Below are 114,739 nucleotides of genomic sequence, written 5' to 3'. Positions count from 1 at the left end.
GAATCTTTTAAGCCTAACTAGTCTATAATTTAACAATAAAAGTGCTACAGTAACACACGCGCTAATAATAGATTAATTAGGCTTAATAAATTTGTCTCGCGATTTACTAACGGATTCTATAATTTATTTTTTTATTAGTATCCGAACACCTCATATAATACCCCCATATAACATCCGACGTGACACTCCAAAACTTTACACCCTAAAACTAAACAAGGCCTTAATTCCTCTGGTCTAGTTATACAGGTTGCAGTATTTGAACCTACGCCCAAACATATGACACATGCACAAACACACCTACTAGAATACACGCTAGATCGAATATATACTAATCTATAACACACGCCTACCAGATATTCACGAATACCAAAGCTTCGCTAGTGATGGGGACACATTGGTATCCGATGAGTAGTAAAGCTAAACTAGTTTTATCTTCAACTCAAGACTAAGAGGGTGTTTGGTTCTTTAGTCGCTTATAAAATTCATGTCACATCGAATGCTTAGATACTAATAAGGAGCATTAAATATAGATTAACTATAAAACCAATTATATAGATGGAGGTTAATTTGCGAGATGAATTTTTTAAGCCTAATTAATCCGTCATTAGCACATGTTTATTGTAGCACCACGTTGTCAAATCATGGACTAATTAGGCTTAAAATATTCGTCTCGTAAATTAGTCGCAAGTTGTGTAATTAGTTTCGTAATTAGTCTATATTTAATACTCTATGCATGTGTCCAAACATTCGATGTGACAGAAATTTTAGGAGATCCTGTAGAAACCAAACATGCCCTAAACTTAAAATGGACTAGAATTTTAAAACCGAAATTCTGACTTTTTTGCCCCCTCTATATTAGTCTCAGGATATCTCTGCTATCATGGACATTCATTTTTTAACTAATTACACCGCCACACAGCATTAGAGTATATAAATAAGATTAAAATATTTTCAAAACGTTTGGAAAGGTAAATTGTTCTATACCAAAGGAACTTGAAAAGATCAAAATAACCTGGATTGAAAATAGTTGTAAAAAATATTATTGGTTGAAAATAAACATTGTTTAAAATGAATGTTGCTCAAACAAAAGACCCTCAAGTTTTGGCTTGACAAAACAAGTTTTGAAATATATTTAGAAAGAAAGACTTGGGTTGAGAGTTTGCAATCAAGGTAAGAAGGAAAAGTAAGAGTTAGTTTGACTATGACCTACAAGCACATATTTAAGCAATTTTTTGAAATATATATATATATATATATATATATATATATATATATATATATATATATATATATATATATATATATATATATATATTTGTACTACATAAAAATCAAGGATGTTACCAAACTGGTTTTTATCCCACGTGGTGGTGATTTTTAACTGAATTTTTACATGTGGATATGAGTCTCACGTGTCAGTCCATGTCCGAGCTAGGCAATCACTTCAAGTTTGACTATGACTGCAAAATGGCCATGGAAAAACCACCACAACCAAACTGGCTTGAGAAATTGAGAATCTGAAATGGTTCGAGGGCTATGTGCTATGTGTGATTCGTTACAACAAAAACAATTTTGGAATACAGACGTCAAATTACTTGGGATTCGGCTGTAGAAGAGTGAAGACAGTAGGCAGGCAGACCATCGTAGCTCAAACCTAAGAGGTTATCTTTGAGCGAGCTTGATGTGCGGTTAGGTCAGGTTAGGCTCGCTATGGAAAAGAGCATGCCGTCTATATAAACCTAAAATGCTACTTTCCATAACTAGCCCAACCGGACTGCACCAAAGCTCAGACTTCAGAGGCACCAAACCGAGCAGAACGGAACCCACCGTCCACCCTATGATGCACGCACAACGCACGCATTGACCCCTGCCTCTGCCTGCCCGTACTGACGCCCGGGCGCGGGGCGCCCTACATACCCTGTCCACGACAACAACCGCGGCCGCGCGTGCATTTCTTTAGCGCCGCCCGTCGCTGTCCCGCGCGCGCATGCCCTGCCCCCGGCCCCGGCCCCCGCCACCGCCTCCGACAACCTCTTGTCCGCCGCCGCGCTGTCCGCACCCGCCGGCACTCGCGTGCTCAGACGGTAGCTAGCGCTCCCGCTCCCACATGGATGCATGCGCCACCACGAGCTCCGCTGCTGCCGCTCATTTGCTGGCTCATCGTCTCCGTCATCTGAATTACTAATAATTCCTACGAGCAGTAATATACAGTCAATTCAGATCTCACTTGAACATGCGGTGCACAGCAGCGACACACGGGCGGGCCACTGACGACACCGACGCGACGGCCGCCGCGCGTGCCCATGTTTAGCGGCGACTAACAACCGCTGCGCTAGCTTTGCGCTCTCAAATTCTCAACAAGGTAGCAGCTTTCTGTCTGTATCCCGTCGTCATCTTTCGCCGGCGTTCCAGCTGTTCGGCTCACTTGTCGTCACAAATTGGCGCGTGCGTGAGTGATGGATCGGATGAACAACATCTGGCCGGCGCCCGGCGGCAGGCAGGCATGTATATCAGTATATGCAATGCATGTGACAAGATAAGAGCTACAGGTAAGTGTGCCGATTAGAATTAGGTTAAACACATGTGGTACGCGCGGTTGCGATAACGCCATTAAGATAAGCCGTGGTGTTTTCAACAGGGAGCTAGCGTGTTAACTTGCGCGGCGCCGGGATGGGATAGGACGGGGAGGAGGCCAAAACCGACGGTCCCCGTCGCAGGGCCGGGCCGACGGCCGTTTAAACTACCATTTGCGCCGCCGTCGTCACCTCTTTTTTACTTGAATAAACAGGGCAAGCGTCGTAAACTTTAAAGAAGCGGGCGAGAAGTAAAACCGGGCACTGGGTTTGGGTGCGTCATCACGTTAAAGAATGCAGTTGGGTCAGCGACTAACTGCAAGAGTGTGCAACTGCAACCAGAGGCTTGTCTTAAACTAACCCCGGTTTAGCTTAGCTTAGATCCGGGAGGGAAAGGGGAGAGATGGCGGGCGCGGATGGATGGAGATCCCGGGTTTGGTGGTCTGCCACTCCGTTTGATCGTCTGTCGTCTCGTCCATGGAAAGCAAAGGCATCCGAGGCGGCGGCAGCCAGCAGCCAGCATTTGGTTTCCTGGATGCAGCCCAACCAGGCTCCTCGCGTGCAGCTAGCGCATGATTGGTTGGCTGCGCTAGCCACTGGGCCTGTCCCAGGCCATGCAAAACGGACGCCCGAAGCTGGCTCTGTGGATACGAGAAATTTTCTCGTTTCTATCGGGCCAGGCTGCCGTGGTGCAGCGCGCTTGAGCGTGAGGTACCGAATGAGAGAGCAGTGGTGCGGGACAAGGCAGCAACCAAACAGCGTCTCTCTGTGACTTGGCTAGACAGAAACGATAACCAAACAAGAGAAGCTGCATGTGCTAAGCCTGGCCGGCCAGAGCCAGGACGTTAGAATACGAGCCAGGCTTCATTCATCCGGAGACCAAACGCGCCCTAGATAGATAGCCATGCCAATATTATGGCAATATGCCATGCGCGCGCCCATGCCTAGCTTCCTACCACAGACCACTACCGCCGGCCCAAGCTTGCTGCCTATATATACACGCCTGCCAGAGTGCCAGCAGGGCTACGATGCCCTGCAGCCCATGGTCTAGCTCATCGATCAGGCGTTCCATTTTTTTTTTTTTTTTTTGCCTCGGAGCGGCGAGCTTGCAGTGGCTCGATCGTGCACGCGGAGGGGCGAGCAAACCGTGCTGGAGAAGCAGGGCACGTGCTCGTCAACACGTCGGCGGCGCCCTTGGGCCGCCGCCGCCGCCGCCGCCGTGGCTGCATGCGTACGTGGTCGTCGCAGCACGTGCGCTCCTTCTCCAACATGGCTTCTCGCCCCCATCATCGTCAGTTCGCCGGCCGGCCTGCATGCACCACCGCCTCGCAACGGGTGGAGGGCTGGTAAGAAATAAAACACTGCAAGCTACCTGTGCTCCCATTAATTTCTCGGTTAGGCAGGAATTTCCAGCCGACAGCAGCTGGAAAATGAAGGTTGGTTGGTAGCAGTGATGCATATATGTCATTGGAAAGTCATGGGAGTTCGTAGAAACTTGCATGAATTATTTAGTTCTTGTGTGGTCATATAGTCATAATCTTTTTGCTGAGCTTTTTTCTTCGTCCAAAGTAACACGCTAATACGGCATCGATTTGAACTGGTTCACCTGAAATTGACCAGCTAGTAGGTATGTTGGCGGCAACAAACAAGACACCAACCTTTCTTTCCTGCCAAAGTTGAATTCATCACCACTTATTTCTCCAACCTTCCTTCGTTTTCCATAAAGAAATTGGAAATAATGGTTATTCTTTATCTGCCTGTTTCCAGACCCCGTCTAATGCAAGGCTCACTCCATGGCAAATACGTATGGTGTGAAGTAGCTGGTCGTTGTCGGGAATAAAGTCTAGTAGGGTTGCCTACTAGGTAGCCGTAGTTCTAGTAGCAAGGTTCTGTATTTGGATATACGGGAAATAATTTTAAGTAAATGACATATTTATTAGTATATAGTATATAGTATAAACACAAAAGTAATTTAGACATTGTTCGATTTGGTGAGGATTGGAGAGGGTAATCCCCTCGAATCCTCTTGAGGCCGTGTTTAATTGCATTTGTATTCAACTTATTCATATGTATTGGAGTGGATTGGCACACCTCAATCCATACCAACACGTGTGGATTGTGATGGTAACTAGTGCAGTCAAATATGAGTTAACAGGAGATTAACCGAACAAGCTCAAGTGGAACGAAAACGTGGGGATGTCAGGTATGCTCTTCCCAGCCCAAATGCTGTTGGCCTATTGAAAGGCTGCATCTAGTAAATAAAATATATATAATCACGCGACAGTATGTACTCGAGATTGTTCATGCATGGCAGCCTGCCATGTTTCCTTCTAATTTTGCACACAGAGCGGTGTGAACTGTGAAGCCTACGCGTACGACAGTCGGCAGGCCTCAGGAGATGCTTCTATATGCAAGCAGAAGATGCCGATCGACGACCAGTGTCCAGTGTCTCAGTACATTCCAACTGGGTGGTGTCCATTCAATCCATCATCAGATATTTGAAAGCCAACTGATAATAAGACACTGTTTTTCCTTTTTTGCTCAAGGACGCCATGATCTCCGATGGCCTAGGAATGGCGGACCTTTGTGTCGGTGAGCGTTCGCGATGCCGCCATCGACAAGGAGTCGAGGAGAGCGGAGGACGTCGACCTTGGTGCCCAGCGACGCCGCTGGACGCGGCCACGCTGCGATGCGCCAGGTGTTCGGGCCGTGGTCACCGCCTCACAGTTGGGCCGAGGCCGCCGCAGCACCGTCGTGGGCAGGGGTTCCTGGCGGCAGCTGCTGCAGACGCGCACGTGGGATTCCCTGTGCCGGCTGCGTGGGCATCCCTGACGTGACATTCGCATGGCCTATACTCCCATGTGTTTATTATATACAGTGACCTGTATGTGGGAATATCGTTATCAAGGTGTAATGACATGTTTTAAATGAGTTTTGTTACGGTGCTTGCGGTTCCTCCCGTGGAATAATTTTTTTGGCCCGAAAAAATACCTTATAGTTAAAAGTAATTAAGGGTAATATGGTCATTGGAATGAACGTGCCTTCCTCCTGTACCCACGGACGAACTGACACGGCATTGCCGCCGTCTCAACTCGGCATCGGCGTCGGCGCGGAGTCCGGGCCGTTGCGCTCCCATGTGCCCGTGCTCCAGGCCGTACGTTTACGCCAGCATGCGGGGCATCATCCGGATGCACAACCCCAGCATGGTCGTCGCCCTAGCTGACATCGACGCCAAAGTCAAGGAGGCGCTCCGCATGGCCGCCGGCCTGCTGCATACGCGGCCGCTCGAGCTTATAAATCAGAATCAATCATACTTTTTCAACTATAGAACAATATTTCTCTTTCATAATAAATCAGCACCGTAAATTAAGTCCCGTCCAACATAGCGAGCAGCACCGCGGGACATCGACGCCAAAGTCAAGGAGGCGCTCCGCCTGGGCGCCGGCCTGCTGCCTCCGCGACCATCAACAGCACCGCGCTCGTCCTCCACACCCCCCCCCCCCCCCCCCCCCCCCCACCCCACACACCCACACCCCAGGACCTCCGTCTCCAAGATGCTCTGGATGGTCACCCTCAAGCCTGCCTCACTCCCAAGTAAGCACTGCATCTCTTCATCATTTGCATGCATGTCGCCACGCCATCGTCATGAATGCATTGCAACAAGCTCACTTCGATTGATCTGATCTGCTGCAGACTGGAACCGGATGCGCATCTCGGTAAACATCATCACGCAGAACCGCGCCAAGTTGCACAGGAAGATAAGGGGCAGAAAATACTATTCTCCCTTTAAATTTATTTTAGAAATGATTACTTACCCATATATTTTTGGTTCCGAACCCACATATTTTATGTTCTGACCCACAACTTAAGTTCTTCTACATTGGTTCTTCTTATTTTATAGCCATCTGATCTATCCAAATGGATGGCTCTAGTTTTTTTTCAAGCACCGTAAATTTTCACTTTTTTAAATAGATCAATAATTAATGTTTATAGTAGTATGTAACTAATTAACCTATTTTTCTGTGAAATAATCACATACGGAGTATGTAGCTAATTTGGATGTAGAGTTACCTTTATTAATTTTTAATAATAATGGTGGTAGAAAATTTAGATGCAAATCTATGTGGTTACTTTTATAATTTCTTTTATAATAGTATACGTGTGTAAACATGCAAATTGTAAGGTTACTTTAGGTTATTTAATATAATGTAACAGGTAGCTCATTTAGATCAACATCTAGCGTTACTTTAGACTATTTTAAAAAAAAATCAGTTATCAGGATGGATAATTTTAGAAAATGAAACATGCACAATGACATTTATTATTAATGATGATTAGAGTGTACTGAATAGATGGCTAAGTGCTTGTAATTTTATGAAAGCTTTTAGGAAATCATCCTTTTTCCTAGCACCTCATGTGAGAAGTTATGTGGACATCCTATTAAGGGAGTGTTTAAAACTGCTCCACAAACTCCATTATGGAGTAGCTGCACAAAAACTGGAGTTTGTGGAGCACCTCTTTAGGTGCTCTCACAACTCTACCTTTTTTTCCTTGAACAGAGTGCGTGGAGCTAAAACCCGTTTGGCTAAAAAAACATGGAGCCGAACTGAAAAAACATGGAGCGGAGTAGTCCCAAACACCCACGGAACCTTTTTTTTAATTAATGTAAGATGATACATCATCTATCTTATGTTAGCTATAGCACGTTCTTAAAAAATAATACGGGTCCACATATAATAGAAATTTTATTGTAAGGACACATTTGGCACAAGTGCCTTTTCCCGCTCCGTCTCTTGCCATGGAGCCACTCCAAACGAGTTACGTAAGAGAGGGTTCAAAAATGTGGCTTCAATCTACGCCACCTTCTTTTCACTGTTTTGGATGCAGAAGTTGTCGCAAACATGATAGAAATTATGACAAAACTACCATTATATTAAACCTGTTTTTTGCCAAACATTTATTAGAAATTGCTTCTGCTCCACCAAAAAAGATAGGGCTGAAGCTATTTTAAGAGATGAAGCCCTATCAAACTGGTTCTACACTAGTCCATCACACGCGCGAGGGCGGGCGTCGGTGGTTAGTCGGAAACAGAATCGTGGTTCTAAATATGTTCGCATATTTTTTTTCAAGATCTAAGCATACACACGATAAATACTTTGCATTGTAATACACATGATAAGTACATTGCGCGTGCCTTTGCACACGTCGGACAATTTGCGATTCAATTTGATGGTTAATATGAATCAATTCGTAAGGAAAAGGAAATAGCGGTATTATGAAAGATGCATATCTAATTCATTTGGGAGATCATGAAGGTGGAGGGATATTATACAGGCATATAGCATTAGTTCAAGCCAAACATACTTGATGAGTCTAACATAGTTGATGTTAATGCATGGCTCGATATATATAAATATGGGATCGCGTTGCCTTTTCAGTACTTTAGTTCGTATCAGAGGCTGTTTCTCATCAATTCCAAGTTTGGTGCATCGGAGCGATCTGTGACATAAAGCGAGGTTAATATTTAAGCCAATAGGAATCATGTATCATAGGTATGACATATAAGAAACCATAGGCATGCCACCTTGAAAAAGGAGATAAAAAACTGCTAAATAAGAATCTGGAAAAGAAGTATATACAAAAACAATAAGTTGGGTACAAAAGTACAGGCTGGTCTAAGCATAGGACAAGAATGGTTATGAGCAAACTAAGGGGCAATATGTGAACATCAGGCTGGTCTAAGCTGGTAATAACCACATCAGGACATAAGACAGACACATCAAAAGTACAGGCTGGCAAGCAACAAAGAGCACGCCATGGCAGATATAGTTACCACAAGGCCACACAATTTCACCATGTTAAACAGTGAAACGTAGTGTGCGGAAACCAAATGCAGAATAATATAGGTAGAGTGATAAGGACAAAGCATGGCATATATAGTTCCAATTGAACATTCAGGAATCCAGCATTGTGACCACCCTAATGGAAGCCAACTTGCAGACAACAGGAAGTCATCAGAGAAACATTGCAGGAACATTTCATTGTTGGCATAGCATGTAAAAATGTTGCACTGCTAACTGCAATTTAATTGGCAAGGCAACATTGTTCCAAACAAATGAATACTTATTTTCATCGGTGGTTTTGGATGTACATTTGGAAGCTCATCCACAATTTATCATAAATGTTGGCTGTCATAGTTGTTCCACTCTATGTTAGATTATCTAGCATATAAGGAAAACCAATAGGTAGCAAGTGTAACACCCTCGGTGTTACACTGTACAATCTTTGCTAAAACATTGTATGAGCATCATATTTATGTGTAAATATATGTAATATAGGGTGTAAAGCAATGTACGTACCTTGAAACGTTCATAAAAAACGTGAAACGAATGTTATATTTCATGTCGCGTTATATCACTTAGGGTTCTAAACTAATTTTTATTGAGCAAGAATACTATAGAACGCATATGCGGGGCTTTAATAAGGTTTGTAGTACAAGCTTCGTAGGTGACGGTGAAATACTTGTGGTCGAGAACAAAATTCACTAGCTAGCATATCGAGTAGCTTAGAAATCGAATTCGACGCAAAACCATTGGAGACTTAGTCGAATTTCCTATGTTGGACGATGCTTTGACGAAGCTAAGTTCGACAATTTTTGTAGAAGATTTGGATTAAGTAGTGGTATTGTCTTAGGGCTTGTTTTAGTCACCTAACATGCCTTCTTGAGTATAAAATAGGTGGTTTAGCAATTGGAGCATCGAGTTGATTATTTGGGGTGCTTTAAAAACCGTGCATGGCACGTTACCGTCGGCTGCTGTGTCTAGACGCGGTCACCATGCCTCAGTTCAGCTCGGTGCCATGGCTTTGGCTTTCCCAAGTGCGCACCTGTACCGCCGTTGCCGTGCCCGAGCACGCGACGCACGCACGCGCACGCTGCGCTCGACGGGCCTGGCCGCCATGCCACCGCCGTCGCGTCTGCCTAGCCGACCTGCCACCAACGTCACGTCCACCTGGCCGCTCTATCTCCGTTGCCATCATCGCTGGCACACGCAAGTGCCTCTGCATCGCGTTGTCACCTTGCTTACGCTCGCATCACTTGTGTCGCAACGTCGCTACCGCTGCTGCGCGCGCCCGTTGCGTCGTCATGTGGCATGGCCACCATCGTCTTGCGAGTCAAGGCGCTGCGGTCGCACGTTGTGATGGCGGTCTCTTACGTGCACATGGAGCCATCTTCTGTCGCTGTCGTCCTCTCCCAATTAGTGATTGTGCCACGCCAAGCTCCTATCATGTCGCCTTGAATGGCTTCCCGTAGAGCTAGCCCCATCCTTGTAATTGCGCACGTCTAGAGGTTGATTTGGAGTCTAGCTTCACGCTAAGCTTGCCACTGCTGCTGCCGTACGGTGTCTATCTTCAATTTGAGTTTTCCCTCACCGTCGACCCCCTTAAGTCCGAACGGCATCGTCCACCCAATTGGCCTTGCATAGTCCACCTCCGTCCAATTAACCATGCACCCAACTAGCCCTGGTAGTTAGCTCACGATTGGAGTCAGCCCGATGAGCTTTCATCCTCCAGTGAGGTAATGCGGGGCATTTTCCTCGCGGCGGTCTGCCATGGCTGTCGAGGTGGGTGCTCGGCTAGGGCGTCGCTCCATGCTCCATTGTCTCAATTGAGCGGTGTTTTTGCGTCGTGTTGACTTGGTTACCTCACCCATGTAGCAGTTTTGTTGGTGGAGCAGTAGGTCACCGGGGACGCTGCCCTATTGCTCCAAGGGTAGGTAGTTGAACCGGTTGAGATCTAGGATCACTAGGACGCATTCGCTGCCGCCAGCGAGCTGGGTTTGATGCCGTCCCGTGGCCAGCGTGTTTTAGTGTAGTAGCGATTCAAATAGGACTTCTATCTTGTTGCTCGTAGTCTATAGATGGATAAAGAGTAGCGGTAGAGGCATTGAGCTAGGTAATTTCACCGACGCCGGTGTTGCCGCAGCTAGACCCCACCGCAGTGCATGGCCACGCCTTCGGGCTACACTATTTGTGGCATTTGATACCTCGATCGGTTGCGCTTTACACGTAGAGTGTCATGGTGGTGCTGGTTGATGTCAGGGAGGTCCGTGCTCACTGGCATTTGGTCAGAGATGCCACGACCTTTAGTAGTTCTGGCCAGGGACCTTGAAAAATGGGAATTCGAGTAAGAGCAGGGTGCTAGATGCCAAGACCGTGAGTTAGTTAAATAGTGTTCGAGTGAGCTTCGTGAATAGAAAAGATTACGGGGGCTCTTTAGCAAAAGAGCCAGCTCACGCGCGGGCTCCGCCCTGGGCCATGTTGCGTGGGCTGTGTTCGCCCCTCACGCGCGTGGGCCATGCCGGTGGCTCATGTTTGCGCACGTTGCGGGAGCATGGGCCGAGCCACAAGTAGTGGTCCACGCAGTGAAGTTTAGTTTTCTTTTTCCAGTGAATTAATAAATGTTTATTCAATTTAGTTTTGAGCTGATCTTTGTAAAATTGTAGAAAAATCTATAGGAATTCAAAAATAGTGAAACAAAATTTGTTAGGTTCACAAAAATGCTATTTATCTGTTAGTGTAGTTAGTTTATAGTTATCTATACTAATGATAGATTCATAAATTCAATTTAGAAAGCTTAGTATTAGTTAGCTTAATATTTGTTGGAATTTTTGTGGCAAATCGGTGATAGATTTAGCCATGAAATTTTTATAGTAGGCTCATTAGATTATTATGTGTTCACTATAATTTTTGTAGCCCTAGAGTAGGTTGATAAATAGAGTAGCTATTACTCCTTGTTTTATTATATATAGAATAAATCAGTATTAAGAGTAAGAATACCTTTAGTTGCTAAGGTAGTACATGCCTTATTTCATACTCATTACTGGTAACAATAGGTAGCATAGCACCTTAGTCGGTAAAACTAGCTTAGTAGCTTAACAGATGTATTCGTATTTTAAGAGTTGTTGTTGTCGTATTACTAAGTGTTGCATTATTATTTCATGCATGTAGATCATGAGTTGGTACAGTTCGTGCCTACGGATGAATAGGACTACAAGGAGATTATTGAGGAGTATGAGGAGGAGGTTCTCGTACAGGAGGGAGCCCTAGAGCCATTCGTTGCTGACTTTGTTGACCCACCGCCTGCCCAAGGCAAGCCTCGGTGCATAACCCCTATTTTTGAATGATTACTGAATATATATATGATGTGCATTTATGTTATAGGCATTTTATGAAAACTATATGCATAGATATACTTACCTATGAGTCCTACTCTATTTTTGAATGATTACTGAATATATATATGATGTGCATTTATGTTACAGGCATTTTATGAAAACTACATGCATATATATACTTACCTATGAGTCCTACTAGTATAGGTCGAGTAGCTGCTATGCTCAGGGTATCAGTAGCGTGAGTAACCTGTCGTTACTCACAATAGGAAAATTATGATCACTCATGATAAAATGGTGGAAAGAAAAATAAAGATCGGGCAGGGAAATGGTTTGGGTATTGGTGGATATAAGAGGTTGTGTACTACGGCCAATAGGGCATAGCTTGGTTACACTTTTTCCCTATTTATGTTGATTAAGGACCGACCATTACATTGGTCTCTAGGCAAGTCACATATTTATTATCCTGAGCATATACTTGGGTATGGGTGCAGGGAAGACTTGTTGCTCTCTTATCGTGGGTTCCAGCTCTTTTCGGACCGACTAATTAGAGGCGGGGATGGTGGAGGTCCTTGCACCGCACTAAGTCCGAGACTTAGGAGCGGGGGCTTAGAGTCCAAGTTTGGATGGGGACCTAGACCCCATGATAGGAGGGTGATAGGTTGGTCCTGCTTGTGCCTGGGGTATAAGTGGGGTGTGTGTTTTCAGGGTACCCAGCTGGGAGCATTGATTCACGAATCGCCGAGCAATCCGGTATGCCTTGTCTACGGTCTAGCACCATAGTAAGAACTAAAAGATGAAAGGTGGTGAAATAGAACTGATTGCTCAACTCTTGCTTGATAGTAGAATAAGTGCTTACATAGAATGGCTAGATAAAGAATTAATCATGACTGCTAATAATAACATAAATAAGGCTTTACTATTAGCATTGCTTTCTGCAAAAAGAAACCTAGCAAACCATAAAGCTTATCATATCCCTTGGAGTCAAAAAATTATTCCCACTAGTCGGATAAGTCTTGCGAGTACATTGTGTACTCAGGGTTTATTTACCCCTATTGCAGGTTCAACTTGAGGAGTACTCATTGTGTGAAGGATTCTTCTGGTGAGCACAGACGGATCCTTATTCATTATCGATAGATGTTTATTATCATTCCGCTGTTTAATATTCCGCACTCTGAATTTGGCAATATAATAATGAATTTCTAAGAACTCTAGATGTATGAAATGGATTAAGTATTATAACTCGTTCTCATTATTGGATCCTTGGGAGAAAATGTGGACTATTCAGGCTCTCCCTTGGGGTGTGCCCGACGGAACTCGCCCATTGTAGCTTGCTTTTGGGGTGCTTAGTGTCTGGTGGAAGATGAGCGCCTCTGTAAGTGCGTTATTTTGGGCGGTTCTGCCATAGTTGGTACTAGAACCAATAATGAGTTTACAAGTTTCATCATGATTTTCCAAAACCTAAAATTTGACCAACAAAAGTTTTGCGAAAAGTAGGATGCGATAAAATTAGGTAAATAAGTATTAGCCCTAGCAATATGGTCTATCTAGGATAGCGGCACTGGTTTTATCTAATCAGTTTTTTGTAGGTACACTGAATTACGTTACATAAGAAATCGCTTAGCATACGGAAAGTGAGTGTGCGATGTGTCGAAATTTTGCGAATGCCGCTATATTCTGGCCTAAGTGAACGTATAGGCCGATGCATGCATCATGATAATAGAATTTTGCTTAAATTAAAATTTTCCCCTACACGTATAAATTGGATTAGTAAATTGATAGGATAAATTAAAAGAATGCTTTAATAAATGACTTGTCATTTCTCTAATCCCTTTTTTCTGATCTAGAGGGTTGTTCTAAGTGGATGGTTCCTATCTGTTATAGATGAACCTAAGGTCCAGTCACGGGAGCACCAGTGCTGGGGCGAGCCACGGTCTTGGCGAAGGCCAAGGTGAAAGTGGCCGGGCCAATGAGCACGACAACGGGGAGAGCCATGAGACTCCACTTCTGGCTCCTCCTCCGCCGCCGCCGCCACCTTCGATGACTCATGCAGAGATGATGGCGGAAATGTTGGCTGCTAGTTGTGAGTCAGCCCGTGCCATGGAGCTACTGGCATAGGCTATCAGTGGCTTCGCCCGTGGTGGCCACGGGGGCAATGGTGGGAACGGTGGTGGTGCCTGCAGTCCTGAGAGACCCTGCTCTTATTAGGATTTTTTTAAAGACGCATCCACCCACGTTCACGCCGATGGCTGAGCCCCTAGATGCGGAGCATTGGCTTCGCATTCTAGAGAAAAAGTTTCTGCTACTCACCGTCACTGATGAGCAGAAGGTGCGCTTTGTAGGGCAATAGCTATTGGGGTCCACGAGTGCATGGTGGGATACATTCAATGCCATGCAGTAGGCGAATGATCGGGTGACCTGGTAGGAGTTCACTATAGCCTTCATAGAATATTATATTCCTACTAGTGTTCTCAATAGGAAGCTGACGAAGTTCCTAGATCTGCGGCAAGGGAGTATGTCCGTGATGGACCACATCAACAAGTTCAATCACTTGTCGCAGTATGTTGGGACTCGTGTGGATTTAGATGAGAAGAAGAGGTACCACTTCTATCGTGACCTCTCTTGCAGCTTATAGAAGGAGTTATATACTGGGAACTATCAAACCTTTGGGGCAATGATGAATGCTACTATCGCTATGGAGGGCTTGCAGCAGGATTCTCAGGCAGAGTGGAAGCACAAGCGGGTGGCTATGGGGTCTTCTAGTCACCCCATGCTCAAAAAGTACAGGTTGTTAGGTGGGTGCCCTATCAAGCTTCAAGCGAGCATTCATTTTGACAGCCTCAATAGACTTTTTAGGCTCCTTCCACTCTGTATCATGCACCCACTTAGTAGGTGCAACATTAGCAGCCCCAAGGACAATAGGTCCCACCTCGTCTGGGACAGGGAAACAAGTCGGGTGCTTGTTTCAAATGTGGTAAGGAATGCCACTATGCCTAGGAGTGTCCACAAAACCAGCCAACCTAGTCTGCTCAACCATTAGCTAACTCTAGGCTAATCAAGCGGACAATAATCAAGAAGAAAGTGCCAGTCAGCCGATCTGGATAGGTTATTTTCATGGAGGCTAAGGAAATATTACAAAATGAATCGGTGATGGTTGGTATGTTCACCATTGATTCCCATTCAGCTTATATGTTATTTGATTCTGGTGCATCACATTCATTTATGAGCATGAGATTTGCACACCGGCATAATATACCTCTTATGGCTATACCATTTGCCTATACAATCAGTACTTCGGGTGGGCAGATGTGCGTTAACACTTGGACGGACACAGTGAGCTTAATATTAGCCACTCACACTTACCGTCTCTAGTTCATGATACTGCCTAGGTAGGGCATTAATGCCATTCTAGAAATGAACTGGTTGCGTGTATATGGGGTAGTCTTAGATCTAAAGCAGAGAGTTATTGAGTTAAGACTTTCTTCTTCTGAGGATAGGATGTCTCTTCTTATACCCTCAGATCTAGTCTTACCTGTTGCTGCTCATGCTGAAGCTTCTCCTAACCTTGCCTCTATTCCGGTAGTATGTGAGTTCCTAGATGTTTTTCCTAAAGATCTATCTGGGTTGCCATCGAACAAAGATGTGGAATTCTCCATTGAGTTAGAGCCTGGTACCGCTCCTATCTCCCGACACCCATACCGCATGGCTCTGAAGGAATTGGCTGAAATGAAAAAGCAGTTAGAAGAGTTGTTGGAAAAGGTCTTTATCCATCCTAGCTCTTCACCATGGGGTTGTCCAGCCATTTTTGTGAAGAGGAAGGATAGCACTCTTCGGATGTGTGTGGATTACCGCCCTCTCAATGCGGTAACCATTAAGAACAAGTATCCTTTACCTTGTATAGATACTTTATTCGATCAACTAGGTGGTGCTAAGGTGTTCTCCAAGATTGATCTTCATTTAGGCTATCATCAAATCAAGATTAGACCACAAGATATACCAAAGACAGCTTTTTCTACTAGGTATGGGTTGTATGAATACCTAGTCATGTCTTTTGGTCTCACCAATGCTCCTGCATTATTCATGTACCTGATGAATTTAGTTTTTATGCCAGAGCTAGATAAGTTTGTTGTGGTATTCATTGATGATATCCTGATATATTTCAAGAATAAGGAAGAGCATACCTAGCACCTTCGGATAGTACTGGCTTGATTGAGGAAACACAAGCTGTATGCTAAATTCAGCAAGTGTGAATTCTGGATGGATCGAGTGTAGTTTTTAGGGCGTGTTTTGACACCTGACGGTATCTCTATTGACCCCAGCAAGGTGCAAGATGTGCTAAATTGGAAGTCTCCCAAGTTAGTGCACCGGATTCATCTGTTCCTTGGTCTAGCTAGATACTATCAGCATTTTATTCTAGACTCCTCCAAGATAGCTCAGCCGATGACCAAGTTGCTCCAAAAAGAAGCCAAGTTTGATTGGAGCCCAACCTATGAAGAAGCCTTCCAAGCTTTGAAGAAATTTCTGACCACTGCTCCTGTTTTGGCCAAACCAGACATTGACAGACCTTTTGATGTATATTGTGATGCCTCAAAGATAGGGTTGGGATGTGTGCTTATGCAGAAAGGGCATGTGATAGCTTATGCTTCATGTCAATTGAAAAAACACAAAGTGAATTACCCCACCCATGATTTAGAGTTGGCTGCTATGGTCCACGCTCTAAAGATTTGGAGGCATGATTTGTTGGGCAACAAAGTACATATTTTTATAGACCATAAGAGCCTCAAATATATTTTTACTTAGTCTGAGTTAAATATGAGGCAAAGGAGATGGTTGAAATTGATCAAGGATTATAACTTGGAGGTACATTACCACCCAGGAAAGGCCAATGTGGTAGTAGATGCCTTGAGCCGAAAGTCATATCAGGTTGAAGAAACACCTTTGTCTCTCAACCATGCTGAGGTGCTAGCTCACATTGCCTTAGTCTTAGAATTGATTGAGCAGATTATTCTAGAGCAAAGGCAAGACCCTTTAGAAATTCCTCACATCAAAAAATTAATGGCCGAAGGGCGTGGTCCTTAGTTTAGTATTGATGAGCAAGGAGTAGTGAGATACAAAGATAGATTGGTGGTTCCATCAAATGAGGAGCTGAGAAGGAAGATTTTGAATGAAGCCCATCATTCAAAGCTGTCTATCCATCCTAGCAGCAACAAGATGTACCATGATTTGCGCCATTTGTACCGATGGTCCAACATGAAGCAGGATATCACCCAGTACATCATGGAGTGCAACACTTGTGGGAGAGTTAAAGTAGATCATATGCGTACTCCGGGATATTTGCAACCCTTGCCCATTCCTGTTTAGAAATGGGAAGATATCTCTATGGACTTTGTGGTGGGTTTGACCCGCACATCCAAGCTCTATGATTCTATTTGGGTCATTGTGGACTATCTCACTAAGTCTGCTCATTTTATTTAGGTGGACACTAGATATACATCCAAGAAGTATGCTGAGATATATTTTAATCGGATTATGACCCTACAAGGAGTTCCCCTTACTATCATCTCTGATAGAGGGTCAGATTTTGTCTCTCATTTCTAGGAGCAACTACAGCAATGCCTTGGTACTCGTCTCCTCAGAAGCTCAGCATATCATCCACAAACTAATGGCCAAACTGAAAGGGTGAACCAGGTGCTCGAGGATATGTTGAGAGCTTGTGCCATTTCTTTTCCTAAGAAGTGGGATGGATGTCTGAAGTTAGCTAAATTTTCTTACAATAATAGCTACTAAGAGAGCATTCATATGGCACCATTTGAAGCTCTATATGGAAAGAAATGTGGGACACCACTTAACTAGGTTGAAGTGGGAGACCATGGATATTTTGGGCCCGATTTCATAAAAGAGGCTTGAGAGCAAGTAAGCATTATTTAAAGTCACTTGAAGGTAGCTTAGAGCCGATAGAAGGCTTATACGGATAAGCGAAGAAGGCCCTTTTAGTTTGTAGTTGGGGATCATGTGTACCTCAAGGTGTCTCCTATGAGAGGGGTGCATCGGTTTGGTATCCATGGTAAGGTAGCCCCTCGATATGTGGGTCCTTACAAGGTTTTGGAACAGTGTGGCCCAGTTGCTTATCGTTTTTAGCTTCCTAACATTTTATCAGCGGTACATGATGTGTTTCATGTCTCATAGTTGGAGAAATGTTTGTGGATCCCTGATGAAGCTGTAGAAATTAAAGGACTTCCACTCTAGCCTAATTTGACTTATATTGAGTACCCTGTCAAAATCCTAGATGAAAAGGAAAGAGTGACAAGGAACAATATGGTGAAGTTCTACAAGGTGCAGTGGCAAAACCACTCAGAGGATGAAGCCACGTGGGAACAAGAGAGCTATATATTGAAGCATTACCCCTACCTTCTCTCTGGTTCTGATAGGTAGTTGTTACGTTGAAATGTATTTCCTATCTCCTTTCCCACACTAGGCACATAAAATCTCGGGTCGACATTTTGTTTTAGGGGGTAGATTTTTAACACCCTCGGTGTTACACTGTACAATCTTTGCTAAAACACTGCATGAGCATCATATTTATGTGTAAATGTATGTAATATAGGGTGTAAAGCAATGTATGTAACTTGAAACGTTCATCGAAAATGCGAAACGAATGCTATATTTCATGTCGCGTTATATCACTTAGGGTTCTAAACTAATTTTTATTGAGCAAGAATACTATAGAATGCATATGTGGGGCTTTAATAGGGTTTGTAGTACAAGCTTCGCAGGTGACGGTGAAATACTTGTGGTCGAGAACGGAATTCACTAGCTAGCGTATCGAGTAGCTTGGAGACTTAGTCGAATTTCCTAAGTTGGACGACGCTTTGACAAAGCTAAGTTTGGCAATTTTTGTAGGAGATTTGGATTAAGTAGTGGTATTGTCTTAGGGCTTGTTTTAGTCACCTAACATGCCATCTTGAGTGTAAAATAAGTGGTTTAGCAATTGGAGCATCGAGTTGAATTTTTGGGGCACTTTAAAAACCGTGCATGGCACGTTACCGTCGGTTGCTGTGTCTGGACTCGGCCACCATGCCTCGGTTCGGCTCGGCACCATAGCTTTGGCTTGCCCAAGCACGTACATGGACCACCATTGCCACACCCGAGCACATGATGCACGCACGCGCACGTCGTGCCCGGTGGGCCTGGCCGCCCTGCCACCGCCATCGTGTCCGCCTAGCCGACCTGCCACCACCATTGCATCTGCCTGGCCCCTCTATCTCCGCTGTCGTCATCATTGGCACGCGCGTGTGCCTCTGCATCATGTTGTCACCTTGCTTGCGCTCGTGTCACTTGTGTCGCGACATCGCAACTGCTGCTATGCGTGCCCACTGTGCCGTCACATGGTGTGGCCACTGTCGTCTTGCGAATCAAGGCGCTACGGTCGCACGTTGTGATGCCGGTCTCATTCGCGCATGTGGAGCCATCTTCCATCGTTGTTGTCCTCTCCCAATTAGTGATTGTGCCATGCCAAGCTCCTATGACGTCGCCTTGAATGGCGTCGCGCTGGCCGGCTGAGCCACGCCAAGGCCAACCCATAGAGCTGGCCCCATCCTTGTAATTACGCACGTTTAGAGGTTGATTTGGAGTCCAGCTTTGCGCCAAGCTTGCCACTGCTGCTACCGTACGACGTCTGTCTTCAATTTGAGTTTTCCCCCGCCGTTGACCCCCTTAAGTCTGAACGCCGTCATCCACCCAATTGGCCTTGCATAGTCCACCTCCGTCCAATTAACCGTGCACCCAACAAGCGCAGGTAGTTAGCTCATGATTGGAGTTGGCCCGATGAGCTTTCATCCTCCAGTGAGGTAATGTGGGGCATTTTTCTTATGGTGGTCTGCCATGGCCATCGAGGCGGGTGCTTGGCCAGGGCATCGCTCCATGCTCCATTGTCTCAATTGAGTGGTGCTTTTGCATTGTGTTGACTTGGTTGCCTCACCCATGTAGCAGTTTTGCTGGTAGAGCAGCAGGTTGCTGAGGACACCATCACCATGCTTGCCGTGAATCAGAACGACCCCACGCACGTGGCCAACTGCCTTGCCATGCCTCGTGACTTCGTCTAGGCCATCCTACAAGTCGTTGGTGAGACCCTCTTGAGCCTAGGGTAGGTGGTTGAATCAGTTGAGATCTAGGATCACCGAGATGCGTTCGCTGCCGCCGGCAAGCTAGGTTTGATGCCATCCTATGGCTAGCGCGTTTGAGTGTAGTAGCAATTCAAATAGGACTTCTATCTTGTTGCTCATAGTCTGTAGATGGATAAAGGGTAGCGGTAGAGGCATTGAGCTAGATAATTTCACCGGTGCCGGTGTTGCCATAGCTAGACCCTACCGCGACGCGTGGCCATGCTTTTGGGCTACACTATTTGTGGCGTTTGATACCTCAATCGGTTGCTCTTTGCACATAGAGTGTCATGGTGGTGCTGGTTGATATCGAGGAGATCCGTGCTCGCCGGCGTTTGGCTGGAGATGCCGCAGCCTTTAGTAGTTCTGGCTAGGGACCTTGAAAAATGGGAATTCGAGTAAGAGCAGGGTGCTAGATGCAAAGACCGTGACTTAAGAAAAGTAGAAAACAGGAATTAGGGACAACCTATAGAATTAATAAAAGTAACAATACAGCGAATTGTAATTGCTATTTTCCATCTATAGGTGAAAATAGATAAGTAATATTGCTCTACTTGGATAAAGAAGGGGAATCGCTAACAAAACAAAAACATGTAACAAGAGAAACTGCCCAATATGAAGTTCCTTCATCTATATTTTTGGAGCAAAAAAGCAGCAACATATGGTTCATTGGCAATGTAGCAGCTTGTCATAGTAATGCAACATGTTGCCACAGAAACTAATAGTAATCAACAGAATTAGGCAATAACCCGGTAGTTCAAGCGGCAACCGGAGGCTCATAGGTTTGCCACCCATCACTGTTATGACCATACCATCAGACAGAATGACTTTCTTCATGGTACAAGAGGAATCAAGTATAAAAATTTAGATTTTATTATGAATGTTGAACTAAACTAATCTGGTCGATAAATAATGAGCTAATATGGTCAGCGTGCAACACAAAAAACTCTGCATAAAAACACCAGTCATCATCTACTGCTTATAAGCACCTTTTCAAACAAGCTTTACCAAAAATGATCTAAAATCTTCAGATAAGTAGGCCTAAATTAATTTTAGAACCAGAATCTAAATGCAGTTAATGGAGTGATGAGAGAAGAACACACATTTCATTTCCAAATTTTTACTCTGTTGTTGGGAAACCCTCCACCACCATCTTGTTTGTAAAAGTTGAAACCCGATTCTGCTTTAGCCTCAAAATACAAAAGTTAGTGACACAACAATAATTATTTCTTATCTAGAATTAGAGGTTTTTCAGCAACCAGCCAAAGAAATTCTACGAAGCATGCGAACTGACCAAAGGAAATAGCAATCAACAAAGTTGAATTTTGACTTATCAGAATGGAAAATAATGTGGCCTATAACCATTGAGGCTAAATCTAAACAAAAAGTTCAGCAGGTGGGCACAAGCACCTTTGTAGTCAAAAAAGCTCAACCATAAACTCTATCGCTTGCCTTCCTAGAATCAACCATAAACTCTATCACTTGCCTTCCTAGAATCAATGGTTCAACACAAGCTCTTTCATAGTGGATTTCCAAGAAAGTGGAGGGAGATAGATAGAAATAAATACATCAGTGGTTGGCCAATGTATTATAAGGTTGGAAAAAATGGAATCACAACTGCTGAATAGATAGGTAGTATGAGTGTGCAGTAGCTACCTCTGCTGTTTGTGAGATGAACCTGCACTGCTGTTGCCCTTTTCTTTCTACATGTGGTCTTCCATTGTGGCCCCGTAAATTATACATGCAGCTCTTATAGGAAAGCAAACTTGGCTTTTGTGTTCCTGTTAGTGTGCTTTATGTAATGCATGTTGAGGTCTATTAGCAAGACCAATGGTTTGTGCTATATTCTCCCACGCATTATAGCATGGAGCCATGTATTTTAAGGTTGCAGGAAATTACCTCCTTGCCTAGTTCTTTGATGCTGAAGGAGCCACCTTTTTTATCTATTTCGTTAGTTTTGTCTATGTTCTCTTCATCGCTTTCTTTGTCCTATATTTTTCAAATAGATCCAGAGACTTTATGGACCAATAAGATGCATTGGAAGGATATGATTAAAGGAACAAATACCATGTTCTTTGTACTGACATGGGAAAAACAAAAGGGTCATGCAGCTGAGAATAAAGTAGTGGGAACAGGATAGGGGTAACTTAATATCATTGCACCTAACGATGTATAGGTTTCACTGCTGTGGGGGGTACGACCCCAGACACCCACGGTAGACCACATGGGCTGTGCCCCCAGGGGCGGCCTAGCCCATAAGACAAAGCCTTGCGGGGCATGACTCTACTTGGCGCCTTTTGCAAGACACCAGGAAGATATCCTGAAGATACTACGAGATCTGTTAGCATACGTATGATCCCAAGATTCCTATAATCTGTTATTACTTTCCAGTTATCTCTTAGATCTAACCGACTTATAACCCTACCCCTCGGACTATATAAGGCAGGCAGGGACCCCCTCCAAACTCACGCAATATCATATGATAGCTAATACAAACCAACAGACCATAGAAGTAGGGTATTACATCATACTAATGGCTGAACCTATCTAACTCATGTGTCTTTGTTGCCTTCTTGTTCTTGATCACACGCTTCTCTGCCGATCAATCTACCTTCGTGGGATACCCCTTGGAGGACTATCGATGATATTTTGTCGATAGTTGGCACGCCAGGTAGGGGTGTGCATGCTGTTTCCTTGTCAAACAAGATGACTTTTTTCATAGGCTCTTCGTCCCTCTTATAGCCTGGCCAGATCTTCATGGTTGGATCTATCTTGTGGATCATCAACGTAGATGGAGTCGGAGAGCTCCTCGAGCCGATGCAGATCAATTCCACGCTGATCACCCTCGCACCTCTGACTGTAGATTCAATCTCAGAACTACCTCTGAGGTCACCTTCATCAACAACTCACCGCCCACTTCCTCGCTACTGGAGGAGGCAGATCAACAATGACGATTTGATCGCATCCATCGATTGGGTTGGTTTGAAGCTCGCCGATTGCCTCTCCATCGCCAAATTAGCTCTGGACACTCTAGTTCAGCACCGACCACCCTCTGATCCAAATCTATTGGAGGCTGCTTAGGAAACTCTAGGGGTTATGGCCCTACCCTTTGGGTTCACCGACACCACTGTCGCTTACCAAGATGCCCTAAAGGGCAGGTTTGCTGACCAGGTTGGAGATGTCCATCCTCTCACTAACCAGATCATTGACCAGCCTCCTCTGGCCATCAACATGCTCCACGTCGGCCAATGCTCTGAAGCATCCCTCCATACCATCTCGGAGGAGAATCTGGACTTCGAGTCCTAGGGCTCTACGGAGACCATCGCCAAAACAACCACCGAATTATTTCTTCCCCCTCCATTCTATGGTGGTGCAATGTTCAACGTCAGTGTCGACAGCCTCCTCGAAACAGTGAAACCGATGAAGAACGCGCTGCTTGCGAGAACCAGAATGTCAACAGCGCGCAGCATCGAGCAAACAAGATTGTATTTGCGAGGGCCGAGTAGCAGTTTAACTCGTAAGGAAGACCACTCCAACGCAACCTCGACATAGAGTTTGTCCATGTTGATGGTCACGACATCTATAAGACCCCAAGCGCCAACCTGGCCGTAGCTGCCAATGAGCTCGCCTAGCTCCCATAGACCCCAGAGGTCGCTAAGGTCGCCACAATGCTTAAAGCAGTGTATTGCCAGGTCAATGAGATCCACCAGGATCAGAGACCTTCTTACTCCACAACCTCGATTCGCCAATCAGTCACCACAAGATCCGATCACCACCCAAGTCACTTCACCAACCAGCACCGCGATGACAGGCAACCCCTCCAGGGTGGAGCTAGGGGTAACCGCATTGAGCATCACCGCTAACCTGACTAGGAGGTCAACCAAGATGCCCGAGTGCACCTCAACAATCTCTGAGATGCACGATGACATATCGACGAACGCCGTTTCGGTCGCCATGAAGAAGAAGTTTGCCGCCGCTAGGAGTATGAGCAAGAGTATGATAACCTAGACTCAGCTCTCGAGCCACTCACTGTCGACAACACTGTAGATGACGGCGCTAACAACCCCGAAGGGCCCTCAGCATTCACGAGGGCACTCCGAACACTTTAGTGGCCCCATGGTTTTAAAATCACTGGGGTCGAACCCTATGAAGGAAGGATGAATCCAACACAGTGGCTATAGGCTTACGCCACTATTGTTCGCACCGCCGGAGGAGACACTAGTGTCATGGTGAACTATCTTCCCATCATGCTCATGCTAGCTGCCATGAGCTGGTTTACAAGCCTTGCCCTGGACTCCATCAAATCCTAGGAAGAGCTAAAAAATATTCACCGATAATTACATGGCTACGTGTACTTGGCCGGGCACCAAGCACGATCTGAACTGTATCAACTAGAAGCTATCTAAGCTGCTCCATAGCTACATCTAATGCTTTTCCAAGATGAGGAATTCTATTCCCAACATCACGAAAGCTAAGGTCATCACCGCCTTCATCTGAGGACTCCACCACCGTGAGCTTTGCTCCAAGTTTAACCGCAAGCCACCCACAGGGATTGGCGAGATGATCATGATCGCCAACCAGTACACCGACATCGAGGAAGCCAATGGGCACTTCAATGTGGCTGTGGGAACTCATCGCCCAACACACCACTATGATGACCTCCTCAATGACCGATGCTACAACGACCGCCGCTACGATGACTGTAGTTACCATCGTGACAACGGCCATGATCGGCCAGAAGGACCCAAGTCTGGCCAAAATTGTCTCTGCCGGCCAGACCACATCGTCACCACCATCAATGAACCTCGTGCCAAGTGCAACTATGATGAGCAATACAAGAAGATCCTTGATGGCCCGTGCCTTCTACACAAGAATGCCAAACATAAGATGAAGGACTGCCTCAGCTTGGCTAATGAGTTCTAGGACAAAAAGCTGGACGACGACACCAACGATGGAGCTGAAGGCCACCGACCACCTAGGGGCAATAACAATGCCTTCTAGGACCACAACAAGGTCATCACCACCATCTTTGAGGGCCTCGCCTCCACCGAGAGCAGAAAAGAATAGAAACTCGCTACCCAGTGGGTGCTCACCGTCACTACGGAAGACACCGCCGCCAACCCCAGCTATTGCCCATGGTCTGAGGTCCCCATCACCTTTAGCAGGGCTGACCAATGGGCAAACATCTCCTACATAGGGCGTTTCCCCCTCATCCTCGACACAACCGTCCAGAAGGTGCTTTTTAGAAAAGTGCTCGTTGATGGTGGGAGCACTCTAAATCTCCTCTTCGCCGGAGGCCTAAAGGAGTTAGGCCTCGGGATAACAGATCTCATACCCTCAAACTCCTCCTTCTGGGGTGTGGTACCAAGTAGGGCATCCAAACCACTTGGAGAGATCACCCTACCAGTACAGTTTGGCATGGCAAACAACTACCGCGTCGAGCACATCAACTTCTACGTCGTCGACTTCAACACCGCCTACCATGCCATACTTGGTCGGCCAGCTCTGGCCAAGTTCATGGTCGTACTACACTACACTTATTTGGTGCTGAAGATGCCTTTGCCTGTAGGAGTCCTAGCCTTGTGTGATGTAGACTAGGCCCAATCTTCCGAAAGGTATGATAGCATTGATTGGTGGAGACTCGATGTTCACGATCTAGGCTTCGAACCAATGCTGATTTGGACCCCCACAACCATTACACCACTGCTCCATTGGTTATCAACCACACAAACACAATTGACCTCACCGAAAAGGCTTTCCTGCAAGAAAATCGAGAACACAAGCAAGAACGGTATGAACGCAATCTAAAATTGCAAATAAATATGAGGCTTATGATAACAAGAAGGAGTTCAAGTCTTTATTCAAACAGGCTAATCGCCATAGGCGAACAAGATCAAGAACTAGGGCCCTGGTTCACAGCAAGCAGCCTTGGTGGCACAGTTGCAGCAAAATAATGTCTGTTTCATAAGGAAATCAAGAACTAAACCAAACCCAAACCCTAAGGAGAGTGACGGCTGCTATTTATAGAGTCTTGGGCATCACCCCGTTGGATGCACCCCCTAATGGGCCCAAACACGATACATGGTACGACGGACCAAAAGACAGTGTCATAGCACCCTGGCAGATTCTAGATGCTAACGTATTTCGATGATTCTTATTGATTCCGAAAGGCTTTTGATGTGAGACTACTTGCATTGGCTTCCTTATTAAATTAGATTTCCAACCATATGTAGATCGTAAAAAATGAAGTCTAGATGCGTCTTGGGTGACCAGTTTAAGGCAGACTGGTCCTGGAACCCGAGATGCGCTCCAACTTCAGTTGGACTAGGCCTCCACCATGAGAAAGATGAATTGGACGCCCATGCTAGTTCTCCTCCTCTCCTTGGCTTGTATGTGATGAAGAAGTGATGTCCTCATCATTGTGGGCTAACCTCTCCATCCAGATGGCCAGTGTGGTTACCGACGCCAAGATGGTGCCCGCCGATGACCTGGAGATCCTGTTGTTGGAGCCTCCTCGTGCCTCTACCAAGTCCAAGGAAACCAAGGAGGTTGGCCTTGGCCTCGACGACCCATCCAAGACCATGAAGATTGGGGCTCACCTTGACCCCAAATAGGAAAGCATGCTTGTCTCCTTCCTACATGCCAACACCGACATGTTTGCTTGGAAACATGCAGACATGCCAGGGGTACAGTGGGAGAAGATAGAGCACTCCTTGATGTCTTGCCGACCGCCAAACCGATCAAGCAAAAACTCTACCGATTCATGCTAGACAAGAAGGAGGCTATTAGGGTAGAAATAAAATGGCTTCTAGCTGCCGGATTCATAAAAGCAGTGTATCATCCTGAGTGGTTAGCAAACCTTGTTCTTGTTCAAAAAAAGAATATAGAATGAAGAATGTGTGTTGATTACACTGATCTTCACAAACACTATCCTAAAGACCCCATCGGTCTGCCTTAGATAGATGAGGTTGTAGACTCTACCACCAGCTGCGAACTGCTCTCCTTCCTCGATTGATACTTCAGCTATCACCAGATCTCCCTCAATGAAGAAGACCAGATGAAGACACTGTTCATCACGCCCTTCGGTGCGTACTGCTACACCACCATGTCCTTCGAACTCAAGAACATCGGTGCAACTTATAAAAGGGCTATCCAGATGTGCCTCGATCAACAGATCGGATGCAATGTCGAAGCTTACATCGATGATGTGGTCATCAAATCCAAAACCATCGATGATCTTATCGCTAACCTTGAAGAAACATTCACCAACCTTAAAAGGTACCAATGGAAGCTGAACCCTTCAAAGTGCATCTTTGGAGTTCCATCCAGTATACACCTAGGCTACATCGTCAGCGCATGAGGCATTGAGCCCAACCTAGACAAAGTTTCTGCCATCACCAACTTGAAATGGCCAACATGCGTCAAGGATATATAGAAGCTTATAGGCTACATGGTGGCTTTAAGCCACTTCATATCATGCCTCGGTGAAAAAGAGCTACCGTTCTTCAAACTCGTCATGGCCTCCGAGCATTTTTCCTGGTCGAAGGAGGCAGACACAGCTTTTGAATAGCTCAAGTTGTTCCTAACAAAGCCTCGGATCATGAAGGTGCCACGGCTAGACAAAACTCTCCTAATCTATATTGCAGCTACTTCTCACGTCGTCAACATGGCCATTGTGGTCAAACACAAGGAGGTCGGGCACACCTATAAGGTGCAATGTCCGGTATACTTCTATGGTAGAACCTCCTAAGTTATAGGACCCACATGCACCTATCTCTATCCAACGACCATTGACAACTATGCATATGTTCCTAGTAACTTAAAAAGTATGTCAGGTGTCCTCAAGGAACCCTGAATCATCCACGATTTCCGAGTAGGATCACATTACAGAGTCATTGTAGTATTATAACATTTATTCAAATATATACATCAGAGTAAATTAGCGGAAGTCTTACGATAACATAGTTTACAAACCAGTTGTTTCAAACCTTACAAACTAAGTTTGATAATTATTACAAACCATAGTAGTAGTGGAGTGGCATAATTAACATAAATATAACACACAAAATAAACATCCTGCCTAAGGATCACACGTTTATTTATCATCATCGACCTGAACAACGGTCATGCAGCAAGGTCCAAAATAGACCTGCTTATGAGGCTCACCTGCAACAAGGGTCAATGAACCCTGAGTACAAAAGTACTCAACAAGACTTAACTAAAATAAAAACTGAGAAGACTTAGGAATGCAGGTTTAGGGATTCAAGGTATGGCTTTAGCAATATTCAAGTTCTTTTGCGTAAAAGCTCTTTAACAAAATTTTAGTATTTCAACATTTAAACTTCATCAGAACCATATATGAATTCACCATGATCCGTAATGAGATCATGAACTTCATATCAAACTCCTTCTCAAATCCAGCTGAAGTTCCAGTTATTAACTACAATGATGAACAGTGAGTTGAGTCTCCATAACCGAGGAGCAATGACGATTCAAATCGATTATTAACCTAGCTGGGGATTCCAGACCACACGACATATGCAGGTCCCCGACTTACATATATCAACCTACTCTCAGGTCTCCTAAAACAAGAATGGGTCCGCGCCACCCGAGAATACAGTACTCCACCAATCCAGCCCATTGCCACGTGGGTACATGCTATTCTCGCTATCTCTCCACTCCCAGTGCGCGAGTAGCCATTCTCATAATAGAATTGCCAAGTTAAGGCTTACCAGAGTATGTGGTTAGTACTACAAAGTCTCATCTCATACAATTCAACAACAGATGGACCTTAATCGACATAGGCAGAAAGAAGCCGCTCACAAGACCTCCATGTCTTGTGGCTCTCACACACCGAGTCTGCCCAGTCTAGATTTATTACTTCCATGCTCATATCTCAAGATAACATAAGTAACCAAAGATCCATTTAAAATTCTCAGGTGACAGATAATCACCCGACTAAGCATGACTAAGCATATCTAGACATTTATGATTAAAACAGGTAATCAAGGTAGATATGGAAATACAAGGTTAGTAATGCACCAATTAGGTTTCCCACTTGACTCCTAATCACTTAATGCAGTATAGAAAAGCAAAAGCAATAAAATTTGTAAAACACAAGGTAGGGTTAAATGCATCCAGGGCTTGCCTTCGTTGACAGAAAAGTTAGGTTCCTACGACGTTCCACAAGTATCCGATCCGACCTCAACAGACAGATTAACCTCCTCCGCAACTTGATTAACTACCACATGTTCACCTTCATTCACTACACGTAGTAACAATGCTATGTTTAACATGATGCGGGATACGAAACATGATGCTCGATGATGTATGCAAAAATTAACAATTCGAATGCAACTTTCCTTCGCGGTACAGTTGTATGTCAAGCTAACTAAACCCATCTCGTAACACATACATCAATTGCCAAGGATCATTACCAACTAATGACGCAAGGTCATCACTCAATCCAAAATTCCAAACAAAACCTAAATCATTAAAGATTACTATTTGCTTTTATGAATTAATTATTTAATTCAAAATTATGAAATAAATCAACTTATTCCAATTGAGCTCAAAATTTTTGTAAAGATTCATTACATGATAAGTAAGTGGCAAAACAAATTTCATAATTTTTGGATAATTAATTGAGCCTAGAAAAATCATGGAAATCAATTTATTAATTAATTGAGCAATTTTTATCACATGCAAAAAGTACTGTAAATCAATATTTCATATTTTTCCTAAGTAATATTCATCACAGGGAGGTCACACAAACATTTTCATAATTTTTGGAGCTCTAAATAAATCTACACAAAAATAACAAAAATAGACACTATTCATTCAATTCTGAAAATAGAAAAAAATCCAATTTGAACGCTGTGTCACTGACATCGGGTCCTACCTGTCATCCCTAACCTCGCGCGTTTGACCACGCCGGTGATGGCATTGACTGACGTAAACTTAATGACGATGAGTCCAACGGCGACGGCCAATGTACCAAAACGATCACCATGACTAGGCGCATCGATTAACGTCCCTATTTGTACTGATTACGGCCCTATACAAGCTCAACGTTGGCCATGGCGAACGCGGCGTCTCGGCGACACTATGCCGGTGAAACAAGGCCGGTAACAGTCAAACTAAGCGCTTAGAAATGATCAGCATCTCACCCCAAACGTGTTGAAGCAAAGAACGAGGCCGGAGAAGCTACGGTGACACGGGTTGATGGTGACAGCGGTCACGGCGGAGCAGACTTCGTCGACGATGGTGTTCCGATGACTGTAGTGGGCAAAATGACCAAGCAAGAATGGATTAAGCACCACAGCATCGAGATGAAGCTGTAGGGACAACAAGCAAGGGCAACGGCTCACCGGATGACGCTGGCCGCGGTGAAATAGAATCTCAGGTGAGGTTGCCGGCCGCGAGGAAGAAGGGTTGCTAGCGGTGGTTCCCGGCGGAATCAGATGACCCAAATAGGGTGGATGGATGTGCAAGGAGGAGATGGAGCTAGGACACTGCTTTGTTGAGGCTGGTTTGCGCTGAGAAGGCGAGGCGAGCTCGACGGAGCTAAGACGACGGCGTCGGGAAACAAAGGAGAGAAAGGAAAGCCGACGACGGCGTCAAAGCTTTATAGCGTGGCCAAGAGAGCGAGGGAACGACACGTAGTGACCATCTCATGCCAGCGCGAAGCCGAGGGCAGCCACGGGCGCGTCTGGAAGACCGGAGAAAGGACGCCGACGGTGGGGCGGTGGTCGTGGTACTGTTCACCAGAATTACAGAATTGCCATTTGTTTTTAATTTCAAATTACTCCTAAATTTGTATAACAACTAAAAAATCTCCAAAAATAAAAGTTGCTCAAAATCCAAAGTTCTACAACTTTGCTTTTATAACCACCCCCAAATTCGGTCTACATTTTGAAATGACATTTTGAAATCAAATAGGGGACATTTAACGAATTACGCCTTTTCAAATTACGTCAAAATTTTTATAACAACTTTGAAAACTCCAAAAACAAACTTTGCATAACTTGACAAGCTCTACACTTTTGCTTTAAGGCTCAACCCTAAATTATGCTTAGATTTTGAAATGAGTTTTCAGAGTATAATTTAAATACTAAAAATCAGGGTTTTCTTGAAAATTCAAATTATAACCAAACTTTGAACTTGATCCAAACATTACAATTCAACACATACCACATAAAGGTAAACTTGTTTTAGTGTATACATTTAAAAATTTTCACTAAATGCCAAATGCTTTGCAATGCACATGATAACATGGTAGGTTTTAGTATTTAAACACTCGAGGTGTTACAACTTCATCAGCGAAGTTCTCAACAAACCCATGACTCGTTATCCTCAGGTCCAGAAGCTGTTATACGCCGTCCTAATTATGTCATGCAAGCTCCACCACTACTTCAAGTATTACAAGATTATCATGGTCACCGAATTCCCTCTGGGGGACGTTCTCCGCAACAAAGAGGCCAACAACCATATCATCAAGTGGGCTATCGAGCTTGGCACTGTGACAGAACCACCCAATTTATATAAGATCAAGTACGGTTGTCCCCGCTAACACGTTGACACGTGCATACTTTCACTTATATAAACCCAGTAGTCCGCCGAGTGTCACACAGGACCTCAGTAAATCAACATCACAACCAAGATCGCATGATTAAGCAAATACACATCACATACACAGAGTTGCAGCGGAAATAATATTACAATGAGTTCACAATTAATAGTACAAGTTTGAGGGTTTCAAAATTGATTAGTGAAAACAACATAGCTTTCAAATGATTACATTAATATAAGTTTCAAATACATTGCTAGCATAAGTGACATCCTCAGACAAAAGCATGTAGATGAGAAGTAAATATAGAGTCACCGAGCCCACCGGCGGTTAACCACCATCTTCAGCAAGCCAAAACCTCACCTGCAACATGATGGGATAAACACTAAGTACTCGAATGTACTCAGCTAGACTTACCCGTCATGACAAGAAATAAAATTGACTCCAAGGAGTACGCAAGGTTTTATAAGTGGAGGTAGCTTGACAACATTTTGCATAAAAACAATTAACTCAATTATATAATTATAATTCTGTCATCAAGTTAATTATAACTATCCATCTCTAGATTAGCAACTATCCTGTGCCAAACATGTGGTATACCATTTTAAGAGCATACAATAGTAACCATAGCATGTGTAGTAATTCCATATTTATCCGAACCATCAACTTCTGTAATGCAATTACTACGATGTTGGGGATAGCCAAGTTTCTCACTATCCGGGAGAGACGGTGATTCAAATCGATTTCAACCAGCTAGGAATTTATTCCTAACACAAACCCAGGTAGACCAGATCATTAGTCGCCTTAGGTCACCTTTAGTACAACTCAGGTACACATTTTACGGGTTCGTACCACGCCGCATAATCAAGGACACCAAATGCCAGGACGTTCAGGACTACCCTGCCCTTGGGCTCAGTTTGGCTCCCTGCAAGGAGTGCACAACAAAATGGGGCCTAGCCTGAGTTGAGCTACTCGGCTTCGTGGTCGGAACAAGTTATCCAGCCAGCTAAGTGATAGATATGCGTTCAATTTTGTCAAAAGTGCCAACAACGGTACGGTCCTTAATCGACACAGACGGGGATAGATCCACACTCAAGACCTCCATGTCTTGTTGCTTCTCTATCGACATCCCACCTGGTCTCCATTTACATTATCCCATGGTTCTTTTCCACGATAGCAAATATAGCCAAACATGCTTCGGTATCCACCTATATCTCGCAAGTGACAGGAAATCACCTGATTTCTACTGGTCTAAGCATGGCTAAGCCCGAGTTCGATCCTGGACCTACACAGGGTTAAAGGTATATTTCTAGACAAGGAAATTATATGCATCAAGTGGTTCTAATCAACTCTTATAACCTAATACATCAATCATAAAAGACTCGAGTAATATTTTGTAAAACACTGGGAGACTTATAATGCTCTGGGGCTTGCCTGGGATCCAACACAAGTCAGTTCAGTTAGCTTGCACCGTCTTGGTGACATCTCCGGTCCTAGCACTTGCTTAGTCCTTTCATCTTCGGGATAGATCCACCAAACCAAATCTTTGAGTTCGGCTCCACATCACATCCTTCATGTGGTTCATCTAGCGTACCTAAATGAGATGCAAGATGCATGTGTATGAATGTGATAAATGGTAACACAAGATTATACAAGACATAGACACCAATAGCTATTTAACTAACATCACACAACTAACTATAGAGAGCAAGCACATCAAACATGACACAAGTTTAACAAGGTCACAAGTATCATAACTTAACCATCAACAAGGGCATAAGCCACACTTAGCAACACATGGAGTAAACAATCACAACTAGCATATGTCTATTTCTGGACAGCAAACAACAGCTTCATGTTTGGGTCATAACTAGAGTTATACAAATCCAATAGCCATGCAACAAGACATTCTAGAAAGCTTATGAAATTTTCTACAATTCATCTTTAATCATAGTCAAATATACCCATTTACAGAAACTGGTCTAAACAAGACAGAGAGCAATCAATTCTGTAACCCAACTTTAAAATGTTGTAACTCTTAAACTACTTGGCCAAATGACACCAAATTTTAACAGAAGCTAGATACATGAATTATCTACAACTTTTGTATAAACAAGTTTCACAACAAAGCACATTATCATAAAGAACTTTGCTAAGTTTCTAGATCTATCCATAAACCACATCGGCAAGAAAATAATTATTAACTTATGTTGCAAACACTTAATTGGGCAAAACCAACTTTACCAATATTTCACACATGACTAAAGAACACCAGAAAGCATGGTGCTCACCTCTAAATAAATTTTCTTAAAGCATTTCTTAATTTATTTAGACATCAAGGTGTATTTATGAACACATACCAAAAGTGTACAATAAATTCTACAAAAATTACAGTAGCTCACATATCCTATCAATAGTCTACTATACAAATTTCATACCATTTGCATAAGTATAGCTGCCTCTATGAAAAAGATAATTTGCTATTGCAAGAAATCATGTGAGAGCAAGATAACCAATAACTTACTCATACTTCATCCAATACTCATGAAATTTTTACCACACATCAACTATCACATGAGTAGCATGCCACAAAAATTTCACTTCATTTGGAGCCCTAGATCTGCAGTTATGGAAAATAACAAATTCAACTAGCATTACAACCTTACTGCACAAATCTATTTTTGTAGCTAAAACTTTAAACTAAAACATACCATATTATAGATCAACTGCATAGACAATTTCACTAGGATTCCAAAAAGTCCTCATTTGCTATTTTATGAATTTCCTATGAATTACTATGAATTTCCAAAATTCAACAAATTTCCTGTAAAAAGGTCCTTAACAACACTATTCATTCGAGTCATAGACTTCGCAGTTAGGCCCTTCCCTTTATTCAAATTTATGCGCGAAGTCCTTGGTTGGAATTTAGAGCAGAGACGCATGTCGGGCTTGCTGTTGCCGGTCGGAGGAGGCTCGTCGGCGGCGAGGGAGTGGAGGCGGAGCACCAGGAGGTTGGTGCGCACTCGTAGTTGGCCGCAGCTTGCTCCGCAGAGGCCCGACGCAGCCTGGCCATGGCAGCGGCGAGCTCGGGCACGCCTCGGCCATGGTGGCGTCCGCGCACGACCGACAGTTGTAGCGGCGAGGCGACACGGCAGTGGCGGTGAACGGCACGAGCATGGAGCTAGGCATGGGGAGGCCAAGGGGCAGTAGCACCTATAGCAGTAGCGGCAGCACGAGCTTTGTCGAGCGGCAGCACAAGCTTTGCCGCTCGGCAATGGCGGCCATGGCCACAGCTCAGCACAGAGCGGCTGGCGAAGCGAGGAGCGGTAGCGCGCGAGAGAGGGAGGCGTGGGGCAGCTCTGGCGCATGGTTTTGGAGGAGCAGGGCATGAGGCGACGCGTGGCAAGGAGGTGGGACGCGTGGCAGCGGCATGCGGTAATGGTGGGGTGTGCTCTGGTGCATGGTGGCCACGCAGGCAAAACGTCGAGCACGTGGCGAGCGTCGGTGTGGGCAAGGTGGGCGCCGAATTGGGCCAGATCTGGGCCGATTCAGACCTTGGGCCCAAAACAAAGTTTGTTCACCTCGATGTGCTCTATATTTCTCATTTAAGTTGCCAAGTCATTAGAGCTCTTGATCAGCGTATAATTAGTGTCCCATTAGCAAGTGTTAATGCATTGATAACGATTACCAAACTCCAAAAATCGATGGTCAAGACAAGGTCCAACGAGTGCCATCTTTATACATGCTCTTTGACATCATGTACACTTCAACTTTTATCTTTGGACCAAATTGAGTTGCTTAACAAAATTTGGAGAACACGAGACGTCAATGCTGATGTCGATGAATTTCTAGACTTAGAATATTTCTAAGTGCTGAAATCAGCAGCAGGTTCCAACTTTGAGCCACTGCTAGACTTGGTTCCAAGCCGATCTATGGTATACTCCAAAAACAAAGTTTCTTCTACATAACATGAACTTCAACTTTTATTTAATGTCTAACTTTAAAATAGGTGCAAAAGCTATAGTTCTACTTTGACCAAAGTAGGATTACGATAAAGCTTAAATTATCCTTTGTGATCCATTGGAGCATTTTCTTGGCATTTGCTCACCATGAACCTTTCATGACTTTTGTTATAGAGTTCATCTAGAGTCATTTGGGTAAGGTTGCAAGGTTTGGTTGATGACCTAGAATTCCATTCACTTTATAAAACAATCCAGACAAGGACATAACTTGTCATTTCATGTGACTTCTTGATTCCAAACTTCACGAAACTTTTCCATGGATCAATATAGATGGATATTGATGCGAGACACATGAAACAAGTACATCCAGCATTACCCAAGCACACTTTTTAGAAAGGGCAGCATGTAAGCAATGGTGCAGGGTCCAAGTTTAAGTGGTGGCTCATTTTCATATGTTTGACCTAACATCTCTATCACCACTTAACATGCCATGGTTGAGCTTAAACCCATTCTTAATTGGTGACAAACACCTAGGGTGTTACATACTCCATTGAATTCAGAAGCAGGCCTACCATCAAGTCTCAGGTGCTTGCTGACTTCATCACTGAGTGGAATGAGATTCAAGAGCCTATCGCTGCTACTTGTCCCAAGCACTGGGTGATGCACTTTGACGACGCTGTCAACATCAATGGTGCTGGTGCGGGCATTCTATTCATCACGCCGACCAAGGATAAGCTCCGATATGTTCTCCAGATACATTTTGTCCATCACGCCAACAACGCCGCTGAATATGAAGCATGTCTCCATGGACTCCGTATAGCCATTGAGCTCAGTGTTAAACACGTCATGGTATACGGGGACTCTGCACTAGTCATCAACTAGCTCAATAAAGACTGGTTTTGCTCCAGTGAGAAGATGGATGCATATTGCGCTGAAATTAGGAAGCTTGAAGGAAAATTCTACGGTATCGAGTACCACCACGTGGTACGCGATCAAAATCAGCTCATCGACCACTTATCCAAGTTAGGCTCCTATCGCGTCGTGATTTTGCCAGGGGTCTTTATTCAAAATCTTCTAGCGTCGTCCATTAAGGAAGATAAGAAAATTCAGAAAGTTCCCCCCGCCGAGTAGAGGGTACTTACGGTACCTTCGCCGGCCGCCGATTGGAGGGAACAGTTCATCAAGTACCTCTCTAGCGCTGAAGTACCCACCAATAAGAATGAAACCGAATGTCTAATCCATCGAAGCAAGCATTATGTGCTGGTGGATGACAACTTGATGAGGAAAAGTACCAAGGAAGGGATACTGCAAAAATGCATCATCCAAGAAGACAGAGTGAAGCTACTTCACAAAATTCACTCTGGTTCCTACGGCAACCACACGGCCTCGAGAACACTGGTCGGCAAAGCTTTCTGAGCTAGTTTTTACTAGCCCACAGCCATCTCCGATGCAGAAGACCTCGTCCGACGTTGTGAAGGATGCCAATTTTTCATCAAGCAAATACACATGCCGGCACAAGAGCTACAGACCATCTTAGCTTCCTGGCCCTTTGCATGCTAGGGACTAGATATGATTGGGCCTTTCAAGCTAGCGCTAGGTGGTTTCTAGTACGTATACGTCGCCATCGACAAGTTCTCCAAGTGGATCAAGTATAAACCGCTCGTCTCGACTATAGCAAATAAAGCAGTCGAGCTCTTCGAAGATATCATTCACAGATTCGGTCTCCCAAACAACATCATCACCGACCTTGGAACTACGTTTACTAGCCATCACTTTTGGGACTTCTACGAAGACCGGTGCATCTCCATCAAATACGTCTCTGTTGCCCATCCTAGAGCCAATGGCTAGATTGAATGGGCAAACAACATGATCCTTGATGCCCTAAAAAAGAGGCTATATCAGAAAGAAGAAAAGCATCTGGCTAGATGGTTCAAGGAGCTACCAACTATAGTCTAGGGACTGCGCACTCAAGCTAGTTGCAGCACCGGTGTGTCTCCATATTTCTAGGTCTACGGCTCAGAAGCTATACTACCAGCGGATATTGCCTTCCTAGCACCTAGGGTGGAAAATTATGATGAAGAGCAAGTTGTAGCTGTTCGAATAGAGGACATCAACAGGGTTGAGGAAGAATGCCTAATCACTTGCGTCTACATAGCCAAGTATCTAGAAGGCTTGCGAAGGTACTACAACCACAACATCAAATGTCGTTCATTTGCTGTCGGCGACCTCATTCTCCACAGAAAACAAAAAACTGAAGGGAACAAGCTCTCCTCCCCATAGGAAGGTCCTTACGTCGTCAAATAGGTTACCCGACCAGGGTCTTATCGCCTATGTGACTTAGATGGAATCAATGTCCCCAACTCATGGCACATCGAGCACCTTATACGTTTCTATCCTTGAAATGCTCTAGATATGTACTCTCCACTTTATGATGAATAAAGTTTTGGTCTCTATAATTTGTCTCCATTTTTTCTCCATTATGGTTTAATCTCCACTTACAGTCATCGAGCTCTAAGCTACTCCATAACGAACTCCAATTCAGAATCGCCAGCGTATTTTGCCAAACATGTTCTCCATATCGCCAACCTCATTTCTCCAAATTGCCAACGTATTTCGCCAAACGAGTTTCTCCAAATCGCCAACCATGTTTCTACAACTCTCCAACATTTTCGCCGAATGGGTTTCTCCAAATCACCGAACACTTTTCTCCAAATCTCCAAAATGTTTCGCCGACCACCAAGCAGCACACGTTCTGTTTTGTTCTTTATGCAAAAGTCCTAGTCTCCGATCTCTCCCTACATGTGCTATGGGCTCCGCGCTCTGCGTTATGGATGGTCGACTGTGGTTCCTTGGTCATGCCTATTCCTCCTACAAGTGCACGGGCTCTACGTTCGATGTTATGGTCTATGGGCTAGCCAAGGCTGAGAGTTTAGTAAAGAACTAACTGCTCAAACGCCACTTATACTACGTTTATTTCCAAGTTATTTTGCCAACCACCATGCAGCACGCGTTCCGCTCTACACTCTATGGAGAAGACCCAGTCTCTGATCTCTCCCTACACATGCTATGGGCTTCGTGCTCTGCGTTATGGGTGGTCGGCTACGGTTCCTTGGTCACGCCTGTTCCTCCTATACGTGCATGGGCTCCACGCTTGACATTATGGACTATGGGCTAGCTGAGGCCAAAGAGTTCAATAACAAACTAACTGCTCGGCTACTACTTATACTATGTATAATTGCATTGGGTTATTACTACAACAATTTTTCACTGCAAATACAAGCAGATGTTATAGATAATATTCTCCGAGCAGATCACTGAGCTCTGCCGTCACCGTCTGTCTCACCGAACAGGTCTATGCTGTCGGTCAGCTTTTTTGTCGCATCCTCCACCTCATCCTCCAGCTGCTAAGTCTCTGCCTCGCCCATCCCTTTGGCAAATCCGGCAATAATTGCCTGAAGGTCAATGGATTGATAGTGGGACCGAACCACCGCAAGGGCATGAGTAATGACGGTAACAATGGCGTCATGGTTGAAGCTCTCCCACGCCACCTTGCACCTCTGGATGATTGTGTTTGAACATGGCGGCCTACCGTCGGGCTGAGGAGCCACCTCTAGGTTGATGCAGTTGAGCATCGGTTTAACTCCGGCAACTACAGCGTTGAACTTCTCCCTTTGGGTCCTGGCCTCCTGCACCAGCACATCAAACTGTGCCTTAACCCTCCGACGGTAGTCTACAAGCATTACAAGATTCCATCAAGCAAGAAAACTACTTCAATAGTAACTCCGACCAGGAAGTACTCACCTTTCAGCTCCCCAGCCAGTTTGTCTGCTCGCCCAAACTCCTTCGCCTTCTCCTCTTGGAGTTGCTCGACTGCCTGGCATAGCTGGCTAAGCTCCGCATCTTGCTCTACAAGCACAATGGTCATCAGTAATAATGATACTTTAGCAATGCCAAGCAATCTCACCGATCAGACATACCTTTCTTCTACTCAGAGACTTTCCGTAGCTACTCCAACTGCTCGTAAGCACCCCTCAGCTCCTCGGAGACAATGGCCAGCTGCTCGGACTTGCTCCATAGCTGCTTGGATGCGGCCGCCAGCTGCTTAGATAGGATGCCCTTCTAGTATTCTAGGTCCCGCGCATCGGACTCTGCAAGGTCTCGCTCGCGCTGGGCCCTCTAGATGTTTCTCTCTATGAGGTTCATCGCCTCCTTGAGTTTTTCATTCTCCTCGATGAGAGGCTCCATCCTCTTTATCAGCTGGTGCTGCTGCTCGGTAATCTGAGTTATCCCCTACAAATGCACAATGATAATGACAAACTCTGATCTCCAACGTCAAACACAAGCTCTCTAGATGCAGTACTGACCTTGATTTGTTTCATCACTCCGGCAAGGGTGGATTTTAGTCTCCTCATCTCCCTGGTGGTGTCCTCCTCCTCGACAACCACCACCTCATCGCCACACTTGCGGAGGATTCAGACAGGTTGGGGTCGGGGTTCAGCATGCTCGATCTCTTCCACCTCGTCCTCCTCTGCCACAGCTGGAGGCACCACCTGGGGGCTCGATCGTTGGATAGCATGTCCGACCATGCCCTCCGATGCCTTAGGCAGCGCCGTTTGCTCTGCCAGCACCGTAGGCCCCTCTACTCTGAATGCCGGGGCAGCCTCTGCCCCTAAAGACCCAGTGGTTTCTGTCATCACCTCTGGTACTGTCGCTGACCCATTAGCCATCGAAGCCAACCTCTCACCGCCACAGGCCATCGAGCAACCGAGGACTCTAGGATGGGGTCTACTAGCACCTCTTCTGCTCTAGGACTAGCCTTTAGTTGCTCGACAGTCTAGACAGGCAGGGTCAGATCCTCCACATGCTTTGCACTGCATCAGATCTTCTCGTCAGTCGCCAAAAAAGCTAAGAAACGATAACAAAGTAACTCCAAGGCAAGGATACTTATGGTTTGGTCTGCCAGTACAATTTCTTGAACCGACGATGCCTACCCGAGCCCCTAGGCATGGCCATGGGGTTGACTTCTATGCTCTAGGGTGGTGGTCCCGCCTCCTCCACCGTCGGCCTCTGCTCTACCCACCGCTCAGGGACTTCCTCCGCCTGCTGCTCGAGGACTCCCATTGCCTATTGCTCGTGGGCTCCCATTGCTAGTTGCACGAGGACTCCCCTCGCCCGCTGCTCAAGGACTTCTTCACCTCTCTTTGATTATTCCTCCGTGCGCGTGCTGCACAGAGGTGCTTCAGTGTTCGGTGGAGGAGCCACCAGAACTTCGTCATCATCCGACCACTCGAACACCGTGGTCCTTTACATTCGAGTGGTCTGGTCACCACCAAGCGAGATGATGCCTAGTTTGAGGGGAGCGGCGGCCGCCGTCTTCCTCTTCTTCCGGGCTAGCTCATCTACCGCTGCCCTTTTCCCCTAGATTTTCTCCAACACCGGGGATGGGCTCTCCGATGAGACGTTGACGGTTTCCTCCTTAGGCTACGGTGGTGGCTAGGAATCTACTCCCTTCGGCCAATCACTCCTCGGCATGCCCAAGAAGTATACTACTCTTTCCTATGAATGGATCTTCATATGAGTAAATCAGTTAACTGCTCAACAATGACAAAAGATAAAAAAGCATCAGGAATACACAACTAAGATATTTACCTGAGGTAGATTTTTGCAACGAAAGGGTTTCATCTGCCCTAGCAAGTTGAATGAGGCAAGTGGAGCGAATAGCTCTATGGCCTGCTCCTGCACAACATCCCTCGACAACATCTCCGACCTCTCCCAGGTACCGTCGGTCTCCCCTTTGAACTCAAAGGCGAGGTGGGCCCTCTCCTTGTAGGGCTGGATACGACGCACTATAAAGCTTGCCGCCACTAATCCACCATTGATCTTCATGTCCTTTATTAAGCCAAGGAGCTCCCTCACTTGCTCCATATCAGCGCTGCTTGGTGTCTCTAACCAGCTCCTCTGGCTCTCCAGTATGTGGTCGGCGTTACAGCGGACTGCAAGGTGGCTCTGCTTCATGTACAACCACCTGGTGTTCCACCCCTTTAGTGATGTGCTTAGTGGAATAGTAAGGTATTCCCCCTGCCATCCCATCACACAGCTGAAGATATACTCCACCGACCACCTTGGAACCACCACCGTTTCTCTTCTTCAGCCAGAACAGGTGACGAAAGAGATTAAAGTGTGGAAGGATTTCAAGATATGCCTCACAGAAATAGATGAAGATAGATATGTGCAATATGGTATTTGGGCGAAGGTTGCATAGACTAATCACCTAGAGCTCCAATAGATCCCTCAAGAATAAATGAACAGGAAATCCCAACCTATGCCAGAAATAATCCTCAAATACCACCACTTCATCGGTATGAGGCATGGGGAAGGGCTCACCGAGGGTCGGACGCCATCTGGCGGTGACACAATCAGGCAAAACGCATGCCTCCACCAATCTATTGACCTTTGCCTCTCCCATCCATGATGACACCCACTCTTCGTCACGTTGTATTTCGACGCTCGCCTTCTGGGGGCTCGTCTTCTTTGGTTTTGCAGCTCCCTTCTTTGGTGCCATCTCTCAAATCTGGCTAGGGTTTAGCGTCGGAAGCAGGAGTAAATGTGAATCTAGAAATGCGACAATGGAGGAGGAAGATGAAATGGCAAAGGGCAAAAGGTATGAGCGCGGGGTGCGGCGGCGCAGTTATAAAGCACTCCCCTACCTCTTCGCATTTGAGGGTTTTGGGAAACTATTCCCATGATTTGCGTTTCTCTGAATTCCCCGCAACTGAAGGTGGGCCGTTATCTGGGCCTTCGTGCAGGCTCGACCCGTATTGCTGATTTATCTCCACAATTTGTTATGGCTCGCCTAATATTATAAGGCCAACCACTGAATATTATAACGACGTATAGGTTTCACTACTATGGAGGGTACAACCTTGGACACCCATGACAAACCACATGGGCTGCGCCCCCAGGGGTGGCCAAGCCCACAAGACAAAGCCTTGCGGGGGCACGACTCTACTCGGCACCTTCCGCAAGACACTAGAAAGATATCCTAAAGATACTACGAGATCTGTTAGGATACGTATGATCCCAAGATTCCTGTAATCTATTATTACTTTTCGGTTATCTCTCAGATCTAACCGACTTGTAACCCTGCCCCTCGGACTATATAAGGCGAGCAGGGACCCCTCCAAACTAACGCAATATCATACGATAGCTAATACAAACCAACAGACCACAAGAGTAGAGTATTATGTCATACTGACGGCCTGAACCTGTCTAACTCATGTGTCTCTATTGCCTTCTTGTTCTTGATCACACGCTTCTCTACCGATCAATCTACCTTCGTGGGATACCCCTCGGAAGACTGCCGACGATATTCTATCGACAACTGCAAAATTTAAATTTTTAGTTTAGTATATTGAATCGATCTGTATAAAGGCGCAACTATTTCCTTTGGTTTCATGGATGTCTTAATTTTGCTGGTAAAACTAGCTTTTCAGATATGCTCTATTGATTTGATTTGCCAGCAAGCGGAAAAATGTGTTGTGCAAGCTGTCTATACAAAAACAAATCCCTGAAAGCTATATAATCTAGTATGGCAAAACTGTATATAGCCTACAGGCACCTAAGGGCCTGAGAAGCGGTGCCTTCATAGGTGATTGAGCTATCTGTCTGAGGATGAATTGTATCTGCTAACCCTTTCCATGAAGTGTGAAGTGGCATCACTATAAAAAGAGCAATGAATGGTGTAAAAATTATGGACCACAAAATAACCATAAAGGCTAATTAACTTGAGAACTTAGATGTCCTATTGTTGGAACAAAAATGGCATTTCCATTCCTAAAGCATCAAAATAGCTTAACTGAGCCCGTACATATAGGTTAAATCTAAAATATTATGTGACTAAATGGGCTATTGCGGGTACCAAAAAAAGTTTAGAAACATACATAAAAGAGATTTTAATTCAGTTCCTATATGCAGGATATGTATATACCTAAGAATACACGATGCGTGCATGGGCAACTACAATAAACTAAAATGTTTAAAAACATGAAATAGTGGGTAGAAGTTGTGCGTACATGTATGGCACTATTATTATAGTGCTAACCCTGATTAGTCTGAATCATAAAGAAGCATTGAAGTATTTCAAATTTAGAAGATGCCAAATAGATAATGTTGTAGATTATCAGATAAGAAGGCTGCGAGCAGTACCTGTGTGAGCCCTGTAATCCTCATCAAGGTACACATAGGTCATTTCTGCCAACAATAGAGAAGAAGATTGACTATAAGGAAACAATTTGAGCTGAATTGTGTAGCATTTGTGATTATCATAGGCATGGGGAAATACACAAATAGCATGAGCATGGAATAGTATCTAACTGGTATAGCCTTGGAAGAGTAGTAGATATAGTATACATTAATATGACATTACACCTCTAAATTTAATGAACCAATGGTCATAGTGCACGCTGAAGTCTTACATTAAAATTGATGTTTTCTGTTGTTCTATTCTGGGTGCTATAATATGTAGCTATGTACTATAGTGCTCTAGGAAATCACCTCTTTGCTGGGGATTCTGATAGGGAATGGTTGGTGTTCTTTTTGATTGGTTCGATGCTCTGGTATGTGCATGTTTCTCAACTATTTTCTTTTTTCCAGTATCAATGAAATAGAATCGTTATGTAAAGTAACTTCATATAGATACATACACTATATTAACAACCTGCAATGTTATACGCGCACTTAGCATAAACTTTTTTAGATTTTTTTTCTATGAGTGCAAACATAGATGTACTAACTTTTTTAGATCATTTTTAGTGACCAGCCATCTCAAATCGTTTTAGGTTACGTTTATTAAGCGCGTAGGCAAAAGTGTCTCTATTTATGAGGTGCTTACTAAAAATAACCGAAAATGATTGAACTCAATCAAAACGGTTAAGACTAACCTATGAGTTAAGATGGCTGTGTAGAGGTGTGGTGAACTGACATTTCATCATAGTATAGTGGTTGTTTCTTCAATGTAGATGTTCTTACATGGTCTGTAGTATGTCTAGATTAGTTAGAATAGCTTCGACGCCTTATCCTACCATACCTGAAAACACCATTATAACCGAAATAATACAGATTTGAAAATGGACAGACTAAATTATTTCCAAAATGTTATTTAGGGAAATATGTTAACATATATGTGAGGATAAACTAAAGATCAAAAAATAATAGGTAATAGGAGGTAATAGTTTCATTAAAAAGTAAGAAGCAGGAGAATGGACCTTCAAGTTTCTTATCAAAACCGAAAAGAAAAGCTTCAAAACTATTTTATACTACATAGGCCAAACCGTGTCTAAAGCCACCGTACAGAGTTACGTAGGAGTAAATTTATTCCGAAAGGAAAAGGGCGAAGCAATTGACATGTAACTTAGATGACATTTGTATATCAAGGTTGTATGAGCAGACACCGTTTCCGCTGTCAAGATTAGGCAACTAATGAGATGGCTTGGCCTCTAAAGACCGTGTATTTTTTTGTTTGCTATTGAGGTCTACTCTAGAGGCCCATCCATGTGGTACAATCTAAACTAAAAAATATAGGATAGTCACAAACAAACTACAACTATAGGGAAAAGAATGCAATCCATAGATGCGCAGCAAGAACAAATCTTTTTGGTCCCTAGCAATTTGTGATACGACAATGTGCTGAATCTTCTTTTTTACATGGTCAACCTAGCATGCTTCTGCCCTACCTGCAGGGTCAATGCATTCACAAACAAGACTACATAAGCCAGGTGTATGTATATTGTAAAGGTTGATTTGGCTTGAATTCGCCAATGAAGTATGTGATGCCTGAAATGAACCTTTTGGGCTCCATGAGTATAGAATGGACCGATGGAAGAGTTTGGTCAAACTAAAGTACCAAACAAAGGAATCAACGTGGAATAATTTGGTTCTTCATCAAATTTCATGCTGACAGCAGTCTACAAACTGGTTGAGCAGTTGAGGAAACATGCCGCAAAGGGTCTCAGGTGAGGTACTCATCTTTCTCTCGCACACCAAAATGAATTATTGGTAGCTTGTAAACACAATGTCACCAAAAAGAAGATATATGGTCAAACAAGACTATTCAAGAAAAGGTTGCTAAAAGGTTGCTATGAATGGAGAAAAATATTAAAAGATTAGACAATATAAGATACCTGGTATCCCTGACATGGCAGACTGTTGGGAAACAATAGCGACAGAAATAGAAACAACGATGGAAAGGATGATGCCTCTGTACATGGCAACCTGCTAGAAAAATGCAGGGCAGAAAAAGCAGCGGCGATGGAAAGGATGGCTCTGCACATTTTTTCGACAATAAATGCAGAGCAACAAGAAGGGAAATAGAAATAGCTGAAGGCCAACCATTAGGTCCATAAGAACAAGAGGTGAAAATAAATCAATCAAAGAAGGAAATAAACAGCAGACCCAAAAACTGAATATAGACACCAAACTGTTAGGATACTAATCAAATATCTGGTATGCATATTCGCAACAGGCACAGCTAAACAATCTGCTAGAATAGGTACCTCATATTTTTTTTATCAAAACGAAAGGGCATCAATGGTACATAATTGGAAGGCCTTTTTATCACCATACAATCTTGTACGCACATGTGTGAGAAATTTATGTATAAGCAGAACCAAAATTTTCATGTAATAGTTTTAGCGAAGCACAAACCAAAGTGTACTCAGAACAAAAAGAAATAGGAGAACCAAAAAAGTGATCACCGACAATCAAAGCATGTGACAATGTAATCTCCGAGAATAGGGCATGTGCTCGGAACCAACGGTGTATAATCTATGGAGACAAGCGATGTTCACAGACAATGATCACAGACATACAATGAAGAGGAATATCTCTGACTTTCCATGCAATAAACAGGAGCTCGGATTGGACAACCATATGTGTTTTGACATCACAGATAATGATCATAAGCAAGCATGACCGCAAAACCAAAGGCAATGATTACAATAGACAAAAGGAGAAAGCATCAGAGGCAATGACATCACAAGCTGTGCATTTCAGCGGGGGTTCCGTCAAGGAGACGGCATCCACATCAGGCAGCCACCTCAGTTATCGCTTAACAGGCAGAAAAGAGATGAAAAAAGCAAAATCAACACCGCTCATGATCATTGCCTCAGTTAATGAACATAGTAGGTAGATGTAAAGGAAGAATCATCATAGCTCCTGAACATTGCCTGAGTTACCAGGGAAAAAGAAAGAGATGTAAACTGTGTAACGGCAGCCTACGATCACTGTAAATTATACATTAAACATGGATTACGATGCAATCATCACAGCAGCAGCCCATTCTCTCAAACTAAACTGTAACAAGAAAAAAGTTAGTCATCATTGCAGGTGACCAAGATGCAAACAATAGACCCAAAATCATCAGGGATGCACACAAGAAACCAAACAAATATCCTTGACATGGCCACGTGCTCAGCTGTATGGCACAACAATGCCTGCTGTCAAGATCCAATAGAACCAAGCAGGCCACACCCTACAGAACGCAAAACAAAAGTAGTAGTAAGCTAGGGTTTCCTCCATTAGAGGCCAACAAGTCGCCCGCACATAGATCGGCGTCCATAGCGAAGGGGAGCGAGCCTCCGCGAGCGCTGGGAGAGGAAGATCCCACAGGGAGAGGTACGAAGAGGGGGAGGAGGGACCAAACCGAGGAGAGGACGAGGCAAGGAACACCGGAGCTGTCGGGGCCGCGGACGTTTCGAGAAAGAGCAGACCTACGCCGACTATCTGCAGGAGCTCACGTGGAGGGGAGCGGCCACGGCTGCCGACGGTGGCTGCCCGCGTCGTGCCACCGCATGAGGCCCACGCCACCCATGGCGCGCCGTGCCGCGGGGGCCTGCCCGCGCGTGGAGGTGGGGGAAGGGAGGGGGCGGCCCAGCTCTGCCCCGCCGGCATGCCGTCGCCTCGCGACCTCGCACGGCAGAGATGGAGGGAGGGAGCGAGGGAGAAAGGGGAGAAGAGACGGAGTAGACGAGTAGACGCTTGGAGAAGGCAGATATTTTTGTACGGACTAGTGAACAGGGGCTACTAACAGATCTGGACATCCAAGCTGTGATCAAACGGACCAAAATAATTTTGCTATCGTGGACGGCCTAAGCATCGGCTAAACTAATCTGCTTTGATATCACGTGCATATTGGAATAGGTATAGACTCTACTAACGGGCATTTCTCTACGTCCATTCAAATTGATGACGTCAAATCCTTATAGTTTGAGGTACGTCTTCTGCTTAGGGATGAAAACGGATCGGATACGGACAGATATCACTGATATTACATTTGTTTTCATATTTTTGCCCGGATTCGGATTCGAATACGGATAGCGTCAACCATGTCGGATAGGATACGATTAGATATTGACATCATAAATATACTATTTGAGTATTCGGATACGGATACGGTATCGGATGTTGAATATCCAGACTCGGATACGGACAGATCTAAACCCTTCTAAACGGATTCGGTCTCGAATACGGTAGGAAAATATCCGTATCGTTTTCATCCCTACTTCTGCTTGGCTATTCTTAATATAGTTCGTACTCCATTCGTCCAAAAAAATAATGTGTTGAGAAATCGAACGGTTTTACATTTGACTAAATGTATATTTAAAAACACTTATATTTATGATATTGAATTGTTCCTAAAAAAATATTTATGATATTGAATTAGTATCATTAGATTAAACATGTTACATATTTTTATAGTATATCTATCTGAGTCATAAATGTTAATGGTAATTTAATTCTCAAAAAAAAAATTGAATGGTAATTTTCTCAAAACTTAGAGCATCTCCAAGAGTACTCAATATTTTTCTTCCAAAAAAACATGAAGTTTTACAACTCTAAAAACTATTAGAAGGAATAAAGAATGTCATCTCCAAGAATTTTTAATAATCCACTCCTAAAATACAGAAGATAATTTTACATCAGAAATCCTATACTATTTTTAAATTATCATAATCACTTTTATATATTCTTTCTCTCTTGTACATTTGCATTATGAACCATTTTCTACTTTTTATTCTTTTCACGTCCTTCCACCTCCAGATTGCCCGCCAAACACGCGCGGGGAGAGAAGATACGCTCGACTCGGAAGCGCATAAGGAACATGGTGATTTTTTCAAAGTTCTAAAAAATTAGGAGGATGGATTAGGAGTTGTTAGAGAGAGGTTTTTTCTCATCTTGCTAAAAACCAAGGATTAGGAACGGATTTAGGAAAATCTCAGAAATGCTCTTAGTTAAACTTATTTTAAATTCATAATTGCATCAGACAGAAGGAGTAAGGTCATATCCCAAAATGCAGGATATGCTTCCTTGTCAATCTCAGCATGAGTCACCACCCGTTTCGTGATTATTCTATGGCAAGATTTTTCCTCCATTGACCTTCTTCCCCCATAGAGCATCCCCTAAGGCTATCTCTAACAACAACACCCAAAATACAAGACACATTCGTTCTTCGGATCTACAGGCAAAAGGTTCAATACCTATTCGGCATCTTCTCCAACAACAAGACCCAAAAGATAATCCTTTCTGTAAATGAATTTCTAGGAGAGAGGATGTCCATATTTGAGTTGTGCCTCTCAGGCAATCCAAAATAGGCCTCTCGTATAGGTACTCTGTTGGAGGCTGATTGGGGGTCTCTTGCTACCCATTTTGGGTTTGGGTGCTCATATAGGTTCCTTGTTGGAGACAGTCTAACCAGCACAACATATGGCCCTGTTTGCTTCGCTGGAAAAACAAACCAAAATACTGTTCTGGCTGATTTGTTGTGGGAGAGAAATATGGTTCCTAAGTATGGATTATTAGATAAGCGAACGTGCCATTGTATACCAAAGTGTTTCCTCTTTTCTTTGAAACAAATGGGTATACAAAAAGTCTTTTCTTCTCTGTCATGGTGCTGCCATTGTCAAACAGATGACAAATATGATTGCGACAATTCATGAATGAACTATGATAAGAGCACCGGAATAAACTGAAGAAAGTAAACACTTCACGCACGAGCACGATATGGATCTAGAATATACAGACACAGTAAACCTACTATCAATGTATACGCCAGTCCAGATGACAGATTACACAAATCATACAGACATCAGACAGAAGGCAATAACACATGAAGCACAAAATTCCTCTTCTCTAAAATTTACAATAAACTACATTTCCAATGCATTGGACCAGCAGGGTCAGCCTCAGCCCCTACCGCAGTTGAGTGATCGGAATGAGAAGAATGATCGATGTACTGCAATAGCAAAAACCAGAAAGCATTGATTGAATGGAAATTATGGAATAGCAAAATCAGAATGAACTATACGGCGAACGGCGTGCACGTCAAGACATTACTTACAGGAAACACAAGCTAGCATATTTACCTTTTGGTGATTTCTGCTGTGGAACTATCTCAGCTAGCTCAGACTTTGCAGGAGAGGCAGCTACAAGGCTTTGCAGAGAGCAAGCTGCTGAAGTATATCGAGCCGGTTCAGTTGTTAGTGTCATCTCATAGGTTAAAAAGAGCACAGATTATGAAGTATAACAAGCATGTAAAAAGAATTCTTGAAAACACAAAAGAATTGCGCCTCTTTGTATTAAACATGTAGAGTTGTATAGAAATTTTAGGAACACTTAACTCTTTCTAGAAACAAAAATAAGAATGTCAAATGGATGGCACGAATGAATTTGAGAAGAAAGGAGTACCTTGTGGAGATACCGGATAGCCATGGTCCGTATCATCAGAGGCAGCATCTGAGGAGCCCATCCTGGGCTTGATGGACCCACCAGTGGACTGCCACCTGCCGCTGTCGTCGTCGGCCGGCGAGGGCACGGATGGCGACGTGCAGTCGATGACAGTGGCCTCCCTCCCTCTGTGCTTCTTCCCGAAGCTCAGGAACCTCTTGAACCCCCTCACCGTCGTCTCTCTCGGGGACCGCGCCGTGCCGGAGAACCTGCTGCTGCCCGGCGGCGTCCTCGGTGCCGGTGCTGCGCTCTTCTCGGCGCGCTCCTCGCGCTTCTTCCGCACGAGGGCGGCGTCCGCCTCTAGCAGCCTCTCGATGGACTGGTCCCGCGAGCTGCACGACGGCCGCGCGCTCGGCCCTGATGACCTGACGGACAGAGAGGACTCGTCGGAGCTCTCCCTTGCCGGCGCTTCTTCGGCGTTCGTCGTCGCGATCTCTGCTGCAGCCGCGGTGGCTTCGGCTGGTGCTGGTGCCGCCGGCGTCTCCTCGCTTGCCTTCACGTCGGTATCTAGCGCGGCATCCGGACCGGGCAATTTCGAAGGTTCAGAGAGCGCCATGGCTTGCTGCTCCTCGGCGGCGTCCTTGTTGATGTAGACGTAGCTCGGTTCGGGTTCCGAGTCACTAGTGACCTCCCCGTCGGCGTCGACCTTCTCTTCGCCGTGTTCCTCGACACCAGCGTTCTTCGCCTCAGGTTCGCCGTGTGGCACGGCTTCGTCCACCGCTCCGCGATCTGGCTCCGGCGAGGTGGCTCGCGCATTCGCTGCACCGGTGCCGATGACGCCGCTATTGTCGTCCTCGTCCCTGCCGGAAAACGACGACATCCTCGGCGGAGAAGCCCCGGGGGTTCCGCTAGGGGCAGCACACTCGGTCGAACGGCTCGGAACGGGCGGTGCACCGGCAACGGCGTTCGCCTGAACCGCCGCCGGCGCCTCACCCCTGCCGAGCTCCTCGGGTCCGCCGGGGCTATCCCGTTGGGGCAGAGACCGCGGGAGCTTCGAGCCCGCCGCCGCCTGCTTCGCGGACCCGTGCCCTTTCACGGATGAGTTCCTGCGCCGCAAAGACGTCCTGGGTCTTGTCGTGGCTGTGGTCGTTGCCGCCGCGCCGCCGGGGCTTTCCTTCTTCACTTCCCCGCTGGAGGCGTCCAGCTCTGACGGCGGCCGTTCCTGCGACAGCGCCCGCCGCCACCCGACGTCGGTGCGGTTCCTGCTCGTGGTCATGGACGACGAGAAGCTCCTGGTCCGCGCGTGCTTCTTGCCGGTGATCCTCCTCGGAGCAAGAGCCACGTCCGACGAGCTTCTCCTCCTGTCGTCGTCGTTCCGCTCAGTTTTCCTCTGCACGATTGCACAGTGATACATCTAGTAAGAACAGAACGTACGGACACCGGCTTGAATTTGAAGTGAGAATTCAAATAATCCACTAGTAATCTGTACTTCCCGTATCTATGGACCAAACAGAGAACAGGTCTCAAATCAAATATGTCCTTTTCTATGTACAAAGTCACTTCAAAAAATGGATGAACCATTGATCTTGATTTGATGGATAAAATGACACACAGGTTGTTTCAGGTTGTTCAAAGAGCAATTACAAAAGGCTCTTTATATCATTTCATATGAATAGGAAAATGTGAATTTTAGTGAAAAATTCCTAACGACTTCTTTAATAAAATTTCTAAATATTTTCATCTTTCTATTCCTAGTATCTCGCTGCTCACCAAAGATAGACAACAGAGCTGGTTCTCCAAAGCGCCGAACAAGATATAGAGAAATTATTGAAGGATGAAAAGATACATAGAAAAATTATTATAACAACTCTCTAATTGATGATTTAGAGAGTGGATACATCGCTATTTTTAACTAAAACTAGAGAATACAATTGCTTTGCTCCAATTTTTTTTCCCTTTTTCCACCTCTTTTATAAATTCAAAAGGTTACTACACTAATGTAACACCTCTATTATTACGAGCTCGCTTAGCACTGAGATTATGCCTGAGAGATAGATATATAAATATAGTGAGTTAGTTACGTACATGCATATATGTGTTAATGAAAAATCCTAACGCGAAGAGTAGAATAAGTAGTTCTAAACATTGGCACCGAAGTAATTTTTGTAAACAAAATAAAATATAACTTGTATTTAGTACTTGAATAAATTTCGGAGCGCAAGTTTAATAGATGAAAATGCAGCTTTTGTTTTGGTGAATAAAAGTTGTTCAATAGTATATCTGATAGCTCATAAATCGAATTCGGCATTTAAACTAGACCTTTCGTGAATCGGCAGGAAGTTAAAATTATAGTTAGGATGCTATTTTGAACTATTTATATTAAGCAAAATAATTAAGAGTTGTTCAAATGTTTTGCCCCTGTGGGTTAGTATGGAGTATGGGCTATGTCATGCTATGTTTGTTACCTGAAATCGTCGAGGTTGAAACCTTGCAAAAATTACGGCAAAGTGCTTAGGAGTGTTAGTTCTAACTAAAACCTTCAATTCTTTTAAGTGTGAAATGATAGTAGGCAATGCCATTTTGGTAATTAATTTCTAAAAAAATTACTTAAACACTTGTGCCATGTTTTTATTTAGTGGTTTGCACTAAAGTGACTACTTTGTGATGATGCGATGGTTAGTGTTGTTAGAGCTTGGTTTAGCTATTAAAAAAATGTGTTTAAGTACCTAAAATGTACTAGGTTTGGCAGTTGAGCCCTTGGGCGTGGTCACCGCGCCCATGTCGTCGTGTGGACCGCGCAGCGCGCTGGTCGACTGTGGTCGTCCGCGCGTTGGCCGGTCCCGGCCTAGCTACGGTCTGGCGGGTCGTGTGCTGCTATCGCGCTCGGCTGCGCCACTGCCCGGCCTCGCCCCGCCCTGTTGCACGCGATCATAGCCGCTTGTCTCACCTACCCCTTCTGGCTCCTGTGTCTGGCTTAAGGACAAGGTGAGCCCGCGCACGGCTCCTCGCTTGCTCTCACGCTCCTCTGTCGAGCCTCTATCTCTGGCTGCTGCTCGACGTGGCATTTCCTCAGCCGTTCATCCCACCTACTCGAGCTACGGCTACCGTGTACTGCCTTCGCCCTTGCGCTCTCTCTCTCTCTCTCTCTCTCTCTCTCTCTCTCTCTCTCTCTCTCTCTCTCTCTCTCTCTTTCTCTCTCGTTTTGCTCCTGTCCGTGTCCTTGCCACGATGTCTGCCTGCTGTCTCATGCGCCATTAAGCTGAGGCTGAGCTGCTGCTGCCGCGTACTGCCCTCTTCCACCCTCCAGCTCTCCCTCTCGGCCCTCGCTCTCTCACCCTTGCTGCTCATCATAGGTGCATCCGCCATGGATGCTGGCTCCTGTGCGTTGTTGCTGCCCGCCTGACCTGCGCTGCAGCCGTCAATCTGGTCGCGTGCTGCTGCCGCCCACCTAGCCACGCGTTGCCTCGCGCAATTCCCTGCACCTAGCCTCCCCCGTCGCCGCCTGGCCTGCTAGGTTAGAGCCACGGCCGCGGCCTCTGCACGCCGCCGTGCGCGTGGCCGGCCCGCTGCAAGCACCTGCGGTCACTCCACGAGCATCAGGCAGTGCGGCCGACTACCGCGAGGCTCGCCGGCGTGTCTCCCTCCGCCGCCACGACCTCCCTTGGTCGGAGATCGAGCACCCCTCCTGTGCCTGCGGTTCTGTTACGAGCAGAGAAGAAGAATGGTGAGAGAATTAGAATAGAAATTTTTTTAGGGTTCCCAATGCAAAACCATGACTCACATGAATAGTGATGCATAGTTCCTAAAGTACTGCAGGTTGATTTGAGGAAAGCTCAGAGGTCTCTTCGCAAAAGCGCCAGCGCCTCCCTGGTTGGGCCACGTGTGGGCCGAACTCTTCTGGCTAGGCTAGGCTGCCTTACCCACTGGACCAGGCCGAGCTGGGCCGCTTCGGGTCCAAGGCCCCTTTTTCCTTTTTCGGTGTTTTATTAATTTTAGAATCGACTGAATGCTTGGAAATTCATAGTCATTAGTAGAAAATCATAAAAAGGAAAATGAATATGTTTTGTAATCCTTGTTACTAGCTCTATGCAGTAGACATATTATGTCATGCTTTAGTGTAAAGTTTTTGGTTGTTTGTGCAATATAGCCTTTATGTTTATTTAATAAAGCATGTTGTATTAGTCCAAATGTAGTGAATTTTTTATGGTAGACTAGTGTTGATATGTTGGTGCTATGGTAAAAGTTTCAGCTTTAGTGGATGCTTAATTACTGAGTTATTGATTTATCTCATAATATGCTTGTTTAGTGTTTTTAAATTATTAAAAGAAGATAAAATAGAAAATGTGTCTACGCTATGAAATTTTACTATTGATGTGTTCTATTAACCCATAATAGGGCTCTAATGTTTAATAAAATGTTATTGTATAAGTTTCATGATGCCATATGCGTTATGGATTTTAATTTCACGTTGCATGCGATTAAGCTTTTATATATACTAGATGTTTATAATAATGTTAATAACTACTTTATATGCTACTTGCTTACATGTTACCTGAGTAATGTTGCTTTACTTTGTTAGTAAGTAGAAGTGTGCTTGGCATGTTATGGTAGCTCTTGCTTGTATGTATAAATGCAAAGTGGTGATTTTAATAACTTGTGATGGTTTGATAATAGTTAAGTCACAAGAAAGTCGTTTGGGAGAAGATGAGAGTTGAATCTAGAATGTTTTATACCCTAGTTTAACCGTGGTGACATGTTGCTTGTCCTTTCGTGCTTGTAAGTATCTTTGTGTATGCCTGCTTGACTTAAGCATGCATTGTATTTATACATATCATTTAGGAACGATGATGGATCGTGGTATCAAACGGAGTAGCTAAAAAGATGGTGCTAGGGATCAGGTCACAAAGTTGGAATACTAACTTTTGGTTATATGTTGCCCAGGCAAGCCCCGATGCATAACCCCTCTTATTCTGCACTTCATATTATATTTGTGCATTAAGTTTTAAGGAGTTGAATAAAACCCACTTGCATATATATATATATATATATATATATATATATATATATATATATATATATATATATCCTATGAGTCTTACTAGTATATGACAGGATCATGTAGATTGCTATGCTACAAGACTCCGATAGAAGTCGAGTGATTGCCTGTCACTTGCGAGAGATAGGAAATATATTATTATTGTTATTATATTATTGTCACATGGAAAAAACATATGAATGATAATTGGAGACCGGACGGAATGGTATTTTGGATATGGACTTAGTTTGGCATTCGAGCGAGACTCGGGTTGCACTTGTTCCGCCTGTGTCGGTTAAGAACCAGCCGTTGCAATAGATGGTAGTCAGGTCACAGACTTATTATCCTGAACACATACTTGTGTATGGGTGTGGGAAGGCTCATTGCTCTCTTGTCATGGGTTTCGGCTATTTTCAGACCCACTGATTGGGGGCGGGGATGGTGGAGGTCTAAGCACCGCACTGAGTCCGGGACTCAGGAGCGGGGACTTGGAGTCCAAGTTTAGATGAGGACCTGAACCCCGTGATAGGAGAGTAGTGGGTTGGTCTTGCTTGTGCCTGGGGTATAAGCGGGGCGTGTGTTTTAGGGTACCCAGCTGTGATACATTGGTTCGCGAATCACCGGATGATCCAGTACGACTTGTCTACAGTCTAGCACCGTAGTAATAACTGGAACTTGGAAAGGATAAAAGGGTTCTGATTGCTTACGTAATTTAGTGTCCTCCCTAGAGTACTTAGTGTCTAATGGAAGACAAGTACTCATAGGAGGTATTAGATTATGCGGTTCTGCCATAACTAAGCTTCTAAAAGCCATGTTTGGTCTGCTGATATAATGGATAGCATAGAATTCATTTTAACTGGATTTGACTCAACATCTCTTATGGGTTTTAAGTTAAAATTTGTCAAAGTTGGTTGCTTTAATTTGTAAACTATTTGAACTTTAGGTATTGATTTAGTTCTCAAAAATCAAGAGAAAAAATACAAATCCATGCTAATTTGAATACCGGTAAAACATAGACTAACAGGACATGAAGAGCAATATCTTACTCTTACTAATTAGAGGCCCCAATGAAGCCTCCACGTTGATCCTCACTAGATACGCTAGAAAATAAAAAGATAAATACTAGAAATTCTCACATTAATCAAAAACATCGGGCCATCAAATCAATAACTCTAGCCATCCATAACCATTGGATCTATTTTTGTTTTCTAGAAAATTATCCACCTATGCGATTATAAATAAAAAATCAATTTTTAGGAGGAAAAGGAATTAACCGTTTGGAGAAGATCTTGATGGATGGTACCTGAGAACTAATGATAGTTAGTAAAATATCAGTTGAGTCATACTAATCACGTCACATGGTTCACAAAATATCCGCTACGACGTTCACAATTAGTTAATAGAATATCTATATTAATAAAACAAAATATATGTGTTATTAAAATATCAAAAAATATCATTTTACTGACGTCTACTATTATAATTAATATAAAATATTAGATGAGTCTGATCACATTCACTTGGTAATGTATTAATAAAATATAATATCTGTAGTACCCCATCACGTCTCGGTTAATTAATGTATTAATAAAAAATATGATAGAAAGTTAATATCTCATGAAAAAAACCAGAGGCAATCTATCCACGCTGGCAAACAAGATACATATCCTAGCCATGGGAAAGCTGAAATTAACTCTATAAATTATGCACATCTGCAATTTACGAACCATAAATCAAAATAGCCCATAAATTTATATTTAAAATACCTATATTTATTATTATGAAAGATAATGCAAAGTATTTCTTAAGTTTGTAGCAGAATTACCCACGTATGTCACTAAAAAACATAATATAAAGTAAATTTTTTTATTATCCAAATTATCAACCTTGGCTGTTATAAAAAAGAAATAAAAACATGTCTAAATCTACATGTAAATACTAATATAAATTATTACCATAAATAAACTAATAACCATTGTTATTTAAAATAACTTTATTATATTCCAACTAAAATATTATGCCATTTCAAAACTAGTAATCTACTTTATAAAATAAAAAATAACACTAAATCTACGTTTAAAAAGTTATTATGACAAATAATTAATAACGATTGTTATTTAAATAAGTTTATTATACATTGACTAAAACATTACTCCATATCAATATCGACAATCTAATTTTAAGCGCTCTATGTTTTTTGTAAAACAATAGTACTACACAATAATTATTTCTATCAGTATAATAAATTTAATATCTTAATTATCACAGTCCAAGCTATAATGACTCTTTTTTTCATTGTAGTAGCAAAGAGTGTTGCCTAGAATCTGCATTGTTTTTAAGTAAAATAAAAACCAGGTATTATAATAACATGTTGTTAAATATTAACCTCTAGCCAACCGATCTTGAAAAGCAACTAATTCATCATGAGGACATGCAATTAATAAACATGACATACTATCTCACCAAAATTCTCTAAAATGTACCGCCACCAGCCAAAAAGTGTGCCTAACCTATATCCATAATTAACTAATCTATCTTCCTGATTTCGTTAAAAGAATATGAAAAAATCTATCCGGCGGTGGTGGAATTTAATCCCACTAATAAGGGTCCGTTTGGTTGGGCTTTTGGCTTTGCCTTTTGGCCCCAAAAGTTAAAAGCCCAACCAAAGGGATTACTTTTTTAGGTGGCTTTTTCAGAAGCAGCTGTTTTTCCATAGTACAGTTTTGAAAGCCCATAACAGTTTTTTCACAGCTCACAGCCCACAGCAGCTTTTGAGTTTTGGCTTTTGGCTTTTGGCTTTCTGCTTTTCGAAATTGGTTTTGGCTTTTGGCTTTTGGCTTTCTGCTTTTCGAAATTGGTGGAATAAAAAGCTCTTTCATAGTTGTTTCAAAAGAGATAAAGATAGAAGGTGTATTTTATACTTGTTTAACCAAACAACTTTCAGCTTTTCTACAGCTCACAGCCCACAGCAGCTTTTCCACAGCTCACAGCCCACAACAGCTTTTGCCCACAGCCACAGCCCAACCAAACACACCATAAATACACACTACAAGCAAACACCAGCAAGGCTTCAATGGCACACTGATGCACAACGCCATCACATGCGCCTTGAGAAGCAGAAACTATAACGATATATAATGGCAAGATAAACAAGGTAATCTACCAACATTCCTGCTTCCTTCCACATGCAACTTTTCCTTTAAATACTATATTTTGATTAATATATCAATCTAATTATTGTCACATCTATTGATCATATATATAGAAAAAGCTACCTTGGAGAACATCATGCTAACCTAAGAAGTCATCTACAATTCTGAAAGGAGCGGCACAATACCTGAACATGAAGGAAACATAATAACATTACCACCTCCTTTTCTCTCACAACAAATACGTATCAAATCATTTCAAAGATACAACAACAATGGGTTAAGGACTTCAGAGCAACGACAAAATTATGTCGGTGACACCTTCATGATGAAAAAGATCAAAAACCAACAAATGAAAAAGCCAAACGTCAATGGTATGGACTTCCAAAATATCCTAAAAAAATTCAACAAACAACTCAATGGAAGACTACAATTTATGAAAACAATTGAAGGTATGCATCTAGATATCCATACTCAATCATGCTATTAATTTTTTATTTGCAGGTGAATTAACCTTTTAATATCATTATCCGCACAATTCAATTTCTAAAGAGGGAAGCTCAACACGCCGGTATAGTGCTCAAAGTCAGCCATATTAGGACACAAAACAAATGAAGGAAAATAAAACACCCAATGGTGGAATCAAACTAATGTGACATCATTAGCTGTGCCACAACGATCTCTCTCAATCATGCCAAAGCGAATTCTATACATAATATGTGCAACTCTAGATTTAAATCAAGTTAATTGTAGGAAGTGCTTAATACGTATTAAATAAGAATTTCTTTTGCTTAAGTATCTCAAAATTAGCCCGTGCGGGAGCACGGGTTGATGGACTAGTTTAGCTAATCTAGTGGAGTATGCTGAACATACTGAACTATGGAGTGAAAATCTCACAGGGCAGATAGTCAAATGGAGGTACAGAGGGTGGAATGGAATTTAGAGGGTATAACCCGAGATGCACTGAAGTTCTCATGTACAACCAAAAAAGAAAATAGTTATCTGAAATGCACGGGGGAATAAGGTTCTGCCCATAAGGGCACTCTCAACCAAGAAACTAGATGATTTCTATCTTTATTAATTAAGGTGCAAAATAAACAAAAAGATGACGTGACACAACAATTAAAGAAGAGAGGTGAGGAAATAGTTTCTTAGAGAAGAAATCATGTCTACACGAGAACCAATATATGAAGAGATGTGATTGATAGATGATATAGAGAGAAGACTTGTGATTGGTTTAAAAATTATTGTATAGAAACTCTCCATGGAAACATAATGGCCCCGTTCGCTGGTCTGAAATTTGGCTGAAACTGGCTGAAAACACTGTTCTGGCTGAATTGTTGTGAGAGAAAAACAATGTTCCGACTAAAAAAACAAGCCGAACAAGCCGAATATGGGGATAAGCCGAACATGGCCAATTTCTATATAATGTCTAAGATAATTAATGAATATGGAAACTACCAATGATTTCTAGTATTAGGACTACCTAAGGAAGCAGTCCAAAGTTAGCACTTGTTGGTAGGCAAAAGTTTCCACGGGAAATCAGTCCAAAGTTAACTCCTACACTGCTGTAATTACGGGTCAAATTAGTCGACCAAGACGACAGCGACGCAAGTCGCAACGTGTTTAATTGGGTATATATCTCTTCAACTTTTGGCAGCCGACACGGACGGTGTCCCCAAAGAATGGATATCATCGACTCTTCCGTTCCACGGACGAGCTGACAGCTGACGCAGGTGAGAACTGCTCGCAACACGCAGGACGCTCGTTGGTACACTCTCTGTAGTCTGTACCACGCACATTCATTAGCGTCGCGTAAAGTGCACCAGCGGTCTCTAAACTTGTACCGCTGTGTCATCTCGGTCCCTAAACTCGTAAATCAACTGTTTAGTCCTCAAACTTGTTCATCTGTAACATCTCGGTCCCTAAACTTGTAAATCGACCGTTTAGGTCCTCAAACTTGTTCAGTTGTGTCATTCCGGTCCCTAAACTTGGTTTTGAGTCCCATTTGGATCAAAACAATGTGATCTAAAAATTTTATATAAAAATAATTCATAACTTTTTCATATGAACTCGAATGAAAATAAACTTTATATCAAAATTAAAGCCCTCGACGCGATCTACGACTTTGTAGTTGAAAAGTTTTTGAATTAAAATTGTTTAGAGTCCCAAAATATTATTGTATTTTTATAGATTTTGAAATTTAAAATTTAAAATTAAATTTTGGGATAATAAATGACTTCAAACAAAAACCTTTTCAACTACAAAGTTGTAGATCATATTGAGAACTATAACTTTCATATAGACCATATCAATATCCAAGATTGTTTGATAATTTCAAATTTCAAATTTCAAAATCGATCTTGATGAAATTTGAAATTTAAAATTATCAAACAATCTTGGATATTGATATGGTCTATATGAAATTTATAGTTCTCAATACGATCTACAACTTTGTAGTTGAAAAGTTTTTTGTTTGAAGTCATTTAGTGTCCCAAAATTTAATTTTAAAATTTAAATTTTAAAATCTATAAACATACAATAATATTTTGGGACCCTAAACAGTTTTAATTCAAAAACGTTTCAACTACAAAGTCATAGATCACGTCGAGGGCTTCAATTTTAATATAAAGTTTGTCTTCATTCGAGTTCATATAAAAAAGTTATGAATTGTTTTTTTATATAAAGTATTTAGATCACCTTGTGTTTGACCCAGATGGGACTCAAAACCAAGTTTAGGGACCGGGATGACACAACTGAACAAGTTTGAGGACCTAAACGGCCGATTTGCAAGTTTAGAGACCGGATGACATAGTCGAACAAGTTTAAGGACCGAGATGATACGGATGAACAAGTTTGAGGACCTAAACGGTCGATTTACGAGTTTAGGGACCGAGATGACACAGCGGTACAAGTTTAAGGACCGCTGGTGCACTTTACTCTATATATAGAGTAGAAAAGAGTAAAATAGAGAAGCCACGCAGATTCTAAAGCCCTGTTTGGTGAAGCTCTCAGAGTTGATTCTTTGCTAAATCCAGCAAGAGCTTTGCCCAACAGAGAGAAATGATTCTCTACTGATTTCGTGAAGTGATTTTCTGAAATAAACTAAGAGACCGAGAACTGGAAAAGTAACTTCTCCTGATTCTGTGAAGTGATTCTCCATCAAAAATAAAAGAGAAACACTTTCAGCCACAAAATCACTTCTATTAAAGAATCAGCTTTCGTAGAGAATCAGAATTAGATGGAAATCCAACTCCTATGTGCTACATGCTGGCCTACACCCTACAGTAACAAAGCCAGACACGACTGGAGCTGCATCAGAGCAAGTATATAAGGGAATGTAAGTGAATTGTATGCTGATATGGAGGAGGGAGGGAAGGAGAGAGAGAAGAGAAGCAGGCTATAAGCTTACAACCAGCTTATGTACGAGAACAAGAAATTTTGTGAGACAGACAAATGTGTTATAAGCTGACTAACTATTATATAAGTGGGTAAGTTTCTATGCAGTCAGCAGTCGACTGTCCACTAATTATTAGGCTCGCTTTCAACGGCCCCCGGGTAAGAGGATCTATAAGAGTACTATATTTTTTCTTTGAAAAACATAGTGTTTTTCAGCTCCTAATTTTTTTAGGAGAAATAAATAAGGTTATCTTCGAGAGTTTTTATATTTTACTTCTAAAAATTTAAAATTTGATCCCACGTGTTTTTTTTCCTGCGGCGTCCTCGTCGAACACATCCGCGCCGTCGTCTTCGACGTAGTACGACCGAAGCGCGAACCGCGTACAAGGAAGGAGAGGCCAGGGTACGCCTTCACTAGTGCCCCACGGAATCTTGATGTTGCCTGCCTGCCTGTCCGTGCGGTTCCGCATGAGGTGCAAACTCAGTTGGGCTCGTAAGTCGTATTTTTTTTAGTTAATAAATATTGTTTTTTATAACAAATTAGTTAATCGTATTTTTAGTCATGGCTTATCAGCTAAGCGAACGTAGCATTGATCTCTTGGTCTTGGATACATGATGTTTGCCGCTTGTCCCCACCCCACTCCCTCTCAATTTCATTGGAATTCTGGGCACTGAAATATATAATTCTCATAAATGTTATGCTTGGTTGCAACACTGACAGTGGCCGGGGAAAAAAAGGGTGTGAACTGGAGCATCAGCTGATCTCTGGCAAGCGCTTTGTTCGATTGGTTTATAAGTAGTATTTTTTTAGCTAATAAATAATATTATACTTTTACAATAAATCGGTCAGTATAAGGAAGTGTACTTTTGCCGGATGTTAACAACGCACGAACGGCAATGACAGGAAGATGTGACGTCTATGTGTGTCGCCCACCCTCCGCTCATAGCAATAGCTTGGATCACTGGACGGTCATCGCAAGGATCAGCTGGCGGAATCATTGAAGACCAGCTGCTTACGCCTCTAGGAAATCGACTTGGATAATTTGGATTGGATGTGCAAGTACTTCAAGCAGGCAACCCGTATTCAAACTACGGAGTAATTCCCACGGTGCTGCTCTCGCTGACAAAACCGTTTCTGGCTTTCGGTCCCTCCCAGCATGCCCAGCCTCTTCTAAAAACGAGACCAAACCGTTTAAAAACGCTAAATCTAACCATCCCCCGAGTGATTTATGGACGTTCCTCACTAGATTTTGGGAGACGTCCGAGCTCTCTGTCATTTGATCTGGCGCGTCTGTTTCTGTCTGGTTGGTCTAGCCGTGTACGTACAACAGCAGACCAAGTAGCTCTTCTGATTCGGCGGACCTCTCCCATATGTCTAATGTGTAGCAGACTAAGTAGCTGACTCAGCCAGGCCGTAGGTAGGGCAGCACAACACATACATGTCTGTTCACCTGGTTTATAAACCATACTATTTTGATCAACAAATAGTATTATTCTTTTACAACAAATCAATCAGCAATACTTTCAATCATGCCTTACCAGTGAAGCCAACAAGGCAACAGCACGAGACTGCTGCGTGCTGGCCCCGACCACTCCACCCACCTCGGCCCATGTGCCCCGTACACGGCAGCCGTTAGGCCCTATCCATGGTCGTATGTATGCATGCAGTTTTATTTCTCTAGTATGAGCATATTACGTCTTATTAAATCATATTTTACTACTGTGTTCAATTGGTATAAATTGATTATTCGTAAATGAAAATGGTCAGAATTACTTGAATAGTTATTTGATCATTTTTTGGCCTTTTTTGTTTTTTGTATGTCTGATTTGGTTCTCTTTGAAATCTTCCAATTTGGCTTCCACAGAAATAATCTGGTTATTTTTCTGCATTTTTTATTTTTTGATTGTATGTTTTATTTGCTTTTTCTTTGAATATCTTTCAATTTGCACTTCATAATAATTATCTGGTATTTTTTGTTTTTTTATTATTTGATTTTTGAATTTATTTGATATATTTATTTGCAATCTTTAGATCTAGATGAGTGGTTATAGAAATCGAGTGTTGCTTGGGATCCGACGATTATTGTTGTTTGTTGTAATCACGTGTTTTAAGGAGACCTGACACTAGAGCATCTAGTAGACACGCCCATGTACCTAAAAACACGCGAGTGGTGATCTTTCAATTTGGCTTCATAGAGATTATCTGGTTAATTTGTTCTTTTAGTGTATATATGTTCTTGTAAAATCTGTTTTTGTATATTTATTTTGCTTATAAAATATGGAGCTTATGAAAATCGAGTGATTTAGAGGACAGAATCACCCGATTTTGCCATTGGACCATATTCGAGTGATTTAAGTCCACCAAACACTCGGGTATCAGATCCTTTTAAAACACCTGAGTTTACGGTAGACAAACCCTTTAAAAAACGAACCGCCCAGGAAAAAAACACAAGGAAATGTCAACGTGTAATGACAACAACCGCAGCCCAAAGAAAGGTGCAGCTATGTCGCAGTAGCTTCGCGTGGCACGTAACGGAATTACCTACCTCATCATCTCCGTCCGTCGCGGTCGCCGTGGTCGTCGTCGTCGGGTCACCGTCGGCGGGCGCCGCCCTCTCCGCACAGCCTCCGCCTCCGGCGCGGCCGGCGGCGAGCTCGAGCTGCGCCCAGAGCGCCTTGACCTCGGCCTCCTTGCGCTCCATGCGCGCGCGCCACCCGTCGCGCAGCCGCTCGTCCCTCCGCCGCACGTACGGCTCGTACATCCTGCCCCTCACGTCGCCGCTGCCGCCGCGGCCATCACCTCCCGCCTCATCATCGTCCTCCTCCTCCGCGCCGTCGCCAACGGCATAATCGTCGACGTCGTGGTCGCGCGCGGTGGTGGTGGTCCCGGTCGTCGTCGTCCGCTCGGCCAGGCGCTGCTTGTACCCCGCGAACTGGCGCTCCAGCTCGGCGGCCATCGCCCAGAGGTCCGCCGCGCCCGGGCCCGAATCGCACGGCATCCTGATCGGTCGGCCGCCGTACGTACGCCGTAGAGGCCGGCGTGCGCGTTCGCGGCCTGGCTGGTGGTCTCGTCACGGCGATCGGCCACCACCTCCTGGCTCCTGCGCGGCGCGCGGTGCACGCGTGGGATCGGAAGAAAAATGAAATGGGACGTGCGCGTGGGCGTGGCGGAGGCTCCCGGCCGGGCCCGGATCGTTTTTGACTTTGTGGCGGGGAGGGCGGCCAGGGACGGGACGGGAGGCGAGGCCGTGGACTCTGGTGGCGTCGTGGTGCGCACACGCGGGCGGGTTTCCTTGGTTTTCTTTGTTGCCTCGGTGTCTCCGGGGTCGGGACGGTTGGGCCGGCGCGCGCAGACTGGGCGTGGGGCGCCAGGAGGATCGACCGAGGGATGGATGATGCAATGCTTGCGCGGTGGCCGGGTGGCGTCGGCGGTTAACTATGCTGGCTGTGGACCCGGTTGGCATGCATGCGGTGGCGAGAACCTGCAGGAGCAGGACGCTTCGTGCTGCTGCTGCCGCCTACTCCCTCAGTCCCGGATTAATCGGCAACATTAGGCCCCGTTTAGTTGCCAAAAATTTTTGCATAGTAACTGTCACATCGAATCTTACGGCACATACATGGAGTACTAAATGTAGACGAAAAAAAACTAATTACACAGTTAGTCGAGAAATCACGAGACGAAACTTTTGAACCTAATTAGTCCATAATTAGACACTAATTACCAAATACAAACGAAATGCTACAGTGAGCCAAAATCCAAAATTTTTTGGATCTAAACGCACCCTTAATCGGTCACATAGGCCTGAAGCCTTGAACCTGGCGGACGCATGCAGCCCGTCCCAGAGTACGGACTGATCCAATGCAGTACTAGGTTCAACTCATGGAAACAAAACAAAATCGACTCCACCACCTCCGTTCAGACTCTGGAGCCTTCTGAACCACTCATTCCATCATAAGCTGTATTTTAAAAAGTAGACGATGCTTCTAGTCAATCCGAAGAATGTCTTCCGCCTCTGTGCAGTCACTTTCGTATAGGGGCAACAGCGTCATTTTAGTAGCTACCTTGGTTTTCGTGCTCAACTCTAGATGTGCAAATAATACGGGCCGGAGGGAGTAAAACGAAGCGGCATGCATGCGCGTGGCTTTATTACCGCGTAAATACAGCGCAGCTAATAACACACAGACATAGCTGCGTGCGTCACACCGCCATCCGTGTACGACAAGGATATATATACTTACGCCGAGAGGAGACGCGAGAGAGGTGGCATCTCGCAAGGGCACGCACGCGACATGACGCGCTGCCCGGCCGCCTCCGCGAGAGCCGAGAGCAGCGGCCGGACACGGTAGCGCCCTCTGTATGTACGTGACGACGGTGCAGCGCGCTCTGCTCTGTCCGAGAGAATGTGTGCGGCGCAGGTACGGAGTACGGACGGGCATCCAAGGCCTGGCGGCGAAGGCCGGCGTCCGTTGCGCGCGCAGGCCGCTGCCCGCCTGAAATTAAGCTCATTTACATCGCCCGGCGCCCCGGGATGGACCGTGTCAGTGGCACCCGATGCAGTAGGGCTACGCATGTACGTGCCGCATTTATGTTCGGTGCAGCTAGCTCGCGGAGCCGCTGCGTCTCAGGCACAGCGACGCCGACGCCGGCCGGGCTGCTTCGTATACGCCTGCTGCCCCGGAGAGAGCCCGGCCAGCCTGTCATGTGCCTGCTGGAAGCCTGGACTGTGGCGGCCGTACACGCCTCCGTGACTGGAGAGTTTATTTCCGGGGCCGGGCTACACGCTGTGCCGATCATTCGTTCGTAGCCTAGCCTGTGGGGTGTGCACGGCTGGGGGCCATCGCTTTGATGCTGCTAATCTTCGTTCCTTACTAGCGTCACGGGAATCTAGTGGTACGGTTGGAATCCGCAGGCCGGCACGGGCTAATGTCAGGGCAGTTAATTAATCAAGCTAGTGAAGCGACCACGACGACCCTTCCATCTTCTTCCTGTTGCATTGCATGTCTGTCGGACGCGCGTGGGACACCGTCTTTCTGTGCGGCCGCCGGCCGGCCCCGCACCTGATTTCTAGCTGCAGAAGCTCGCTCGTCACTTCGCGGGGTTGCAGCAATGGCGCGCCTTAATTCCTCCTGAGCATCAACACGGATGGCCAAGTGGAACCCATGTGTCACACTACACTGCTGATGATACTGATGATACAATTTTTTTACAGGATAATGCATGCATCCCTATTGAGCTATTATTGCTCGCCGCCGGCACCCGGCATGGCACCGGAGTTGCCGGCGAGTTCGGCTTTGGTGCTTGGGGCGAAGCTACAGCTTGCCGTTGGGGTCCGCCGACCCCGATAAATTTCTGAAACTTTAATGGAATATTACTATATACAGTGCTGATTAGTTTCTAATAGCCACACCATCTTTAGAGAAGACAGCGATGGTTATCTAGATTCCTCTTCGTCTTCCCAGTACCCACGAAACAACACCCGACACGGGCCAATCATCAAACACGCCATTCAGGCCCAGTTACACGTACCTTGGGCTTCGCGGCCCGATTCGATTTACTCTGCAGCGAGCGGCCCTAAAAAAAAAAGACTGAGACCGTTTGACAACTATCCACGGTGCCAATGGCACCAACATTCGCTAGTGAAGACCGGTTCGCCGGCGGCCGTAGTCGGGACGACGCCGACGCACGACTACACTACCGCTGCTTCCACCTCAGGGCGCCTGCCCGTAACCTACCCAACCGCGGCGCTGCCATGCGCGCGGAGGTCACCCAGATCAGCACCTTAACCGCCGCGGTCGCCCGCGTGCTCTGCTTCGCCGGCCTTGCTGCCGCCCACGCCCTCGCTGGCCGCGGCACGCTCGTCTCCGACCCCGCGCTCGCCCTCCGCCTCCTCGTGGTATTTTCGCTCTCCCTCCCGTCCCCTCACCTCGCCTCACCGCCGCAGGCTTAAAACGTGTGTTCTTCCTCCAGCCCTTTCCTTTCGTTTGATCCCAACTGAGCATTTTTCTTGTTCGCTTAGGTCTGTGAAGCGCCCATAGTCATTGCAGCGTTCAGCTACCTCAAGCGTGAATGCGTGATCCAAAGAGCTGCTCGGTACTGCATGCGCGCGTACAACATGTTCGATCAATTGTCTCTATATTTTTCGTTTAGCGGTGGGGTGACCGGGTTTTCTCTACTTTCAGTTTTTCAAGGCTGCTGCGAGAGGAATGATCGGCTTGCCCGTGGGTTGGCTCTATATCTTGAATTTGATTGCATTTTTACTTTGAGAATGACCAAACTCTTGTGATAGTATTTTACTGTGTGAGTATGAAGCCCAAAACGAACAGCTTCATGTACTATCAGTAGGTTGGACTAATAGTAAAAATGCTGGTTCGCTCTCTGGAATAACTTTCAAACTGTTAGTTAAGGGTTACTGCATATCCAGAATCTGCTTATTTTTCTCTTTTCAATTCATTGATCTTATTACACACTTTTCTCACCCATGAGCCTTTCTGAATGCATTTGGAGCAATCGTTCTTGGTGCACCTGTTGGGATCAAGTACGTGTAGATTCAGGAAGGGTTTAGTCTATCTTTTACTCGATGAGTAGGAAGAACCATGACTAGGATTGGCGTCTGTAGTGCTTTATTTGCTCTATAATTATCTCTTGCTTCTGATTTTAGTAAAGCAAATCATGATATTTCAATTTATAGGCACTAACAGTTCCTTATTTGATTAAATTGTGCTTTTGCAGGTACTGGATAGTTACTATTTATTGGTTACTTCTCATGTCCCTGTTCACGGTAAGTGCCATTTTCGCTGAGTTACTGGTACAAAACCGAGCACTTGTCACTTGAGTACAATGAGATTGGCACTGGACAAGCAGTACTGTGTGTCTTCTGTTGATACTCATGTATCATAAGTTACCCCTTTGTATTTACTGCACATTTTAATCGAGGCAGTCAGGCAGGTGAGACTAATTTTTGTTACCTTTCAGTTTGTTCCTGCAGCATGTGTCTTTGGAGCATCCAATATTGATTGGCAGAATGTGCTTTCTCACTCCATGTATGTTCTTGACTCGTCTTTTGAATAGTAGAGGCTCATCCAGTGGAGATATTTCTTTCGTTTTGTATTGTCCAGCAATTGTGGCATGCTATTTCATTGTGTCCTTTGACATGCCAGTTATTTCATGCCAACTGATGTTGAGAACTACATGATCTCTGCACCTTGTCATGGAGCTGTAGTAGGAAGATGGCTTGGTGCCTGGCCTATGTCCCTTGACTGGGAGAGCCTTTGGCAGGTAAAGATACCATCTTTGCATCTCTATCAGTATGTTGCCAGTTCCTAGGCCTTGGAAAGTTGCATCATATGGATATGTTTGTGCACGTTTGGTAGTTAACATGACAGTAAATAGCTTTATGGAACATACATTCTATGATCCGTGTTAAAATTTGTGCTCACAAATATGGCCGGAAATTAAAATAGGAGCAGTACCTGCCCCAATGCATATATATTCGCTTGGGGATTGGATGATTTATGATCCCCATTTCCTGACTGAATTTTATGAGAGCTGCAACATGAAATTCGTTGGGTTTCCTGGCGTGTTTCTGCTTTTGAATCACTTGATACCTTGGTGTCTTTTTTAGCTCCTACTTAATCAATGATCTTTCTTTCATTCAGTAAGTATTTACTGTTTCATTGATGATAATTCCTTTCCTGGGCTTACGGCTGATTACTCTTTTCTGTTTACTTGATCTTTCTTAGGAATGGCCAATTTGTGTCACTTATGGTGCTGTTGCTAGGTATTTGGTCGGAATGGCAGTGTCGTTGGTCCTAATAGCTATTCACAAGAGAAGGGTTCGTGCAAAAGCTGACTAGCCTGTGGTTGCTTAGTGCTGCCGTGCCTTTTCTTCTCTTTTTTCCTGGTTATTATAGATATGATTAATGCAGATTCCTCTTTAGATCTGATTAATAATCCTATAGTGTACAGCTGTTCTTCCCACAAAGCTGTCTGTTCTTATTAGCTTTGAAATCTTGTTATAGTGTGAATACCGTTGGGTTTCAATAGCTTTATTTATCCAGGTTGCATTGTTCCATCAGCCGAAGCCCATCTTTTCAGCTGGTGGTTTTGGTGGCTGATAAGCCGGCAAAAGCTGATTTGGTGTGAGCGAAAAAAATTGTTACATGGCTGACAAGCTCTTTCAGATAGTCTTTTTTGCTGCTCTACATTGTCTTCCTGAATGTAATGAATTAATGATACGGATTGCTATTTAGCTTTTCCTATTATTAGAGAAGAGGAGGTTAATGCACATAGATGTGAAATGCATTTTGATTTTTTTCATGCATGTTTTCTTCAGGATCTATCGCACAAAGTTATCCATTTTTATTATTGTTTTTTTGCACACCGGTAAGCCGAATTCTATTACCATAGCAACGAAATTACAGAGAGTTCGTTCAGAGTCATCGAATCTCCACATCCAACAGAAAAAACGCAATCAAGTACATGATAGCAGAGGGAACACATGCCTGATAGCACTACCGCTACTACCTGATTAAAAGACGGAACGACGTCCAAAAGACCAACACGTTTAACAAGCGTTTCCATACAAGATGCTTGCCCAAAACACCTCGCAGACTGAAACTCGCCGTACACAAAGTTCAACCAGCATAAGGCAGCAACTGATGCTCCTCCAGAGGCTGTCTTCAACAGGAGATCCTTTGCGAAATCTAAATTCAAAATGGGTCTTCAATATAATACCTATAACCTACAGCATAGTACTTATATTAAAGATCTATTTTAGGTGTTAGGATAGACATAACCTAAATCTGAGTATCTTTTTTTCTGAAGACCCATTTACAAAAATTATTGTCAAATGGTTGTCTTTTGGGTCTTGTTGTTGGAGAATACCAAAAATAGGTATCGAATCATTTGCCTTTAGCGCTACATAAAGGACGAATGAGTCTTGTAGTTCGGATCGCGGTTGTTGGAGATAGTCCAAGAACGCGACTGCAAATTTTGTTTGTGGAAGAAGGGTGCTGCCGTCTTCACGGCTTGTGCTCCTGGACAACCTGCTGCTTCAGTTCCCATTTTTATTATTATTATCTGAATAAACGAAACCTCTCTATCGTGTGTCAATATATTCTCCTATGTGCTTGCTTTACAAAACAAAAGACAAACATGCTGCACAAATTCGTTCAATCACCGCTGAATACTGAACAAAAAGTCGGCATCAGCAATGTCAATAAGCTTGTTCGCTTGCTCATATACGATCGTGGATTATAAATTAGAATAATATTTTTCTCTCACACCAAACCAGACAACAACAAATAATCCACAATATTTACGACGAAATGAACGGGCTGAATATCCACGGCGGTGGACGAGACCGTGGTCTTCCTCTCGGGGTCTTGTCCGTTGGCCGTTGGCCACCGGGTACTTGTCCCCGAGCTCCTGACCCCCGCCCCGGCGAGGCCGGGGTGCCCTGCGGATTCTCCCACATTTCCTGGCCATGTACTCGTGGGGAAGATGCACCGTAGCACCGGTGGGTTGCCTCGCCTTGGAGACGTTGCCGGCCGGCTGTGGCTCGGCGTCGTGACTCGCGTGTACTCGTGTCGTGTCGGCGCTCATCAGCCCGTCCAAGCCTGCAGTTGGACAAATCTAATCAGTATGACAGTATCTAATAAAGTTATGAGACTATTTTTTTAGAGACAACTACAACTCTGCACATATGAATTTTATATTTGAGAACTATTGATAGTCAAAAGTTTGAGCAGATTCTGTTTAAATAAAAGTTGGAGGATGAAGTGCGATCATACTTTCCATTATCTAAAAGGACTCAGTGCCGGTGCCGGTGCCGGCGCGCTTTCTGGTGCTCGGCAGCAATGGCTATGGCACTCATCTACTGTGTTGTAGCACTGATCTTCTCGACAAGCACATATTGTCTCTACACAGGGGTCTTCTTTGGCAATCGCAAGGTTTGATCCTATTGCTCTCAACTGGATTTATTGTGTGCTGAGCTGCACAGTAGTTATAGTAAGAGTCTATCTACTGCATAACCATATGTTTTATGCAGTTTTAACACATTTTTTTTACACCATAGGATTAAGATCCAATAGCTTTCACCCTTCTTCTACCTTCAGTCTTCAGTCTTCTTCTACCTCCAGACAATCACAAAGCACAAGATCATAGATCACAAGAAACAATTTTTTCTGTAGAAAGACAAATCAGAGACGAGGAGGAGGAGAGGCCGATCCGCTGCCGCCACAAATGTGCCACTGGCATTGGGCGACTCCTGGTCTGGTGGAGCCTCTGGCGTGGTCTGGCCTGGACCAGCGGCGCAGGCACTACGGTCGCCTCTGGCCAGGCCCCAATGCGTGACGCCGCCCGATGCCATCGCACGCACCATTTACCACAGCAGTACTCGGCGGTCGGCAGCAGCAGGGGGCCCGACGCTACGCTACGGCCACATGAACACAGGATTCCGACGCAATTAGCCGCGTGCTTAGCTGGCAGCAGCAGGGAATGCACGCCGGTTATGACATATGGACCCTAGACGTTATAGATAAAAAAAATCATGTGTTTTTTTTTGCTAAAACACGTATGTTGTATAGTATTTCTGTATAGTAATTGTTATAAGATGAATAACGCATCAAGCATAGAGGGGTAGTAATTTTTTAGAAGAGCACAAGGGTCTCTTTATATATGTACTAGTATAAAATATCTTTCAAAAGTCCAGAAAATTTGTATAGTTCAACAGATTTTATGATGTGCACTTACATTGTGAGAGAACCACGAAACATCCCAAGATAAGCACCACAACTACAGTAGCCATTCTTCCCTCCATCGTCACAGCAATCATGGTGTATATACGGTGGAGTTTCTGTGTGTAGGTATGCGTCTCGTACAGCAATCACAAATGTTCTATATATAGATGGTGAAGATATTTTATATATTAGCAATAATTAATAACTCCTAGGCTTGTGATTAATAATCCTCCAAAATTACAAAATAGTTTGCATTAATTTCGATGCAGATATCCGTAGGGGCAGTGGCGGATGCAGATTGAAGGGGGTTGGTCTCTTCTTCTTCCTCTCTCTCTATTTTTCTTCTTTCCTCCACCTCTTCTTCTTCCTTAACCTCCCCATTTTCCATTGATGCACCAGCTGTAGGGGGCTGGAGCCCCCCCTGTGGATCCGCCCCTGCGTAGGGGAATAATCGCACAGGTATGCGGCTTCTTGCAATCTTGCGTGGCAAATTTGCAATATTGGCCCTCACTTGTACCAATAGGATTGCATATACAAATTTTGCATAATGTACGCTTTGATCATGATCAATTTGCTGTATATATAGCACCTAAACAACACAATAGACATTCTGTGCAGTTGAACTACAAAACTAGTAACAAACATTTTGTGCTTAATAGTGAATGCACGCAAAATATGACTCACAGAGTAAATATATTCATCTCACTACAAGATGACATGGGCAATTATGTTTTGTCCTTTTTCGTGACAACTCAGGAAACATGCTAGGTTTGGGTAAGGTGGCAATCCTAATGACATTTCCTATCTCTAATACGTAGCCTTCGACTTCGAGATCCACAATTCTTTGCCGCTTCAGTTCCCGACGCATGGTATTACAGCCTGTTCGTTTCGCCGTAAACGATCGTTGATTATTTACTGCTGGCTGGTTTGGCTGGTTTGGTGTGAGAGAAAAATACTATTCCAGCTTATAATCTACGATCGTATAAGCCCAGTCGAACAAGCCGTTAGTTGGACTCTTCTAACTGATTAGCTTACTCATAGCTGATTGAACTGTTCTTTTCTCCCATTAATACCTCTCTTTTCGTTGCATGTTAGCTTCGTATTCTTTCTCTTTTTACCTGTATAGCTAATTGAACTTTCTTTTTCTTCTATTCTATGAATCTCTCTCCTTTCGTTGCATGTCAGCTTCTTTTTTTTTATCACGCATGTCAGCTTCTTAATATCTCTCTTTCTTTGCATGAATGTCAACAAGTATCCCTGATTTGTTTATCCTCTTGATTAGCTTCCTTACACTGTTAATGAATTTTATTCGTTGCTAGCCTGAACAATGAGTGAGTGCAATAAAAGTCCCGTTCAATGTACATTAAGAATTTTGACTGCCAATAGACTATAAATTATCTATTTATAGATATCACATATGCAGGTTTTTTTAACCATTTTCGTGCACTTTACAACTGTACACTACAGCCCTAAATGTTTGTTGAAAATAGTAGTCAAAATAATTTCAAATCAAAGTCAGTAAAAAGTTAGCATAGCAGACTCGAAGACATTTGACCGGATTCTGCCAAATGAAATGAGGCATGTCGTACACTGTATGCACAGCTGTGGACACTGACCCTGTCGTTTTCTGTCCTCGCCGTCCGTAACCCCCATCCCCCCCACCGTCCTCAACACACTTCTGCTCCGTGCTCCCCACACCTCCCATGGCGCTTCCGCTCCCAAAGCCCTAGCCCCCGAATCCTCCCCTCCCTCCCGCCCGCTCGCCGCCACCGGCTCCCACCTCGCCCGGCGAGAGCCAGGGCGAGGCCATGGAACACCACCACAAGCCCGGCCTGCGCGTGCGCCTCCGCATCACCGCCGCGCGGCGCCGCGCGTGGCTCTCCGCCGGCCTGCGCTCCACCTGCCGCAAGCCGCCGCGCCGCGACCCCTCGGACTCCGTCCACAAGGTCGCGCGCCGCGAGATCGGCGGCGGCCACCGACGCCCGCCGCGGCCCGCGGCGCCCTCTTCCTCCGCATTCTCGTGCCCCGAGAAATTCCGCAACTTCCAGCTCCAGGTCTGTCCTCCGCGCGCCCCCTTGTAGCTGTAGTTGGCTGTCCGAGAATCTAGTGGCGATGCCGGCTGAGACAGGAATAACTGATAGTTCGGTAACCCTTATATAGGCTGTTAGGAATGTCCTGGTCGATTTGGTCCTTGTTATGAAATGGCGGTACTTGTGTAGATGTTAGCATAACGTTTATAAAATAAATAACTGATACTTCGGTGAACTGGGGTTGCTTGTGACAGGGTGTGGGTACAAGCTCTGGGTCTGGCTAGATCTGGGAGTACCAACTGTGTGGAATATTGATTCCTAATGTCCTACCCTGTTCGGACTGCATGTTTTTGACTGAAGTCAGCCTGTAGCTTGATACTATGTAGGCTTGTGAGTGTTTTTTACATGGATTCTGCACAACATGCCTGGCATCAAGATCCACAAATTCAATAGACAATCTGCCATTACATGCTATCGTCAGTTTGCAAGGCAAAATCCGCTGAAAATGAACATACCTTAGAATTTTGAAATCTACATTGCTCATTTTTTTTTTCCTCTTTTCCTGTTTTCTCAGTTTCGGAACATTCAAACACTCCTAACTTTGTGTACATTTATCCACACAATGTATGAAGACTGTTTGTGAGGAATCTGGAAGGCTATTAAATGTCAGTTAAACTGCAACTTGTGGGCTTTCATCCTGGTCTTGGTGGATTTTTCTTTTCACAGAAAACCAAGTCAGTCCATTGTTGGTAATATTGAGATTTTTATATCGTTTAAAGGATTTTGCAATAACCAAACTACCACTGTACCACATTTGTGAGCATGAGCTTACCAACACCAACATGTGGGCAATAGTAATTCTAACATATGTTGCATTTCATTTCTGTGGTTACCATACCAACAACAACAACAATAACAACATAGCCTTTCAGTCCCAAGCAAGTTGGGGTGGCCTAGAGTTGAAACCCACCAAGAGTCCCAAGTCACGGTTCAGGCACTTCAATAGCTGCTTTCCAAGTACTATTATTCAAACATAGATCTTTAGGTATATCCCAAGCTTTCAAATATCTTTTTATTGTCTCCCCCTATGTCAATTTCGGTCTTTCTCTACCTCTCCTCATATTATTAGCTTGGCTTAGGACTCCACAATGCTTTGGTGCCTTTGGAGGTCTCCTTTGGACATGGTCAAACCACCTCAACCGATGTTGGACAAGCTTTTCTTCAATTGGTGCTACCTCTAAGCGATCACGTATATCATCGTTCCGAACTCGGTCCATTCTTGTGTGATCGCAAATCCATCGCAGCATACGCATTTCTGCAACACTCAGTTGTTGAACACGTCGAATCTTTGTAGGTCAACATTCTGCTCCATACAACATGGCCGGTCTAATTGCCGTTCTATAGAACTTGTCTTTTAGCTTTTGTGGTACCCTCTTGTCACATAGAATGCCAGAAGCTTGTCGCCACTTGATCCACCGTGCTTTGATTCTATGGCTAACGTCCACATCAATATCTCCATCCCTCTGTAGCATCGATCCCAGATACCGAAAGGTATCCTTCTTAGGCACTACTTGACCTTCCAAACTCACATCTCCCTCCTCTTGTACAACTCCGCCAAAGTCGCATCTCATGTATTTGGTTTTAGTTCTGCTCAATCTAAAACCGTTAGACTCAAGGGTCTGCCGCCATAACTCTATTTTCCTATTTACTCCAGCCTGGCTTCCGTCCACTAACACTACATCATCAGCGAACAACATACACCAAGAGATCTCCCTTTGTATGTTCCTGCTAACCTCATCCATTACCAAGGCAAAGAGATACGGGCTTAAGGCTGACCTTTGATGAAGTCCAATTTTAATCGGGAAGTAATCTGTGTTACCATCGTTTGTTCGAACACTAGTCACAACATTGTTGTACATGTCCTTGATGAGGGTCACGTACTTTGATGGGACTTTATGTTTGTCCAAAGACCACCACAAACATTTCTTGGTATCTTGTCATAAGCCTTCTCGAAGTCAATGAAAACCAAGTGGAGGTCCTTCTTCTGCTCTCTAAACCGCTCCATAACCTGTCTTATTAAGAATGCTTCTGTGGTTGACCTTTCGGGCATGAAACCAAATTGGTTTGTTGATATCTGCGTCGTTCCTCACAGGCGCTGCTCGATGACTCTCTCCCATAACTTCATAGTGTGGCTCATCAACTTAATTCCCTGATAATTAGTACAACTTTGGATATCTCCCTTGTTCTTGTAGATTGGTATCAATATGCTTTTTCTCCACTCCTCAGGCATCTTGTTCGATCGAAAGATATTGTTGAACATCTTGATTAGCCATACTATAGCTATATCCCAGAGACATCTCCACACTTTGATTGGGATACTATCAGGGCCCATCGTTTTGCCCCCTTTCATCCTTTTTAAGGCTTCTCTGACCTCCGATTCTTGAATCCCTCCGCACAAAGCGCCTGATAGTGTCATCAAATGAGTAGTCCAGCTGAACGGTGGTGTTCTCGTTCTCACCATTGAACAATTTATCAAAATACTCTTGCCATCTATGTCTGATCTCATCCTCCTTCACCAAGAGCTGCTCCCTCTCATCCTTTATGCACTTGACTTGGTTGAAGTCCCTTGTCTTCCTATCGCGAGCCCTAGCCATCCTATAAATGTCCTTCTCTCATTCCTTCGTACTCAAACGTTGGTAAAGGTCCTCATAGGCCCGCCCCTTTGCCTCACTCACCGCTCGTTTTGCAGTCTTCTTTGCCATCTTGTTCTTCTCTATGTTGTTTGCACACCTGTCATGATACAAGCGCTTATAACCCTCCTTTTCCTTAATAGCCGTTTGCACATCTTCATTTCACCACCAAGTGTCTTTCGAGTCGCATCCGCTCCCTTTGGTCACTCCAAGCACCTCTGTAGCAACCTTCCGAACGCATGTTGCCATCTTCTCCCACATGCTGTTTGCATCGCCTTCATCATTCCAAGGGCTCTCTTCAATGACCTTTTTCTTAAAGACCTTTGATGCCTCCCCTTCTAATTTCCACCACTTCGTTCTAGCAACCCTAGCTTGTTTGTTCCCACGACCTTGCACCAGAAAGCGGAAGTCAGCCACCACCAGCTCTGTGGTTACCATACCAGAGTATTAAATTCTTGTACGACATGTATTTTGTTTACTGTCCAAATGGCGTGGTTGACTGAGTTGGAGGGGCACAGAGAAGAAACTGAGTGTAGTGTGCTGACTTAGAACTTAGAAGCGTTGCTTTTTCCCTCGTTTGTTTCAAATTTGAGTTAATATTGTTTGCTACTCTTGATAGAAGGTACCGAGAAGAAACACAATTTCCAGTTTGGAATCTTAAAATCTTTTCATATATGAATGTTCTTATATTTGTCATCCAAAATGGCGGAATCTATAGTACGGAAATTTCAAGTGGGGAGTACATGTGCACAAGCCAATGTTAAAACTATTGCGATATGCAGAGTCACAGGGAACGCGGTATGTAGCCGCGATCCGCGACCCGGGGTCGGGGTCGGTGTGGTAGGCAAGACGGGACGACGCCTCAGCCTCGAACGGTGCTCGGGACGTCATCCCGATGGTCCCTGGGACACCTCACGTGCATCACAGGCAGAGCGCTAGGCCAGCGGGACGACGCGATTCCTGCAAAGCGCTTGGCAGCCGGCGGCGGAGCGATTCTTGCAGATGCTGCTAGGCGTGCGGTGGCGTTGGCGCGATTCCTGCGGTTGCTAGGTGTGCGGGACTGCAGGCAGCGCGGTGTGCGTACGTTAGCTAGGGCAAGGCAAATGGGCTGTATGGGCCACTTCAGAAGTTTGGCCACATCAATTGATTTTTTTAGTTCATTTTATTTTATATTTATAAGTAAGCATGTGTATGCAAAAAACGGCGTAATTATTATAACTACGATTCACTATTAGAACTATGATTGACGTATGAATGAGGATCGTCCCATGCGATCGTACCGGAAAATACTGGATCACGTCCCATGTTTCGATCCATACGTCCCGAAGAGGTATACCCCCTTACGAACTGGGAACTTAAAATCGTCGATCCACATCCCACGTACCACGTTCCTCGTACCTCCGTACCGGGAACTTTTGTGACTGTGGCGATGTGTAAATGAAAAGGACTTCATTGTGTACTATCTGCTGTGTTGCAATGTATGGTTTAGATATTCTATAATTTACACGTTTGATTGAAATTGACTGTGCAGGAAGAATATGACACCTATGATGATGAGGTCCATTTTCTTGTCCAGTTGCCATTTTTGTGGACCAGAACAAAAATTATTGAAATTGTTGCAGCAAAGGATGTTATATTTGCACTTGCACAATCAGGTCTATGCGCTGCATTTAATCGAAGTAAGTCTCATGCTTTGCGGAATTTCTCTAATGATTCCCCTCTGTTTATGTTCCTGATAAACCTTCTTATTGTGTTGACAGCAACAAACAAACGCATATGCTACTTGAATATAAGTCCTGATGAAGTTATTAGGAGCTTGTTTTACAACAAGAACAACGAGTCGCTTATCACCGTTTCAGTTTATGAATCAGACCGTTTCAGTTCATTGAAGTGCAGAACAACACCTATAGAGTAAGATACCTCATCCATTTCTTCTTGAAGTACTCAAAAGTATTTTGAATTTATTATTGCTAACCTGTTGATCTTCCGGTGTTTGCAAAATTATCTGCGCTAGTATTTATATGCTTTTATTCATAATTGATGTGTTCTAAAAAAATATCAGTAGGGGCATCATGTATTTGTATGCTGGTATAATTTTTTAGTTAGTTGCTACTTTTTTTTGTAAGACATGATCTGATCGGTAGTAATTTTTAAATCAGCAGTTCCTTTAATTCATTTAAACTAATTTGTCTTCTCTGGTTGCAAATTTTTTAGGTACATCAGAAGAGGTCAACTGAATGATGGATTTCCTTTATTTGAAACTGAATCACTAAAATATCCTGGCTTTGTTGAGTTTGATGATGTTAATGGCAAAGTATTGACCTTTTCGGCCCAGGATAGGTAAGTGACATTTTTGCTCAACAGTATGACAGCAAGCATGTGCATTGTTTAATTGCTTCTTCTTTGCAGTACTTACAAAGTTTTTGATCTAAAGAACTACAACTTTCTGTATTCCATATGCGACAAGAATATCCAGGAGATAAAGATAAGGTTTGCTGTCACTGATCACTGATAAATCCATTTTTGATTTAGGTAGTTCATATCACGATTCTTACCCATATTCTTTTCCATCAGTCCTGGAATCATGCTCGTGATTTATCAGAAGACAAACTGTCATGTTCCACTGACTATATTGTCAATTGAGGATGGAACTCCACTGAAAACCTTCAATCAGCTGCTGCATCGAAATAGAAAGGTTGATTTCATCGAGCAGTTCAATGAAAAGCTTCTCGTGAAGCAAGACAAGGAAGATCTCCAGATTATCGATGTAGGCCACCATTAGTTTTTCTTGTTAATTCTTTCTTTCATTGTGGGAGCAGCAATTTACATTTCATTTTCGAACTGACTCGAGTTCCTGTCCAGGTTAGGCACTCCGATCTAATTGAAGTCAACAAAACCGAGTTCATGACTCCCTCAGCATTCATCTTTCTCTACGAAAACAATCTATTCCTGACATTCTGCAATAGGACAGTTGCAGCCTGGAATTTTCGTGGAGAGCTAGTTACATCATTTGAGGACCATGAGTTGTGGCATCCTAACTGCAATACAAACAATATATACATCACTGCTGACCAGGACTTGATTATCTCATATTGCAAAGTTTCAAAGCAGAGCACAGATTGTGCTGACAGTGAAGCTGGAGAAGGTATAGTTAAATTCCACTCTAAATTGTGATTTCTTGATTGTACTTCCTCTAGTCATCAAAATAAGCCTGCTGAATTTTTCAGTTTCGTCCATGGGATCAATTAACATGAGCAACATCTTTACTGGAAAGTGCGTAGCCAAGATCTCCCCCAGTGACCCTACTCTCACAATTGCTCCTCGAAAGAGAGGCGACAACAGCAGATCTACCATCCGCAGCACTGTCCCGGAAGCTCTTGAGGACATCACTGCTCTCTTCTACGATGAGGACCGCAATGAAATCTACACTGGAAACAGCAAAGGCCTGGTGCATGTCTGGTCAAATTGACCTAGACATCCACCCCCCTACCTTGTACATACCTCTTGCACCTGTACTCGTTTTTCCTTATAGAACAAAGATGTAATTTCTGTTTGATTATAGGGGGAGTGTAACTTCCTAGTCATTATATCATCGGTAGAAGAATCTGATGTAGAATATGTTTTTGTGTAATGTATCTTGGCGAAAAGGTTTTCACATAAGGTGGTTTATTTCAAAATCTGCTCTAAGTTTCTCAAGCATCTGAAAATCTGTTCCTATAGCGCCTAGAGTCAACCACCAGTTCTGATGCGAATTTCTCCTGTTGCTGTGTGACTGAGTGGGCAGGGCAGTGACTTCGGCATTGGCAGTTGGCACTAATAAAACTTTTGGTCGCTTAAGCATACTTCCTCTGTCCTACAAAATGACTTCTCTCAGAGGTCCTCTTGACAGTGATAAACAGTGTTATAAGGTCTTTCTTTGTGAACGAAGGAAGTGGTCTCAATCAGATGTCCTTGACAATATATTAGCATATTTGGCATAGAAAATTATTCGTATTTAAAGCAATTCACCATCTTAAAAAAAGAATATGGGTCCTCTCCAATGATGGTTACCATTAGCGTCCCTCTCACACTCATTACTGAAGTCTAAAACTATCCAATCATTTGCCAGTAGTAATAATTTCACTCCAAGTAAGTTTTTCCACCTACGATGACACAGCAAACTCGTAGCCTTAACGAGTCCATGACACATGGGGCCCCCGTCCTTGTCCCCACTACTCAGTAGCACGCATCGTCCAAGGAAAGTTGAGCGCAGCGTGCGGGCAACACCAGGCAGCAGCAGCCCACCGCCGCGAACTAGCTTTGTAACGACACTGTACCGGCCGTGGGTTATCCCTATCGCCAGCAAGCCGCCACCAAAAACAACACGCGCGGACGGAACAAGTCCGCCACGGACACAGCCACGCGCACGTCTCCCTCTACTCTCTCCCCTCTTCGCCGTTGGGGTCGGGCGTTGCGAAGCGAGACAAGCCACCGGTCGCCGCGCGACTAGGGTTTGGCTTCGATGGAGCCGGCCTCCTCGTCCGCGCATGCTCCTCCTCCGGCGGAGGCGGAGGCTGCGGCGAGGCGGAGGCTGCCGGAGGAGCTGAAGCTGCGGCGGAGGACGCTGGAGTCGGTGCTGGAGCAGTGCCAGCGCGCGCTCGAGATGATGCACGAGGCCGATCTGGGGGATCCTGCGGAGGGGGCAAGCTTCAAGGAGGTTGAGGTGGAGGAGGAGGGCGGCGGGGACGAGGGGGCGCCGCCGCCACCGCCCTCGGAGACCGACTACGAGGCGGACGAGGTGAGGAGACGAGATCTCGCTTTGCATAGCAATTTGGGTTCGGGTATTGGTGCTGGTGGCTCGATTGATTGGGGTACTTTGCGGCAGTTAGGCGTTTTCTGAGATGTGGGCGATAGTAGCTTAAGCGGTTTAACTGGATCGGAGGTTGCTGCGTGCCAGGACTAGGCCAGATTTACACGAAATTGCTACAAATTTGAGTGACTGCGGCTCAATTATTGCCTTACTGTTTCTGTGGTATTACGTGCTGGGTCAGCAGATGACTTAGTCATGACAGTTTGTCAGATATAGTAATAGGTTCTTAAGGTCAAAACTTGGAAGCGAAGCAGTTGCTATATGAGATTGCATAGTCCAGTGAAATGTTTCATAGAGTGGGGAGGTTAAAACGAGATTGCATAGCAGATGAGGTCATGAATTTGGTAGTTGGTATGTATTTTGGTAAGTGATTTGTAATTCCACATTTTTTCACGTTACTATGTATTTAGCAAATAAATAAATAAATAGCAGATGATTCATAGACTTTGGAATAGTTGACATCTTACACTGAATTCCTTGTGCAACATGGGTCCAGGCTATTCATGGTGTGAATCTTATACCAACTATAAATTCTGTTTTCCTGGTCATCAGTTTGAGCCAAACTGTTTTCTGGCACTACAACTGTGGTCTAACAGCTTTATGGCACTATGGCAGTCATGCATGTTACCTATTGATGGTAGCATAAATTAGATCAGGCTTTCATTGTGCTTTTTCCTTTCTGTTTTCAAGCCTCCCTAAGGTCTCTACATCTTCATTAACTTGCAGCTGTGTGATCTTCTGAAATCAAGGGTTCAATCGCCTGAATTTCTCGAGAAGCTAGATACCCTTCAGAAGTCAGTATATCAACACGGTGCAGGTGCATTTGCTGTGCATAATTACCCTTTGCTGGATTCAGAATTTAACAGTAATTGTTTTTCATAATGACTGCATGCACTTTCTTGTCCACAATTTAGAAACCCCATTTGTATACACCATTCAATTGAGACAACTGAACAGTTCTACAATGACTCTTGTAACAGTGGATGAAACGGTATCATGGGATATTATAAGTGCGGCAGATATATGGGATGATAAGAGTATGAATGTTAGTGATGATTCAGAGGATGGATATGTTCTTGTTAAGCAAGAGGACATAGTTGATGGTATTGCATGCTTCATGGCTGCATACTTGCTGTCACTGAAACAAACTAAGGTATATAAAGCGCAGTTTCTTTCTATGTGCTCAAGTACATAAGTACATTTTGTTTGTCTATATATTCTTATTGTAGAAGATGAATTGTATGACTGCCGATAGTTCTGAAGCCAACATAATCTCTATTCTCTGATTTCTCCCTGCTAGTCTTATGTAGTTCATCTGTTCTGCTGTCATATTGATTTGGGAAGGGATGTCTCTATTTTTCTCGTTTTCATGCATTGACTGTTAGATTATCATCACTGAAAAGGGTTTTATATCACCTGTTAATGTTTGGGAATCTTCATAGTATTGATGGCACAAAAATTCATATTATGCAGGACCTGACACCCAACCAACTTCAACAAGGTTAACATTGATGAGTTTGGTTATTACTTATTATATGAAATCCTATATTAAGACCCCCCATTTTAAATTTTGTCAGCTCTTAGCAAGACATTTTCGGCTAAAAAGAGGAAAAACAAGCTGCAGAAGGCATGGGATGGAACGAAAGTTGTTTACAATATAGCATCATGGAGCGCGACGGCTATTGGGTAAGCTACCTTTGCTAATAAGTAATACTGTTAGTAATTATGGATACAACTCCTGTGACAATCCTTTAAAGTAATCCATAGATCACATCAAGGAATGTTGAATTCCTCTGGCCATTGCCTTATCTTTTATTTCTGTAGAATATCAGAAGCATTTTGACAGAACTCCACGAGCATTTCAATGTAGCTATGCAAAATAGCATCTTCAGACTAGGTTATAGATATCTTAAACTCAATTCCTTATAGTATGAGCAAGCTTCACTGCTCATTAGGCTGCTTCCTGCTTGGCACTATACTTGAATGGGCGATACACTAGGACCCTTCAGTTGGAATAGCCTTTCTTCCCAATGAGAGAGAGACATCAGGGCAGCTGGGCATTATCACTCTGATATGACTGTTTTAGTTTCTGAATTGGTGATCAGATTCCAACAACTTAGATTGCTAGCAGCAGCTTGATTATAGAATTGTATTTTAATACCTCCGCTTATCCAGGATGTGGGTATTTGTAACAGTATTTACATCGGGAGCATCTTCCCCACATTTCTTTGTAAGCACTTAAATGATTGTATCATCGTCTAGGGAGATATAGTCATGTACTGATAAGTTTCCAATGAACCTGCATGGTATTGCTGTAGCCGTTTAACTTGCGCGTACTAATTCTCTGTTGTCCTTGTACAGTATCTACCAGAATCCTGCGATTGTACAAGCAGCAACTGCAGCCTTTTGGACATCCTGTCGTGTAATATCCAAGTTTCTGTGATTAGTCCATGGCTGGACGGTGCAAATATGCAAACATTGTGGCCTGTGGCCTGTGGTGATGCTAAAGGCCTCCCTGTCCCTTTCCAAAGATCAATCAAAGGGAAACCAAAAAAAAAAAAAAAGTTGCCAAACTTAGTGCCGTGCTTAGATTATGATGTAAATAGCCTGCAAGTTCGTTGATTGATTTAAATAGTGACATCATGTGTCAAGATATCTGCTCAAAGCGCTAAACCACATCAGTTACTGGTGATGAACAATATGGGTCTGGTCAGCAGTACTAAAGATTGAATGGACGCACCACTATCTATTTACCAGTACCATTTGTATCCGACATTCAACAACTACTGTACATAAGCCCAGGGGTATAAGCCATCCCGCTCAACATTGGTGTATCAGTGTGATTGTAAACATTTCGATTCATTTGAATAAATTCGCTCGCATTTGTTTCACCCCTTTTCAGGTCACACCCTACACTTTGTAGCTGTGAAAATGTGCAATATTTGCTATCAGAAATTCATAGAATTGTTCAGATGATACATGCCATAAGGATTTAAAGGGTTTAATGCCCAGACCCACATACGAAAATGGCTTAACATGGATCTCTCAATCGAAACAGTACGACTCAGTCCACAATGTACTCCGTGCTCCTGTTCATACTGAAGGTGGATACGGCATGTGTCCAGAACAAATCTAATCCCAAAAGGGGGAAAAACAATTAGTAACGAGAACGAGAAATGTGTGTAGGCCCTTGCAGGGATTGCATGATCTGGAAACATGGGAGTACAATGTTGTACAATGAGGCCAAGATACTCCCCTTTCGAGTTTTTACAAATGTATACTAAATCAGAACTAATCATTAATCTGATTATAGGGATTTATCCCTGTAGCTTCGTGCCCGGAACTTAAAAACAGCGCAATTATAGACTGCAGTCATAGCTATGATGAATACTCCGACATATGTGCACACTGTTGCTGCGCAGACATAGAGGTACCTGTTGGCATTTAGGAATTTGGGTGGGTCAGCTAACAGTGAAATTGTATGTATATAGCATATAAGATAGAATATGCATATTCGATCCTGTAGAAAAATCTATCATGGGTCACTTCTACTGTTTATGTCCTTTCGAAGAGGACAGGGGAATCAAGAACTACGATTGACATTTTCACATCAAAATTTATCTTTCAGCATATGATGCTTACAGAGAAACCATAACGTATACATTTATAATATACAAGACATTGTACCCTCCATTTCAAAAAGGATGTGATTCTAGCTTTGTCCCAAGTCAAGTATTTCTATTTTTGACTATCCTCCTCGAAATTCATATAGTTTAACAACATGTGAATTCTATATTAACATATTATGAAAGTATTCTATGGTAAACTTAAAAACATAAATCTTATAATGTAAAACTATATGGATTTCTAGGAATTGGTGGTCAACATGTTTGACTTATGACAAAGCTAGAATGACAACCTTTTTGATACAGAATACTCTATGTAAAATGGATAAGTGAGCAGGCGTTTATTTGTAAGACATTTATTCGGTACTTACTTTGGTGAAAATACGCTCCAAACAAATAAGTGATTCCTCATGAGTAGCAAAACAATGGTGTATGAAGTCAATGCAAGAGAATTAATGAGCAAAGGAAACAAACATGGCAATGTGACCATTTTGTCTAGAATATAGCTCCATTTCAACTGCTGTAGAGCAGAGATATCATCAATGTCTTTCACCGATACATGAAGGACCAACCCAAGGTATAACATCAGAGGTGATGCATATGTTATCATAAACATCAGTATACCAGAAAGAACTGTGGAGTAACTTGAAATGCCCTGTCAAAATTCATCAGTCAGGTCAGAAGGAAATGGAGAAAAGGGGTCTTGAGGCATTCTTGGTCAAAACTTACAATGAAAGCTCCAGCAACATCAATGCTGGCAAGGCTATTTGTATTCCCAAGACCAAAGTGACCAGCCATTCCCAAGAAATGTATTGCCACAACCTACACGGTTTATTGCCAACGGTAACTCAATAAAAAACAACTATTTCCCTGATGCCATGAGTTTCAAAAATGAAAACATCGTGCTGAGCGAGCAAAGATTACCAAGAATATGCAAGAGACTTACCTGTACCCATTGTTTATGTAATGTTTTATCCAGAGAAAAATGAACTACACTCGAGACTGTTTGCAAGAAAATGAGGAAAAGAGGAATTGCATTGATTGGTTGTTGAAGAAGCAACTGCAGAAGGCCCCAGAACGCTGTGTATGTTATTCCAGTCAGAAAAAGTGAATTTCTGATGCCATGTATAGCCTTTACAGGACTAGAACCAGAGGATGCTGATTCTGCTTCCGTGGAAAACATTGGAAATACCCAAGGTGAAGCAAGAACAGTGACAGATATTGAAACACTAGCAATGACATAAAACTGTCGAGCTATCGATGCTGTGCTATGGTTAATTGGTAATGAAGTACTGATCTGATTTGCCCAGATATGCAGCAGAACCAAAAATCCACAAGAAATGTGGGTCAACCATACTCCTATAACAAACTTTGGTCTTGCTCTGAGTAAAGTGAGTGAAACTGAAAACAATACCACAACTGCAAGAACTGAGATAATCTGAAGAGACTTTACAACAGAAGAGTCAGCTTGCGCCAGTAACTTTGAAATATCAGGAAAGTGAACCCAGTTGATTCCACCTTGATGCCAAGCTCTTATAACTCTCCCAGCAACAAGAACAATAAGGATAGTACATAACTTGTAAACATTTCTCTTGCCCGGGGTTAATTCAAAGCTTGTAGCATAGGAAAAGTTACTTTTGTCAAAGCTCTTTTCTTCTGCTTTATGACCAAGTGTTGGATTTGATCCTTTTAGCATTGACTGGACTGCCTTGGTCAGAAATATTAAATACAGAGTAGAAGTGAGAAAGTGCCATGTATACTGCTCTTCTTCCACAAAAGAACTTGAACCAAGACTGATGACATAGAGAAACATCCCAGCAAGAACAAGAACCTCATCAAGGTGCCAGCGTTGATCCAAATATGACCCTGAATGGTGATCAACTTGACTCAGAGACCGTGCCTTAAATAGGCAAGACACAGTGCTCATGAGGAAAAGGCATGACACCGTCATCAGCAGGATTGCAGAGACAAGTAAATAGAATGGTTTCTGTAATAAAAGAAAACAAGTCATTCTTAAGAAAGGCAAACCTAGCAGAAAGCTACTTGAAACTAAGGTACAAATCTGCAAAGATAGTAAAATTACATCGGTTGCTCTGTGAGACAACCACTCACTCGCATATCTTAAGAAGCCATAGTAGTTATCTGCAGCAGTCCCATAGTACCCAGATTTAACAGACCTGAAACAAGTTCTTTATAAGCAATGATGAACAAAGATACTCACAACAGTTTAAGGAGATTGTCAGCAGAAGCTCACTTGAAATCAGAACCTCGATGAAGACGTGAGGATTGATGAGAAGAAAAGGCTTTAGAAAGTAAATGGCACATTTTTTTCTCAATAGATCCATGAAGGATGTCAAGTACAATGCTGCCCTCCGAATTAATACAATCTTTAAGGCAGAAGGCAGGTACTTGTGCTTGCAGCAATCTTAAGATTTGCCATGAGTTAAGCTCTAACATCCTTAGTTTCTGGTCATCTGAAACAAGATGCACTCATAATCTCCGAACAGTCAAAGCTAAGAGGAGTATTTAATAATATAATTTGTAAACAATTCAATATTATGATGTGACCAAGAATATGATTGAACTGATTAGGCAACCCCTGAAAATAACTTATTGAAATAATTTCAAGCTCACAAGCATAAATTGTCTATTCCTTGTCATTCATGATGAACCTTAATGCACCAAAAATGGAAGGTAAAAATAAAATCACCTGTCAACGAGTTTAAAAGCTCTGGAAGCACGACACCAAAATTATTCTTCGGAATTGGAACACCAAGTAGAAGAGCAAGAGTTGGGGCAAGATCCACCTGACAAAGGATGTCAGAGTTGTATTTTGATCTCTTGGGAGTTCGGACTATCTTTAAGAGTACTGTAATTATCTATTCAGCTTGAATGGGGAGAACATAAAGCCTAGTGATTGGAAAATGTCATACAGCAACAATGTTTTCTTGGCTCAAAGAATATGCAAAAAATGGAGCAACACAAACATGCAAAGATGAACTATACAGAACATCTATAAGTAACATAAATGTATGTCATTTATAAAGTTTAGACTTTACTTGAAGTGCTTCCTTCTGGTCATAGGGCGAACAATATGGGCTCTCAACACTGTGTCCTATAAAAAGCGCAAGTGAATCAGTTTCTTCATATGAAGATCCTCCATGATTACCCCCTTCAGTCATGCCATGATCGCTAACCACAACCTGAAACAATGGAAGACACCAAAATGAGCATCAGAAATTTTCTTGGGTTCATTTTTTGGGGGAAAATATAATATATATAACCAAGCATATATAATGCAACCCAGAAGATAGAATACATAAAATTTTGGCTTGCTAAACTTTACATGTGGCAATTCAATAAAGATAAATAGAAATTAGAATGACAGAGAGATAAACTTTGTCAAACATGCACACATGAATTAACAATACAAATCCATCATTTGCTGGTGGACTCCTAAAGCAATCTCCCACAGATGTTGAAACATGTCGTCAGTTGTCATATAGCATGTACATGACTTGGAAAAAGAAGATTATTTGTCAAAACAAGAAAGAATCACAGACCAGAAGTGTTCTGTCCAGATTATCCTGAAGGCTTGCAGTATGCACCCGTCTAACGACATCATCCATCTCCTTCATCTTTTGGGTCATCAAAACACTATCATTTAAAAGTTTTAACTCAAAATTATCACCAGTCAACGCCCCCCACCCCCCCACCCCAAAAAAAAAAAGCATGAAAGCCTGAAAGATGATGAGATGCATACCTCCGGCGGCCACCTATATGTCCAACATGGTCTAAGCCTAGATAGTGAAGAACCTGGAATTATCCAAAAGAAACAAACAAAAAAAGAACGAATGGCTTACTACTCTTCAAAAAGACACTGCAAAACACCCTTGTAGATAAGCACTAGACAACGAATGATATGTAAAGAGGGTTAGTTATTATAAAAAAAAAACAAACACTAGTCCTGCACTGTATAGTTGTAATTCAAGCAATTAGACATAACATTATCAGTCCACAAGGAATAAGAAATGAGACAAGCACTGAGGTAAGAGCGAAGCATACCAAGACACTCCAGTCTGTTGCAGCAAGCTCAAATTCTAAGTGGCGTGAAACGTTGAAATCAACCTCAACTGTATCTTTCACCTGAAAGATAGTTACAAACAATTGAACAAAATTTTATTGATAAAAATGCTAGGCTGCTAAGAACAACCAAAATATTATCACTAGGCAAGCATCAAGAGTTCAAGGCATAAGCTTAAGTACCGCATATGCAAATATCTGCAAGCACAACCCAAAGTAGCTTTTGCTCTCCTTAAAGAATGTTGTATCATCATCAGGAGAATAATGAGGTTTTGCTTTATAGTGGATAAAAGTATGCCGAACAAATGATATGGAGAGGCCAATTACAAGCAAACTCTAAAATATGCGTCCATGTTTGGTCTACTGGCTTTTTGGCTATTGGTTTCAGTAATGTTGGCAGATTCCTACAAAATAAAACAGGGAAGCAATAATGTGCTCTCGAAAGTAACTGGTAGGCTAGAGTTTCAGGTGACAGACATTATCATATTATCCTTCAACTACATGTATGAAAAACATGCCAGGGATAAAAAGACTTACATAAAAACTGCTCACTCCATCTTGTCTAGTGAATAGTGTTGGGAACAATTTGATCCATGTCTCATCTCCCAGCATCACTAACTTCAAACCAATCATATGAAGCTGATCTGCATAGGTGTGCATTTGTCAAGTATGATAAATATAGTATATAAGCAATTTCGCATCAATTGAAACAGATACCAATAGGGAATACAAAACACAAAAGGACCTACACATACTAATGGCAGTTTAGTGTACAGAAGTTATGATTAGTGTGAAACAGGTAGGGAGGTACAGAGAGGTTCTAACCAAGAAGATTGTCCTCTAAGAAGGCTTGAGTATTAAAATTAAATGCTACGTCTAGAAAACCTCCAATTGCCCCAGACACCATAGCCTAAAAAAGAGTACAGTTAGTATTGTGGAACACTTGAATAAAAGGGTATCTCTAGAAAGAAGTCTTACTTTTAGCCGGGGCATTGTGACGGTGGGAGGTGCAGCCTTGGCATGGTAAGCTGCTGCTTTGCAACCAGCCAACAAAGACTGAGTGTATGGCATAGACTCCATCATTTCTTTGCTTGGAGGTTTCCTGCCTCTCCCAAGTACAAATTCAGCAGGTAGTCCATCGATTACCTAAATTGACATTCATAAACTCAAAAGGCAAAAATTAAAAAAAGGGGTAAGACAAAATATCACCAAAACATATTTGAACTATGCTGCTGAACCAAATGAACATCCATATCAATTCAGGACATACCATCAACACTAAGCGATCATACACAGGAGGGATCCCAGAGAGTTCCTGGAGTACAGAAAATAGCAAGGGTGAACATAACTGATAATGCGATCTGTTCAGAATTTTCAAATTTCAGGGGAAAATGCATAGTATCCAGTCTCCACAGCACAGTTATCCACTAGTTCAACATTCCCAAGCTTCGTTCTAGCAGCATAACAATGCAACACATTACGAGGAGGACCTACACGAGGAACGGAGACAGTAGCAACGCCTTACCCTGTACAGAGATCTGAGCTGATCCGGGGGAAGCGTCGGCTCCTGCTCCCCAGCACTAACGGAGCCGCACGAAGGCACCTGGTAGCTCTCGGCTCCACTGCACACAACCAGACGAGAGCGAACACCGTAAATTTCACAGCATAGCGAGACAGTCAGGACTCAAGAGGAACCAAAGCAGAGGCACAGAGGCGCGGACCTGAAGCCACGCAGCGTGGGCTTCACGGGGAAGAACCCGTAGAGGAAGAGGGAGAGGCCGGCGACCTGAAGCAGCACCGCCGCCACGGTCCACCCTGCGACGGCGGCGCCCATGGCTTCCCACCGCCGCGGAACGGCGGAAGCCGGCGGCCCAGCGCGACGAGGAAACTAAACTAACCGTCCCAGTGAGACGACTGACTCCTCAGCCCAGAGTTTAATGGGCCGAAACGAAGCCCATCCAGGATAAAGAGGGCCACTACACTGGGCCCGCCAGAAGCGTGGCGGGATAACAAAGCGCTCGTCCGGCTCCGCAGCGGCTTCCGCTGCTTTTGCTGTCATCTGTGCTATCCGCGAGGGTTTATCTGCTCGAGGAATGGCGTCGCTGCAGGTCTCCGGCGCGGGGGTCGGCGCCGTGGCCTTCGCTGCGAAGGGGAAGGCCTCCATTGGTGCGCTCCGGCTTCCCTCGGTGGTGACCGTCGGCGAGGTCCGCCCCTCGCGGCGGGCGTTCCGCGGCCTCGTTGTCAGGGCCGCCACCGTCGTCGCCCCCAAGGTGCGTGCCCAGGCAATGTAGCTTGGTGGTGTTGGTTTCACGGGGAATGGGGGTAGTGGGATTGGTTATTGGCTATTGCCGTATTGCGTGCTGTTGCATATGCTTACCGAGGCAGTATAGAGACGAGGCGAAGTCACTGATGAGTGATGAGAGTGCTGGTGGCCCTTGACTTTGATTGTGACTGAATGGAGGCAAAATGGTTGGGGTTTGGAAATGCTGGTTTGTTAGGTTATGGTTAGCTTCTTACAATTCGAAACTCTGGTGTTTGTGATGTGGATTGAATTACACTAATGTCTGGTGTGGTTTCATTAATGCTTACATGTGGTGAATTGCACCTGACTCCATGGTGCATTGCAGTGAATTATGGAGAGAACTGTAAAGAAATTATGTTTATTAGTTCAATATCTAATCTGAATTCTCATGTGTAGTACTCCCTCCGTTCCAGATTATTAGACATTTTGGCATTTCTAGACATATTGCTTTTACTATGTATCTCGACATAGTGGAGGCAGGACCGGTGCTGCCAGGGATGCAGCACCGGTCCAGCTCACAAAATTACCATTAGCAATATTAAATCAGAGATGAATACACAGAAAAATAGATAGTTATCGCCTCACTCAAGCAACAAGTACTAGTTATCACCTTAGTTGCTGTGTAGTTTATCTTCAATATAGTTCTAGAGAAATGTTTCTCTTCAATATAAATTTGGTTGAAATCTAGTTAAATTTTTAACCTTTGTAACTTGGCACCCCCTTTTCTCTATTTCTGGCTCCGCCCTTACATAGTGTATATCTAAATGCATAGCAAAAACTATGTATCTAGAAAAGCCAAAAACATCTTATAATTTGGAATGGAGGGACTGAGGGAGTACTTAACATTTTGTTAGCTGGGCCCTTGGGCAAGATCAGCCTCCTCACTTGGCACAGATAATTTCCAGAGACTATTTTTAATGCTTTTCAGGAATAAACACTATGTCTTGTTATTCATTGCAGTATACAATACTTAAGCCCTTGGTTGATAGAGTGCTTGTAAAGATTAACTCTTCCGAGGAGAAGACAACTGGTGGAATTTTGCTCCCTACAACTGCTCAGTCCAAACCTCAGGGTGGTGAGGTAGTTGCTGTTGGAGAAGGAAGGATAATTGGGGATAAGAAAGTTGATGTCAGCATTCAGGTATGTTCTTTGCAAAACATGTAAGATCTTACGTGTCTGTTGTTTTTAATACAACTTTATACATGGGTACATATTCCCATGTGAAGCAGGTGTAGCTATTCACGTATTCCATTAGCTGTTGGTGGGCAGAGAAATGGTACCCGTTTTAGTACTTTGTATCCCTTGTCCTACCTAAGAATTGGTTGCGATAGAGAAAGAAAAGTTCTACTTGAAAGCCATGTGCTGTAACTTTATCTCAGTTTATGAGTAAGAAAATCACATCTTAAACAAACAAAGCGAGCCTTTTACCTTACCTATTTGGAATATAACGAATCTAGTTGGAGCCATACAGCAAGATGGAGCTGTCAAAGCACTTGTACTGCCTGTCCGATCCACAATTTTACACGTCTGATGTTATTTGTGTTTCCATCTGAATTATTTGTATATGTGTTCTGGTGTCATAGTTCTTAATACAAGCAAGCTTAGCCCTATTGTTGGCAAGAAAAGAGAATACATGCTAACATGTGCATTTGCTACTACTTCAGGTTGGAGCTCAAGTTGTATATTCAAAGTATACTGGAACTGAGGTTGAGTTGAATGATCACAACCATCTGGTTCTCAAAGAGGATGACATTATAGGTATCTTAGAAACTGATGATGTGAAAGACATGAAGCCTCTGAACGACCGTGTTCTAATCAAGGTAGTGATCTTATATTTATTTGATCTTGACATGTGGTTACACAGTTGCCGTATTCGTGCTTATTTCAATACAGTATGCATCACCATTCAGGTTGATGTTCAACTGGCTCACCCTTGTATTTGACACCACCTGTTCATCATGGTGTTTCTCTTCTGATAGGTTGCTGAAGCTGAAGACAAAACTCCAGGCGGTCTATTGCTTACCGAAACTACCAAGGAGAAGCCATCTATTGGAACGGTCAGTTGCTCAGTTGTTTAGCTCCTCTTGAGCACTTCTTTTCTGCACGAGTCAATCATCGTTAATGCGATGCCCTGTGTCGTTTAGGCTTGTTTGACTTATAAGTCGTACTTTTTTAGCTAACGAATAGTATTTTTCTCTCACACTAAATTAGTCAATAGTACTTTCAGCCATGGTTTATCAGCCAAATAAGCCCAAACGAACCGGGCAAGGTGCCGTGGTCCCGAACTGTACTGTTATGGACCGTGTGCCGTGTTAGAGTTTAACTACGACTTTGCATCTAGTGCAAAGCAGAAGCAGAAAATGTTCACGTGACTGTACTGTTTTGGACTGTGTGCCGGCGCGTTCGGCTGGGCGGCCGGCTGGGGCTTGGTTGGCTAGCGCACTCACAGCGACACTGCTCATGTGAACAGTGTTTTCAGATATGATACTGTTTGTCAGAACAGTATTTTTTAAGCTTATTTTTCCTCCACGACATTATTTCTTGGTCGGAGACAGGTCGTAGCGGTTGCTCCAGGCCCCCTGGACGAGGAAGGCAAGAGGAGCCCGCTGTCTGTGTCCGCGGGGAGCACCGTCCTGTACTCCAAGTACGCAGGCAGCGAGTTCAAGGGCGCCGATGGTACGAACTACATCGTGCTGAGGGTGTCGGATCTGATGGCCGTCCTCTCCTGAGCTGGGCTAGAGAACAGAGGTGCAGGAGCAGGATACCATGCCATTGCCAGGGCCAGCCAGTGGTACCACAAACCACAATTCCCTGTTGCTGCTTCGCCATTTTTTGTGGGAATGGGGTTCCCTTGCGGCACTGTAGGCTTCCTCGCGGCTTTCCGTTTTTTTTTTCTTCTTCTTGGTCGTCTTGTCTGACTGCCCTCCGAGGATCAACAATAAGCAAGCATTCAGAAATTCGGTCGCACGGTGAAAGGGCTTCACTTTGTACTCTGTCACATGCCGTTCATACACCCTGCACGTGCACGTGCACGTGCCCGTTCTGCGCTGGGGGCTCCGTCAGAGGCTCAGAGCTCCGTCTACACCCGCGGCCGGCCCAAGCAGATAAGACGCTGACGCGTGCGTGGGCAACACAGCACTGGCACACTACCACCACACGCAACGCACAGCGCAGCCGGCCACGCCCCCGGGCGTTTCGTGTCACAATCCAGCGTTCCTCCAGCATTGACCGTGCAGCCGGGAGCCAGGGCCACCACTCCCATCGCCTCACCTCTAGCGTCTACTAGCGAGTACGGCTGGCCGTTCACTCGACTCGATCAGCGTCTCCTAGCTGCCAGCCAGCCGACCTGCCACGATCCACAGTGCCACAAAAGGAGAAGCGATCCCGATCCGGTCATCTCTCGTCCGGCACACAACATTGGAAGATCTCACTTTCTCACTGATTCTGAGTTGACGTCGCCGAGGTGAACAGGGACAAATGGCGAAACGCCGCTGCAGCGCAGCGTGGGAAAGTGCAAGCAACAGCGGCTCCGACCTGCCGTGCTTTTTCCTGCGGGTTGCTTTCCCGGTGGATCGCATGGAAAAAGTTCGCCGATTGTCATCCGCGCCGCCGACGGACGCAGCGCTGAATACTGACCGCGCCGGCGCCGCTACCCTACCTTCCCGTTCCCGGTGCTCTCTCCAGGCGGCAGTAGAGCTGCCTGGTCTTGTTGCCTCATCGCTCCGGCCGGCCAGAGCATCCTCGCCACAAAACGAGGGGTAGTTTACCACCGCACTGGGGCAGCTTTTTGAACTCAAACATAGACATACCGATTGCAGGGGGAGGTTATTCGTACGCATGCAAATCATCACTAGTATACATGTAAACTTTTTTTTTCTTGCTGAATACTACCTACCTACTACGTCCAGATTTATAAGGTGTGCGTCCAGTTTGTGTAATGCATCTCAAATCACAGATATAATCAAGTTCTTTTGGACATTAGCAAGTATTATGAAGTTCGAAAAGGAAATTATGCTCTCTGAGTTGCAGTTTCCACTAGCAATTTTAGTATGAAACATGGTATTTACTTATTTAAAAAGGTTTACATGCAATCAAAGTGCTTTCCACGGTGACCTACGAAGTCCCAACCCTTTTTTTTATTCAGCAAGCAGAAAAAATAAATAAAAGAAAAGCATAGCCTATCCCCATTTTAAAACCGTTTGTCTCGGCGAATCCCCGGTTTAGGGAACTTTCTTAGAAAGTTGAATTTGCGCCCTCGAAGCACTCTTTTTTTTGAGTCGGGTGCAAAGGAAGGATAAGATAGGAAGGGGTACAGTACTAGACTAACAACTACTTAATTTAATATTCATTTAATATTAAATAGTAATTTATTAGAAGTAGTTAAGTAATCATTTACTATAATAATTTATTATATTAAAATTAAATAAATAATTAGTAAATAAATAATCTACTATAATAAATAATTTACTATAATATAAACGTTTGGCAGAGATTGTAGATTTTATTTCTCATAGAAACAAAAGAAATCTTGCCCGATGGTGTTTCTAGTAAAACATATGAGCGGTCCCTGAACTTGTCCCGATGTGTCATTTAAGTTTCCAAACTTCAAAGATGTATTTTCAGGTCCTCGAATTTATCCTAGGGTAAAAATACCATTTCCAGGACCTCGCAAACTATTCTAAGGTGTCATACCGTGTTTTAAAGGCGGCTGGGCATCCAGACAAGTGTTGGGTCCACCCAGACGCCTAGGCGGTGCCTAGGCGACAAGGTGCCACTGTTTTCCAAGGTGACCTAGGTACGCCTGGACGCCTATGGGTGTTGCCAGGGGACGCCTACATGTCTTAGAACTTATCACACAGTATCATCCAAGTCCAAACCAGACCCGACCCACTATGTAGCCCAGCGTCGCACGACACCCCATTGGTCCCGGATGTTTGGCTAGTTATTCAAATGATAAAGCAGAGAAACGTTTCTTCTTTTCACACCAGGATGTAGAAACAGGAAAAATGTTGTTTCTGATTTACTTCCTTCACATTGTAACTACCATCCTCCCTAGGGGTGGAAATGGAATGGATACGGATAGTACTTGAATATTGATTTTTTTTGCCTAATACGAAAACATATTTAACTGTTCTCAAAGTTTTTTTTAATCTTTTTTATCGATAGTTTTCGAAGAACAATATCATTATGCAAATAGATACTAAAGTAAGAGTATATTCAGATATATCCATTTTATAGCATTGTAAAGTTAAAGGTGCGTTTGGATCCGAGGATAGAAAAATACTAGCCTTGCTAGGCTAGTCCATGCGTTTGGAAACCTAAAAAAAATTCTTGCTTTCGATGACGACCTTGCCTCGACGGCCCTGCAAAACCAAGCTTCTGAGGGAGAGCCGATTCATCTCGCCTTTGACTGCAAAGTCCCATCGCTCATGCGGAAGAAGATGTATGGAAATTATTTTAGTTAGACGATGGCATTTTGATATGTATTTTATTTTTATGCAGCAATTTCATCAGCACGCTTGTAGTAGTCTGTTTATCTATTTCCATGTACATGAATGCTAAAATGAAAGAGAAATGAAGCAGGGTAATTTGTACACACAACCAAATGATGATGCTAGCTCGGCAAAAAAACCAAACGTGCGTTGCTGGAACTGGCATGCTTGCCCAGCTGAGCTATATCTCAGCTCAGCAAAACTATCAAATGCACCCTAAATTTGCTCTTAGGGGGCATATGCCCGAATTTTTTAATTTTTAGCCATTTTTTCAAAAGTTTCTCACAAATAGACCCCTGGAGGAAAGATTTCAGAATCTGGACCCTTAGCTCGGCGCCATCGATGCTGGCGCCATCGATGCTAGCGCCGAGCTAACACGTCTCGGCGCCAGTGTCCCTGGCGCCGAGGTCTTGGGCTCGACGCAGACGTGACGCTGACGTGGCAGGCAGCTCGGCGCCGTAGATGCTGGCGCCGAGCATGCAGTTCCAGGCCTTGAGCGCCGTGCAACGTGGAGTGCAGATCCAGCCTTGAAATGAACACTGACCACTGTCTTTAAAGTTGAAATGACCCCTGAGCTGACCACTGCCTTCACCCTATCCTATACGAGTGCCAGCCTTTGCTAAACCAACAGTACTACGCCCTAGGTATCCAATACATACTACAGTAGTGGAAAACGTAGTGCATGTGTGGTGACGAGGCCGCCGGTGCATTGCATGTATGGGACGGCCGCATCATACGCCATGGATTAGAAAACTCGCGCATATCTCTTTAATCTGCGGTTGATGGGATTTGACGACTTGGCGCTTTCCATCTGTGCCTAAGGAATCGGCTCCAAGCTTTTCTTTCTAAGCCTTGTTTAGTTCTATCTCCTAACTATTTATATTCTATCGTATCGAACGTTGGACACATTAATGAAGTATTAAATGTAGACTAAAAAAATAATTAATTGCACAAATTGCGACTACTTTGCGAGACGAATCTTTGAAGCCTAATTAGTCTATGATTTGACAATAAAGTGCTATAGTAACACATGTGCCAATGATGGATTAATTAGGCTTAATAAATTTGTCTCGTGGTTTATTAATGGATTCTGTAATTTGCTTTTTATCAATATCTGAACATCCCATGCAACATGTAACACCTAAAACTTTAACCAAACAAGGCCTCAGGAAAAGAAAAAGCTCCAAGACTGCATGTCCCTTGTTGATGCAGCTACTTCCATGATGGGATTTGACGATCTGGCCGCTTTCGATCTCTGCCTAGCATTTCTTTTTAGAAAAGAAAAACTCCAAGCATGCATGTCGGGGGCCTAATATCGGGGTACCCAATAAGGTGGAACTAATAAACATCGAACGTTAGCGCTTCCGGTCAGACAAGAGTGCTACTACGCTTCTTGCCCGAACAACGGAAGATAGGCTCCACCTCGCCCGACCCCCGAGGGCTGGCTCCGCCTCGCCTGACATCTAGGGGCGGGCTTCGCCTTGCCCGACGTCCGAGGGTGGGCTCCGCCTCGCCCGACGGCCGAGGGCAGACTCCGCCTCACCCAACAAGTAGGGCCTGCGCCTCCATGAGGATGAGCACAGGGTACGACATGACATTTGAGTCAACCGCCATATCGAGGACCATGTCCTGCACGCCTGTAGGAAGGTACCGTCAGGATATGATGGGATGGGAGCTTTAGACCATTCCGGCATTGCAGAGTCCGAATAGTGTTGTAGGCGCCGCCTTCAGCCCTCAGACACGGAACCCGACACAGGCAGACGACAACCACTACGGTCTAGGAAGAGACTCGCGTCCTCTACAATAACGGATGTACTATCACCACGCCGTGGCCCGAAAGGAGCGACGCCCACTCCACGACCCCTTGGGCCCACTAGATTAGAGCACTCGCTTCGGCCTCCGGATGCCCTCTCCGATCGGAAGGCCTTGCCCAAAGCGCTACTTCTAACTCTGACCCCTGCGTCCCTTCGACCGGGGCTCATAGGAACTAGAAGGTGTGCGGAGAAAGGCAGAGCAAGGCTCATAAGTCAAAACCACTGTACCATAGACCATACCCTATGCGGAGCAGTACTCTGCAGCCATCCTGACATTCTATAGTGGCATCGATAGTGTTGTAGGCGCCTACCATTATCTGGCACCCGCCAGTATGGGCGACATGGCTGGGTAGACGTGGGCAACAAGGCTTAGTAGCATACGCGCCCTTCCCCTCTCACTTGTAAATCCGTTCCCTTCATCTATAAAGGGGGTGCGCTTCCTCCAACAAAGGGGACGGACTCTTGATGGAGAAGTTGAACACACACAACACTTCATACATAGCTGAGCAGCGACTAAGCTCTTAGCGACCTTTTTTGATTATTCCATCAGAGACTTAGGACCAGTCCCTCTCTCGATCGTTTGTACCCCCTGCTACGAACCTTTTTCCGGTGCTAATAACACAAGCAGCAATAGACTAGACATAGGGACATTCTGCCCAAACCAGTATAAATCTTGTGTCCTTTAGCGCACCATCCAGGCCTAACGCGCATAATCACAAATTTACTAGCCGGTGTTTGTTCGAAACACCGATAGTTGGCGCGCTAGGTAGGGGCTTTGCGCGTTTCAAATCAGGCCTCAGATGGCTAACCACGTAATCAGCTGGGTCCCGGGCGCACACGTATGTTTCGGTGATCTGGACTTCATTGTCACACTAGGAGGAGAGTTGGCGCTGGCCCATGCGGCCGTCTAGTCTCCCCCATCCGCCAACTTTAGCTACTGGAGGCTTGAGGGTCAGTCGGGCGTCTCCCTTGGACCCCAGCTGTCTAGGGAGGCCCCGCGCCGCATCACCCTCTCTCTAGAACACTCCACACGGCGCGCCTCGACGGCGTTTTTGTTCGGTCTTCGCAACACCGTGGCAACCGTAAGCCACCTTGTGGCCCAACGTGTGATCCCGTTTCCCGCGAACAGCGAGTTTGTGGGGATGATTGAAAGCGTTACTGAATCCCTCCATGGCCTCCTCATGGAGGGCCCGGGGTCGGACTCTGGTTCTGACTCTGGTAGGGGGAGCCATCATCCCTCCCAAGAGTGCTTCATGGCAGAAACCTCCGAGGGGCACGTGGAAAGCGCCTCTAAGGAGGAGATCACCCCGGCAGGCAACCTCGGCGACAGAGCCAAAAGGGGAGCAGCAGCCCCACCTCACGTTGGGGTGGAGTAGCTGGAAGCCCAAAAGCGAGAAATAGATGAAATCGGACAGCAGCTTGTCCGGGAATACAAGAAGATCGACGAGGAGATCAGGCGCCACAGAGATCGAGGGCACGCACGCACCGTGGCCCATGACGTGAACCAAAGGATCATCACCGATGATGAAACCCTTCCCTGCTTTGCTCGTGCGAGCCAGAACATCGCCACCGCGATGGCCCTGCTTCATGGCCTTCTAGAGGCCACGATGCCCGAGCATCGCTGGGTCCACCACAAGATTCGCATGCTACTTGAGCATGTGGTAGCACAGCAGGCAGAGAGCTTGATGTCTTGGTGACATGAGCCCTCCGCCAGCCAGTGTACCCCCTTGGTGCGCCCCACCAGGGACGCATCGGTCCACCAGGCACCACAAGGCGATGGGCAGCGCATCGCGATCCCGGTGCATCAACGTCTTGGCCACAACCGCGATGCACGCAGCACCCTCAACGCCCGTAGACGCGCCCACAACAACCCAAGGGAAGGGGCCCACCACGGCTATCATCCTCGATGCAGCGGACGCTATGACAATGGCGAGGACTAGAGCCTAAGCCCCGACCTACTGGGCCCTCAGGCCTTCGGCCATCACATCCTCAACGCCGCGTTTCTACCAAGGTATCGATCACCTACCAACGTCCCTAAGTACTCCGGGGAGACAAACCCTAGACTTTGGCTTGAAGACTATCGACTTGTCTGTCAAGCCGGTGGTGCGGATAATGATGACTTCATTATCCGCAACCTTCCACTATCCTTGCCGATTCGACACGAGCGTGGTTGGAACACCTTCCGTCCGACACCATCCAGGGTTGGGCGGACCTAAGAGAGATCTTTGTGGGGAACTTCCATGGCACGTACAATCATCCTGGAACCCCTAGGACCTCAAGAACTATCGCTAGAAGGCCAGTGAAACCCTCCGTGGGTACATCTGGCGCTTCTCCCGATAGTGCAACGAGCTCCCTAACATCGCCAACACCGACATGATAGGAGCCTTTCTGTCCGGGACAACTTGTGAGTCTCTGGTTCACAAGCTAGGACGTAAGGGCTCATGGACCACCAAGGAGCTCCTAGACATCGCCACCAGTCGTGCCTCGGGAGAGGAGGTGGTCAGAGCAATCTTCGATCATTCCGACAGCAAGGCAAGGCAGGACAAGGGTGCCGACGAAGACACCTCCAATCGTTCCGCTAAAAGGAAAAACAAGAAGCAATGACGCGAGGACCCACTCGTGCCTGCTGCTGATCGCAAGGGTGGTCGAAAGCCTATGAAGGGCGCTCCGAACCACTTTGAGAAAATGCTCAAGGGGCCATGCCTGAACCACGCCTTCCCCGTAAAGCATCTGCTTAAGGACTGTGGCCTCATGCGCAAGTTCTTGGCCGGGAGCACCAATAAGGGGGAGCAGAGGAAGGAACCTGCCCCCACTGCCGGTGACGCCTAGGAGAAGGACGACGGCTTTCCAACGCCGGGCGACTGCCTCATGATCTTCAGAGGCTCAACGGCCTATGACTTCAAACATCGTTAGAAGGTTGCACGCCACCAAGTCTACACGGCCCAGCTAGCCACACCTCTCTTCCTCCAGTGGTCGGAGGCCACCATAACCTTCGATCGGACCGGCCATCTGAACACCATCCCGCATCCGGGAAGGTATCCGCTTGTCGTCAACCCGATCATCGGCCCAAAGCGCCTCATCAAAGTTCTGATGGACGGAGGCAGTGGCCTCAACATCATGTACGTGAAGGCGCTCGACGTAATGGGCGTCGATCGAACGCACCTCCACCCTTTCTGAGTGCCTTTCCACGACGTCATCCCTGGAAAGCAGGCCACGCCACTCGGACAGATCGATCTGCTTGTTATCTTTAGGGATCAGTCCAACTATAGGACTGAGACCCTCACCTTCGATGTGGTAGGGTTCCCTAGAACTTTCCACGCCATCTTGGGACGACCATGCTACGCGAAGTTCATAGCCGTCCCCAACTACACATACCTCAAGCTAAAGATGCCAGACCCACATGGGGTCATCACCGTTGGCACCTCCTTCCAGCTGGCTTACGAGTGCGAAGTCGAGTGCTGCGACCACGCCACAACAATCATCGCCTCCGAGGAACTCGCTGCCCTCAAGGAGGAGGTCATCCAAGAAGCGCCCGACGCAAAGAGGACATCCGGGTTGTTCGAGTCGGCAAAGGGCTCCAAAGAGGTCCTCATAGACCCCAGCAGCCCCGAGGGTAAAATGGTATGCATAGGTACTACGCTCTCCTCCAAATAGGAAAGCGCACTCGTCAACTTCCTCCGCGACAACAAAGACATCTTTGCGTGGAAACCCTCAGATATGCCAGGCATCCTGAGGGAGGTCACCGAGCATACCCTAAAAATCCACCCAGGCTCCAAGCAGGTGAAGTAACGCCTACCCCGCTTCGACGAGAAAAAGCGCAAGGCCATCGGTGAAGAGATAGCAAAACTACTTGCCACCGGATTCATCAGGGAAGTTCACTGTAACAACCCAAAAATCCATACACCAAAAATACCAACTACAAAATTTTTCTCAAAAACTCCCATGTGTTGATGAATGTCATGAATAGAAACTCAACCTAAGAGATGCATTGGGTCTAACCCCAACCTAAGTCAACACATAAGCATGACATGCCATTTGTTAATCATGTTTATCTAAACACTGACAAATGAAACATAGCATACATTGTTAACTCACATGGTGATTTGGATTCTCATTTTATGTAATGCCTAACAACTCCCTTAAAGAAATACACCATAAAGTAATTATTACTCATACCAAAGAATAAATATTTAAAGAGAAAGCTGTTTCCATTTTTGTATAAAAAACTACACCTATTTTTGGTTATACAAAATAGCTAAATAAAATTCCTAATATATATATAAAGAATGTTGTGGGCCTCATATCTAAAACTCCAATGAATAAGGTGCACTAATTTGGAATTCAAATTTCAAACCAAATTTGAATTCAAACAAAGAAGAAGAAAAACAAAATAGAAAAAGAAAAGGAAGAGGGAAGCCTCGCAGCAGCCAGGCCTGCTCGGCTTCGCGCCCAGCCAGCCCGACCGTGCCCGCCTTGCACCCAGCACGCGCACATGTGGCCCACGAGCCGGCCCAGCACGCGCTCATGCCCGCGTGCCCGTCTGCCTCGCCTGCAGTCGCCGCCACCTAGACCCCACGCGTCAGCCACTCCCAGCCATAGGATCGTCTTCCTCCCCACACCGATTCCTTCTCCGACCAAGCCCCGACCAGCGTGGCAGGTGTGGGCTAGGGGTCACACTGGGAGCAAGACCTTGTCTCCCCCTTGCGCCGCACCTACGCAACCACACGCAGGCCATTGGATGTGATGCACGTGCCTCCACCGCTCGATCGCCATCCGCCATGGGAGCTTTGGAGCTTGGCTATAAAAGCCCCAGCCCCGAGAACCCTAGAGCTTTCCCACCGCCACTTAGTGGCCATCCACTGCACACCTGAGCCAAGAGAGGGAGGAGGAAGAAGCAGGAGGGAGAAGGGAGCTGCTGCGGGGGGGGGGGGGGAAGAAGCTCGTCGGAGCCAAAGACGGAGCAGACGATGCTGCGCTGCACTGCACTGCGCTGCTTCCGGAGCTACATAGCCGCAACCCGCCATTGCGTCACCATCCTATCTTCCATGACACCAAAGGTGAGCCCTGGTCTTCCCCTGCTCGCCACCGGACCTCATAGTGTCGGCCATGGCGCTCCACACCGAGAGCGTATAGGCCAAGGCCGTCTCCGGCCTCTAGGTACACATGCACGCACACACTGGCCAAGGAACGAACATACCATGCGCTCATACGTGAGAAAAGAGGACCACTGCTATGCCACCGAGCCTACACCATTCACCACCGGACCGCCGCCATGGCTGAATCAAGCCACCACCGTGGCCAAGGCCACCGAAGGCTCTAGAAGTCCCCTCGACCTGCCCGATGAGCCCGCTGGAGCACTGTGACGCTCACGCGCACCACATGATCGGCTTTTGTCCACTGCCACTATTCCATCCCCATACACCGTCGTGCTTGAGCTGTCGACCACCGTGGCCAGCGCCCTGGAAAGCCCCGGTCGCCACCTAGACCCCACCATCGTGTTCGCTATGGCCTGGGGAAGCTTTCCCCCACCTTAATTGGACGCCAGCGTCACCGTAGGATCACGCCGGCAAGCACATCACCAGTGGGAGCATGTCGGAGATGAAAGCAGAGACCTCCTCTCGCCGGCCGCACACGCCTGCACCCGGTACACGTAGACCATAGAGAGAAGAAAGGAAGGGTGGACGCGGTTCACCGGAAGGAGACGCGGTCCACCGTAGACCAGAGCTTGCGTCCACCGTGGACCATGCCTGTGAACCAAGCCCAGTGGAGGCCCACAGCTACGATGTGGCAGCGCCACAGCTTGCCACATGTCCGGGCTGGCCCGGCCCAAATCCAGCCCATATCCAGGCCCAATCGGCCCAGTTCGGACCCGGTCCGTGTTGACCTTTGACCGGTCAACATTGACGATTGACCTGGCCCCACATGTCAGCGTCACAAAGACTCCGGACCCACCTATCAACAAATGATGTCATGACGACGTCACGTGGGCCCCACCTATCAGTATCAGCACAGCCGAGGTGACGTCATGCTGACGTCACGATGACGTCAACTACTGACGTCAGCACCACTGGCCCCACACATCAGTGACTATGAACCATTGACCATTTACTCACCCATTGACCTAGCGTTGACTTTGACCGGACCCACAAGTCAGTGACCCAAGAGCCTCTGGCCCCACCAGTCAGGAATGATGATGTTGATGATGTCATGCTGACATCAAGATGACGTCAGTAGGAACCCCACTTGTCAGCTCAGAGCCGAGCCAATGACGTCACGCTGACTCATGCTGACGTCAGCACGCCACGTGGACCAGTTACAGCGTGACACGTGTCAGCCCAGGATTAATTCAGCCTTTTTCCATTTTTAGAGAGGAATTAAACTTCGGAAATTCATAACTAATTCATACAACCTCAGAAAAATATGAAACCAGGACCAAAATTCATCTAAAATCAAGCTCTACGCAATGAACCCATGTTTGAGTGCATTTGGCTCTTTTGAATTTTCATTGCTTCCTTATGCTATTCTATAGACGTTGCTAAGACTATAATGCGATCGTTGCAGACTCGGAGGAGAACCTGGCGAACGAGGATCGTGAGTACCGTGAGGAGAATGGAGATGACTACACTGAAGGTGCCACATCCCACCCAATCTCGTAGCACCTATTACGCATGGCTAATACAGAACTGCTATTGCTTTACTTTACTGTTATAATCATACTAAGATAGGACTTGCATGGTAGTATGCTTACTTGATGGCCTTTACCTTGACGCAACCTTACCCCTGCATACCCTGCTATTAGGCTAGACACACGCTTACTGCTATATTTTATTGCTTATACCTCTACTACACTTATACTACATTAAATGCGTGGTGGAAACTGGTGTTATCCGGACTATGGGGAGAGTGCTACGTGTGTGACTTGGGTGTGTGGAGGGTAAGGGTTGTGTCGACCAAGTTGGAGTATACAACGAGCCTAGGGCAAGTCTTGCCATGGGGTGCTACTTGGGCACCCCTGGAATGGATACCTATGGTGGGTAAAATGGTATATGAGGTGGTCCTAGGTGTGAACCTGTAATGGAAGGAGCCCGGGATGGAGGTGCTGTGGTGGCATGGTAAATGGAAACCCTGATGGAGACATTCTGGCTTGGTCATCCCTAAGGACTTACTAGTACTCAGATTCATCGGGAAGCCTTACATACCACTCGCCCTATATGATGCGGGACGGCCGGACTACTTGGTAGGATATTGCCACTACTACTAGGTTGATAGCAGACAATATAAGGAGGTACGAGGCGTAGTGGATTTCTCCCACACCCTACCGAGACTTCATGGAGACCTTGTGGACCCGGCTCATGACTCACAGTTTTAGCCATCCTAGACTAGACTTGGGGTGTACCAGGGCTGAATGGTAGAGTGACATTATCCTAGGCTAGCAAGCGGCCGGAATCAGCCTAGTTGACGATGGTCAGCGAGGAAGGAGGATCTTGTGGTTATGTAAAACCTCTGCATAGTGTATGGTTGATCGATCGATACATGTGCCGACTTGTCGGCTATGGACCTTTCCTGGGTTTCACTGAAACTAGATAGTGAGATGAGTCTTTCTCTTCTTCCCTCGTGAGAGAGTGTCGGTCGTAGCCAGGGGCTACGGGCCATGAGACAGTGCCGAGAGGGAGTTGGCCTATCAACTGAGCGATGGTATGGTGGTGATGTGGTGATGATGTGGAGATGGTGGTATATCAATCCTAAGATCAAAACCTAGCTCTGGAAAGGGGATGGGGTGGAATGTGTGTGGGAATGGTGTTAAAACTTGACCAACTATTATTATATACTTGATATGCTAAAACATAGGAAACCCTAGCCTTATAGGTTCCTTTTGAATAGATCCGACTTGCATCCAATATCCACAAAGCAATGCTCATAGGGTGAGAGTGGCCAGTACAAATCGTACTGATAAATTTTAGCACACAGGTTCTGCTGAGGAGTATAGCTCCGAGGAGTTTGACAGTTGAGGGATTCGTGCCTATGCTCAAGTTTGGCGATCTTATCTTCAAGCTGTTCTAAATGAGTGCTACTTTTGATTCCGCCAATGCGGCGATATAATAAATTATGTAATTCCACACTATTTGTACTCTGATATTATTGTTGTATGGATGTGGTATTTAACTGGAAACTTAGGTAATATGATCTACAACAGTCTTATTACACTTCGGCTCTATGGATTTCCCATCGCGGAAATCAGGTCGTTTCATTCACCACCTAGAGTGGTTAGCAAATCATATTCTTGTACGAAAAAGAGTAGGAAATAGAGGATGTGTGTCGACTACACTGGTCTCAACAAGGCGTGCCCAAAAGACCCATTTCCTTTACCACGCATTGACCAAATAGTCGATTCCACCTTAGGGTGTGAAACCCTCTGATGAGGACATCACTCTTTTGGATGTACCCGTTGATCCTCCAATCATCATGTAAGGTCCAATTGAAAGATCCTTGTTTGGTTTTGGTAATTGAGTGACAACCTAGGTGGACTAATTGTGTTTATATGAGATACATAGGTGATTAGTCCATAGGTACATGTGTGTGAGCAACATATGCCATGAAGGTAAAAATGGCTTGGAGATGTTGCAAAGCTCACACATGTGATGATGAAGGAGCTTAAATGCACATGAGACATGACATTGAGTCATGTGATCAAGGTGGAGAAGATCAAGACAAGACTTGGCTTGATGGACCGGTTGCAAGCATGAAGGGCAAGTCGAAGGCTTTGGAGTGATGGACCGCGTGGCAGAGAAGCTTGAGCAAGACTTGGCGCCGATGGACGATAGCAACGGTGAAGAGCAAGTAAAGTCAAGATTGATGAACCAATATGATCATGTGATGATATGAAGTGGATCATATCATTGTTGATCGTGTTGGTGCATGTATTGCATCGACATTGGAGGAGATGGAATGGAATGCGCAAGGCAAAGGTATAACCTAGGGCATTTCATTTCACCAGTCATAGGTGTATAGAGAAGTTTATGACCGGGTTTAGGATAGATGGCCGTACTATCAAGAGGAGCAAACTTGTTTGCATATCGGTCATCTAGTGCCACTCGAGTGATCTAACTTTGCATCGTCGCTAGGATCGAGTGGCGTGGCAAGTTGAGTGGCTAACATCCTTTGGGAAATGATTGTGAAAAGCTAACACATATACACATGGTGGTGTACACTTGGTGGTGTTGGCACATTTACAAAGGAGGTGGTGTTTGCAGGGTTGAGATGGATTCAACACTTTCGGGAGAATAGAATACCTATTTTCTATTGTGCCGGATGCAAATTCTTGTGGTTGGCACATTGGAGCAAGGGTGAAAAAGTTAGAAGTGAAAACGAGTTGATCGCGAAGACGCTGGCGTCGGTCAACTGATCGGACGCTGGGTCTGAAAGCACCAGACGCTGGCAGGGTGCGTCTGGTCAGGATGACATATGGTGATGCAGAAGCTGGAGTGTGACCGGACGCTGGGCTGCGTCCGATCACATGCGATCGGACGCGTCCGGTCAAAGAAATACGCCTCGAGGACCTTACTGGAAACAACCAGACGTTAAGGTCCAGCGTCTAGTCAGTTGAAGCTGCTGTGTCCGGTTAGGTCAAGTGACCGTTGAAATCGAGACACGTGGCCGTCTACGGGCGACCAGACGCTGAGGTCCAGCGTCCGGTCAACACGACTAGAGCGTCTGATCGGCCCGATTTTTGTCTAGTGAAGGGGTAACGGCTAGTTTAGCCCTTGGGGCTATAAATAGAAGTGGCCTTCAGCCATGGCTGGTGCTGAGCACCTTGGGGGACTTTGTGTCCATGCTTGAGGGTGCTTAGGAGCCCTCCATCTCACACATACTTGATAGTGATTATCCGATTGTGTGAGTGAGCGATTCTAGTACGATTGCATCGTGAGGTTGCATCGAGTGGCACTAGGTGATCGAGTTGCAAGCCGGTGGTGCTTGTTACTCTTGGAGGTTGCCACCTCCTAGATGGCTTGGTGGTGGTCTCCATGGAAGCCCGCAAGAACCTTGTGCGGCGCTCCGAAGAAGTGCTTGTGAGGGGCATTGTGCTCGCCCCGCGGAAGCCGCGAAGAGCAACTCTAGTAAAGCGTGTCATTGAGCTACTCTCACTCAAGGGGTAGGTTCTTGCGGCGCCTGACGTGCGGGCTTAGCAGGTGATGCTAATTAGCCGCCGAACCACCAAGTGAGCGGTCGACACAATGGGGACTAGCGTGTTGGCAAACACGTGAACCTCGGGAGAAAAATCATCGTGTCAACCTTGTTCTTCCTGTTGGTTTGCATCTCCATTACACAAGCTTGCAATTACTTTTATACATACTAAGCTTGTGTAGTTGCTCTTGTAATTAGATAGCTTGTGTAGCTTGCTAATTACCTTCTTGCTTATGTAGCATAGAAGTAGCTCCCTTGCGTGGCTAATTTGGTTTGTGTAACCTTGTTAGTTACATTACTTAGTTTGTGTAGCTAAGTATTTGCGCTCTCTAATTAAACATTGGTTGCCTTGTTATTGAGCATTGCTAGTGAGCTTAGTTAGCTTTGTGCTTTTGCTTACTAGCATGTGTAGGAGCTCCCTTATTGCTTAAAGTACTAGTGGCATAGGTTTATGTGACCTTGCTCCTAGAATTGTTTAGGAGAGCTCTAGCTAGCCCGGCACCTTAGTTGCATAATTAGTATCTTTGCTAGGTGCTAGTGAACATATATAGAGGGGTGTAGTCTTGGGTAGACCGATTGTTTTAATTCCGCATTTATATTGGTTAGCCGACGCGATTAATTTTAGAAAAGACTATTCACCCCCCCCTCTAGTCGCCATCTCGACCCTTTCACCAATGACCCGGGCTCGAATGCGTCAACTCAATTTAGAGGTGAGCTCGTTCTTAAGCGATTCTTTTTATACTTTTGAGAATAGACTACTACCTAATGATGTTATCTTTCTTAGGAACATTGGAGAGGGTCATGAAGGACTTAGAAGACGTGGTGGAGGCGAAGATGACCAGCAAGGACGTCCAACAGGAACCAGAGGCCCGGTCCAACATGATTTCGAGTCTGCCTCGGCCTTTAGGACCAGTCTGCCTTAAACTGGTCACCCAGGACACATCCGAACTCCATTTTCAATGATCCACATATGGATGGAAAGCTAATTTGATAAGGAAGCCAATCCAAGTGGTTTTATGTCAAAAGCTCTTTGAAATCAACAGGAATCATCGAAACAAGTCAGCGTCTAGAATCTGCTAGAGTGCTGCGACACCGTCTTTTTGTCCGTTGGACCGTGTATCGTGTTTGGGCGCATTAGGGGCGCGTCCAGGGGTCTTGCATGACCCTAGAGTCTTTATAAATAGTCATCGCCCCTCCATCAGGGTTTGGGTTTTGCTTAGATTATTCTGTTAAGAACAGTTTTGCCGTTCATCGGTTTGTGAGACCCCAACTTCGTGAGATTAATCATTCATCTGCAATTTGGTTTTGTTCTTTCTTGTTCTTGCTTGTGTTCTTCATTGCCTAGGTAGAGATTAGCCTTCTTGGCGAGGTCAACCTGGTCTGTGACTTGGTTGATAACCAGAGGAGCTATGGTGCTAAGATTACAGGGTTCGATCTTTCGATCTGAAGCCGGATCGGTGTGTCATTCTCCGCCACGACGATAGTTACCTCTACCTGATGGAAGATCGGGATCCCCGTTCCCATTAAGTGGTAATCAGAGCTAAGGTATACCGTCAGGTTCACATTTATTCCCTAGTTTGAGTATTTGGCATTTGTCCCATAGTCCAGTGCCATACTCGTTTTTTCTGTCCTAGAACCTTCCGCGCCATAGCCTTTGCATATTTCAGTTTTAGAGTTCGTCGTGTTGAGTTTGTGTCCTGGTCGAGGTCTTGTTGCTAGTTAGGTCATGTTGGAGTCTAGTTCATGTGTTTTCCTCATCATTTCCATCAAATCTTTGCTGTTGTGACCAGTTTGGTGCGCATTATTCCCGTTTTGTCTTCTAATTAGGAGTCAATTCTTAAAACCGGTCTAGTTTTCGCATACGGACTCCGATTTCGACGTTCCTTATATCAAAATGGATCAAAAAAAAATTTTGGATCCATCCATCCCCTGCATTGTTGGGGTTCAAAAATTATAAATTGGTCAAAAAGTAGACACAAGATCATCTTTTCGTGGTCATAAGGTTTTTGTCGATTTTGAGCAAGTTTTCTGAAAATTCCACAGGCCGCGTCTTACACTTGTTTGAGCTCATATTTTCTGTGGTTACTTCTTTTGTGCTCCTAAGTAAAGAGAAAATATCAAAAAAATAAAATAAAAAAGTTGAAATTTTCCAAAAAAACAACGACATCCCAAAAAATAGAAAAAAAGAGAGGGGCAAAAGAGAAACAATATCTAGAGGAGCATATAGAGAAGACCAAAGTGAGCTATATTAGCGTGTGCTGTCTGGTTCCTTGTTTGTGTTGCTGTTTTCATTCCACCATACTTGTTTTTCACACACCTGTCACCTTTCTATCCACCACTCTTTTGTCACACGCCTGATATTTGAAATATTTTAGACCAGCAATGAGAACAAGTACTTTGGACTATAATTCAGCATTACTTTCTATTACTAACTTGTGTGCCGGATATACATATTACTCTTTGTTTGCCTTCTAAGCTCCACAAATTCTTCAGATCAGTACAGAAAAAGGGCTTTGCAATCTCGATATCACTGCCTCATAGGTATCACGAACCAGTCACCGGTTGTACCACCCACTACTTGCGTTGGTAAGAACTTTGTAAGAGCTTAGTAAGACGCTTCCACTTGCTATGAAAAGTGACACCACTGCAACCACGTAGTCATTTGGTAGGGATAACTTTTACCGTTTGTTCCTGTTTTTGTGTTTACCATGGCAGGAGGTGAACAGACTAGAGATAACAATCCTAAGGGTTTCAACGAGTGTGTCAGCCAAGAGCGACTGTAAGCTATTGTTGAGGATGCTCAAAAAAGGATGAATGAGGCCATCAGAAAGGCCGTCACTGACGCACTCATTGAACTCAACATTGGCAACAACATGGAGAGATTGGACAAATGAATTTCCACGCTAACCGACAAGGTTACTGAGTTGGAAACATTGGTGGCGATCAACAACAATGATGTCTCTAACAGCAACACTGATGGTCTCTTGCCAGAAGACACGGTGCATGATGCCATTGGGAACATAGATCAAGCAGCCTTCCGACAAGCAAGATTACGACGACGTCTTCGCCGCAACGCGACAGGTATGGGTGGTGTCCACCACCATCAAGGTAATAATCACCGTGTACCCGATGATCCTTACGCTAAGATTAAGTTCACAATACTATCTTTTTGGGTCATTATGATGCTGAGGGATATCTTGATTGGGAGATGACGATAGAACAAAAGTTTAGTGCTCACCTTGTGCCTGAGCATCATAGAGTTCATCAAGCTACTAGTGAGTTTAATGATTTTACCATTATTTGGTGGAATGGGCTAGCTGCATAGGATGCTTTACCTGGTACATGGGAAGAACTTAAGGTAGCTATGCGTGATCGCTTTGTTCCTCCTTCTTATCATAAAGACTTGCATAAGAAATTGATGCGTTTAGAACAAGTAGATAAATCTGTACAGGATTACTATGGTGAGCTCCAAAAGGGATTGATGCGCTGTAGTGTTGTAGAGGGAAACAAAGATGCTATTTGTCATTTTTATTCAGATTTGAGGCGTGAGATTTAGGACATTGTTGATTATAAAGAATTTAACACTATCAACCAGTTGTTTCAGTTTGCTATGCTTGTAGAAAAGGAATTGCAGGGGCGTGAATAGCAGAGCAAGAGCAAGGTCAGCACCACATACACGCCAAGCTCGGCACCATCTTCGAGGCTGACCAAGCCAACCACTTTTCAGGTGCCTCCACCAGCGAGCAAGCGACCAACAGCCTCTGGAGTTTCTGCTACACCTAAGGCACCTCCCACACAACCTTCAGATTTAGGTAAAAATTCTTTGCAGGTGTCTACCAAGAGTTCCTCATCCGTTGTATCGACGGGGCACACTTTGGGCATTCAGTGTCACCGCTGCCATGGCATTGGCCATGTGTAGAAGGGCTGCCCAAGTCAGCAGGCATATATTGCTACAGAAGATGGTTACATCAGCACCTCTGACATTGAGGATGAAGAAGACCAAGATGCTGATGAGGAGGACGGCGAAGTCCTTGGTGACGAGGCCACGGCGGCCTATAGGAGCATCATTGTACAGCGGGTGCTCAGCTCACAAGTGTAGCAACCTGAGAAGCTACAACGCCATAACTTGTTCTAGATTTTCTTCATCATCAGCGACTGTCGTGCACGAGTCATTATTGATGGAGGTAGATGCAACAATTTGGTGAGTTCTGATTTGGTCAAGAAGCTTGGCTTGACCACACGCCCACATCCACGTCCATACCATATTCAGTGGCTAAATGATTCAGGTAAAGCAAAGGTAATACAAACTTACAGAGTATCATTTTCTATTGGTCCGTATGCTGATTCTGTTGATTGTGATGTGGTACCTATGCAAGCTTGTTCACTCTTATTGGGTCATCCTTGGGAACATGATAATGATGCTACACACCATGGTAGAAGTAATAAATACACTTTTATGCATAAAGGAAAGAAAATTACTTTAGTACCTTTGACCCCTGCTCAAATTATACAAGCTGATAGAGAACGCGCTGCTAGTCTGAATGATGTCCAATCTAAAAATCAGCAAGTTGCTAATTCTATTTTCCCACCTAAAAAGGATAAGTCTACATCTATTTCTAAGGCTGAGGGGATTAAATCGAAAGGTGGTGTTATGCTTGCAACAAAATGTGACTTTGCTGAAATTTCTGATGATGATATTTGCTATTCTTTGGTATGCAAACGAGCTATATTTTTGCTTGATGATATTGTTAACTTGGTGCCTCCTGTTGTCACTAACCCTTTGCAGGAGTATGAGGATATTTTTCTAGCTGAGATACCCCTAGGGGCTGCCACCTATGAGAGGAATAGAGCATCAAATTGATTTGATTCCGGGAGCAACCATGCCCAACCGTGCTGCCTATCGAACCAATCCCGAGGAGACTAAGGAAACTCAACAGCAAGTCCAAGACCTTTTGGACCGTGGGTATGTACGTGAAAGCCTTAGTCCTTGTGTCGTTCCTATACTTTTGGTTCCTAAGAAAGATGGAACTTAGCATATGTGTGTTGATTATAGAGCCATCAATAATATCACTATTCAGTATCATCATCCTATTCCTAAGCTAGACGACATGCTTGGTGAGTTGTGTGGTTCTATAATTTTCACTAAGATTGACTTGCGAAGTGGCTACCACCAGATTAGAATGAAACTTGGAGAT

General features: G+C 44.6%; 5 protein-coding genes and 1 pseudogene across 11 annotated transcripts; 4 read left to right on the top strand and 2 right to left on the bottom strand.

The window, feature by feature from the left end:
• Window positions 1-49,513: 49,513 nt before the first annotated feature.
• On the bottom strand, window positions 49,514-64,931 carry LOC136475032 (uncharacterized). 2 transcript variants are annotated; one of them, XM_066472589.1, is made up of 4 exons: window positions 64,283-64,931; window positions 50,175-51,543; window positions 49,853-49,939; window positions 49,514-49,722 (listed from the first exon to the last, which is right to left on the bottom strand). In XM_066472589.1, exons 1-4 carry the CDS (start codon window positions 64,733-64,735, stop codon window positions 49,673-49,675), a joined length of 1,959 nt encoding a protein of 652 aa, XP_066328686.1. In that variant the 5' UTR covers window positions 64,736-64,931; the 3' UTR covers window positions 49,514-49,672. The 2 variants fall into 2 exon arrangements, with proteins under 2 accessions (XP_066328686.1, XP_066328687.1); XM_066472590.1 differs by having other exon boundaries at window positions 49,853-49,936.
• A 2,435-nt stretch (window positions 64,932-67,366) lies between these two features.
• Window positions 67,367-69,994, top strand: LOC136478206 (uncharacterized; annotated as a pseudogene).
• A 4,199-nt stretch (window positions 69,995-74,193) lies between these two features.
• On the top strand, window positions 74,194-80,873 carry LOC136478205 (uncharacterized). The gene is made up of 8 exons (XM_066476561.1): window positions 74,194-74,530; window positions 78,728-78,875; window positions 78,957-79,107; window positions 79,411-79,536; window positions 79,606-79,686; window positions 79,771-79,963; window positions 80,059-80,341; window positions 80,424-80,873. Exons 1-8 carry the CDS (start codon window positions 74,285-74,287, stop codon window positions 80,663-80,665), a joined length of 1,470 nt encoding a protein of 489 aa, XP_066332658.1. The 5' UTR covers window positions 74,194-74,284; the 3' UTR covers window positions 80,666-80,873.
• Window positions 80,874-81,527: 654 nt separating this feature from the next.
• Window positions 81,528-84,642, top strand: LOC136478204 (uncharacterized). 2 transcript variants are annotated; one of them, XM_066476559.1, is made up of 6 exons: window positions 81,533-81,973; window positions 82,772-82,862; window positions 83,026-83,198; window positions 83,519-83,546; window positions 83,623-83,731; window positions 84,407-84,642. In XM_066476559.1, the coding sequence occupies exons 1-6, from the start codon at window positions 81,698-81,700 to the stop codon at window positions 84,486-84,488; spliced, it is 759 nt and encodes a 252-aa protein (XP_066332656.1). In that variant the 5' UTR covers window positions 81,533-81,697; the 3' UTR covers window positions 84,489-84,642. The 2 variants fall into 2 exon arrangements, with proteins under 2 accessions (XP_066332657.1, XP_066332656.1); XM_066476560.1 differs by lacking the exon at window positions 83,519-83,546 and having other exon boundaries at window positions 81,528-81,973; window positions 84,407-84,434.
• A 21-nt stretch (window positions 84,643-84,663) lies between these two features.
• LOC136478201 (uncharacterized) lies at window positions 84,664-91,735 on the bottom strand. Of its 3 annotated transcripts, none has more exons than XM_066476553.1 (17): window positions 91,476-91,735; window positions 91,280-91,376; window positions 91,025-91,069; window positions 90,733-90,900; window positions 90,580-90,664; window positions 90,292-90,398; window positions 89,737-89,817; window positions 89,435-89,487; window positions 89,235-89,328; window positions 88,731-88,874; window positions 88,382-88,478; window positions 87,926-88,145; window positions 87,755-87,848; window positions 86,618-87,658; window positions 86,401-86,493; window positions 86,043-86,326; window positions 84,664-85,479 (listed from the first exon to the last, which is right to left on the bottom strand). In XM_066476553.1, the coding sequence occupies exons 1-17, from the start codon at window positions 91,586-91,588 to the stop codon at window positions 85,353-85,355; spliced, it is 2,943 nt and encodes a 980-aa protein (XP_066332650.1). In that variant the 5' UTR covers window positions 91,589-91,735; the 3' UTR covers window positions 84,664-85,352. The 3 variants fall into 3 exon arrangements, with proteins under 3 accessions (XP_066332650.1, XP_066332651.1, XP_066332652.1); XM_066476554.1 differs by having other exon boundaries at window positions 86,146-86,326; XM_066476555.1 differs by lacking the exon at window positions 91,476-91,735 and having other exon boundaries at window positions 90,733-90,919; window positions 91,280-91,371.
• Window positions 91,736-91,838: 103 nt separating this feature from the next.
• Window positions 91,839-110,364, top strand: LOC136478202 (20 kDa chaperonin, chloroplastic-like). Of its 3 annotated transcripts, none has more exons than XM_066476558.1 (6): window positions 91,839-92,024; window positions 93,017-93,196; window positions 93,721-93,876; window positions 94,036-94,113; window positions 105,924-105,992; window positions 110,329-110,364. In XM_066476558.1, the coding sequence occupies exons 1-6, from the start codon at window positions 91,848-91,850 to the stop codon at window positions 110,347-110,349; spliced, it is 681 nt and encodes a 226-aa protein (XP_066332655.1). In that variant the 5' UTR covers window positions 91,839-91,847; the 3' UTR covers window positions 110,350-110,364. The 3 variants fall into 3 exon arrangements, with proteins under 3 accessions (XP_066332655.1, XP_066332654.1, XP_066332653.1); XM_066476557.1 differs by lacking the exon at window positions 110,329-110,364 and adding an exon at window positions 107,331-107,546; XM_066476556.1 differs by lacking the exons at window positions 105,924-105,992; window positions 110,329-110,364 and adding an exon at window positions 94,612-95,830.
• The last annotated feature ends 4,375 nt before the right edge of the window (window positions 110,365-114,739 follow it).

Source organism: Miscanthus floridulus, chromosome 8 (genome assembly GCF_019320115.1).
Source record: "Miscanthus floridulus cultivar M001 chromosome 8, ASM1932011v1, whole genome shotgun sequence".
NCBI classification, from domain to species: Eukaryota; Viridiplantae; Streptophyta; class Magnoliopsida; order Poales; family Poaceae; genus Miscanthus; species Miscanthus floridulus.
The sequence above is the reverse complement of the archived record's forward strand: the minus strand, read 5'-3'. Positions and strand labels throughout refer to the sequence as shown.

Coding starts and splice junctions, on each gene's coding strand:
- LOC136478202 (XM_066476556.1), top strand. CDS start 91,848: ATGGCGTCGCTGCAGGTCTCCGGCGCGGGGGTCGGCGCCGTGGCCTTC. Junction 93,197..93,720: donor AAGTTGATGTCAGCATTCAG/GTATGTTCTTTG, acceptor CTACTACTTCAG/GTTGGAGCTCAAGTTGTATA. Junction 93,877..94,035: donor ACGACCGTGTTCTAATCAAG/GTAGTGATCTTA, acceptor CTCTTCTGATAG/GTTGCTGAAGCTGAAGACAA.
- LOC136478201 (XM_066476553.1), bottom strand. CDS start 91,588: ATGGGCGCCGCCGTCGCAGGGTGGACCGTGGCGGCGGTGCTGCTTCAG. Junction 90,399..90,579: donor CTTAGAGGACAATCTTCTTG/GTTAGAACCTCT, acceptor ACACCTATGCAG/ATCAGCTTCATATGATTGGT. Junction 89,329..89,434: donor CATATAGGTGGCCGCCGGAG/GTATGCATCTCA, acceptor TTTAAATGATAG/TGTTTTGATGACCCAAAAGA.
- LOC136478204 (XM_066476559.1), top strand. CDS start 81,698: ATGGAGCCGGCCTCCTCGTCCGCGCATGCTCCTCCTCCGGCGGAGGCG. Junction 83,199..83,518: donor TGTCACTGAAACAAACTAAG/GTATATAAAGCG, acceptor CATATTATGCAG/GACCTGACACCCAACCAACT. Junction 83,732..84,406: donor TGGAGCGCGACGGCTATTGG/GTAAGCTACCTT, acceptor GTCCTTGTACAG/TATCTACCAGAATCCTGCGA.
- LOC136478205 (XM_066476561.1), top strand. CDS start 74,285: ATGGAACACCACCACAAGCCCGGCCTGCGCGTGCGCCTCCGCATCACC. Junction 79,687..79,770: donor ATCCAGGAGATAAAGATAAG/GTTTGCTGTCAC, acceptor CTTTTCCATCAG/TCCTGGAATCATGCTCGTGA. Junction 80,342..80,423: donor TGACAGTGAAGCTGGAGAAG/GTATAGTTAAAT, acceptor TGAATTTTTCAG/TTTCGTCCATGGGATCAATT.
- LOC136475032 (XM_066472589.1), bottom strand. CDS start 64,735: ATGCCGTGCGATTCGGGCCCGGGCGCGGCGGACCTCTGGGCGATGGCC. Junction 51,544..64,282: donor CGACGGACGGAGATGATGAG/GTAGGTAATTCC, acceptor GCAATCGTGCAG/AGGAAAACTGAGCGGAACGA. Junction 49,723..49,852: donor ACAGCAGAAATCACCAAAAG/GTAAATATGCTA, acceptor TTGCTATTGCAG/TACATCGATCATTCTTCTCA.